Below are 143,180 nucleotides of genomic sequence, written 5' to 3'. Positions count from 1 at the left end.
AAAGAGAAAGGTGCTTTTGAACATGTCTGAATTACATGTCTTGAAGCCTGAAGAATGACCCCCAAAATCAAGGGCTGCAAGTATCCCATGTGAGATTTTCGGTCCATAGGCTGAGCCCTGGGGAATGGATCTCACCAGCCGAGATGCTGATTCAAAACCAGTGATCTAGAATCCCTACATGTAGGCCCCAACTAGAGATGAGGTTGGCCGAAACCTCCTCACTAACCTAGCTTTTATCTTATAAAATCTTTCCTATTTGTCCCCACACAGATAATTTTTACAATGGGGAACCTCTATAGATTCTAAAGACCATTCCCCTTGTAACCATCAGATAAGAGCGAGAGTTTTAGGATTGAAGAAGAGGTGGTGGAAGGAGCCCTTTTAAGGAGAAAGGTGAGGTAAAAATATTTTAAATAAATAAATAAATAAATAAATAAATAAATAAATAAATAAATAAATAGATAGATAGATAGATAGATAGATAGATAGATAGATAGATAGATAGATAGATAGATAGATAGATAGATAGATAGATAGATAGATAGATAGATAGATAGGGTTTAAAACCCTTGCTCATCTATCTACCGTATGTGTCCTGATTCTAATCCAGATCAGAGTTTTTATGTGTCTTTTAGAGTTAAAAGAAAATATGCCTTAGTGGTACACTCTGTAGCATGTAGTGTGATCCTCAGACACTTATCAAAATGCAGTCCCTGTGATGTCTTAGAGAAGCATGAATGCTTGAACACTTTAGACATGCCTATCAATAATGTAAGAAGAAGATTGTGTGTGCATTAAGCCACATGGCTCTTCTCTTTCAAAGAGGGGGCAGGCACAGATGGCATGCAGCACACTTTCAATGGAGCAGAATCATCCGAATACTTACAATTCTTAGGAAGCAAGGGAAAATTTATATTTGTAGGCCATGGTAGCTTGGGAAATCTAGGAGCTATGGTCCAAAAAAGTAACTTTTCCAAGCTCTGGTTTCTTCATCAAGTGAACAAAGGGAATGGATTTTCAGGATCTGAGCCAGGCCTTCAACTTATTTTTGAATCAAAGCATTAGCATAAAAAAAATCCTGAACCAAAACTCATTTTCCCAATCTGTTTTTGAGTTCTATATATACAAAAGAAGGCTTCTCTGCTAATATTTCTATCCTGATGAACTAAATAATGTCATGCATATGACACCTCTGCCCAGCCAGTTACCCTGGGCATAATTACAGCTGCCCAATAAGTTGCAATTGTATAGTTGAATGTTTCAGAGACAGGGAGGAGAGAGATAATCTTTGATTGATGTATTGATTAATTTACTTCCTTAATTTCTATCACATGTTCCCTGCTTTGGGAACCGATTTTCACTTTACAACGATCTGCAAACAGCTGATCATTGGGTTTCAAAATGGCCATCGGCTGAAGAAAATGGCCCCCTGCTGTTTTCTAGGACGGATTCCTCGCTTTACAGGCACCGAAAATGGCCGCCGTATAGAGGATCTTTGCTGGACGAGCAGGTATTCAGCCCATTCAGATGCTTTGCTTCTATTTCCTAAAGGCCAATAAAGACTATTTTTAAAACAAAAAATATTTTATTTATTTATTTATTTATTTGATTTATATACCCCCCCCATCTGGCAGCCAGATGGGGGGTATATAAATCAAATAAATAAATATGGTGGCATATAAATTAGTGCATTATCGGAGATACTGTTGCATCAGTAGTTGTTTACTCTGGGAAAGCCTATCTCAACTTCCAGATCTTTAATAACTTCTTAAAGGTGTCTAGTGAGGCAGGTGAACTTGAGTTCGTATTGAAATCATTCTACCATTTTTGAGATCGTATCCCAGTACAGCTTTTCCCACTCTTTTGTTGACTATGAGGGCTACTCCATTCCTTCTACGGGATTCTTGCCCACAATAGTAGATATGATAATCGTCTGAATTGAATTCGCCCATTCCCATCCATTTTAGTTTACTGATGCCCATGATGTCAATGTTTATTCTTGCCATCTCCTGTTTGACCACCTCCAGCTTACCCAGGTTCATAGATCTTACATTCCAGGTTCCTATGCATTATTTTTCGTTGCAGCATCAGACTTTCCTTTCACTTCCAGGCGTGTCTGCAGCTGAGTGTCCTTTTTGCTTTGACTCAACCACTTCATTAGCTCTGGAGCTACTTGTACTTGTCCTCCACTCTTCCTTCCTAGCATGTTGGACGCCTTCCGACCTGAGGGGCTCATCTTCCAGCATCGTATCTTTTAGCCTTTTGTTTCTGTTCATGGAGTTTTCTTGGCAACAATACTGGAGTGGCTTGCCAGTTCCTGCTCCAGGTGGATTGCGTTTAGTCAGAACTCTCCACTATGACCTGTCCGTCTTGGGTGTCCCTGCACGGCACAGCCCATAGCTTCTCTGAATTACTCAAGCCCCTTCGCCACAACAAGGCAGCAATCCATGAAGGGGACTATTCCTCATATTTGGCTATAATATGAGGTTTATATTACTATATAAATACTATTCCTCATATTAGGGTGAAAGACAGCAGCTTGTCTAAGGCATCCTAATGCCTTTATGGTGGAAGTGGGAATCCAATGGTGGACTTCCCAGTCACTAGCTTCACCACCTCACTACACCAGCCATTATAATATTCTCATTTGAAACACTACAGGTGATTCCCATTTCTCTGTCCAATTGCTAGTCCCAACCAGACTAGAGTCATTATACAACTGGAATTTACATAGTTGTTGACTTATTGTTGGCAGTTTAATGCATTTTAGATGGGACTAGCAACTGGAATTAAGCCATAGTCTTTAAACACAAAATCAATGCAGCTGCAGGTATATGCCCAGATAAATGCATGGATATCTAAATTTGATGGTAACAGCACAGTGAGATTTACCTATCATCAGACACAATATTTAAATAGTCCTTTTCTTCTTTTCATTCCACAAATTCAATGCAAGTTAATGTTTCAATCTCATTCATGGATTATTTAATCCAATCTTTGTGTATGTGTTTTGGGGTTCAAAAATACAGTGGTTGTTGTTGTTGTTGTTGTTGTTGTTGTTGTTGTTGTTGTTGTTGTTGTTTTTGAAAGAGTTGCATAGTGGAGAGATGGGAAAGAAAGCTCAGTCTCTCTAGGACAGTGAACCTTTTTGAGCCCGAGTGCCCAAACTGCAACACAAAATTAACTTATTATTTCAAAGTGCCAACACTGCAATTAAAACCCAAATACTGAGGTTTTAGTTTAGATAAAAAAATAACTGCTCCCACACTGCAAGGGTTAAATGCTTGTGGTTTTTTTCTTTTTCTTCCTATGGGCGATATTAACAAATAAATACTTACCGGTCCTCCAATCCCCCATTGGGCTAGACCGGTAATGGTCGCCATTGCACCCCTCTGCTGGACCACTGCACCAGCAGAGGGGAGAGACAAAATCCGGGATCAGAGGACGGGTAAGTATTTCTCCATGGCGACTTATGGCTCGCATGCCCACAGAGAGGGCTCTGTGTGCCAGCTGTGGTACGCGTGCCATAGGTTCGCCATTGCTGGTCTAGGAAATGAGCATTAGCACAATGCTGGGCATAGGCCTTTACCTGTCTACATATCTTGCATTTATATCAAAGATATAAGCACTACAGTTGTTGATTGTCTACAATGGGAAAACTAGCATTATATGCATTATGATAATACATTATGATAATGCATATACTCTTTCCACTCCTTATTCACTGGAAAAAGCTTATAAATTCTGGTGACTACATTGATAGATAGAGGAGCACAGATTTGTGTTTTCTTGGCAACTACTCCCAGAGTCCCCCTGGTAGTTACGCTACTTAGGGAAATTATGAGAACTGTAGTCAAATAACACAGATTTGCACACTTCTGTTGATGAGTGTAAACTTTAAATTTTCAAAGACAAAAAGAAAAAAAAAGGCTTCTGGCTCCTGCTGACAATCTTAAGTGAGTCCTCAGAATTATACCCATAAGCAACTCTCATGTTTTGAGCAGACCCACAGACTAACATGCCCGAGTCATTTCATAAGTCTACTCCAAGAATGCGCAAGTCTGAATCCAATCCTGTATGTGTTTATTGGTAAGCATGTCCAGTCTATTTGTGGCCCACATTTATTTTTATCTAGAACAATCCAGTAATGATACATTGAGAGGAAAAAGGAAGAGAAAAAAAGAATAAAAACATCAAAATAGGAGGAAATTGCATACAGGACTCAAGCTATTCCATCACTGGACTGGGGCCACACACAGCCATTGATTCCAGAGAAAATTGCACTGTGAGTGTGTTTCTCTGCAATGTGACCTTCTACCAAGTTCTGTTGGCTACCTGTGCACACAGGAGAAGAAGCCAGAGCATGTGATGAGGGAACGAACTGACAAAACAGTGAGTTTTCTTCTATTGGAAGCAACCAATGGCATGTAGAATTCAATACAAGAGAAAGAGACTTTAGGCTGGAGAGACGTAGTACACGCTGGGGCATAGAGCACCATTTTCAGAACAGGAATAAGGAGAAAAGGGAAACGTGATGCCCAGAAAACAGTGGGAGAAACTCCTTTTGATTTACTGTGACTTTCCTCATTTGGTAACACCAAACGTGTTGGCCTACAATGTCCATCACATGGATGGAATAATCTGTAACTGACTGGTTGGGTGGGGTGATGGAGTTGTAATTCAACACCACTGCAAAATGCTTCTTCTGAAACATGCTTCCTTATAAGGAAGCAATGTTCATGAAAATAATTTTTCCATGACAGATTTTTCATGCATTAAGATATTCAACATCAAGTCTACTTTGATCCTTAATCAGCATATATATTAAAAGACTTCCTTGACAATAGATCTACCTGTGGCATTTCAAAAATAGGTTGCAGGTTTACTCAGCAGGAAAGGATTAATTAAACGGAAAGCAAGGGGGGAGGGAGAGAAGGAGGGAGAGCCCTCTCACAAAGATACAATAAGAGGGAACTGACTTTATGCCATAAAATGCAGCTCTTTTATGATGTCTATAGAATTTACTCTTTTTAAACATCATAATGAATTGGAAACCTTATTTTTCATGGACTCAAGTCCATTTCAGCAAATGAAGAAAATTGCTACTAATTATTTAAAAATAATGATGTGCCATCAAGTTGATTCTGACTTATGGTGACCCTTTCTAGGGTTTTCCAGATATAGAGAAGTGGTTTACCATTTCCTTCTTCTGGTCCACTCTGGGACTGTGCAATTTGCCCAAGGCTACACAGGCTGGCTTTTCTCCCAGCAACAAAGTGGAGAACCATCACCCACTGCCCTGGCTCAGCAGCGGTATTGCAGCTCACTGACCTATCCAGCTAGCTCACTAGTTAGTTATTTACTGTAAAATAAATGGTAAGGATTTATTTGCTTATTATCACCTCTTGATGGCAGTATATGTCAGACAGTAAGTTGTTACTAGTAAATATTATTACCAAAACATTTTTCTTAAATTGCTGAAAGTTTTCTTGCTTTGGGGGTAGTGCTTGACAGAATTGAGCAATACCTTTATTAGAACTGAAGTGCCACAACAGTGTGCAAGCTTTCTGGTTCATCAGAACTCTTTATTGAACAAGGTGATATGAAAAAAAGAGACTTAAGATTATCAAGTGTAAAGATGGTGTCACTGCAAACCAAGGCCAACACTTTTCACGCTGTTTTATTCTCAGTCACCATGTATGGGTGTGACACCTCAACAGTGAAGAAAGCTGATAAGAGGGAAATGAATTCATTTAAAATAAGGTGCTGGCGGTGAGCTTTGTACTGGACTGCCAGGAAGATAAACAAGTGGGTCGAAGATCAAATCAAGCCTGAACTTTCTCCAGAGGCAAAAATGATGAAACCGAGGCTGTCATATCTTAGGCACATCATGAGAAAGTAAGATTAACTAGGAAAAAGCACACACACAATAATATTAGGAAAAATTGAGGGCAGCAGGAAAAGAGGAAGACCAAAAGCACAATAAATTGAGTCCTTAAACGAAGCAACAGCTTTGAGTTTATAAGAGCTGAGCAGTGCTGTTAAGGACAGGATATTTTGGATATATCCCATTCCTAGGATGCTGTAATTCGGAGACAACTTGATGGCATATAACAACAGCAACAACAAAATATTGCACACTTTTGTGGCATTTTGTCTTGTTCTAATAAGAGCAGTGCCCAATTATTCCTTCCCCTCCCCTTGTTTAGGAACCAATATGGATACCTTTGGTTTTCATTCTTTTATAAAAGAATATATATATAACAAAATATATATATCCATTAGGATCCTAATATGTGTGTGTGTTTGTGTGTATGTGTGTGTGTGTGTATACTGTTAGTGTACACACACACATATACTGTTCTATCTATCTATCTATCTATCTATCTATCTATCTATCTATCTATCTATCTATCTATCTATCTATCTATCTATCTATCTATCTAATAAGAATATATATAATATATACATATTATAAGATATTCAGTAGAGATAGATAGATAGATAGATAGATAGATAGATAGATAGATAGATAGATAGATAGATAGATAGATAGATAACAGTGTGTGTGTGTGTGTGTGTGTGTGTGTGTGTGTGTGTGTGTGTGTAAAAACAGTAAGAATGTCTGGATTTAAATTTTACAGATCCTTTTGAGGCAAATGAAAAACCAAAGATATATATATATAGCAACCCTATTGATCGTGCCCTGTTAATATTATAAGCCCTGCCTAAATCTTGTATGCTTTATCGACCAATCCATCTCATATTTGGTCTTCCTCTTTTCCTGCTGCCTTCAACTTCTCCCATGATTATTGTCTTTTCCAGTGAGTTTTGTATTCTCATGGTATGCTTATCTTTCTTTCAAAAGAAGTTACCTATCTGTCAAAATACAGATGTATCTCTACAGATACTCAAAGTAGGGCATTTCCCACAATCAAGAAATATTTGGGCAAACCCCTTTAGGATCTGTACTGTTTCTGTTTTCCACTCAAGGCTAGGTCCATTTTACACCCAGAGCTATCAGCAGTGGGAAGCCATTTCCTTGCAAATGCCATTGCTATCCATTGGTTTACTTTCTGCCACTCAGGGGAATCCACACCACTGTCTAGAAGGGGTTGTTATTCTTTTTCACTGCTATTGCTCTTTGCACATTTGACACAGTACAGATGAATAATCAAGAACAGCAAGGAGGAGAAGTATGGCCAGAAGCATGCTGGAGTCAGCAAAGGCCCTTTGCTGGCATTTGGAATATGGCAGGTGCTCAATGATGCCAACTGACCACCAGTCCTGTTCGTAACTTTCTCAAATCCTCGTGCTTCTTAATTTAGTACACACTAACCTCTTCATAAGAGTTTTAGCAGTGCGAGGGTTTCAGACTGAAATGGCACATTAGCATTAATGTGGAAGACTGAGCAATGAATAATTAGAAAGAACATGTTTATCATCACAATCGATTGAGGGCTTAACCCTTATCTAGTATACCCTAATGATAATAATTAAGTGTCATCCAGTTGATTCTGACTTTTAGTAATCCTTCCAGGGTTTTCTAGGTGTACAAGTACTCAGAACTGATTTGCTAGTTTCTGCTTCTGGTGGTCCTGTGAAATTGTGCATCTTGTCTAAGGCCACATAATTCTCAGGGCCCCCAGACCTATCAGCCACCCATGCTTCAGCCTTCTCCTGGAAAGCACAGTAGAGATTCAAGCACTGGGTCCCAGCAGCTCCAATGTATTGGGCCACATCTCCTTCCCAGTACATGAAATACCTGAGGCTTAGCTGCAGAAGGAAAAGAAGGGGTTGGCCCATATGCATGTAGTGGTAAACTCTGCTAATTGTTAAATACATTTGTTTTCTTCTTAATCTTTCTGATCCTTATTCCAGTTGTGGACACTCAATTCACATGCAATGTATACCTACATGCCTTTTTAAAAAAAAAATCTTTTCAATGAGGATAGGATTTGGGATAAGGGATTTAGGGATGGGAGAATAGGTATGGGTAGGGAAAGGGTAAAATTTCCAAGAGTAAGAGAATACATTTACATTCACTTGTACAGTTATACTAAAAGAAGAAGGTAAAAAAGGAACAGCTTAACAGGTTTTACTAGAATTACTAAAGTTACTAATCTCTCAACTCCCTAATTGGACCTTCACATTCTTCTTTTATCTATGCTTTCCAAGCTGTATTTCAAGTCCAGGTACAGTATAAAATTATTCAATTTTGAGTTATTTTTGAGATGATCTTTCATTTAGTGCTTCTGTTAGTACATCCATCTCCACCACTTCCAGTATCTTTCCTGTCAGCTCCTCTAGGGACGGTATTTCTGCTTTCTTTCAATATTTCCCATATAGTATCTGTCAGGATATTGTAATTTTGTAGGCCTGAACCTGGATTAAATGTGACATTAATGAACTGCCATAATGAACAGATGTGTGACTGCTGAGTCACTGTGACAGAGAAGAGGATGATGCGATGTCTGGAGAAGAGGTGACACCCAGGTGGAGAAGATGATGTAATGTGTCCTATGATTGGACAGAAGAAGCTCTGTAAATGTATATAAGAGAACAGTGTAGACATTAATGTATTCTTCTCCTTCTATCACTTGCTGCTACCCTCTATGCCAGTTTGTCTGGTGATTGCCTGCTATCCCAAAGTGCTGCCAGTTTGTATATTTGTATATTTTGTATAATACACATGTCTTGCTATAGAAGAAGAGCTTGTCTGTGTCTTCAATCAATTAACTCTGCATATTTTCGCGGCGCTAAGCTGACAGTATCCTAGCTGCAGGAATTACATGTATTATCAAATATCTAATTTTTTATCTAAATTCTCTGGCATAATATTCAATAAAAACAATTCTGGTTTTATTTATTTGTTTATTTGTTTATTTGTTTATTTGTTTATTTGTTTATTTGTTTATTTGTTTATTTGATTTATACCCCGCCCATATGGTCTAAAAGACCACTCTAAGCGGCTAAATGGTATCGCACAAGATACAATATTTTCCAAAGTTCCATGCACTAACCTCCAGTAATTATTTGCTTCCCTACATGTCCACTAAACATGATAGAAAGTACCCTCTTGTATTTTACATTTCCAACACTTGTTAGAAACATTTTCATACATTTTAAAAAGTTTTGTTGGAGTCAAGTGCCATCTATAAAGCATCTTTTATATATTTTCTTTGAACTTTACTGATTTTGTAAGCTTAATATTATTCTGCAAAAATTGTGTCCAATGATCTAGATCAATATTATGACCAATATTTTGCACCCATTTTATCATACAGTCTTTAACCGCTTCATCTTCCATTTAAATATTTAGGAGATATTCATATATTCTTTTAATTATTTTATCACATTTCCCTAACAGTAATTTATCAAATGTCGTTTGTTCTTCATAAAAGTCCATTGGTTTCTTTTTTTTTTGTATCTCGAGTCTAATTGTAATCTCATCAATCAATCTAGAAAGACTTCCTGTTCCTCTAGCTCCAGACTAGTCTTTAACACCCTGTCTTTCTTTAGCAAGTCTTGATATCTAAGAAATTTGTTGAGTCCATTCAAGTTACCTGTGTAAATGCTTCTAATGGCAACATCCTCTCTGGAATTTTGTGATACATTTGCTTTTGTATCTTATTTCAAATCCATAACAGAGATTTTCTTATCATTGAAGACTATATGGTCTTTAGCTTTTTGATACCATACAAAAGCATGTCACCCCAGACTAAGATCATGCCCTTCCAGTTCAATCTTTCATTGTCCAGAGAGAGTAATCCATTCCTTGATCAAAACTGGTACACAGGCCCTATTGTAAATATTCCAGTCCAGGAGACCAAAACCTGCCCTTTGTTTAGAGTGTTGTAATGCTTTCACTTTAATCCTCATTTTTTTCTTTGCCAAACAAATGTCATTATTTTTTCCTTAAAGTCCTGAAGAAGTGTTTGCTTTAATATCTGGTATTGTCTGAAAAAAGAAAGATCAGTTTAGGTACCACAATCATTTAATTACCGTTATTCTTCCCATCAGTGAAAGCTGTAGCTTGTCCCACTTTTCCAAATCTTTCTGTATATACTTTCTGTATATATCTTTGTTAATTTATAATGCTTTTAGAATTTACTGCTGTTGATTTGTAAGCCGCCTAGAGTGGTCGAATAAGACCAGATAGGCGGGATAGAAATGAAATGAATAAATAAATAAATAAATAAATAAATAAATAAATAAATAAATAAATAAATAAATAAATAAATATTGAAAAATTTCATGTAGTTGTCTTTTATTAATGTGTTCGTCTTATTTGTCATTTGGATTCCCAAATATTTAACTCTTTTTTCTTCTTGGAAACTCATCGTATCTGTCAGTTTATGGATCTCCTCAGTTCAGGTATTTTGCCTAGAATTTTTGTTTTCTGCCTATCCACTTTCATTCCTGCTATCTCCCCAATGATTATTAACATTTCCACCAGTTCATCAATAGAATTAATGGGTTCTTCCAAAATAAAAACTAAATCATCGGCAAATGCCTGCAATTTATATTCTTCTCCCTTTATTTTCAGTCCTCTTATGTTTTTATAAGTCTTAATTTGCCCACTGAGGACTTCCAATGAGAGTATAAATAATAATAGAGATAGTGAACAGCCCTGACTTGTCCCTTTCTGTATTTGAATGTCTTTTATAAAACCTCCATTAATTCTCATTTAGCTTTTGATTGGGTATAGATGGTCTTTATCAACATGATAAATCTTTCCCCCATATCCATAATTTCTAGATGTTGTATCATGAAATTCCAGTTCACACTGTCAAACACCTTTTCTGCAACTAAAAAGATCATAGCCATTGATTTATCCAGGTGCGCTTCATAATATTCAAATATATTTTAAATTGTACTTAGGTTATTTCTCATTTGTCTCTTTGGTAAGAAACTGGATTGCTCGTGATGAATTATTTGTGAAAGGACCTTTTTCAGTCTGGCTGCCAATACTGTAGCATACATTTTATAATCCACATTTAGGAGTGATATTGGTCTATAGTTTTTAATTTCCATGGCATCTGTTCCTTCTTTATGGATAGTAGTAATTAATGTCCATGTTGGTGGGATTACCCCTTCTTGACCAATAACTTCTAAGAGTTTCTTCTAGATTCAAGCAGTACATCCTCAAAAGTTTTGCAATATTCTGCCGGAATCCCATCTCCTCCTGGAGATTTCATGTTCTTTTGCTTCCTGAAACCTTCTACTATTTCATTAAGTGAAAATGGTTTGTTCAGTATTGCTTTCTGTTCACTTGTCAGTTTTATATTACTGTGTTTCCCCAGATACTCTCTCTGTTTTTCTTTGGGGATCCACTTTTCCCGATATATGTTTTGATAAAATTTCTCTACAATACTATGTATTTATTTATTTCTTCCTGCCTATATTTCATCACTCCATCATCTTTCAAATTCTGAATTATGACTTTTCCTCTTTCTTTCCATAGTTTATATGATGTATGCCTACATTTCAAAAGCCGCATCCAGCAGTCTGGAAAATAAGACTGAATTTTGGTCTTAAAGAATAAAAACACAGACTCCATTAGAATTGTCTGGGCCTTGTGTCCCTCAAAACTTGCACATTTTGCTTTCTGTGGTTACCTTTGTTATTGAACTATTGCCTCTAAATCTTCTTATTCTTTTCTGGTTAATTAACGCTTAAATTATTTTGTCTACAGAGCAGTCACAAAAGCACCTATGAAGAAATATTTTATTTTTTATTTTCTTCCTCTTGCCTCTCTCTCTCTCCCTTTCTCTCTCTCTCTCTCTCTATGTGTTCTGTGCTGTCAAATCAGAACTGACTTACAGAGACTCTAATAAGGCTTTCAAGGTACTGTAAGTGAAATATTTCAGGAATGGTTTTACCAGTTCAACTCCCTCAGTCAGTTTCCATGGCTGAGTGGAGATTTGAACCTGGTTCTCCAGAGTCCTTATCCATCACTCTATCCACTACACCATACTGGGAGTCCTCTTTTTGCCTATGCAACAGATTTATCTGACCAGTTAAAATTCTTTTTTCACTTTCTTTATGAGATTTATGAATATGAGATTCAAAAGCTTTTCCAGTAGGGAAAAAGGCAACATGTTTGCCTCGGTCAGGCATCATAACAAGCCAGGAAAGCCCAACCGGTCTTTTTTGTGACAGGCTGTTCAGCCTGGCTGGACATAAGCACTGAGAGATAGTCTCCCTGGACCTGCATATGGCCATATATTGGCATTGCAAAAAAGAAATCTCAATCCCACCCCATCATATCAAGGGAAGGGGAAGAATACCTTTTTCTATCTTTCTTGTCCTTAACTGCATACTAAAATCCGTATTCTTCTCACGTCTGGTGGACCCTTTTCATTCTGTTTTAAATATTTTATTTCTTTATTTCTGTTTTAAATCCTAACCCTGAGAAGAAGGCTAAAAAGAGACAGATGTTGACGGAGCATTCAGAGGGACTCCTTGTTTTGCTCAGAGAACACCCACCCCTTCCTTTTACATCTCACCTTCTCGTCCAAATGATTCCACCAACTGCAAGTAGACATTAGCAGAAGTAACTCCCTGACTGAACGCTGATGGACTTTCTTGCTATAGGATCATAAAGCACCTACAATGCTTTTCTCTTGTTTTTGTAGCTCCCCCACTTTTTCCCTTCTTTAGCACTTTTCTTTCTCCTCTGCATTTCCATTTGTCATCATGTTCTCCGAGAAGTAAGCTGTTCTTGGCTTTGGAGCTCCCTGTTGAAGATCCTCCATTAGCTTCCTTTGAAATGGAATTTGCTTTATTTTTCCACCCACTCCAAAGCATTCTCACAATTGCCCAAACATTGTACTTCTCTTATTCCAGTGATCCAATGACTGATCCAAGTGCCCTGCTTCTCTCTATTCCTAGAGAACTAAGCATGTGCTCCCAGTTTTATCTGGACTCCCCCCCTTAAGAACAAGTTACACACATGCAAATAAAGAAACATTTCTCTACCCAGACAAACCTCTGAAAATCAATACCACTTTTAAAAGCACTTGTTGTCTTTTAACCTTCTCAGTGCTAATGGCTTTTGGATATATAATTCTAATTCCCCTAATGGGCTTCAGGAAGCCTTAGTCTGACCTTTCAGGACCTATGCTTTAATCCTATGTTTTTAATCTCTGAATCACATTTATTTATTTATTTGTTTGTTTGTTTGTTTGTTTGTTTATCTGTCCGTCCGTCCGTCCGTCCGTCCGTCCGTCCGTCCCTCCCTCCCTCCCTCCCTCCATCTATCTATCTATCTATCTATCTATCTATCTATCTATCTATCTATCTATCTATCTATCTATCTATCTATCTATCTATCTATCTATCTATCTATCTATCTATCTATCTATCTATCTATCTATCTATCTATCTATCTATCTATCTATCTATCTATCTATCTATCTGGCTTTTACCCCACCCATCGAGATTCAAACAAATCTACTCTGGGCGGCTTACAGTCCAAGCAATATAAAACAAGAATTAAAATAGACAATATCCAAACAAAAAAGAGAAATAAGCAAAGTCCAAGATGGGAAAACTCAGGGAACTAAGTGATGGTAGGGGGAAGGCCTGCCTGAAGAACCAAGTCTTAACCCTTAACCCTTTGAACATTCAAAGCCCAGTGTTTTGATATATTCTGTAAGCATTGGGGTATATATCATCTCTCTATTTTTTATCAGTTTGGCATCATCAGCAGCCATTCCTGGGCAGATTCCACAGCATCTACACCCAGCCAGGACCCAATGTCAGTCCTGGAGTTTCTCTAAGCACTTTTCTGTATGACATTGAGCTACAATTTCCTTTTAGATAATGGCTCTTGTGTAGCAGTGCTCCAGGGGATTGCAGGCATTAAAATGAAGAAGAGACAGTGAAGATCTTTGCAGGAACATTTTAATGTTGACTACGCCCAGGAGCAATGGTACATCAAGGCCATTCTGGGAAACAAAAGGGCAGCTGTCTGAATTCCACAGGACGCTGCCTGCCTGGATTCTTGACCCAGGCAACGAAGTTGGGCAAGCTGACTGGGTGCACGGGTGGAAGGATATCTGAGAGGGTCTAGCAGAGAGCATCTTGCCAAGGTCTGCCTCAAATCTGGAGCTGGTGCTGATCATGCTAAAACCATGGCTGTGTAAGCTTGGCTATGTAGCTACTAGAAGGCCTTTGCACTAATAAAACTGTAACAATAACAATGGCAACAAAAGGATTGTGAGGGAATAAACACTGAGCCACAAAGGAAGTATTGCAGTTCTGTACACGTCATGTGGCAGGGAGGAGGGGGGATGGTGATCCCAGATTCAAGTTCCATGTAAAAAAGATCTCAAATAGTAGATTTGATTCTTCCAAAAACATCTGGGTTATTAATGTGAGATACTGTGCTTTTGTATCCGTGATTCAAAACACTAAGAATTGCCCCAAGACTGCTGCACAATATTTTTTAAATATTACTATTTTATTAGTTTTTCACTCTATCTACATTTGATTTGTGCTCGTCAAACATTGTGTTGCATGATTTGCTTACAATTATTTGTTTTTTACATCTCAGTGTCTTCCCAGTTGTTTCCTCAAATTCCAGACATCTCTCAGACATTCAAACCATTAATGTACATATTTTAGTATATAAACACCCGGACAAGACGGAGGTTCTGAGGGTGGACGCCCTTGGGGTTGGTGGCCTGGGTGGCTCTCTCACATTTGGGTGTGTGTGTGTGACCCTGGCTGCTAAGAGTGGGGTTCGCAGACTGGGGGTACACCTGGACCCGACGCCCACCATGGAAACCCAGGTGGCGTCGGTAGTTCGCACTGCCTTTTTCCACCATTGGCGGATTGCCCGGCTGTGACCCTACCTTGACATGGGGGCGCTCACTACCTTGGTACATGCGCTCGTAATCTCAAGATTAGACCACTGTAACGCACTCTACGTGGGGCTGCCTTTGAGGCATTGAATTCAAAGTTCTAATGCTTACTTATAAGGCCCTAAACGGTTTAGGACCTCAAAACTTGGCGGAGCGCCTGCTCCCACCAAGATCTACTCAGATCACCCACACGAGTCAGGAGGTGAGGCTGAGGAGCCTGACGCTGAGGGAGGCCCGAAGGGAAAAGACTCAAAGCCGGGCCTTCTCGGCGGTGGCTCCTCGCCTTTGGAACAACCTTCCTCTGGAGATTCGCGAGGCCCCTATGCTGGGTACTTTCAAATGCCAGCTGAAAACATGGATGTACATCCAGGCCTTCCCTCCTGTCAACTACTGATTTCTTTTGCTTTGCTATTTATTATTTATTTATTCATGCACTATTTGTTATTGTTGTATGCTAATGTTTTTATGTTTTTTAATTGTTTTGTTATTCTGTAAGCTGCCCAGAGTGGTAGAATATACCAGATGGGCGGGATATAAATCAAACAAATAAATAAATAAAATAAATAAATAATATTGGCTACTATCATAATAATACTTTCATAGTGTACAATATTCTCAAGAACTTCTAATAACATTCTTAATAAAAGTAGTTCCAGATCCATGCCCCAACCTTGTTTCTAGTTTAATTTACCTAAAAAGAAAACCCACCAAATTACATCTTTACCCTGGTTAGAGCTTTCTTATTTCAATTTAATTCTCTCTTTTTAATATAAAGGATATGCTCCTTTACGATTCCCAAGGTTAGATATATACCTGCTTTTCAACATTAAGGGCCCCCTTCCTATTTTTCCCTTTTTTGTCTTTCTAAGTAATTCCCTCTCTTATTTCTCTTTTTTCACTTTTTGTTTCCGTATCTCTAAGCATTCTGCCATCTTTCATGCCCTTTGAAACCATTTTGTGCATCTGATTTATCTCCACTAGATCTTTATGAACTTGGTCTATCTTCAATAGATCTTCTGGGCTTTTAAAAATTAATTTGGCTGATTTTCTCCCCTTGTCTTCCCTTAATACTCTCCTCGGATCCAAGATTGAAGTTGTTTCTCTTAGGTTTTTCCCATTAATTTCCTCCAGCTCCTCTTTTGATTGGCATACATCATCTGGCACACTCTCATTTCCTTTTTTGTTATTCCCTGTCTCTTGTTGACTATAATTTTTCTTCAGATGTTCATTGAATAATTTTGTCTCTTGATAGTGGGGTCTCACTATTTCTAGGATTGTTTGAAGGGTAAATTTTGTTTCATCCCGAAATTGTCCTTGTTGTGCCATTCTGTTCCAGCTGCCCAAGAGCTTAAGCCAAGATTCGAAACCCCCAAGTATCACAGTCCAGTTCGATGATTGTATCTGTGGCCTAATTGATCCCTGGCAAATTGATGCCAGCCAAACAGATATTCCAAGTCTCCAGAGTCAGTTCAAAGAATCTGCTTTGGCTAAATAGACCTGAACCAAAATTTAAACCCCCAAAGTACCAAGGTATAATGCAATGGTTGTATCCATGGCCTGATGGCCTAATTCCCACAGGTTTATGCCAGCTAGTCAAACACAAACACTTCCAGCTCCCAGGGCAGTTTCGGAGGATCTACAAACTAGGTCTGAACCGAGGTTCAAAAACCCCAAATTTCACAGTCCAATTCAGTGTTTGTATCCATGTCCTGGTAGCCTAGTTCCCGCAATTTGCATCAGCCAAAACTGAAATTCCAAGTCCCTGGAGGTGGTTCCAAAAAGTTCACTTTGGCCCAATATACTGATTCCCAAAGTACAGTTTAAAAAGATCCACTTTAGGGTTAATTTGTCTATGGGCATTATGCCAAAAGACTTCAGGTAGCCAAAACATAAGAAGATAACTTCAGACTTAACTAGTAATAGCTTACAAGAAAGTTTAAGATCTATAACACCAAATTATAATATTCTTAAAATATATTTTAAATGTATTTAAATTAGTAGTTAATGTCCCATTATTTATTTATTTATTTATTTATTTATTTATTTATTTATTTATTTATTTATTTATTTATTTGATTTATACCCCGCCTATCTGGCCCGATGGACCACTCTAGGTGGCTAATTAATCTTTTATTTTCTTTGCATCAACTATCCCTCTCTCCAGATTTTCTGCCGCTCTATGAATGATGAGATTGATAGAATATTCTTTTTTCTGTATATAGGAATTGTCTTCTCCAGGGGTAATCATAAGCAATTAGTTGTAGAAATATATCTCACCCGATAATAACACTGATGTTGAATAGCTGATTGTAGCTTCTCTTATTGCCAGCTGCCAACGGCTTGCAAGCAAGCTTCCTAGCTACTTGTTTCTGCCCGTTGGCTGATTAGGGAGTTTCCTGGATCAAACAGGGATGACCGCCATCCCACCCCTAATCAACAGGCTTGCCCCCCAGTTCACCACCTCTTTGAGGTGGTTTCAACACCCTGGGGTGTCCCAAACAGGTCAGAATTCAGCCCAGGGGACAGAGCTCTCTCCTTCTGCTGCTGTCTCGTCACGGCGTCAAGCCACTCTCACTGCTGCACAATATTGTGCCTGCACTGCCAGTGGGAAAAAGGATGACAAGCTTTAGATAGCAAACAGCCTGAATGCTGACAACATCAATGGCAGCAGTCAAGATGGTCTACAGGATTCTTTCTTGTGCTCACTACCATTCAGAAAATGATGCCAAGCGAAGGGAGATCCCATTAGCTGATTCCTGTTTTCATCAGTTAACTACTTCTCACCCAAATACAAAACAATTTTCAGGGCTGTTTTTTGACAAGTGTGAATGGCAGTGAGCATAAGATGTCTTGAAACCAATTGGATCCAACAGTCTTCAGAGTCAGATTATTGTAAGAGGTCTGTCCTCCCCATAGAGGGGTGAACTTAGGGGCAACCCCACCTTCTACACCCAACCAAGGTTTTCAGTTATACAAATCAGATCACTAATTAGTTTACACTTATTTTGGATCAATCTGGTATTTTACCACAGCATGAATAGATCAGACAATCAGCTGTTAAGATTACCTTGATGCTCCCAGCTGGGAGAAGGACCTTTCATTGCCTTATAGCAGAGATGGCGAACCTATGGCATGTGTGCCACACCTGGCACGCAGATCCCTCTCTGCGCGCACATGAGCCATAAGTCACTGGATCGCTAGCCCTGGCAGCCAAACCTGAGGAGGCAGCTGCAAGCATGGTGCTAGCACCTCAACAGGCAGCAGGCCAGGATCCGGAGCAACTGAAGCTGGCGGCAGTGGGCCAGCCAAGCTATTGGCAGTGGTGGGGTTGGGCACGGCTGGAGGCAGAGCCAGAGTGGGGTCTGGAGGCACCTCTGTGCCCAGGATTCTTCCCTTCTGCCACCACCACTTCCACTTCTGTAAACCGCCCAGAGAGTGCTTGAAGCACTATGGGGCGGTATATAAGCAGCATGCTTTGCTTTTTGCTTTGCTTTTTGCCACCACCACTTCCGCTTCTGCTGCTGCCACTACCCACTGAGTTGTTTTTTTAGTTTGGCCACTCAGGCTCAAAAAGGTTCGCCATCACTGCCCTATAGCCTTCTCCCACAGAAAGCTTCATATCTACAATATAATAGCTATCTATATGTCTATGTCTATAGAAAGTTGCATATATACTTTGGAAAGCTCTTGCAGGTAAGTTGTGTAATAAAGTCACATTTTTTCATTTCTGAAATGCCTTTTTTGAGAAGCAGCCTGGATTTTTCTAAATAAAAAAAGTTGGTGGTGCCAAAAATTCTCTTTCAAACAAAAGGAGGAAAAAAAGCAAAAATTGTATTTTCAATTTATCTGCTCTGTTTGAAATCTGAGGACATTTAGGGTTGCTTGTTTCTTCATGGAAGGGCAAAGTAGTTTTTTTTAAAAAAACCATTAATCAAAAACCCTTTGCCCAAACTTCGCAAAATTTGGCATAAAGCAAGAGCAGACTGTCTGCTACATATGTGCCAAATGTGGTGCTGATCCAAAGTTTCATTGTTATAATTTTTTATTGGGCTGCCCTCATTTTTAGAATTGTCTAATATTTTCTCTGCTGCACAATAACATCATTACACTCTTCTGCAGTGATAACACAGGATCATTGTTAAAGAAATAGCAGCACTGCATGAAACAACTAATCCCTATGAACAGCATATGTATGGCTCAAATAATTTAGGCTGTGGAAAAAGCAAAGGGGAAAAAATGGAGAGTATTCCCACCTCAGTTATATAATACTGTGGCAAAGGCAGCGAAGGGAAGAGGATCTCATCATGGGAGAAGGTTACACTACAAATGTCTCTTCCACCCATCACATCTCACTGTTGCCACCACCACACCTGGTGCCCGCAGTGTAATTGATCAAAGCTTTTAAAATATTATTATTTTCAAGCTCAGAGCTTGGATGACAGGATTGCTGTTGAAGGCTTATTTGATACTATTATAAGTGCTATTTTCTTTCACTTTAATCCTTCAGAGAACTTCATTTCAGTTCTGGCAGACCATGGCAGAGACTGTCATGTTTGGTTTCAATTTAGTGTATGGTTATTTTAAAAAGAAAAAAGTCAGTCACACAATTTATAATGCTGATACAATATGGGTTTATATATGTGTTGTGACTGGAACTAAAACATCAGGAGAGCTCTCAACCATTGTTTTAAGAGCAAGAACAATCACCACTGTTCTTAGAACCAGAGCAATGATCCAACTATCTATCATATCCTGCATTTATCAGGATGTGATAAACACATCCCCCCACACACTATCAACTAGGCTGTGTATAAAGCTCTCACATAATAAAATGTGCTACAGGATTTCTGGACAAGCTCGCTCTAGTTTTTTTCAAATGCTTGTCCATCTTTAGAAGAAAGTGGCAAACGGTGTATATTTTATTCAATTTAGATACAAAATACAATAAATTCATTGGAATCTCAGCTGTGCTGAAAGCAGATCAGGTTTTTTGTTGCCTGAGGCAAAGGATGAGATGAGATAGAGTGGTCGAATAGACCAGATGGGCGGGAAATAAATAAATAAATAAATAAATAAATAAATAAATAAATAAATAAATAAATAAATAAATAAATAAATAAATATCCCTTCAGTTCCCCATACAGTACTAGCAATGGAATCTTGATATCAGGATAGCATCTTGTCTTTCTGGTGAAATTTGGGTTTACATATTAATGAGCCACTAATTGAAGTACTGTGACTGGGACGAAGGGAATGATCAGATGAGCAGATGGAGTTCTCTTTGGTGACCACCCTGTGATTTATATGCACTGGGCTGTGACAGGGGAAAGGACGGGAGAGAAATCCTCTCCCTGATTTTTCTCTTCTCATATTTTTTTCAAAACATATTCCCCTAAGTGATGCAGCACTTCCTCCGATACAGGGCAGTAGCCATGCTAGGTAGATGTGTTGCTGTAGTGCTGTGCCACTTACTAAATTAAACCCAAAAAGGGAAGTTAAAGTTGCCACAGCTTGTGGAACAACACTCATGATAAAAGGTGAGGAAAGGGGCTGGAGCAAGGTGTCATTTATCAAAAGGGAGAGAAATTGAAGCAATCTGAAGTGCTGTCTGGGTCCTTCTCATAGGAGGAGAAATGTGTCTCGTGTGAATGAGAAGATCAATCAAGTGTGAGATAAAATACTGTAGATTGCACTGAAGATAAGAACCTTTTCAATGTGACTTAGATCATTCTAAATTCCTCTGTCCTGATGTGCCCTAACATACCATACGTCAGGAAAGCTCTCAACTATTGTTTAAAGAGCCAAATCAATTGCTGTTCTTAGAAAAGGAGTAACACCACTTTTAGTCCGTTCACTGACAGAAAGGGGAGATGTAAAGAAAGTGAATAAATAAATATAAATAAATCATCCTGCACTACAGTACACTTGAAGGCAACTGGTTAACTTATGGGGTGTAGGGAAGGCAGTGTTACACATATAGCTTTATCTTCCCACACGTTGCTACAGGTGTTGGTGTTATATTTTACAAAGAACTTTTTTGCTGAGTAAAGCTACTAGAAGGAAAGATGGCAGGTGAAACTAATGAGGTAATTGATCTTCAGAAACACCAAGCATCCCTCAATAGGCTCAGTATAAAAGAAGGGAGGCTTTTAAAAAGAAGTAGCAACAACAGAAAGAAGAATATACTGTATTGCCAGAATGATTGCCTGGTGTCATAAAAGGAGTCAGTGTGGATGTTTTCTTGTGGGTAACAAAACAGCTGAATACTGTTGAGAGATTTATAAGCTGTGAAATTCCAGGGACTTCAAGTAACTAACTTAATTGCAACTGGAACAAGCAACGAGAAGCAGTTGCACTTTGGGACTATGTAAATATATATAATGCAAGTATATTCCTTGAGAAGGAAATAATTGGTTCACATGAATATAATGTGAATTGTGTTTTTGTACATAAATAACTCTGTTCAAGGCAAGATTCCACTCTGCCATTCTGCACATAAAACAAAACAAAAAAAAAGGGGGGGGGGACAAAGCTCATCAACAGGTCTGTGCTTGCTCAGTATCTGCCACATGCAGCAGCTGCCTCATTCTGTCTAATTGTAGGGCCAGTCCTGTTACAGATTTCAGACGTCTGAGAGCTTTCAATACAAATGATGCTGCTGAAAAACCTCCCTTGCGTTCACTTGGGAGGTCATGAATGTGTAACTTACATGCTAGGATCTGCTTCCACACAGACAGGTCTCTATGCAACTGACCAAAAGACATGATGCCGCTGTGGATTTATTCTGTGGCAAGGACAAAACATGGAGGTGAGTAGTAGGGAATTGGTGAGTAGTGGGGAAAATGGAAGAGAACACCTTCCCCCTCCCCCTGGTTTCTGCAATTGAATGATAAAACATTCTTAGGAAGTAACCCATAGGTACAACTGAGAAAAATCAAGATTCCTTGATCAAATGCAACAGGTTGGTAAGTGAGAGTTATGCCTTCACTACAGGCTGGCAAAACTCACCTATCATCTACCACAATGTGTCCAATACTAAGTTTAGCTTAAGGAATCCAATTGATGCTCAAGGATCTCCAGCAGCTCCACATGCGCCTTTAGTCTGTGCATCTTCTGGGTTACCTTTGCTATCCCACCCCAGCGAATTCATCAGTGCTCATCCTCCCTCTTATATGCCCGCATATGGGGAAAGGCAAAACAGTTCTGCATCCCTACCAAGAACTTTCTGCTTGCACTGCATTCTTTTGGAAGGGTGAAATGTAACTGGCAACTCAATGCGGGCAGCATTTTGTTGTATTGCTCTGTGTCTTGTGGTTCGTCTGCCAATTGTACACGTAATAAATTTATGATCAGCTACAGCAAGGTGGCCGTAATGGAAATCTTGATGAATGCCCATGTTTACCTGCTGACCTCTGAGAGTTCTCCTGCACCTTTCCATCCTGCTTTTCCTCCCCATTTGGCAGAAAATATTTTGCCTTAAGATTCTGCACTGTGAAGAACGTTTCCATGACTCACGGTCCCCGAAAATAAATCTACCTTTATTACAGAAGTTGGAAGGGACCAATTCTCTAGGGGCACTGAGATCCTCAGAGGTGACTCATGCCCACAAAGCACCTCATCGTTCAAGTCTTTTAATCATTTGCCCCAATACATTATGCATCCATTCATTTCCACCCTGGGGAAAAAACAGATGACAACCTCTTAGGCTTGGAAAAGTTGCTGCATTGGACTGCAGGTCCCAGAATACCCTAGATGTCTTGCCCAGTGGTTGTGCTCTCTGGGAATTAGGAGAGCTGTGTAACTGTGAAGTGTGATGCTTGCATCCAGTCTCTGACACAGTAACGATCACATCGGTAGCAATTGGAATATGTGGGGACAAATAACAAATCTTTTGGAACCAGTTAAATTAGTTAGTGAGTTGGGTGGTTGGCTCAAGAACCAGAATTTGGGGGATTGACTCCCCACTGTGCCTGCTGGCAGAAAAGTCAGCATGTGTAGCCTTGGGCCAGCTGCACAGTTCCAGAGCACCCTCAGAAGGAGGGAGTGCTAAACCATTTCATAGTACCGAGTATATCTAGAAAACCCTGGAAAGGGTCACCATAAGTCAGAATTTTCTTTCTTTCTTTCTTTCTTTCTTTCTTTCTTTCTTTCTTTCTTTCTTTCTTTCTTTCTTTCTTTCTTTCTTTCTTTCTTTTTCTTCCTGTCAGAGAGTTTAAAATTATGGACATACAGTGGTGTCTCGCTTAAGGATTGCCCCGCATTACGACAAATCTGCTTTATGACAATCTTTTTGCGATCGCAATTGTGATCGCAAAATGATGGTCTAAATGGGGGAATTTAGCTTTGCGATGATCAGTTCCCTGCTTTGGGAACTGATTCTTCGCAAAACGATGTTTGCGGTTTCAAAATGGCCGCTGGGCAATTAAAATGGTTCCCCGCTGTGTTTAGGGACAGATTCCTCGTATACAGGCAGCGAAAATGGCCACCGTATGGAGGATCTTCGCTGGATGGTGAGTTTTTACCCCATTGGAACGCATTGAACGGGTTTCAATGTGTTTCAATGGGGTTTTTTATTTCGCTTTACGATGTTTTCGCTTAACAGCAATGTTCCTGGAACGGATTATCAATGTTAAGCAAGGCACCACTGTATATGAAAAATAGGTTAAAATTGAAAACAAATTAAAATTTTAGAAATCATTGTCATTTGTGGTTCTAAAAGGACCACTGGGTCATTTTGCTTATCAGCAAGTTTGAAGTGCAATGCTTTTTGAATTGACATGATGGTGCATAACTATCAGCTGAAATACATTCTCAGGTGGTGGTAGGTATGGCAGATGCCAGTTGCAGACAGGGAAAGAGGCAAAAGAAGTAGAGCCTATCTATTATTATTCTCTCCCCCCTGCTCCCCTTCCCTGATTCCTGAACAGATCTTTTGAAGAGTACTTTAAAAATCAGGTCAAGGGTCACAAGAAATTAGCCATGGATCACATGGGATGCCAGAATGCAAGTTGGAGACTTTGCCACACCTGATGTCTGGAACAGGCACCTCCCTAAGATTGTCTACTGGCTAATAATGTGAAATGTTTTGCTAAAAGCAATCACCTTGTGAACTGTGCTTTGTTTTTGTACTCAACAGACAGTTTTGGAATATCTTCAAAGGCATATTACTAGGTAATATTTGGGGTCTGTAAGATGCAAAATAGTACAGAGTTCCTGATACACTTTAAAAAGACGTCATTATCATGCCAGATTGGGATGAGCAACCTGTCGTGCAACAGAAAGGCAAGATCTACTTTCTAGCAGAAGCAGCAAAGACAATGACAAACCTGAGGATGTAGCACTTAAGACTGTGCAGCAGGTTCATATGAAGAATGGTCTCCTGACATGCTAGTTTTTTAGGTGCAGGAATTTTGTTTTTGAGCAGCACTGTATTATGATTCCTACCTTCCATGAAGTCCATATGCAAAGCTCACAAGCACAGATATACCTGTGAGCATCCTTTCTAGAGAAGTATTAAAATTGCAGACTTTTCATTTCACTTTCTTAATACTTTCTAGGTGAGGAAGCTATCCACATGACAAAGCACATTCTGATTGTGTGTTGCATAGGCAAAAGAAAAGGCCAAATCAAACCTTGCAAATTAACTGTCTTGTGATCTCAAAATGAAGGCAATTGCAGAAAGACGTGAAAGATGCAGTTTCATGATGATGTTGCCACACTCTTCCAGTGATTGAGGTCAAGTTTGGCATGATTAGTGCATAGAGTTGACATTCCTCAGAGCACTGGCTTAAGTCTCAGGGAACTGCTATGCTTCCCTGGGTTTCAGGTGCCAGAAACAAATCTGGCTGATCAATGTCTGTCTGTCTGTCTGTCTCAGTTAAAAAGCCTAGGCACCCATCCACACCCATTCTGAGCTGGCACCAAGGCTCACTGAATCAATTTGAATGTGTTGTAACACATTGCACCCTCATATGATGTCTTTGAGAGAAGGTTTTAGCTGGGAAGGACTTTTCTGATTGGGGTTGCAGTCAGTCAACTTAGTAGCAGCCAGTTATTCCCTCTATACTTTAGATTCTTTTTCCTGTGTTTTTTTTCCTGCCAGGGTTTTATTCCATTAGAGTCAGTTAGCAGTTAAGGGTATGTCAGTGTGTTAGTTTCAGAGTCAGAAGTGAACAGTTAGGATGAAGTGTTCCGTCAGCAATGTAAGCAATCAATTAATAATGAAGTAAATTAATCACTTAAGCTCAGTAATTTAACAAGTTAACATTTCCACAAAATATGATGTTTGTTTTTGTATAAGAAGAACTGTGAGTAAAATGAAACATTTTATTCTTTTTCATACTAGTGTGAGCAAATATAGCGAAACAAATAAGTGCTAGTTGAGGTAAACTAATAAATAAGGGGTGATTTACTAAGGAAGACTAAAGTTCCATCTGCTCTGTAGGTTACTGATCAAAGTATTTTATCTGTTGTGTAATAAGAGGAAGTTTATTTTAATTAAAGTAACACTCAACGATTTCCTTACACCAATAAACAAAAACCACAATAGTTTCACATGACAGAAGAGGGCCAAGAGGATGCATTCTCTTCTCAGTCCTCCATTCTATTCTCTTACCTCTGCCTTTTTGACACTCCAGTGTCAGGCCTACAACTTTATGTGGAGTAAGATAGGGATGGAAGAACCATTGTCTTAACTAATGAGCCTTCCATTTGCACAAGCCCAGACAACGGCATCACAAAGCCTGGGGACCACCGCCCCCAACCCCATCCTTGTCTACCCTGAGATCCGTCTCCTAACCTCACACTTTGGACTGGAAATCTCAGGGAATGGGGTGCTACTGATTTAGCCTCCTTATCAGAGGAGGTATAACTCAATAGTGCATCCCCTTGGGTCAGGAAACTGAACATCATAGATTCTGATTGTTAAATCATGGTCCTATGTGCTGCTTCCACCTCATGCGCAGCCCTGTTGAATATGACATGGGTCAGCTGAACTGAAGGATTTGGTGGGGCCAGGTGTTGTATTTTCACTGTCGTGAAAAAGAAGCCATTTGATTGCAGACAGGTGTCAACCTTGCACATTTTATCTTCCATATTTTTAGCAGTGGTGCAAGTATGAATTGAAAACAATGACGACAGCGAAAACAATAACATCCTTTGCTAGGAATGTTTAAGAAAGATAGTCTGCAACACGCCCTCTAAAGAGTCAGCCTCAGCCTTAAATGCACTTTCTGTGAGTTGGCCAGTACAGCCCATCCCCATCTTGCTGACGTCTGACTCTATTGCACATCAGACTTTTCCCGGTGGAGAATGATCTTCAATGAAAGCTGCCTGCTTGCAGTCTTAAAGGGACTGCAGACACTGGGTTGGCTACTTCCTTTGCTGCTTCTTTTTGTGCTTCTTCCCTTTGAGCCTTAAGCCAGAAAAACCGTAGAAAGATGAAGAGATGATCTGATTGCCTAGCAGCGCAGGAGTGATCCGTTAGTTCCTTTTGAATCACTTGTCCTGCATCAACTGCTAGAGAGGAGCTATTCCAGTCTTCCAAAGAGGCTGAGATCGAGCTGTCATTCTGCAAGCAGATGAAGGACAATCATGCTGGCTGAGTAAAGTTGTGGCTTCCCCAGTCCGAGACAATGGTGTTGTCTGTCCCAGTGATTGCTCTGGGGGCCACCTTGGGGACTGCTACAAGCATCCTTGCCTTGTGTGGTCTCACCTGCTTGTGCAAATGCAAGCGAGCTGGGAAAGGATCGTCAGACAAGGAGAAAGGTCTGGATGCTGACAATGCCAAGCCCAGCGTGCTTCAGACAGTCCAGCAGGTAAAGCAGCGTGTTGATTTTGCTCTTCTTCCAGAGAGGCAATGCATTGTGGAGTGAGGTTGCCTGGCATGTAATAATCTGTGATTTGTTGCACTGTTTTCTTTTTGCAGGGCTTCAGGATGCAGAATGATTTCTATGCAAAAAGGAGGACAGAAGGAGGTGGGGAGGGGGAATCTGATGGCAAGTGGGATTGTCAAAGCAACAGCCAGCTTTTGTTTCAGGAGAGGGAAAGGTGGGGGTGGCAAACATACAGCAAGCTCACAATCTGTCAGGGTGGCTGGACCAGCTGAATGCTTGTACCATCAAAGCCTGGACACCCCGGTGGAAAAAGGGAATTAGAAATTGTGTCTGAATATATTGTAATGCTATCTCTCATCTTGCCATTCACTTGCATGTATACGCATCCCTGTCTGTTGCTCAGGGAGAAGACTTCTCTGTAACTTGCATTTTAAAAAAAATGGTTTATTTATTTATTTATTTATTTATTCATTCGTTTATTTATTCATTTTATTTCTATCCCGCCTATCTGATCGTATTCAACCACTCTAGGTGGCTTACAATAAAAACAATGATATAATTTTTACAACATTACAGCTAGAACATAATGAAGATAGAGAACAAAATAGGAAAAAATCGTCAAGGGTTTTCTTTGAGTACTTTGAGTAACTTTTTAGGCTAGCGCATGAAAAATTTAGTACTATTGAAAATGCAAAGCACAGCAGAACAATAAAGACATAGTGTATAAGCAAAATGCATACTTTGAAAACACCAGTATAAACACAACAGAAGAGCCGCAGTAGCATCCTAACTAAAGAGGTGGGAGCCCACTTGAAGGTTTATGATGATGTGGTCTGGTTGAGAGAATTTGGGACAAGTTCCTCCAAGGTGGAAAAATGGCCCTGTTCTTTATGTTCATTAGCTTAACAGTACTTATGAGCAGGGCTTTCAAAAGTGCTGTCATTATGCAGGCAGGATGGTATGTAAATGTGTCTTGGTGTCTGCATATGTCCCATTAATATACTGAAGCATATTATATCATAGGTGTGTTACATGAAACATATATCTATGTATTTAAATTTCCTACACACACACAGAGAGAGAGAGAGAGAGAGAGAGAGAGAAGCATGCCATGTTATTTAGTGTACACTATATGCTATACAGTATATGCATCCTTGTGCATCTATACACACGGTATATGCATATGCATGCACACCATGTTATATGGGATATGCGTTATGTACAATGTGACAGTGTGTATATAGAGACACACCATATAGATATGTTTGCTGAAATGTTAAGGCAAGACAATAACATCTGGATATGGCAAATATCTAATGATAACAAAAGTAAGGACAACTATGGACAATCTATTGTTGCATTGTAATGTGAATGGATGGTTAGATCTTCTTGGAACTACGTGTAGTAATGTTTGGCTATATAGGATGGAAGTAACATTATGACCACAATTGACAGTTGTACATCAGAGAAAACTTGACGACCAAACCTCGAAAGAACGAATTCATATTCCATCTTAGCCAATGATTCTTTAAACAGATATGGAAATCATTCTCTTTTGGTTGTTTTTACATTTTTATTTTTACTTTCTGTAGTCTGGATTATTTGTTTTGCTCTTGTGAGGAGACTTACAGTTTTGTCTGTTTTCTTTTATTAGAAAATTAATATATAAAAAAACCACTAAAAGGCAAAAAGGACCCACATTTCCACCACCTGCACGAACATAATCAAGGATAATCTCAATTCCATTGATAGAGAATTCTAAGACTCTGTGCTGCCACACAGAAGATATCATGTCTTGTGTTTAGAGTTGCCTGTCTGCCCAGAGTTTTTAGAATGAAAATCTGAAGCTCGTGGATGGGTTCTGATGGTGGCAGAGAGACAGTGCAGGACGGAGCTGGGAGAAGGCTGGTACTTCTTCTGGACCACTGATCACAGACAAGGGCATGGAGCAGAGCAAGTGGACTAGATAGATGAGGCCAGAACCTGGGTAACATTTTTATTAATCAGGCAGATGACAAATGTCCCCAGAAGCTGTGGCAGTTTCTACCATTCCTCCTAGAGCCTGCAGCAGCCCTAGCAGGAGCCTATATCACACAAACAACACTTGGGGAATTTTTCCATGCTCTATGCTTTCACTGGGACTTGTGAAAGCCCATTAAATCACAGGTGGTTCCCCCCCTTCAAATCCTATGCCAATGTCATTTTTCCAACAAGAAGGCTCATGAGTCAAAATGCTGCCATTCTACTCTCTGCCTTGCTCCAAAGGGTGTGATGCAGCCAAAAGCACGCATCCACCTGGTCTCTTCCAAATACTCTCTTCTCACTCTTGGCTTTTTAGTGCAACATCTTATGCAAGAACAATACAGATAAAAATATCTTTGCGCTGAGCTAGTGAGCCCTGATGCTAGCTGGGAACAGGTGAAAATGGATCCCAGGTTTTAAAGCCCCCTTGCCCACATCACTGCTCACCTTGAAATTAGTCTGTCTGGAGGTCTGTGAAAGCAATGCAATTTGCAAAAAAAAGTTCAGGAGAAGTAATATCTTTATTAGACCACTAAAAATGAAACTCTGGGTGGTATCCTTCCTTGTGCTTCCACCAGTTGAAGTCCTTGTAATGATGGGAATATAAAATTGCCTTAACCTTTGGGCATGTTCTGACTGAATAAAGGAAGCCACAGACTTGAATCTGCAAGAGCTGAGCAGGGCTATTAATGACAGAACCTTCTGGTGACAGCGAGTTCATAGGGTCACCATAAGTCAGAAAAGACTTGACAGCACATGACAAGAACATGGCCAAGGTCATATGGAAGAAGGGGCCTAGAAACAGAAGAAGCCAGAATGATTGGTGTAAAGTTAATAGGATGATGGGGTCGTTCATATGTACTGTTTAGCTATTGTGGGTCAAATCTGAAATGGATTTTTTTTGTTTGTTTTTTCCGTAACAGATGAAAAATAATTTCTGAATGAATAATACAATGTCTGAAGTCACTCTCCATTTGGCTATGAGTATTCTTCTGCTCTATTTAAATTGTATAGTTAAAGTGATACGTTGCTTCTGCGGGCACAACTGTTAGCTCTACTCCTCTTCACAAGCACTCAAATGCATACATCATTCTTTCTAATTACTTCCCCCCTTATAGCTACCCTTTGAACATGGAGCAGGGTGATGAAGCAGTCTAGTCATACACCAATAAATACAGTTAGCCTAAGCTGATCAAGGGTCACTCTTCAAAGGATTTAAACCAAGCCCTCATATACCTTGTTTCTTCAGGCCTGTGGTAATTTCCTTGTTATGTTTGCACTATAAACCCCTCCCAGGGTGTTCAGAGTGATATTTAAGCCCCAGGCTCTTTCAGTCAGGTAGGTTGGGTTGAGGGAGTGTAACATGCCAAAGGCTATCCTGTGATCCATCCGTTGCAGTCCCATAGCTTCCCTCAGATTTAAGACATCTTCTGACACTAGTGCTCTTTTGGCTCATGCTGAAGACAACACCAGCCATGGGACAGTGTCCTCTATGGTTCAAGAGGGCAGCCAGCTGATGGACGGAGGTTAGAACAGGGTGTATAGCACACATAGCTACTTCTCTCATTCAGTGAGCTCTCAGCAGTTTAACTTTGTGCCGGATTGTGACCACTGTAATATACATGTGACACTTTGCATGTGTAAAGTGTTTTACTCTGACATTTTAATCATCCTCACACCACATCCACGATAATAGAGTATTTATTTATTTATTTATTTATTTATTTATTTATTTATTTATTTATTTATTTATTTATTTATTTATTTATTTATATCCCGCCCCTCTAGACCATGTCTACAAGGGGCGGCTATTAACAAATGGACCTTGTCAGTAGTAAATGGAATCAGGAAAATACCATAACCAGTGGGTATTCTGGTTAACTCCTAACCTTTCCTCTGTGTTTGAAGTTAATAATAGATATTTACTCAGAAGAAAATTGCAGTGGAGACTTTAATATTGCAAAGGCAGTGAATTCAATTTTTAATTTGAATGTTATAGGAGCTATCCAGGGTGCTGAATCCTATCCCCAAAAATAGGTCCAGCTCAACAGATAGCTCCTTTGAAAAATAAGGGAAGATTCACCACCTCCTCCTCCAGCTAAGAAATCAGAATCACAAGCCGCCACCAGCTAACTGGGTCTTTTCAATATAGCTATCAAAGCCACTTCACACAATACAACACTCATGAATATACTCTAGTCCTGTTACATCCATCAATCTACTATGGCAATTTTACCTTTGATTTTAATCCTTAGCTTGTGTTTGCTTAGCCTGTGTTCATATGAAATCTCTTATGTTAGATCTAGGGTGGCTATTTTTACACCAATCAGTCAGTGAGCAAGGCACATGTATGTATGAATTAGCATTGGAATTACATGACGAGAGTTGTGCTCTATTTAAAAAGATGGAAATTGTTGTTAGAGTGGCTGCCTGCCTAATTCTGAAATTTGCTTCTGCTGTATTTCTAAAAGACAGTTTTAGAAGAAGTGCATATGTGTTCCAATTTAAGCCTCAAGCAGGTTTGCTTGTGTGGGAAGTATGTTTAATCCACCTCCATTTATATCACTTGCTGAGCTCACACACTCTTTTAGAAATGTTTTCCATCAGTGAAAAAAAGAACAATGTTTGGAACACATGCACTGGAGCTTGTCAATATAAGATATTATGTGACTATCTTCTCGACAATGTTTTCATGCATAACTGTATTGTTGCCGTTCTGCACTGCAAGAAATGTCACAGATTCCAAAATCTGTATGAAATACTAAGAGCAGGTTGTCTGGAGCTTTAAAAAAAACAGCCACAAGTCTGCTAGAAAGTGGGGGGGGGGAGCGTTTTGTAATTGTACATTCATTATGAAATGGCCATGATCTGCCATAGAATCTTCAGTTCTGGCCCAGCTGCTGTCTGTCTAGCCTAGCAACCAATCTACACTGATGCCAGAGAAGAAAGCAGAAGGATTATCAAAATCTCTGGTGCTTGACAAGTTTTTCCATTTTTCAAATTTTGTGTCCACGTCATTTTTAAGATACAATGGGTGCCTTTTCATTTGCAGCCTTGTGAACCTTTTAAACCATTGGTTTCCACAATCTGGGAAGCAGAGGTGATAGCATTCACACAATAAACAGAAGCAGATGCAGCTGGAGCGAGGGTGGGCTGATCCCCAGGGTGCTTATGTATGGCTCCTGTGGGAACTGTCAGCTGTGGTGTGATGATGGATTGTTTGGTAGAGTGTCTGGCTTTCAGCAGCTTATGTCTATAATATGCTTTTCAGTTAAAAAAATCTCACTGTTATGTGCATAATATAAAATAAACTGCGACATAAACATGTCAATAAATGCACTGATGTCCTATGGCCAAGGTCATCATTGGGTCAAAGGCTGAATACAGGGGTGCACATGAGTAATAAAATCTGGTCCGTTTCTAATGGCACCCAACAAATCTTAAATCAAGTAGAAAGGCTTTTTTTTCTTTTTCTTTTTTTTTTTGCCACATACTTGCAAAGCGTATGTTCTGCCTTTTTAACATTTCCCAGGAGAACATTTTCTGCTCATATTATGACACAGGACATTTTATTGGCTGTAGGTATCTATGACCATGTTAAAACTGGAAGAGCATTTAACAGTCATCCTAATGATGTATGTGCACCACCTAAAGTGGACAGGGCAACCTAGGGCTGTACATGGCCCATGGACTAATCTCCTCTGGTTGCCCCTGACCTACCTTTAAAAACCTTTTGTTGAGGGAGCTTCACTGCCTCACTCCAGTTTGGAGCCTGCTAAAGCTGCTGGCTGCTTTAGGATGATGCTGGAAAGATGGCTATACCAACTTCAGAGGGCTGAGCATCCTCCCTCAGCATGCTTGCCCCACCCATTGTCTTTGAGAGAGACTGAATATTGCACTTTGTAAGTGAATGTGAGACTTGAAGGAGAACTGGCAACCTTTAGCTTCCCAAGCCAGAGATGGGGCAAAGAAATGAGAGAAAAGACCCAGGGACATCTCAGAGAAAGGCAACAAAAAGTGTGGCTCCCTCTGAAAGTTGTGGAAAAGGTTTGAGAGAGGAAACACAGGTGAGAGCTGGCAGAAAGGCTGCTGCATACGACAGGTGAGGGTTCCTGTCAACACAAAGAGATTAATAGTGGAAAACACCATGTTGTTTTTTGTGTGCAATCAGGCTTCGTCTGTCATCATATCTGATACATACCATATTTATTTATGTTTTACTCTTAAGTCTCTCTCCAGTGCAGTTTAAATTGCCAGTTTGAATTTGCTTATTTATATTTTATTCAATATTATATTTTTAAATACAAATTAAGTGAAATACATATTGAATAGCTGGTTGGCTATTGCAGAGCCAGAGGTTGGGAGTTTGATCCTCCACTGTGCCTCCTGTGAATAGAGCCAGCCCGTGTGGCTTTGGAAAGCTGCACAGTCCTGGGGTGCCCCATGAAGAAGGGAATAGCAAGCCATTTCTGAATACTCTCTACATGGAAAACCCTGAAAAATGGTCACCGCAAGTCAAAATTGACTTGACATGAAGATGATGATGATGATCCCGTGTCACCCGTGCGAGCCAGGAGGGGAGGCTGAGGAGCCTGATGCCAAGGGAGGCCCGGAAGGAAAGAACTAGAAACCGGGCCTTCTCGGTGGTGGCTCCTCGCCTCTGGAATAACCTGCCTCTGGAGATTCGCGCTGCACCCTCGCTGGGTACTTTTAAGAACCAACTAAAAACATGGATGTATAGGCAGGCCTTCCCTTCCAGTTAATTCCTGACCTCTTTCCTTTTCTCTCTCTCTTTATTTGATTTATTTTGTGTTTTTCCCATCTTGCAGAATCATTTAATTAATTAATTGTTAGAAATTTTTCTTAAACTTGTTATGTTTTATGTTGTAAGCTGCCTAGAGTGGTCGAAATGACTAGATAGGCGGGGTATAAATACAATAAATAAATAAATAAAAAGATGATGATGATTGATGTAATGGTGACATGAAATTGTTTCTATTGTTTTGGATAGTTATACTTGTTATTTGACATGTTGTCAGTCATTTGGGCCATTATTAGTGGAAAAGTGGGATATAAGTAAACCAATTGCTGCTGCTGATTCAGATATCTGCAAAAATAATCTACCTTTTCTCCAACAAGGTGGGGAGTAATAACAAGAGAGAGAGAGAGGCAGCAAAGAAACACTGTAGATCTTTTTGCCCTTGCCCTGCCCATTGTTGGCTTCAGCTCTGCCCACCAGTCAGATGTGGCTGGATTGTGCCCAAGGGAACATGGCCCTTGACCCCCTCTCCCACCCAGAAAGGGTTGTCATATTTTAAGAAGTAAGTAACAAATTAACGGGGGGAAACCCAAATGCAGAAAATACTAGCAGATGGACTCTCCTCACAGAATGGCACATTGGGTCTCCTGGGAAGCTGAAGAGGCATTAGCCTGTCATTGTCTGCATCCATTACTAATCCTGGGATGCTCTCCGTCTCCGAACCTTGCATGAGACAGCATGGCAATGAACCACAAGATTGTGTTATTGTTCTGGCATGATTCTCTGAAATGCCTTGGGAAAGGATACACTATCCAGACATGCAGATTGGCAATCAAATGACCAGTCTTCAGTGAACATTTCCTCTGAGGCACAGGGTACATGTATTATTTACAAGATGGAGTGAAATTAATGAAATACATTAATTACAGTTAAGAAGATGTTCTCATTCTCCCAGCTGAAGATTTTAAAAAGAATAACTGCTTAGCAGCTAGTGATCTCATTACCTTACCTTCCCCACCACCACCACTGTAGCGGGACTGCAGTAAACAGTGACACTTTTTTGAGAGTTATTTGCATTTTAAAAATCTACTACTATTTATGTTTTTGGAACTTCTTTACAACTTTGGAACCACAGCTACATCTCTGTTTTAAGAACATGAGTGTAAATTGTGTAGAGACAATAGACTTTCTCACTCTGAGTTAAGGCAGGATTGTGTGATAAATTTTAGTCAAAGGTTCTTTGAGTATCAGACGGTGTGCCCACTAGAGATAGAGCCTTCTTTCAAGCCTTCTTTATTATGTATCCTTGTAAAAGAATTCCAAATTTGCTGCTCCTCAGTACCTTTTTAATGCACATATGCAACCTACCCAGAACAAAACGAGCATTTACAGCATAAAGAACATTGACAATCTATGTTCTATAGCATAAACTTGAACTATGTTTTAAAGGAAGATTTTTTGGAAGTGGCTTCAGAACTCCGTGTGTAAATGAAATTGAAAGAGCAAATATGGAGGGGAGCGGAAAGAGGGGAGGAAATGCACCCGACTGCTTTTGTTTCAAGTATAAAGTGTAGCTCTGTTTGTGAAAACCCCCTACTGTAAGTACCTTGCTCTGCAGTGAGGGCAAGTATCTGAGCTGTCTGCCAAATTTTGTGGTTTATGTCTACTCAAAATCAACACCAGATTTCAGGGCATCCTCGTGTATCAAGTCAGTCCCGCAAATATGCAAACACAGAGAGATACTGAATAACTGGTTGTTGTGGGTTTTTTGGGGTCTTTGGCCATGTTCTGAAGGTTGTTCTTCCTAATGTTTCGCCAGTCTCTGTGGCCGGGATCTTCAGAGGACAGGAGTAGCACTCTGTGCCATAGTGCAGTTTGTTTGGGAGTTGAGTAGTTATGGCTGTGAGATCAGTTTTTGTCCTTTTCAGGAGATTGGGTGATTATGGTGATCAGTGTGTTTTTGTTGTGGGTGTATTGTGATAAGGAAGAGAGATTATCTGTTACTGTGATTGATGGGTGTCGTTAGCTGGTCTTTTGTGTGCAGTGATCACGGGTCCTTGTGGCTGGGTAGAGTTTGTTGATGTTTTGCATGCTGTATTTTTCAGTCCTGGGAGCCAAGTTTTGTTGCGTTTCAAACTTTCTTCTTTTTTGTTGACGTTCTGCTGATGTTTGTGGATTTCAATGACTTCCCTGTGCAGTCTGATGCAATGTTTGCTGGTGTTGTCCAGTATTTCAGTGTTTTGAAATAGAATTTCATGTCCAGCTTGTTTTAAGGCATGTTCCGTTACTGCCAATTTTTCCGGTTGTTTTAGTCTGCAGTGTCTCTCATGTTCTTTGATTCTGGTGTGGAGGCTTTGTTTAGTGGTTCCAATATATACCTGACCATACTGAGTAACTCTCAAAAAGTGTCACTGTTTGGGTATATGTTGGAATGTTATCGAGACTGACATAATTTTCTCTCATTCATCTTTAAAAAATGTTCGTTAGGATTCCAGAATGTAAACTGAATAGACTTGTATATAGTTCTAGGAAGCATTCTATATAGGATGAGTACACATGATAACAAAGGGAGGGAGGAAGAAATCACAGAGTAACATTTTGTTAGTTTGCTGCAGTGCTCTTTCTGTTTGCATCTGTCTTGATATCCCTCCTAGATGTAGCACAACAAAGGTATGGAAGAACACAGAAGCAACTGAGAGATTTCTCTGAATTTCTTTTCATGCCTTTAGCAAGAGTGAGGAAAGGAAAACCAAAACAAAAACAAAAACAAAACAAAATAGCAAGAACTGGGAGGATGGTCAGACTAACTAGCAATAGGCATTGGTGAGGCTTTTTAAAAGCTAAATACACTTTCTTTCTTTCTTTCTTTCTTTCTTTCTTTCTTTCTTTCTTTCTTTCTTTCTTTATTTATTTATTTATTTATTTATTTATTTATTTATTTACTACCCGTCCTATCTGGTCATTGTGACCACTCTAGGTGGCTTTAATTTCTGAAATGGTGGATTGTGTGAGTAACAGGTCAGCCCTCCTAAGCATATTTTGCTTTGCGTAACAGAACAGCTGCTGTGAGTAATCCTACTTGAACAAAGTAAGAATGACAGATATGTTTCTTTTGTTTCAGTTCACTGTTGAGAAGACAGCAGAACCGGTACAGCCCAGGACAATCCTGAAGTTTCCCCACATCTATGGCCCAAAGCCTGCAGTGACAGCCTCAGAAATTGTTAACAATTCCGACTACACCTTGAAGACAACCGAAGAGCCACACAAGGGAAAACCTGCAGCTCTAGATGAGAAAAGAATGAACATACAAGTCAATGAAGAGCTATTTATTGTCCCTCAAAATGGTGGGCAGTTTTCCAAGTCACACTCTCTTCCCCTCTGCTCTGATTATTGCCCACAGTTTTTCTTCGTGAATAGGGACCAAGTAGAAATTAATTGGCAAGTTAGTTAAGACTTCAGAGCCTTAAAACAATAGAAGTGCAGTGCTCCACTATATCAAGTCTTTAAACAGTACTGCAGCTAGATTATTTCAAGCAAATTCTATGTGCAATTGGTCACATCTGGCAATATTTCATCCTGATGGTTTAATCATCCTGATTGATTTTTCCCCTCTTTGTAGACATTCTTTCAACAGCACAGTTCATTCTAAGGACAATACTCATCATTCAGGCTTCCAGGGTATTTGTGTGCGGGTTAAACCGCAGAAGTCTCTGTGCTGCAAAGTCAGAAGACCAAGCAGTCGTAAGATCGAATCCATGTGACGGAGTGAACGCCCGTTGCTTGTCCCAGCTCCCGCCAACCTAGCGGTTCGAAAGCGTGCAAATGCGAGTAGATGAATAGGGACCACCTCGGTGGGAAGGTAACAGCGTTCCATGTCTAAGTCGCACTGGCCATGTGACCACGGAAGATTGTCTTTGGACAAAACGCTGGCTCTATGACTTGGAAACGGGGATGAGCATCGCCCCCTAGAGTCGAACATGACTGGACAAAAATTGTCAAGGGGAACCTTTACCTTTACAGTGAACTTGCAAATTGGTTTATAGAGAAATTTATTTTTAAATTGGAAAAAATATCTTGACCCTGAATTTCTTTGCCAGCCTCTTGAAGGCACAGTGGCAGTGCTTCAGATACTAGTGCTGTAGTAAAGAAACAAGCTGCTTGAATAGTTCAGCGGTTTAGATATCTGGCTGCAGAGCCAGTGGCTAGGAGTTCAATTCCCCATTGTGCCTTCCTGCAAGTAGAGCCAGCCTGTGTGGCCTTGGGCAAGCTGCACAGACCCATGATGTCCCCAGAAGAAGGGAATAGTAAACTACGTCTTCTAGTATTCTCCACCTTGAAAACCCTGAAAAGTGTCACTGTAATTCAGAATTGAGCTGACAGCTCATGGTTATTATTATTAGTAGTAAAGAAACAATAAAGCAAATAGTGTGCTGTTTCTGGAATACCAAATATTAATTGTGAGGATGGATAGGACTACAGCATTAAATGCACAAATGTTATTGAGAACTTAACATTATGTAATGAATCTCTCAATATTCCTTATTTTTCTTTCTATCAAAAAAAGCACATTTGTTTAATATAACTATCAAAACCTGGCCCAAGTCATAATTTTAAAAATGTAAATATGTATTTCTTTCATTTAAACATTTTTAGTTCCCACCAGGATTCAGAATTTTAAATAACGTAGACATCTCTGTGTATGCAAAGGCTATGGGGGGGGGGGGGTAGTAGGCAAAAAAAGAAAAAAGAAAAAAAGAGGAATGAAAGCTAAGAGCATAACGACTGGTGGCCAACAGGAACAGTGGTTTTAGGAATACCATTGAAGAGGGAGGATGTTAAAATACTCTAGATATCTAATCCTCTAGAAATCTTCTACATAAAGTGTTTGACCAGTTCATTTTAGTTTCAGACTTTCCATCAGATAGTAGTAAAAGATTTTTCAGATTTTATCTGCATGGATGAAGTGGTACATTGTATATAAGTGTCCATCCTTGTATATTGGGTTGTAGATTCTGCATTTGTTTGATGAACCTGTTAATGAGGCCAGTATACATACAACTCAGCTGGTTGGGTAGCTTAGCAAGTTGGATAATGGTCCAGTGTTTGATTCCCCACTGTACCTCCCAGGAGCCAGGCTGTGTAACAATCTCAGAGCACTACAAGAAGAAAGGAATAGTAAACCACTTCTGAGTCCTTTAAAGGAATCAATTTGATGGCACATATATTATAAACACAGAATCACAGACCTCTGGAAAAGAAATCAAGGGTGACTGAATCCAATCTTTGTGAAACAAGAAATCCCCAGCTCAAATATCCTTGAAAGATAGCCTTCCAGTCTCCCTTCCATTGTCCATGACCTGGTGTGGTCATCTTCTATTCAGATTTTGTCTTCTTAAGCATTAGCTATCACTCTCAGTTTGGGATCATTTACTCATTTGAGGATCATTCCTTCCATGGCTTCATCCAAGTTAATTATAAAGATGTTGAACAACACTCTTCTGGGAATGAACCTTATGCACTACATATGTCATTTCTTTCCAAAATGGTGAGGAACTATTGGTCAGCACTCCTTGGATATGGCGTTTCAGTTAGATATAAATTTATCTAATAGTGGCATAGTTGAGTCCACATGTTGCCAGCCTCTCCACAAGAGGGACCTTGTCAAAATTCCTGCTGAAATCCAGATATACAGTACTACATCTATAGTAGTATCTGCCAAATTTGCGACTGTATTTAAAAAACAAACTCACAAAACACAGATTATTAGTTTCATTAGACTTGTTTTTCAAAAACCCATGCTGGCTCTTAGGAATCACCACATTCTTTTCTAAGTGCTCACAGATCCATGTTCCCTCCCACCATTTTAAGGTGAGGATAAATATAGGTATTCAATTTCTAGAACACATACTATCAAATCTATTCACTACAGAAAAGAGTCTGAAGGTCAAAGAAAACAAATTGTAGGCCATGAATCTAGTTCTACAAAAATAAACAGTATGATGAATAGAATATTCTATACTGATTTAGCTGATAACTCCTTATGCAAAACTATTATCTTACTATCTTATTAGCATATATTATGCTATGAGGCTGATAATGAAAAGATAAAATATAGTACTGGAAGAAAATGCTGAAGCTGTTTAAATAGCCCAGATCTTCAGTGTTGAATCTCATGAGGAAGAGGAAGGATGTAAAATGGGTGGGGCAAGAATTATGGGAGCAAATGAATGTCACATTATGAGATGCACAAAAATGAAAAACAGTGCTGTATGGACTATTTGATTAAACTGTAACACTGCAATCAAAATTTTGTTCATGACCTGCATTCAGTTCCAATAGATTCAGGTAGCTGGGTCAACACTGACTCCATCCTTCTGAAGTCGGTAAACTGAGTACTTAGCTTGCTGGGGGATGGAGGCAGGAAATATCCTGTATAATTAAATTGTAAACTGGGGCTGTAAGTGACATGGGGCTGTAAACAAGCAGTATACAAGTATAGATACCCAGTGTGGTGTAGTGAATCAAGTGATGGACTAGGACTTAGGAAGCCTGGGTTTGAATCCCGGCTGAGCCATAGAAACTCACTGAGGTTGTGGAACTGGTAAAACTAGTCCTTAAATATCTCACTTACTTTATTTATTTATTTATTTATTTATTTATTTATTTATTTATTTATTTATTTATTTATTTATTTATTTATTTATTTATTTATTTATTGGACTTATATACCGCCCCATAGGGCTACGAGCACTCTCCGGGCGGTTTACAATTTTTTAATTATACAGGCTACACATTGCCCCCCCCCCCCAAGCAAGCTGGGTACTCATTTTACTGACCTCGGAAGGATGGAAGGCTGAGTCAACCTTGAGCTGGCTACCTGGGATTTGAACCCCAGGTCGTGAGCACAGTTTTAGCTGCAGTACAGCGTTTTAACCACTGCGCCACGAGGCTCTTATACTTATAACTTTGAAAGCCCTGTTAGGTTGGTTCCCCCTTCATGGCACATAACAACAGCAACAAGTGTATAGAAAGGTAACTTTGTGTAATGGTATCAAAGAGTTAAAATAAAGCAGGGTAGCTAATAATTACACTAGCTGGAATGGGAGGCATTCTTTCATTAAAATGTTTGTTTTCAGGTGGAATGATGGATGTCTGCGTCACTGAGCGTCTGAGTCCTGAGAAGGCTGCTGGTTGCAACCAGGTCCCAGAAATTCACTATTCTCTTTGCTACAACCAACAGAAAAATGCATTGTGTGTTGCTTTTCTCGAAGGTAAGAGGCCAATAAACCTTATAAATCCTAGTAACTTTTTATATGAAAGCCACTAAATATTACAGCTTCTCATGAAAATGAGTAGTAATCAGATATATCAGGAATTTTGTATATCCTGTTTTGTTGCCATACATTAAAATCCTGCAGAGCTGGTGTATTATTTTAACTCACATGCCTAATGTGTTTGCCTGTGTACATTAAAATAACAAATGCATGGATCTCAAGCATTTTTCTTAAGCCACAGTTTTATGGACTTTGTGAACTCAGAAAATAGGACTTAAGGATTTCCATAGATAATATAGAACCAGAATCAGATCATAAAACTTGGGCAAAATCCTGTTGTGTAATTTTGTGTCTGGCATAACCTGGATCAGGCAACAAAAACATTTATTTTACATAAACTAAATGGTTCCTGTCTCCCAGCCCAGCCCATTTTGGGTTCTGAGGCTTCCTAGGGCTCAGGACCAATGATGGAGGGGAGAAGTCTTTAAAAGTCAAAAATTAATGCCAAATTGCCACCACTAGGATAAGGACCACTGCCACTCCTGCAGCAGTGACTTTTCACTCTTCCTGCCCCCATCTCAAGATTCAAAAAGACTTCCCCAAAGCAAAAGGGAACCCTAGGGGGCCTTGGAAACTAAAACTGGGGTATGGAGGATAGGAAGTATTTAATTAGCATGATTCCCAGCACCCAGTCCAGGTTACACCAGAACAAACTTATGCAACAGGATTTTGCCCATTAATTGATAATTTTCTTGTTCAGATGACATAGAAAATTTCCAGGCTGGACAACAGCCATGGCAAATGTGACTGTTATATCTGCATCAGGCCCATGAGTTTCAAGCTCATCTGGGATTTTGGTTCTATATCCAGATATTCAAGGTCCAGGAATAACAATACTTCTGTACATTGGGTTGGCCCTTTCTCACTGGTGTTGAAGTTTTCAGCTCACCATAAAACCACAGAAATGTGCATACCAGCTACTGTTACTTACCATCATCAGTATTATCATTGTGATAACCACCACCTTCACTCAGGTGCACTGATCTCAAAGCGGTTTACATCACCACCATTCAAAAATCCTATGCAAACACAGTAACACAGAATTTGAGAGAGGGGTCCAAATAGTTTGTGGCTGGAAGAAAGCCAAAGTAGAAAGACCCATTCAATATATTCTGAAAACACACCACTGCTCTCAGCCTGATAATCTATAGTGGAGATATCAATCATGGTAAATCCCCCTGCCTCGCCTGCTGTTGTACTGAAGGGCTGATTCTGGGCCCCTCTCCCACTTCAAGAAGCCATTGGAATACAGTGAGGGGGCCAGCCTTCAAAATAGCCCACTCTCTTTGCCTAAGGAAAAGTTTCAAACTTCTAAAACTAAAATTTAAAAATGCTGAAGTAGAAAACTGCACTGTCAAGAAGGAAGTGTTTTGATACTGAATTTAAGTGCAATCCTACTTTCTCTTCTGATTTAACAGTTAGGTATGAAACTATGACAGTTGACCACAACAACAGTTGCGATTGCTACATCCTTGGCACTTTGGTGAGCCAGTCTGGCATTACAGAAGCCCAGACTGTGTTGAAGAAGAACCAGCCCCATGTTGTCTGGGAAGAAACGTTGCTGTTTCCAGTCAAAGAGGAGGAGTTACCCAAGGGCATGCTGACACTTACCCTCCGGAATTGTGACAAGTTCTCCCGACACAGCATCGTTGGAGAACTGAAGCTGAACTTGGCTGATGTGGGCGAAGTGTGTGGAAAAGTACAGTCTGAGAAGATGAAAGCCCTTGACAAGGTATCCTATCATTACAGACAGAGTTTGTGGATGCCAGTTATACTTATTAGGTGTGTACAGGCTGTGTGTGGATGGATGGACCATGACATTTTGCCACCTGAGACAGATCAACAGAGCACACGCACACACATAAAGTCAGACTTGGCATTGAAAATGCAACAAGAAGTTTAAAAAGCCAAAAACCAGCTGCTGTCCTTTTACACTAGCTTGTGTTTACAAATTCAGGAGGAGAATCCATTTCATTCCAAATTTTGGAGGGTGTCCTTTACTGCCTATGTTTTTATGACACCCCAAATATGCCCTGAGGCATCTGTCTCACTGTATCAAATAGGAGGGCTGGCTTCATGTCCCTATGTAGATGACACTGAACCAAAATGGGGACATTGCCTGAAGGCTTTTGAGTCCTGGGCCCAATTTCCTCTGTGGCTATTGTAAGATTTTCCACAAGCTGTCTGAAAGGACAGCATAATCAACAAATATATCCATTAACCCACACAATGAAAAGGGTTGCTGAGAACTTATGAGCGTAAAGTGGATTCACAATAGAACTCAAAGGCTGCCTGCCTGCCATGAATTATTACAAGCTTCCAACTTGGTTTCCAATCCACTGGTGTGAAAGAGGCCAATTAAAATGTGTAAATCACTGGCAATTATTTATTATTTATTTATTCCACTTCAGTGCTGTTCAAGAGCTAGTGCTTCCTGGACATCTCTCAAAATCTGACTGTCATCTTGGGTGGGAGGGATAACTAGAAATGAAAATACCTGTTTTTTTAAACCCACTTATTTCACTGATTGGAATAGAGTGCCCATTCCATGGCTCTTCTAGCCTTTCCCTACCACCATGCTGATTCTCAGGGGTGAAAGAAAGCTTAGGAAGTCAATATTCTGTGCCCTGTCCTGGGAAACAATGCTGCCCCATTGCCAGGATAGTGGCCTGCTGCCTCTCCTGCCCATAAAGCAGAAGAAAACTGGATGGTGCAGGGTTTATAATGTCAGAGTAGAGCCCTGTTCATGCAAAGGATTAACCTGAAGACATCAGGAAGAGGAGAAAGCCAGAGGAGAAAGGCAGGAGGAGAAATCTTTCAGCCTAAAATAACTCACAGGGCTGTTGTCCAGATAAAATGAGCAGAGGTACACAGAGATCCCCTCAACTTCCCAGGAAGAAGAGAGATGGTGACAAACTGTTATAATTACCTGTGTTTAAACTGGGGAAATATTTCCCACTTTTTAGATATTGTGTATTGTTAAGGCCTTTGGTCAGAAACAAACAAAAAAAAGTATTTCATTATTATTTTTTGGACTGGCCCAAGATCACCCAGTGAGCTTCATGGCTAAGAAGGTGCATCAATGTGATGAATGAAATGAATGAGAATCTTGGAACAGTGAGTCTATTGATTAATTAAAGCAAACTAGAAGTTTCGAGAGGAACCTATCATAGTTCTAGAGTAGTTCTCCAGCCTGGCAAAATAGAGCTGTGCTTGCCAGTCATCCTGGGGCAGTTGCTTCTCATCCTGGGAGAGAGCTAGTAAGTGGCCAATTGCACCCCTGAAACAGATGGCCTCTGTCAACTTAGCAGATGGTTTCCAGGAACACCGTGAATGCCAAGAAACTGCCTGTATGGAGCTGGTGCAGGAGATAATATCCAATTATATCTAGAGGCTGATAATAATGTTTTGTTCACTTGGCCTTCCTCATAGCTACCCACACGCTTCAACAAGGCAGAAGCACTTCTGGAAACCTGAACAAAGCCAGTTAACAGGCTCCAGTTGTGCCCCAGTTTTTCCTGCAGAAGATACACGTAGATGGCTGGGTTTGCGTCATTGGGGACTTCAGAGAGTCAGCCATTATACAGTGAGCTGAAAAAGAAGTCTTGAATCATTAATCAGGAGTCGGGGTAGGAAAGAGCGAGAGGGAGTAGATCAGAGAAAGACTGACTGTATTTGTCAGTGCTTTTCCAAAACTAGCTTGTTGGAATTTGTTTAAAGCTTTACATGTCTTTCTGGCAGGATTTCTGAAAATGCCAGATCTATCTTTGTAACTCTCCTGTAGCACAAGCCTAGCTCATAGCTAACCTGCTATTCATTTATTATAGCTGTGCTAGTTCAGAACAATCCTTGCCACCTCTGGAAAAAACTGCAGGCATCACAAGAGTAGAAGTCACATTTTGTACTCTGTCCTGCTGGCTTGTGTATGGATAGGCTCATTAGTGTAACTGAAATAGCATATTATTGGGTCTGTCATGACATTAACAGCTGTCTCAGTAAGCAGGTTTGGGTGTCCTTGGGGCAGCAGAACATGGGGCAGGCAAATTTGATACATGGAGCACATTTCAAGCTGGCTCAAGACATTTTACTGCCTGAGAGAAAGGACGAGAGGGCACGCATATACTATATGCACACACATTTCATAGCTGCAGAATCTTAGTTTATCACTCATGTCAAGACAAAGACCTTCAAAGCTCCTGGGGATGCACATTATATTATAGGGAGAATAAAAACTACATGGTGCACACAGTACCATGTATCTGATACCGGTGGTGTCTGCCTCACTTGGGGGGAATCAGTAATTTGACTGAAAATTCTACTTTATAAGAGTGTGTGCAATTTTTGTAGACATTCTAGTGCTGTCCACTGAACAGCCGGCCTCATGTGAGAAGCAAAAGAGGCAACCATTTTGACTTTTCACTGATTTAAAAAGCACCTCAGAATAGAGATGGGAAAGAACCACTAGTTTGCCAGTTAGTGCCAGTTCATTTTTTCAGCAAAACAGTTTAGTTTGTGTGTGTGTGTGTCTGTGTGTGTGTGTGTGTGTGTGTGTGTTTTGCTTCCCAGCCCTGTCTCCCCTGGCAGTCACCCACTCAGAAGCAGAGCCTGGAAGAGGCGGGGTAGAGAAGTCAGGGTGCTGCCTCTGAGTGGGTGCCTGCTGGAGGAGGTGGGGCTGGAAACCAACACACACCTGTTTGGCTGAAAATCAAACTGCTACACACCACCAAACTGGCAGTTGATGCCCATCTACCTCAGAATATGCTTCTCTGGGGAAAACAAATCCCTCTTCTTAATAATTTCACTTATGAGCAGAAACAGACTTTATATAAACGTAGAGATGGGGAAGAATTGCCATTTTGGCGAGTTGTCGTGCTTCATGATCCATCAAAGTTGATGAAGCACAAAGTGCAATTATCCTCCCCATGAACCGATGAAGCACGAATATATTCAGTTTGTGGGGGAGTCTAAGAAAAAGCTGACCTCTACACCCCTACAGCCTTCCCCTTTGTCCCCTTCCCACTATTCCTGTCACCACCCTACCTTGGCTGCCTGTGCCATGGTGGTCTCCACCATCCAGCATCGCTTACTGTGATGGCCTCCACCACTATGGCTTGCCTTAAGGGTGTTTAGGCTGCCTTTTGCAAAGATGGTGGCTGCAGCTTTCCTGCCTAAGAGAAGCTGCAGCTGCCATCTTTGCAAAGGGCAGCCAATGTCCCTTATGGCAGGCCATGGCTGATGGATGGCGCCAGCAGCAGGCGGCAGTAGATGGCGGCGGTAACAGCAGAATGGGAAAGCCATAGGCTAGCCTTCCCTTTCTTAGTATGGGGGAAGAATAAAAATTGGGAAATATTCATCCCTTTGTATTCTTCGGGGTCTCTGGAACTGACGAATATGGAGGGATGGATATTTAACGAAACAGCGATTTTTCAAGAATATTACAATCCTTTTTTTTTTTTATTCATCCCCATGTCTATACATAAGCATAGCTAGATCTGAAACCCCATTAAGGTCAGAAAGAGTTGACTGAGGTAATCTTTCAGGCTATAACAGCAGATGTCAAAGGAATCCCATGCTTAAATCTCTAACATGAATCACCAAACATGGCAAACTAATTCACATACTCTCCAAGTTGAGAGTAGTTCTTGCTGTGACTCTCAGATACTTTCATTAGTTAAGGCTTTCCCCTCTCTGATCATGGCCTGGATAGAATATCTATTTTTGGCCTCACTCTCAAGGATGAAAAACAACAGCTGTTTTTTGAGGTGGTTGAAATGTCTGATAAAATTCTTAGAAGAACATCTTGCTTGTAGTTTGGCAGCACTTCAATATTGTACCATTATAGGATTTAGATCCTATTTATCTGCCATGGTTCTGTCTTATGGAACCATGGGATTTGAAGTCTGGTGAGTTATTTAGAATCCTCAGCTAGAGGGAAGATTCCTGAATTACAGCATAGGATTTTAAGTATCTTATTCTACCCCAGAATCCTATAGGACTGAGTCATGATAGTATCAAACCGCTGTCGCTATGTTGTGCAGATACACTCTGGTTCTTCCCTTATTCAGAAATATACAGTCAAAGCTTCCATTTCAAAGAACAGCCACAGTCGCTTTAAATCACTGAAGAAAAGCAGGGGCTTAGCCTCGATGGCCTTATAGGTACCATGAGTCTATAATTTTATGAGTCTATGATTTTATGATCTCCTGTTACAACAAAAGCACATCCCTCTACAAAGTCATGCTCTAGACAATTTCCAAGGGACAATATTTCATATGCAGTTTATACAAGCTTCAGAAAGATGGATGTGTCAACCACATTCAGAACTCCTGCTGAAGACACAAAACCACTCTCCATTTTGAGTTTTCCCTGGGTAGTTAGTTTCTTTTTAAAAAGTGTGAAGCAGAAGTTATTCCAGGCACCAAAATGTTGCCTGGCAGTTAACCCTTTAAAGAAAATGCATCTGGTCTCTCAGTGGAGGAAACATCATTGTCCCCCATCTGTACCATCCATCCACGTGAAATTATATCTTTACGAAGGAGGATACAATATTCTCTGTTCTAAAAATTCAGTTTGAGGCTTGCTGTTTAGATATTGGCACGGGGACAGCTTGAAAGAAAAGTAGATAATTGTTTGTGTTTTACTGACATGACACAAATGCTGCGCATCTGAGTATCCATTCTAAAAACTCTGCAATGGAATAGGACGCCACAAAGCATGTAGATGTGCTGCAGAATGTATTGTGGGGGGGCACTGTCAGGCAGTGCTTCCATAGGGCAGTGTAAGTGCCTCCAAAGAGTCTACAGAGTCAGACTCAGGAATCCTTGGGATTTTATTGCAGATTACCCAGAGATTTAGAAATGTTTCATCGGCCACATTTATCTATCTCATATTCTGATGCCCCAAGGACACCCCAAATCTGCTTACTGAAACAGCTTTTTAAAAAATCAAGAGTTGGAGATGGAATGCCAGGCATCAAATGTCATCAGTAGTGGTTTTCAATTTATGTTAGAGGACAGAGTAAAAAACAAGACATGGGGAAGCCATAGTAGCACAATACTTCTTTGAAGGTCTACTTTTGGTCCTAAAGTAAAAACATTGGGCTCCATTTAATTTAATGGAGGAGACAATTAATAACAATTGCATGCTTTTGAGTCAATTTCAACTTATGGCACCCCTTTCCATGGTTTTCTAGGTATAATGTACAGTACTCAGAAATGGTTTACAATTCCCTTCTTCAGGAGTGGGGGCCTTCTGGAACTCTGCAGTTTACCCAAGGCTACATAGGCTGACTCTTCTTCTTGGATACACAGTGGGGAATCAAACTCTCAACCTCTAGCTCACTGAGCTATCTAGCCAGCCCTGACATAATTTGTTTTCTCTAACAAAGACCTCTCTTGGTTGTTGTGGGTTTTTCAGGCTCTTTGGCCGTGTTCGGAAGGTTGTTCTTCCTAACGTTTCGCTAGTCTCTGTGACTGACATCTTCAGAGGACAGCACTCTGTCCTCTGAAGATGCCGGTCACAGAGACTGGCAAAACATTAGGAAGAACAACCTTCAGAACACGGCCAAAGAGCCTGAAAAACCCACAACAACCATTAGATCCCGGCCTTGAAAGCCTTCGTGAATACAAAGACCTCTCTGTTGAACATGAGTTTTTTACCATCATTCTGGGGCAATCATAAACATACAATTTATTTTGATGAGAACAATGTAGAAATATTCTAAATATTTCTACATATAAACAAATGATAGAAAAAAGTGTGCTGCAACAAAGATAACAACTCAGTTTTTACTAAATAGGCATCGCAATCTCTTTCTTTTCTGTTTCTTCTTCAAAACGCATTCATATCTTATTCTGTTTTGCTCACCTTCTCTTTTTATGGAGTCAGATAAACTGAGCATCAAATGTGAGATCATCAACATAAATAAAACTTTTGGTGCCTTGAGGAAATGGTTGATCATTAGGACAGATGTTAAAATAGAACCCAGGACACACAGCCCTGGAGTAGTCTTCCATCATCAGCTCTGTTGTCTTTGAAAGTTAACAACAAAATCTGTGATTTTTGCAAAAGGACTGCTATTATTGTAGCTAGTTTATAATTCTTGGTTAGATTATAGAATTTTTGCAGTAGTGCTTGATAATGAGCAGTGCCCTAACAGTCTCAAAGCCATCCTCAATATGTTGCATTAAATGAAGGACTTACGCTGTACAGTTCTCTCCAGGTCCAAAGCCAGCCTGTTGTGGGAAGAGAAGTGGTTCATTACTTCTATTTTTGTTATTAAAAATCTAATTTGTTTAAAGTCACTGTGGGCTGATGTAAACAAAAAGAGCATGATTCAGTGTAGTGGGAGATAGATGTTGCACAAAAGAGCCCTTATGTTTCTGTGGCAAAACGAAGTAATAGTGATTTGTACTCTATAGTCCTTTGGGTCTTCTTTTATTATCAGCATTCTAGTATTGCTTGGTTGTCTCCTCTGCAGGAAGTAAGGCAGGAAAAAAGCCTGATGTATTCCTTGCCACTTTCTCTCTCTCTGATTTGCAGGAGCCAGATACAGGCTATGGAGAGGTTCTGCTTTCCATCAGCTACCTGCCTGCCGCAAACCGTCTGCTTGTGGTGCTCATAAAAGCCAAGAATCTTCATTCCAAACAACTGAAAGAGCTCCTTGGGAAGGGTGAGTGAGAAATTGAGGCTTGCTGAGGGAAGGAAACCAAATACAACTATCTCTCTCTCTCTCTCTCTCTCTCTCTCTCTCTCTCTCTCTCTCTCTGTATTTTTTTAAAGACTGCATTATAGTAATTCTTGTCTGACCTAAGAGAGTGTTATCACATATGAACCAGAACGCCCCATCCCTTGATAATGTATCATGGGCATTTTAGGTAAGCCACTGTGGCTAAACATCCACCCACATCTGCAATCTGGAGGTAATAAAAATTGAACTGCCACACACACACACACACACACACACACACACACACTTGTATTATCTGCTCAGATGATGTATACAAAGTCCCAAAGTTTTGTCTGAGCCTCTTCCTTCCTGTATGGTTTCGTTAACTGTCAACCCAAAATGGGTCATTTTGATTCCCTCAGAATCGCATATCACATTTTGTTAGAATCCAGAGATAATTGGATCTCCAGAGTAAACCTTCTATACATAGCATTGCCACTTGGGAAAGTTGTAAACAGGGTTGCCAAGTTTTATCCACTTGGCAGACTCAGGTATTCATTCATTCATTCATTCATTCATTCATTCATTCATTCATTCATTCATTCATTCATTCATTCATTTATTTATTTATTTATTTATTTATTTATTTATTATATAGATAGTTTTGTATGGCATTTTAACTTGTCATTATCCTATGGTTTTAATTGTTGTAAGCTGCCTTGGGTCCCTTATGGAGAGAAAGGTGGCATATGAATAATACAGTATAAATACATAGTAAATAAATTTACCAGTATTTTTTATTTTCAAATGCAGTGAATATTTCTGTAAGCTGCGGAAGCATACCAACTGGCACTGAATTCCTCCTACTTTACCTGAAGGCAATGTTGTACTTGGTGTGCAAGTGTCCCTGCTATCCTGTGATAGAGGTGTTGATACAAATTGTCTAAATGAATGAATGTTTCAGAATCAAAATTTAGCCATAGTTATGTCACATCTTTTTTTTACCTTTTCTAATATTAATCATTTTATACAAGGCAGTGCACTAGAAGTGTGTTGGAATACCCAGAAAGAATATATTTATAATCAGGTGGTAAATGAAAACTGTTTTTCCCAAATAAGATTCCTCTTGTTGCAAATTTTATTCATCAGCTTCTAACAGAAGTATATGAAACATGTCTCCAGTATAAATAGTGAAAACATCTGAAAACAGATCAAGATAGAAATGAGAAAATGGGTTGAATGAGGAAACACTAAGTGGTGCTTTTTAATATATGTCTTTAAAACACACATTTATTCCAATAAAGAAATGTCATCATGATGCATTCATTTTAATAAGAAATTATGATTGTCACTTCAGGAAACTTAGCAGTACTTGAAACACATCCAGAATTCTCAAAGAATATTTCTCACAAATTTCTGCTGTCATAAATATCTAATTGGGTTATAAATTTGTATGTTAGGAAGGGCTTATTTATTCCTGTATAATTTCATATAATGTAGAAGACTGACTGGGAAAGCTGAATTTACATTTTTGTCAACTTTTAGCTTAACTTTTTAAGAAGTTACAACCAACCATGTAAGAAAGCTTGTTAAACTTAAAACTGAGTGAAAACATCTATTATTTATTTATTTAAAATATTTCTATGCCACCTTTCTCCTCAAAAGGACCCAAGGCGGTTTTCATCACTAAAACAGTATTTAAAAGCTAAAACAGTAAGTATACACATATTAAAAATAATTAAAGAAGTACTATATTAAAATGATAATATCAATATTAAAACACATTTAAAGCAACAGAGCACAATAGTCCGTTTAAAACCCCTCTCACACCAGCAGTCATCTAACTAGTCAAACATCTTACTGATCAGTGATCTATCTTGTTTGCCCTTTAAACCAATTAATTAATTGTTTAGTAATCAAAGAGGAGTAAATAAAAAGCTGTACTACAAATTGCTAAGGCAGACATCTCAAGCATTGTTGTTGCTACATTTCTGACCTATGGCACATCAGTAGGTTTTCAAGATAGGTGAGATATTCTAGGAGTGGCTTACCATTGTAAGCCCGTAAGTATTTATGAATGACTCAGCTCTCCTGAATTTTAGGGTGCAACTAGATAGGGGAATTTGGAGCAATCCAGGTCATATAAGAGCCTCGTGGCGCAGTGGTTAAAACGCTGTACTGCAGCTAAAACTGTGCTCACGACCTGGGGTTCAAATCCCAGGTAGCCGGCTCAAGGTTGACTCAGCCTTCCATCCTTCCGAGGTCGGTAAAATGAGTACCCAGCTTGCTGGGGGTGCAATGTGTAGCCTGTATAATTAAAATTGTAAACCGCCCAGAGAGTGCTTGTAGCGCTATGGGGCGGTATATAAGTCCAAAAAATAAATAAAATAAATAAATGTTTTAAAGTATTTTATCTTTGGTACAATCTATTTTATTTTATACTTCAACGATCCTTCCATTCACACAGGACACATTTATTCTCCCATGAGAAAGAGCACTTCAGATCGAAAGAGCACTTCAGATCATTCTAATTTCTCCCCCTTTCAATAATTGACACCCCTCTCTTGCCCTTTTCCTTGCATTTTGTTGTAGCTGTCATTCCATGAGCTGTCTCTTGTTTGTTTGTTTAATTTAGTAAGTGGCATAATGCTACAGCAACACATCTGCCTAGCCTGGATACTCCCTTTTACCTGAAACAGTGCTCTGTCACTTAGGAGAATATTTTTAAAAAGAATTGTGAGAAAATTGAAATAGAGGAAAGGATTTCTCTGCCATGCTTTCTATTGTCACGACCCACCGCATATATCACAAGGTTATCACTGAAGAGGACTCTGTCCACAGCTCTATTTGGGAGCAAATTAAACAACCACACAAACTGCAGAATGGGCTAATTACGAGTGCTCCCAATCACACCAAATAAACTGCAGCCCTAACTCTGTGCCAGAAAGGAACAGAAAAGGTAACAAAAGAGGGATGGATTGCTCTTACTTAAAATTCATGTGGTCATTGGAAAACATCATACCAAAAGCAAGTCAAATAGTGAGCTATATGCTTGTTTGATCTCGCCTTTAATCCAGTGTTATATCCACTATACATACTGTCTCTCAATCATATAATAATGCATGGTGTGTAGTGAAAGCATCTGTACACTATCTATTTTTGTACATTTAGGCCACTTACTCCTTGGGAAATAAACTGAACAGAAATAAAATTAATATATAACTACTGTATATCCTATATAGACTGTTCAAGTGAAGTTATGGGTAATGTCAGAAACTCAAGGCCCAGTTAGCTATCATTCATATTTTTACCCATTCCTGTATGAAATAGTGGGTGAAATCCCATTGAGTGACTTTGTGCTGGTGTAAACCAGATCAGGTGCAGGAAACATTTCATTTAAAGTAATAGAAAGTTTCCTTTTCCACTCTTCAGTTTCCAAGGCTCCCTAGAGCCCCTCTTTGCCACAGGGAAGCCTTTGGGAACTTTGGAACATGGTGGGGGGCTTTAATAGTAAAAGATTGCTTCCAGACTGCTGCTCATGTGATCGGACCCACTGGCTGTGATTTTTTTTAAACTATTAAAGGCTCTTCCCTCTCCCCAACACCTGATGTCTGGAAGCTTCCAAAGACTTTTCCAGGGCAAAAAGGAGGCCTAGGGAGCCTCAGAACCTGAAGTCAGGAGGAACAGGAAATGTTCCATGACTTCAAATTAAATATTTTCAGCTACCAATCAGGTTATGTTGGTACAACGTTACACCAATAGACTTTATTCAGTGTGTTTTTTACATTAAAATCATGAGTACAACCCTCAACGCTGTTTACTCAGGGAAAACTGTCATGGAATTCAATGGGCATTATCTCGAGTTAAGTATGGATGCATTTTCCTCCAGGAGGAAATGCCAGAGAATGCTGATATCTGAATGTTGATGCCAACACTGTGTGACAAACTTTTCCCTTTTCCTGCAGATATATCTGTAAAAGTGACACTGAAGCACCAAGCCCTGAAACTTAAGAAGAAGCAGACAAAGCGTGCGAAGCACAAGATCAACCCAGTCTGGAATGAGATGATTATGTTTGAGGTGCCCCATGATTTGCTCTGTGCCTCCAGTGTAGAACTGGAGATGCTAAGCCAGAATGGCGATGGGCAAAACCATTTACTGGGCAGGTGCAGCCTTGGCCTGCATGCCACTGGCCCAGAGAGGAATCACTGGGAAGAGATGCTGAGGAACCCCAGGAAGCAGATTGCTATGTGGCACCAACTTCATATGTAACTATGGAGGGAGCAAGGGTGATCATCAGCAATGGTCAGTAACCTGGTCTCAGTGCTGGCAAAAACATGAACATCCTGAAAAGCATGAACCAGATCCATTCATAAGATCAAGCACAACATTTGTTTTACTGCTGTTGTTATTGACTGCTTTCTAGCAACAGGGTGAACAAAGGGTTGAATGTTTCATTGATTCAGAGTAAGGAACGGTTGGCATAACCATTTCCCCCAGATTCTGCTTTAGGCCTCTGCCCCAAGGGATTCATCAGAGCTTGGGAACATCACATTTTTAAACTACAGCTCTCAGAATTACTACATGTAGCCTTCAGGTTCAATTCAATGTTAGTATTTATTTTTAATATTTCTAATTGCAGGTACAAAAAAAAGGGGGGGGGGAAGAAGTCTACATTAATATGAGAGGATCATATGTTCCCCTCAAAATTTGATTGAATTTGCCGTCTGAAAGATACATTTATATTCCTCGTTAAAACGGTAGGATCCTTTGACCACTGAATAATGAGTTGTGAGAATTTATCTTTCCAGTCTTGGAGTACAGAGACCAAGGAGACATGGCATTAATTTCGTTCACCTGCATGATTTGGTTTAGTACAGGTGTGTAATCAGAATGGGCAAATCCGAAATGTTGAAATGCATTGAGCTGATTTGGATTGATTCAAATCAGGTCCAAATCAGCTCAGGCTTGTTTGAAGGGATGTCGAATGCTTTGGCTACCTGCACGTTACTTGTCTGTAAAAGTCAAACAATATGTTTCCAAATGATTGCAAAACAGTACCATATAAGGAACAGGACAGAGGGAGCGGGCCTAGAATTTTTTTCTCCCATTAACAGTTCTCTCTTCCTAGAAGGCAAGAATCTCACTGGCACTGTTTAATCATACTCTTTGAAAAACACGAAGGTGATTATGGCAAAGGGCAGAATCTTACTCACAAATGCAGAGGATAACAGCTCCACACCGAGAACTCTGCATTTGTCCTGGTAGCCTCCAACTTGCAGACAAACAAGCTGGAAATCTCTGTGTTAAGTACAATGGAACTTTATGGCAGCACAAGAGGTTTGTGAGTTCCCTTTTGTGCAAGTAATGCCAAAAGAGGAACAGTGTGCAACACCACAGACTGTTCCACATGAAACAGGGTACACAATATTGGCCTGTGTAATCACTTCTCTCCCCCATTCTTGTTCTCTTTTGATAGCTCATGTTAGGAACCATTTTGAATGAGCTTTTTTGGAGTTTGGCACCCATTTCCTATTTCTTCTAGTTTGTTTCTCGTCATCCTTTATTCCTTATCCCTTCCCTATCCAGTCCCATATTCTTTGTACCTACCGTAGCTAGCTGGATAGCTCAGTAGTTGAAGGATCTGACTGTGTAGCCAGTGACTGGGAGTTCGATTCCCCGCTGTGCCTCCTGCTAGTAGAGGCAGGCTGTTTGGCCAAGGGCAAGCTGCACAGTCCCAGGTCTCCCCCAGAGAAAGAATGGTAAAACTACTTCTGACTATTCTCTACCTGAAAAAGGTTTTCATAAGTCAAAATTGACTTGACAACACTTGGTTATTATTATATTTGATGTTCATTTGAATAGGTGTGTTGTTCTCAGTATTGTTCTTGAAGTAGGCACTCATTACCGTATTCCTCTCTTTTCCACCTCCCATTTTGACTCTACTTTTTACAATTGGATTAGATTTTTAGATTTAGTTTTTTATTTCAGTTTCTGATGTATGTGTTTTACTTGTACATGAAAAGTTACTGTGTATTTAGTGTGTTTGGTTTGCCTTTACCTTTAATCTCCTGTTTGTCTGCTTGTAGTGTGCATGTGTCATAGTTACAAACGCACATAACAGGTTTTAGTGTATAATACACATATATCATGAATGCTACCATTGCACAAAAAGCAGCACATAAACATGTTAAAGCACATTTTAAGGTACCTTTTAACAAAAGAAAGTCATGCCAATCTGGGATTTAGCAACGATTATCTCATGCCTCCAAATTTCATTTATTCAGTGTGAAAAATAAATCAAAACATCATGGCTATTTTGTTTTCCCAATGCAAGTCAAGAGGAAGCATTGTGATTTGTGTTTTCACATTTTAGGTCAGATTTAGGTTCAAATTGGATTGGAACAAGTCCAATTAAACTTCTCTTTTCCTCCTTCTCCTTAGCTTATTCAGACTTTACAATGACTGCTAATTACATTAAAAAGACAAATAATTTGATTCAATTATGAATATTATATCCAGTTTGGACCTTAATTAAAAGGGATATTGGGTCTAGAAGATAATTGAAGTTTTCAATAGAAAAGGTAGATTCAGAGGTGGAGTTACTGGAGTGTATAAGAGTCAAACTCGGAGAGATGCTCTACACTACAGTTCTAGGCAAAACTGGTAGTAGAGAAGAAGAAGTAAACTTTTAGTACTGACCCGTTTCAAGTCCTAACTAGAGCATGCCCATTTAACCAGTTCACACAAATATTGATTTACCATTCAGTACCTGCTTCAATGAGCATACTGTAGATGGGATTAGCAATTTCATTTAGACTTCTGACAACTGAGGACTGTAGACATGGGTTGGTGAAGAGATGTATCAGGATGGAAAAAGAAACAGGATCGGAGCAACAGGTTCATGAAAGGTTTGAAGGTAGAGATGAGAACCCAGAAGCAAAAAGGAAATCAGAAGATTTATGCAGCATAGTTGACATCGTTGTTGTCATCAATTTAGTGTTCTTACAGACCAAAAATCTTCCTGCAGTTAATTCTGATCTGAGTTGTATTGCTCCTCTTGGAAAATTTTAGACCTGGCTGGAGCTATAAATAAGCCTGAAGAAAGATGTTGATGAGAAATCATTCTTATCTTAGTCATTATTTCAAATCTCTTCATTAACATATTTCACATTGAAACACCTGGATAAACAGTTGGAAAGAAAACAATTTTGTTCAAATATTTCAGGTTAAAAGATTTTGTCATTTTTTAACAGCAGATCTCATGAAAACAAAGAACAGATTTAACTATGCATAAATTGCTAATGTTTTTTTTAAATATAAGCACCAACGTTTGGGTGGTTTTATTTTTTTAAAATTGGAAGGGGGAAAACCCATCCTCTCACATCTATTTTAATTGCTTTTTCAGCTTTCAAGTACATTAAAGTCCTACATAAATCATAGGCAGTTATACAGGATTAAAAAATTGTGTCTTCATTTATGGCATTCATGAGGGACAGAGGAAACACAGCAGAGAAGAGAAATATGTGGTTCTTCAAGGTTAGAAAGGAGAGGAAGGATGTTCCATGTATGTTGTCCTTGCTAAGAAACTGTGCTTTAAAATCTCTATACATGGCTGGCTGGTTGAATATTTTGTCTAGCTTAAGGGCTTGCATCAGAAGAGTCAGAAAAGAGACAAAGACAAGATCACACAGAGAGCCTTAATAGTACAACACGCTTTTAGGCTGGTTTGTGTGTGTTTGTGTGTGTGTTGTGTTAGTTTTGTTTATTTATCTATACATTGTCCCTATCTTCAGTTCATCCCATGGGGAGGGTAAAGATGTGCATGTATTGGCCTGCAGTGCTCCCGAGCTGCTTAGCATGAACAATGGGACAAAACCAAGTGCTCCCAAATAATATCTCTGCAGGGGTAGAAAGAATGGGGAAAGTAGCTCATGATGGCAGCCGTGTATGGGAAGCAAGTGGAAGGGTCATATATGGAATCCCCTGGGAAAACTTCATTTTCTAACATTCCGTGTTTCTGTTCCCAAAAGGTTTAAGTTAAAATAACACACCCACCCAAAGAAAGTAAAAGTCTGCTGCAATCAGTACAAAGATCCAGTGCAAACTATATTAACCAGGGCAGCAATTATCCGACATCAGAAAGGATGTAACATGTACTGGTTTGGACCTGAGAATAGCCTTCCACAACAGACAATAACATGCAGAAACGCAAGTTACAATAGCAGGACCAGGGAAGCTGATGCAGAAGGCCTCTAGTCAGAATGTTCTTTCCCTCTCCTCCACTTTTTAAGATTCCTCCTCTCCCACCACATCCTCATCAGAGTAATCAAATCTTCTATGTAGTCAAGTCTTTCAAGAGAGCCAGAGGGGCTGTTGTCAGAGGAGAGGGTGTGGAAGTGCATTTCTGACAGACTAGTTGTATGGGCTTAAATCTAAAGACAGCACACTTTCAGTAACTACATATGAATGGTAGGACCAGTAGCTAGATTCTTATTGTTGTTGTGTACCATCAAATTACATCTGCATAGCTATCCTAATAGTGCTTGGGATGTGTGAGAAGTTAAAGGAATGGTTTACTGTTGCCACCCCTGCAATAAGTTTCTACAGTTGAGCAGAGGTACGAATCTTTCAAGTCCTAGTCCAGAACTATCCACTACACCAGTCACTGGTTCTCTGAGTAGTTGGATTACTGAATCCAAAAAGCTTCTTTGTACTAAGTCAAACTACTGATTGATTTAGCTTAATTCTCCTTGTTTTTACTGCACCAGCTTTTTGAGACCTAAAGAGATGGTATGTTCTGAGAAGGCCAACCATGGTGCTTAGGAACCTTTACACCAAGTTCTATGAGGAATGGTTGAAACAAAGGTATGCTTAAACCTGGAGAATGACAGATGGTGAGCAACGATGACAGTTGTCTTCAAATGTTATGTATAGCCATTATGCAGAAGTGAGGGGTAGACTTGTCCTCTGTCATTTCAGAAACCAGTACTAGAACATGGGGGAGGGGTGGAATTGAAGGAACTAGATTTAAATGTTCAACTAAACATGATCAGAGTAGGCTGTCATCAGGAAATGGTGAATTCGTCTTCAATGAAGGTATTTAAGAAGAGGTTGGACAGACATCTGAATTTGTATCTTTGATTGTAGAGCCTACAATGAGCAGAGGGTTGGACTTGATGGCTTCCATAATATCTCATCCAGCCAGCCAGCCATTTTATATCTCACCCTATTAGCACAAGCACTATTCAGGGCAGTTTACAAGATTAAAATGTAAAACCCTCAAAACACCACAATAACAACAATAAAAAATTCAAAAAAATACAGTGATCAAGAGACAATAACTAACTAAATAAATATCAATAACATTTACAAGTAGTTAAAAAAAACAAGCATCCAGGAGATTCAATTATTAAAGGCAGCTTTAAATAATTCAGCCTTTGTCACTTTTCTAAAGATGTGGAGAGAAGGAGCCTGGATTATCTCTGTTGGCATTATGTTCCAGAGACTAGGAGACACAACCAAAAAAAGTGAGATTCCTTGTATTCACCTTTTTGGCATCCCTCAGTGTGGGCACTTTTAACAGCATGATTTGAGAAGAATGGGTTTGAACAGTTAGAGGATTTCTAGGAAAGATGTTCCAGTAGGTATTGCGATCCTAAACCATTAAGGGTTTTATAGGTCATAATAACCTGCAGCTTGAACTGAGCATAGAAACTGACAGGGAGCTAATGAAGGTGTGCAAGACTCGTGATCATATGTACTAGTCCCAGCAATCAGTCTGCCTGCCACATTTTGACCTGCTGAAGGCAGCATAGTTTTCAAGAGTAGCCCTATGTAGAGAACATTAAAGAGGTCTCTGTGAAGATTCTCAGTCAGGTTATCTGGAAGCTGAGTCATGGCAACTGGACGTCTTTCTTGTTAGGTTGAAACGTTTCGCTACTCATCCAAGTAGCTTCTTCAGTCTGAGGAGAGTTAGTAGGAGACACCTGATATTTCCTCTACATTGGAAGTAAATAAAACCAACATGGAGGATATATCAGGAATCTCCTACCAACTCTCCTCAGACTGAAGAAGCTACTTGGATGAGTAGCAAAACTTTTCAGCCTAACAAGGAGTCCAGTTGCCATGACTCAAGTTCCACTTTAAAGAGGTCTGTTTTTGAGATCACCAATACATGAACTGCTGTTGCTAGTCATTTCTTATCCAGGAAGGCGTACAGTCTTCCAGCTCTGCAATTCCATGTTACATTCATTCGCCTTCCTTAAACGTTTCGGTCCTCATTTTATATTTATTATTCTTAATATTATGAGGTGTCCTGTGGGGTGAAGAAGAAACAGGAGTTTGACGTGTGGCAGAATTGTGACAATTTCCATACTCCTTTTCAGAAGTATGTACATGAAAAACAAACACTATTCTAAATAAAACAGTCCTTTCTAGAATTAGTCACACAGATCACACAAGTGGGAAGAGAAACAGACTCCCTGCAGAATGATTCTTAGGTTACAAACCTACATATATAAAAGCCTTAGATACATATAAAATCATGATCTAGTGCAGGGGTCTCCAAACTACGACGTGTGGGCCACATCTGGCCCACCTTGCCATATTATCCGGCCCATTCACTTCAGCCTGTGCATGCAAGGGGCAGGCGGATGGGCAGGGGTGCGTGTGTGCAGGGGTGGGGGAAGTGTGTGTGTGGGGCAGTCATCCGTGCATCCGTGAGCAGGTGCGTACCTGCGTGCGGCCACGCATACACACACACACACATGCATGTTCATGTTCCTTCCGCGCTCATAAATGTTGAAAATATCCAGTGTGGCCCTCATGGTCAAAGGTTTAGAGACCCCTGAAATAGTGGAATAGGTTAGAGCCACAATTTGATGCAGTTTTTTGTCTGTGTGAGCTGCTCCTGTGAGACCTTGAACACCACATTAATTCTTCATCTAAACATTTGCATAGTAATATACTGACAGTCACTTTCCCTATTGCTTTAGCTGGGAGCATTAAAATGAGAAACTAATTGGCATCATTATGCTAATTTCAGAAAGGAATGTAAAAAACTGCAATGTCAGTCCCGGGGGGGGGGGACCTAGGAGAAGAGCTTCTTTTTCTTCTTCCTTTAATTTTTTTAATTTCCTTGAAGTGCAAGTTAACAGATGCATCTGTTACGTGAGCAATTGACGTAAATGTTTTTGTCAGCCTTGGATTGGAAAGATCAGGATCAATCCTCAATGCACCCACTTGCCAGATTATTGTGAAAGCTGGCTGTTAAGGTGTGAATGGATCAGAACAGGAGGCAGTCAAGGAAGGAAATAAAGAGTCCTGAATGCAATCTATTTGTCTCCTTCCTATTAAATATATTTGTTTTGTGTAAAGCTAGCAGAGTCATTGGAATGTACTTGTACACACCCAGTGTGGCTGGTTAAAGCCAGTATTATGTTCTTGGAGTAAAAAGAAGTGGGGGGAGGCCCTCACTCAGTTTTTGGTAAGATTAAAAAACAAGGTTCAGTTTTGACTGCTCAGAAACAGTTTACATATATAGAAAATTCAACTTAAGTGCAAGTAGTTATCATCCTTCTGATGAAGCACCTTTGCAGAAGACAAAGCACCTTCCTCCAGCCAAGAGCTCACATATGAAATTTCTTCCAGGATACAAAACAGAGAGTGTGAGGCAGAAGACAGACAAAAGAGCAGGGAGGGGCCCTATATGCCACAGAGTGCCTGAACTAGGATAGACTGACCTCATTACCTGTCTATTTATCCCTTCCCTCCCTGGAAGTATTGCCTGGGTGGTTACAGCATTTCCAGCACAGAATTATTGTCACAGGGCTTGGTCACATGGGCAATAAGAAATGCAGCTGAATTGGTGTTAGTGTTATTAAAATTAATTTAAAAATTCCCAGCTACATGATGCATTTTTTGAGCCAAGCAAGTTATTTCGAAGAGTCTCACAGAAGCTTCTTATTTTAATGTGCATGTGAAAGTGATTTGTTCTGAATCATATCAGCGTATGTGAATGCCTCTGCCAGAGAAAATACTGTCTTTTGAAGTATTTCCACTACTGAAAACAGGAGGCAGAGCAAGAAGTGTATGGGAAGCCTGAGGAATGAATGGGCACAGTGAAGAAAACATACAGCCGCATATGTTTCAAGGGAACTCATCATTTAAATGCAAAAGCACTAATTTCAAATTAAAATAATTTTTTAAAAAATGCTACCTGCAATCTGAAATCTGCAACCCATCTCTTTGCTGGAATCCAAAACGACTTGCATTCCTTCTTGTTCTTTGCATCTTTCTGACCACTCTTTCAAGTCTCCCCCTTCCCTGGCACACTATGATGCTGGCACTCTTAGTTCTGCTGGTGGCCTCCTGTGAAGGATGTGATCAGAAGGGTGGCCCCACTCCATCCACCTCATTGTGCAAAAGAGGTGCCACCTGTCTTGCCCTGAGTCTCCTCTCCATCCCACTTGACTTACTGCACCCTTGAGGCTGGCCTTACCTCCTCCCTCACTCACCATCCACACCCTTCCTGTTTCTCCTTCTCTTGACCCACCACCCTTCTTGCCCTTGAGGCAGCCATGCATGGGCACCAGGAGCTTCCCCAGCTGTCCCTTCATCTCCTTCGGCCAACTCAAAAAGGGCCAGTGGGTTTAGTTTACAAGAATGAATGCACACCTTGAACCAAAATCCACGTGACTTTGATTTGCTTACAAAAAGATCAAGAAAACTCCAATATAAATCACCAACATAAATCACAGTTGTCCCGAAAGGCCACCTACGGGAAGACTTGACGATCTGATCCAATAAGGATGACTTGCAGACATTCATCAGCTACTTCAGCCTTCACTGCCTGAATGCTTGATCATTGTTGTTGTTGTTGTGTGTGTTTTTTTTGGGGGAAGGGGTGCTCCTTAATTGCTGAGTGAGAAACTGAGCTCTGCCAAATGCTGATAACGGAGGACAAGGGGAGCTACAATTTATGCAGGGCTCGTATTCCAAGGATAAGCAAAGTGGTCTCATCTCTTTCCTTCTGCTGTAATTTTCCTTCATGAGTCCTGTAATGCTTTAAAAAGAACTCAGTGGCATTTAAAAGAGTGGGATGTGGAGGGAACAGCTAGATGAGTATTTGAAAAGCTGAGAGCATTACTGCTTGATTTCAACAGCTATGACCTGATTAAAGACGGTGGCCTAAATCCAAATGTCAGTCCCAGGTAGAGAAGGGCCAATGAACTTACCTAAGAACTGTCTCTCATTGTTTCAGTGAGTTTACATTCTGTATTTCGGGATTAACAGCAACAATAAGGCCACTGCAGCTGAAGCACAACCTATCTTGGCAAGATCCAAGGACAAATGCAGATCCTCTCTGCACTTGGTGTCTTCCGCTTTCATAGCACAGATTTAATATGTGGAGACTGAAGGGAACAGGGGATGCAACAGCACATGCACAGTAGTTCTGAGATGCAAGCACAAGAGACAGATTTTTCCTACCATGCCAAATAGTATAAGTGCCATAAATGATGGATGTGGCCTCCGTGGTAGAATTAATTGTGAGTTGGTTTCATTTTGGAAAAACAGTTGAGTCTTATCCAAACAGACTCTACATGTACATCTGAAATCTTCACTTACAAACACAGTGTCTATACAGTAGAATTCTAGTACTGGCCAGGCTTCCACATTTAATTGGTTTTTTCATTCTTATGGTGATTAATATTATAACCAGCATTGTGGTATGACTTCTATTAAATTTAATACTTTGAGTCAGCTGCACATACTAGATGTACTTGTATCTATCTGTGCTTTGTGATGTAATGACTTTTTGATTCACTGTCCAGAGCAACAAGCTCATTTGCAATCTGTATTAGTAAGTATGTGATGCCACTTATGGTGCATAAAAACAGGGGAGAACAGCTGACATCATCAGATGAAGCAAAAGTCAACTATGGTTACATTTATTAACAAAATTCACCTAGTATATTAAAATGCCAGGATGATATGTTTTCTCTTTGTTTACGTGTCTTTGAAGGTTAGTGTGAGATCTTTCAATCTAATTTCAGAATTCTGGGGATACACACACACCAATATACACAGGCACACACCATCTGTTTCAAAGGCTTGTTCCAAAACAACATAAAGAACTCATTGTAAATAGGACACACTCCTTAGCACTTGTATGACAAAACCTCAGAGACAGAAAATAACAAACATCAGAGTAAATTGCCATTGATGAGCTCAGGGGGAAAGATCACACTGACTAATCTTTTTAAGTGATATATTTCTTGTAAGGGGGGGATGGAATCAAGTATTTGCTGTTGTCACTGTATTCACTCTCCGAAGCACAAACTGAAAGCATGGGACTTGATATCTGTTTTTACAGCAATAAAAATAAATAAATGACACCCAGGTTGGATCAATGAGTTGTCCTATTTATTTAGATGCCCTCCCTCTTCCCCTCACACCACCACAATACACATTGCTCAGACCCTGGAAATACTACTGTTTTAATGAGTGCTTGAACATTATGTTTGACAGTTTGTTATATTTATTTCTTATTTGTCTCAGTTACAAGCCACCTTTCTCCTGATAAGGGGCAGCACACAGGGTTAAAAAACAAATAAAATTAAAAACACAATAAATTAGAAGTTCAAAATCATCCAAACTATCATAGTAATTAAATTACATTGAATGATTAAAAGATTTAAAACTGTAACAATAAACTTACTTAGCTAAAATCAACATTTTGGGACATAAATTATGGTTATTAAAAGCCTCCCTCAAGAGGTGGGTCTTTGAGTGTCAGCAGAAAATTAAAAGGGGATGGGCTAACCTAAGTTCTCAAGGGAGTCTGGGAGCTGCCACAGTGAAGGCCCTAACTGGTGTCCCCATTAAGCGTACCTTCGATGGCAATGGGACTGAGAGGAGAGCCTCCTCTGGTGATCTTAAGTGCTGTGAAGGCTCATATGGGAGATACAGTCCTTCAGGTAGCCTGGACCCAAGCTGTGTAGGATTTTGGATAATGACCAGCATTGGGCCTGGAAACAGGCTGTTAATTGGTGCGTTTGTTACAGCACAACCATTATATGCTCCCTATAACTGGCCCCAGTCTGAAACCTGCGTTTTGACCAGAAGAAGTTTCTGAAACATATTTATTTATTTATTTATTTATTTATTTATTTATTTATTTATTTATTTATTTATTTATTTGATTTATATCCCGCCCATCTGGTCTGGTCGACCACTCTGGGTTGTGGCGATCCCCCTTGTTGCCCCTTTATTTCCTTTGGGCTCCACAAGGGTAAACATACCTTTTTCCTTCTTTTCACTGCCACCAGGTATTTCTCCTAATACCACTACAATTCTCACACACAGGAGCTGCTCATATAACTTAGGAATCAGGGGATTGATCAAATATTCTTTTATTAATGAACAAAATCATAAGGAGAATCAAATATATAACTGTTTCAGGTGTGCATATACAATATTAGATCATGTATTCAATCACTGGTGTTTCTCATGTTAGGCTTATGTGTTCATTCCTGCTTGTCCACTATGTTTTACTCTTTCAATTTCCTTTCTTAACCCCTTTTTAGCTATTCCTAAACCCTAGCACCCTCTCCACATCTTCTTGTCCCTACTTCTCTCTATCCCTATCCTTCAAAGTCAGTCTGACATAGAGCACGTTACAGCAATCCAAATGATATGCAACAAAGGCATGTGTCATCGTAGCCTTTATATTTTACACACCTTTATATTTTATGGATGTTGCTGAGTTCTTTGTGATTATGTTATTTTTACTGTTTGGTTGTTGTAAACTGCACAGAGTGGCCTGGGCTGCCAGATAGGTGGTACAGAAATCAAACAAATTAATAAATAAAAATAGCCAAATCAAATGTCTCAAAGAATGCATACAGTTGTTGCACCAGTTTTAACTGTACAAATACACTCCTGGTCACAGCCAGAACCTGGACATCCAAGCTCAAGGATGAATCCAGGAGTACATCCAAGCTGTGAACCTGGGTTTTCACGAGTTTAACCCCATCCAGCACAGTCTGCATCCCTATTCTCTCTGATGCCTTCTGATTGACCAGGATCACCTCTGTCTTCTCTGGATTAAGGTTTAATTTGTTTTCTGTCTTCCAGCCCATTACTGACGCCAGGCACTGGTTTGGAACCAAGACAGCATCCTCGAAATTCAATGGAAAAGAGAGAGAGTTTGATGTCACCAGCATGCTGGTGACACCAAATGCGAAAGCTCTGGATAACCTCCCACCCATTTCATGTATAAATTAAATATAATGGGGGACATTATATTTAATGTCCACAGACCAATGGCCAGCGTGTTGAACTGAAGTCCCCCAGCATGACTTCTAAATTCTCTTTTCCAGGAAGGATCAGAGCCCCTGTACAACAGTGCTTCCACCTGAGAGAGACAGCCCAAAAGGATACCATTTTCAATGGTTTTGAAAGCCACTAAGTGGTCCAGAAAAACCAGTAGGTACAGTTTCCCTATCCAGTTCCTGGCATAGGTCATCCACCAAGGCACCCAAATATGTCTCTATTCCACAGTCGGTCCTGGGGCCAGATTGAAATTAGTCTAGAATAATCTGCTCAATCCAGAAATCCTTTGATCTGAGAAACCACCAAAAGCTCCAGTACCTGGCCCAAAAATTGAATTTTACCAGAAATTCTAAAACTCTACAATAACTTGTTGTCTCACCAATTAATCTATGGTTCCAGGGATGGCTGAAGAAAGGGACATGGGAAACTGGATGTGGATAGGATAGTGAGTATCTCCACAGAAACTAATCACCTTCGTTAACAGACCTTTCTCTTCAGGCACACTTTCCCTTAATAACTGATGGTCTGAGAAGGTTTTTTTAAAATGGATTGTTGTGCTGTGTTGTTTTGAATGTGTTTTAATATAGATTTTATTAATGTTTTTAATGTAATACTTGTTTAATTCTTTCTTAATATTTGTATAGTGACTGTTTTTAGCTTTTAAACATTGTCTTTTTAATGATGTAAATTGCCTTGGGTTCTTTTTAAGTAGAAAAGCAGGATAAAAATATTTTAAATGAATGAATGAATGAATGAATGAATGAATGAATGAATTCACATTATATAACCACGTTTAATTTTCAACTGAAAATCCTATGTACGGAATTCCTTATTTAAGGTTTTTTAGAGTTGTCTTTGTAGCATCTCTCTCTCTCTCTCTCTCTCTCTCTCTCTCTCTCTCTCTATCTCTCTCTCTCTCTATCTATCTATCTATCTATCTATCTATCTGTCTGTCTATGGTTTCACAAAAAGTTGAAGAGCGAAACAAGGTTGTTAGAGAGCCATAAAAAGACTATTTCACAAGCATAGCCTCAGCCACCTGCAGCTGGAGCTCAAGAGATAATCAGCCAAGCACATTAACTGCCCATCCTGTTTGACTACAGCTGGAATAGAAACCTATTTTCTATTTACTTTTCCACCTCAGTCATAGTGCAACTCTGAATAGGAGAGATGGGTTCCTTTCATCAATAGAATAGGGCCTTTCAAGTTAATTTCAGTAGCAAGCAATTTACCAATAATTAATTAGTGCTGGAAGATATAGCCCAATGCAGGCAGAAAGTAGTTTCTATAAAACACTGAGTCTTTGTCACATTTATATGGTGAGGAAACAAAATGTTTGATGGAATAAAGGTCTGTGACAGTAAGGGAGCAAGTACTGTAAATGAATAGCTTTTTCCATCAGACTGACCGTAGCTGAAGAAACCAACAGACAGATTGTTAAAGGAAAACAAGGCCCCCTCCTGGTGAGAAGCTGTATATCCTGGCGGTTCAATTTCTGAGAGGCCTACATGCAGGCTTGAAACCCTTGCTACAGCAAAGCTTTTATTTGCATTCAAGAAATGCACATGATTGGAATGAGGAGGGGACCCTTCCTCCCCACCTCCAGACTGGAGAAAAGTGTTTTTTTCCTGATTATTTTCCTAGCCTTCACATGTCTTGTCAGACATGCACACAGGGATGTACATGTTGAAAATCACATAGCCACATGTATCAATACAAAACTGGACTCATCGAAAAATGAATGGTGGTGGTCCTGATCCCAGAATTGGGAGTTGTAGAGGCAAGTATTTGTTCATCTACTAATGCGAGTGAAGTCAACCGTTGTTATACAGTGGTGCCTCGCTTTACGATCACTCTGTTTAACGACGAAACCGCATTACGATGAACTTTTTGTGATCGCTTTACGATGTTTCCTATAGGGGAATTTCACTTTGTGATAATCGGTTCCTTGCTTCGGGAACCGATTCTTCGCAAAACGATGATTTTTGGGCAGCTGATCGGCGGTTTCAAAATGGCCACCGGGTAAACAAAATGGCCCCCTGCTATTTTCTGGGATGGATTCCTTGCTGCACAGGCAGCAAAAACGGCTGCCCTATGGAGGATCTTCGCTGGACGGTGAGTTTCCAGCCCATCGGAACGCATTAAACGGGTTTTAATGCGTTTCTATGGGCTTTTTAATTTCGCTTTACGACATTTTTGTTCTACAGTGATTTCACTAGAACGAATTAACGCCGTAATGCGAGGCACCACTGTATGTGTTCCTTAGGGATGGGGCTTTTGGCTTTCTAGCAGTTCCCCTCCCAGAATTCACCCAGAATCCCCCAAGCAGAATTATGGGACAGGAAGAGCAAAAACAAAAGGCAAAATGTGTTTCATTCTACCATTTTGTGCTCTCCCACTCCCAGAATTCTGCTCTTCTAGACGTCTTCTGCTTCTGTAAGATCCCTCCCATTTTTGTCCTTTATCATGCTCATCATTGCACAAAATGTTCCTTTAATATCGCCAATTTTCCTGAACAGATCTCTGGTTTTTCCCTTTCTATTATTTTCCTCTATATCTTTGCAGTGTTCATTTAAGAAGGCCCTCTTGTCTCTCCTTGCTATTCTTTGGAAGTCTGCAATCAATTTTCTGTAGCTTTCCCTATCTTCCTTGCATTCTGTTTCCCTTCTCTTCTATGTTATTTGTAAGGCCTCGTTGGACAGCCACTTTGATTTCTTGCATTTCCTTTTCTTTGGGATGGTTTTTGTTGCTGCCTCCTGTACAATGTTACGAGCCTCCATCCATAGTTCTTCAGGCGCTCTGTCCACCAAATCAAGTTCCTTAAAATCTGTTCTTCACTTCCACTGTGTATTCCTAAGGGATTTGGTTTAGATTATACCTGATTAGCCTAGTGGTTTTTACTGCTTTCTTCAGTTTAAGCTTGCATTTTGCTATGAGAAGCTGATGATCAGAGCCACAATTAGCTCCAGGTCTTGTTTTTGCTGACTGTATAGAGCTTCTCCATCTTTGGCTGCAGAGAATATAATCAATCTGCTTTCGGTATTGCCCATCTGGTGATGTCCATGGGTAGAGTAGCCTCTTGTGTTGTTGGAAAAGAGTGTTTGTGATGTCCAGCTTGTTCTCTTGACAAAACTCTATTAGGCTTTGCCCTGCTTCATTTTGAACTCCAAGGCCAAACTTTCCTGTTGTTCCTTTTATCTCTTCACTCCCTACTTTAGCATTCCAATCCCCTATAATGAGAAGAACATCTTTCTTTGGTGTCAGTTCTAGAAGGTGTTGTAAATCTTCATAGAATTGGTCAATTTCAGCTTGTTCAGCATCCTTTGGTTGGTGCATAAACTTGGATTACTGTGATGCTGACAGGTCTCCCTTGGATTCATATTGACATCATTCTATCATTTTTGAGATTACTATATCCCATTACAGCTTTTCCCACTCTTTTGTTGACTATAAGGGCTACTCCATTCCTTCTACGGGCTTCCTGCCCACAATAGTAGATATGATAATCATCTGAATTGAATTCGCCCATTCCTGTCCATTTTAGTTCACTGATGCCCAGGATGTCAATGTTTATTCTTGCCATCTCCTTTTTGACTTCATCCAGCTTACTAAGGTTCCTAGATCTTACATTCCAGGTATCTATGCAGTATTTTTCTGTGCAGCATCGGACTTTCCTTTCACTTACAGGCATATCCACAGCTGAGCGTCCTTTCTGCTTTGGCCCAACCACTTCATTAGCTCTGGAGCTACTTGTCCTCTGCTTTTCCTCAGTAGCATGTTGGACGCCTTCCAACCTGAGGGGCCCATCTTCCAGCATCATATCTTTTAGCCTTTTGTTTTTGTTCATAGGACACTATGTTATAGATCTTCAAGTAATAGTTGTTTAAAAAAAAGAAAATTACAAGGAAAATTCAAGAGGAAGATAGATGTATTCAGATTCCAATGTACTTCAAAGGATAGACCAAGGATTCTTGACTCACTGTATGTATTGATACTGTTCATTAGTCCAGTGTTCTATACTGCTAAATCCAAAAAGTTGTTTTCCTTGACATAACTCTAACCATAACACACTGCCTGAAAACTATCTAATTGCTGATAATGGGATGGCTATGTGATCAGCACTTTGTCTGATTCTTACTGGTGTTAACAGCACTGTCATTTTTAAACCCATTACCTGTATCATTTGTCACCCTCTTTTCCTGATCTTATCAGGCCCCTACCTTGTATTCCGTGTATATAAATTTGTGGCCTCATCATGATGCTCTGTATGTTTGAGAAAGTGGATTGTAATCCATGAGAGCTTACACTGAAGTAAACCCAAATGCAAGAGCAGCAAATACCTTTTTGGGACCACAGAAAATCCATACACAGGAGCCGAGTTTTATCAAGCTTGGTCCCAGATGTCTGTACGTATGGTGCTGAAAAAAGTTCCAAAAATCATGGCCACATGCACAGGATGGGAGCTGCGGTCTCAAGACACAGAGGTATAGGTTTCCACTTCTATCTCTGGTGGTGTGAATTGATATGTCTCTCACAATCCTCTTAAGACAAAAAACAAAACAAAACAAAACAACAACAACTGCAAATCATTCAGCATCCCTCCTCCTCCATTGCTCTACATATTGGAAACTTTTTTTAAAAAAAAATTGGCTAGAGATCGAGACGTTGCAAACCCCTTATCAGAGGAGTTGGAATAAAATTTAGTCTATACATTAGGTGAGAAAATGGCCAAATTAACAATAAATCTGCTCATCTTTAACTCTTTTCTCTTTTTGTTAGAGAACAGAAAATATTTCCAGACATTTTCACAAAGGAAAGCCCTTGCTGCTGCCTGGCAACCTCCCCCCTCCTCCCACTTCTCATAGTCCAGCAACAAGGAAAATGCTTCACAGGCTTAGCTCTTTCTGGATGATACATTGGCTACAATGCATTATATTTCACTGAACTTCTTCAGCACATCCCCTCAAGAGGGTCTTGAGAAACAGCATCTTTTACTTGAAAACATACTGGAGGATTAACAACAGTTTTGTTCTTGTCCTCCTATCTGAACTGCCTAATTGCATCTGCTCATTATTCCCTTTTGTATTTTGCTATTTGTCTGTGAAAGCTTGGCCCTTCAAAAAAATGGGGGGGCAGCTTATAAGTACTTTTGAGTGAATACATGCATTCTATAAGGGGGGAAATGAGCTGATTGTGTGACTGCAGAATCCCAGCTGAAGAACAGTAGATAATGCAAGGCAGAAAACATCCAATGCAAAAACACACCTCTCCCATCAGAAAAGGTCTGTATTTCCCACGAGGTAGAAGATACTATTTCAAAAGCACTAAGAGCCATCTGTATCATCACTGGAGAGGGGGGAAAGTTGTTTTTTGGACCAGAATACCTCAACTTCAACTCCCAGGATACCACAGTCATTATTGCCACTGACCATGCATGTTCTGGTGCTCTGAAACGTGCCGTTCAAATGGGTAACTGTTTCCATCTTGAGACAGCAGAAGATCACCAGTCATAAATGTTTTAAATTACTGTAGTAAAATTCCATCTCTCCCAAGGAGGGTCCTTTATACCAGCAGCCCTCAAATTGTATAAAGCAAAGGCATTAGCTCAGCTGCTGTACGGCTCATTCATGGGGCCACCCAGCTCGAAAACAATAGCAGGGATTAAGAATTATCTACCCCAATAATTTGCTTACTTGACTTTACCAAAATCTATGGTATCTTCACTGGGTGATTGGACAAGAGAACCAGAATGCTGAAACTCACTGATTCTTTTCCTTTCCCAAAAATGTTACATTGTTGTCCGATTGCTAGTGTAAATGGTGAATGTTCTGAGTTCTTTGATATTGCCCTAGTTTTGAAAACTTTCAAAAACTTTTCAAAGACAAGCATATTAAAACAATAATTTCTTATTAGATTTTGATACCCAAGAGGATGTGGTTAAGGAATGTATGATAAGGTGGGCAGAGAATGTTGGGCACTCCCACAAAATTAGCCAAAATTGATGTTAAATTTTCAAATCTTTGTTGGAGATATAAACAAAAAGGTTCTTTTTATCATGTGGTCATGTAGGAAAGCCCAAGATATTGGAAAAGGGTTTCAATACTTTTGCAAGAGGTTCTAGAGATTTTGATAACTGTAATCCCTGAATTTTTTCTTCTAAATATAATCCTGGATTCATTAGACCCAATGAAAATATATTTAGCCATCCATATCTTGACAGCTGCAAGAATTTCTTTTGCTAAACATCGGAAAGACCCGGAGAAGATTGTCAGCATAAATTCTATGATTGGCTTAGAAATAGAATGCAAATTAATATTTAATAATTGAAAGCCTAAGATTAATTTAGGAATATATGTATTATAAATAAACTACACTAGAAATGTATGTATTTTTTTGAAATATAATAGATAAGAATGAGCATTGTAAAATGTTCATGTTGATTTACAACCCCTGATCAATCCCGTCCCCTGTCCCTAACCTATAATATATATATTTTTTAAACCACTTTTCAGTGTGTTCATCCAGATGGGAAGACTTTTGCATCTCTTTTGGAGCTTTCTGCAGTAGGAGAGATCCTGCTGCAAGGAAGAAGTCAAGTGCAATGAAGCTTCTAATCACTAGGGAGATCCTCTTAGAGTTCTAGAGCATGAAGCCACACACACACACACACAAAATGTCTCTGGCAGAAATTTCCCAATGCAACAGGCAGTGTAATTGTTGGACTGGGACATTCATTATTCAATCAGCTCAGTTTTGTCTCTAAACTGACCACTAGCAACTCTCCAGGGATTCATTCAGAAATCTTTACAGCTTTATGCAATAAGGCCAGGAATTGAATCCGTGAATCCCATGAAAAGTAGGTGTACCCATGAAGCCATAGCTTTCCCCAAACAAGCCTGGCAGCACCTAGGAAAAGGGGCACAGGAGACCAAAGCAGATGTTTTCCCGAGTATGAAGGCTTGCTCAGGATCCTATCTATATTGTTCAGCTATAGCAGTGTGATACTACTTTATCAAACAGCTCAGAGCGCCATCTTGTGGAATCCTGGAGTTTATAGCTTGATCAAGTGTCAAGCCTCTTAGGTAGCTTGAGAGCTTGTTACTGAAATAGCACAATACCCATTTGCTACCACTGATATCACCTACTATCACTAAAGTTTTGTTATGAAGGCAGGATAACTTGCCCATGATCCAATTTTTGTTGTTGTCGTTGTGAACTGTTTTGAGAACTACTGTGCATGAGTGGCTGTCCGTTTTTTGTCTAGTAGCTGTGGCCTTCCTTGTGAATGTCTTGACACCCTGGGTAAGCTCTTCAAGTACAGCTTTCCCCTGGAAGTCAGGCAGTATTAGCAGCTGAACAGCCTTGTTTCCATTCAGTGCAGTAAGTCTACCCTGTGCTATCAAGGGAGGCAAAAAATGCTTCCATGCACAGTCTGCCACATAGTCAATCAGATGACAACAGGATCAGGGGAAAAAAAGCTATAGCTCCAGAGAAAAAGAGACACACATGGAGAAAGCAGAAATTGAGGTGCTGAGCTGGAAAGGTGCTTGCCAGCTGTCACATGCAAGCATGATCCCCAAAAGTCATTCAAGGTGAAGCAGGAAAAGGTGCCTAATATATCACAAGATGTAGCTATTCAGGCTGCACATATGACAGTTGCACACGTGGGACTGTATAGAGACCACAGACAAGAAGGGATGTCCACCGAGGGCATGATCTCTGTTAAAAAAAATCTCTCCAACAACTTTATTAGTTTCCGTCTGTAGCACTGAGAATCAGGTAAAATAGAGACACACCCTGATAAACAGTTAATATCAAGATAAACATTAGTAAACAATTTTTTTATTAATAATCATTTTACATTACAAGTATAATGTATGACAAAAGGAAAGTTCTCGTGTACATACTATGATATATCAACATAGCTCTATTCGTATCCAGTGTCCTAGCCCCCTCACACAGGTACTATAAAGCATTGTCCGTAAATAACATTTTTTTAAACATTGTCAGAAAAAAGTGTGATATTAACATTTTAATACATATGTAATAATAGATTTCTAGATTGTTTCTTACCCTCCCCTCATTTACATGTGTGCAGGGTCAAACTAACAGTTTGGGACTGGGCTTGTGAGGGGGAGGAAAAAAGGCAAAATAGGAGGGGCCACTTTTAACCCCCTTGATTTTTGTAAAGTGAGTTATGTGAGGATGCCTGAATAGGAGAAATCCAGCAGCCCTCTTCGTTGCATTTCTACAGTTACAGCTTGTGTGATGTGCCTCCCCAGCCTTGGCTGAGGAGATTTCTATACATGAGGTGCAGTGCATGAGGGATTTCAGTACAGAGTGAGGGTGCTTTGTTGGCAGCATGCGGGCCAGAGAAGAGTCCAGTAGCCATGAGAAGGTAATTATCCATGAGGTTCAGTCCTGAGGAAAATGTTTTCTAGGTAGCCATTCTTGTATGGGCTTATACGTTACAGTCCTGAAGCATGTAGGGTTATCAGGTAGGCTAGGTTTGTAACTGAGGTGGGTTTCCAGAGTTGTGTGGTGGCAAAGCCCTGACATATTACAAGAGGATATAAACAAAACTGCATTGTCAGAGGTGTGTGACACAAGCTTGCTCAACTGAAAGCTGTGCAACACCAGTGCAAGTAGTCACATGGTTGAGGAAACATGATTCCCACATTCTCCACACCAGCCTCCCAACAGCAATAATAATGACAGTAAAAATTGCATAAGGCATTACATCGTGCCTGCATGACTGGAAGTTCAAAATTTTATATTTTTCCCCTTCCTAGCATTGAATTAACAGACTCTGGCTATCTTAATGCTTATGTTGCCTGCCTGAACAACAGTACAAAAACAATTCAGCTGCAGAATCCAAATGGCTTTGTCCAAATCAGAGCAAAGAAAGGGGTGCTGTCATCCAAATACCTCTCAGCATTTCACATAGGATGAGCTATAAAAACCATGGCTTGGATCCGCATCAGATGCATGATTCTGCCATTTGTATTTCAAAAAAGGATAACATTATTTTTAAGAGTGTTGTGCTGGAGTGGTTCAATTCATAATGCCTCCTGACAACGCAACTAAAATTAACTCGGCATCATTTGCATGTTGACACAAATCCACTGTCCATTCTGAAAATCATTTAGACATTGAACCAGTTTGCTCTGTTAACAATGAAAAAGTAGCTGCTCTGTGAAATGGAACCAAAGAGGGTGTCAGTAAGCAAGAAAATAGCAAAACGGCATATATAGGGAATGCCTGTGGTATGACTCCCCAACTCAATACATTCGCCTATTTAACATTGCACTCTTGAGGTTTTTCCTTATACCACAAACCATCTCCAGATTTTAAGTCACATTTTCCTTCTACAAATACTGTAAATGTGTCCTTACTCGTACCTACATGAGTAAGTGCCACTGAAGCCAATGAGACTTATACACATATGACCTATGCCTAAATTGTATTTCAAATACCATTTTGCTTTGCTGGGCACCAAGCAGTATCAGTGGAGGTGGGAGAGCACCATCTGTCATTCAACCTTTACCCATGAAATCAATGCAAGTGGAGAGAAGAAGTGCACACGTGGGTCAGATACACATTTGACAAAGTGAGAACACCAGCATCTGCAGTCTACATAATACCAACAGGTATGTGTTTATCATTATTTATCACAAGATGGTTCCAGTCTTGTTGCATGGGCTTCCTTTAGTCCACTGCCAACCATGCCATAGCAAAATATTTTTTAACAGATTCTCTACAGGCAAAAGATCAGAGTAAAACTTTAAAAAACCCATTGCATTTAGCTTTAATGAAGTCTCATGGGTTTTAGTCCTCTGTAGTCTATGCCTCTCACATAAACACAATATCTGCCTTCCAATCACAGCAATCCATCCTCTCTGTAAATTTCATTTTTATATCTCGTGAAAACATAAACATATATAAATATATAATCTTTTATTTATACAATGATATATAGGCATGTGGATTTACTTCTTATATGACATGGTCTACATGGGTTGTCATATGTGGACATGCCATATACATGCTATGGGAACAGCTCAGCCAAAGTTTAAGTCTTTTGTTCCACTAATTTCAATGGAAGAGTGGAGCATGCACACAACTTTCTTGCATTGAAATCTGTAGGACCTGGAAGTGCTTTGCTTTAGCCGGATCATGTCCAGTGTGTGCAATCCAAAGAAAGGTGGTTGTGCAGAAGTCCTGCAGAAAGCAATAGGATTTTAAAGGGTTGAGTCCCATTGACTTCTTTGGATTGCACATTACATGGGTAGGTATTGTATACATAAATCAGGTTTCATGCAGACACATATTACTTGATTCTAAAGGGAAAGAAGAATTGCATAGCTATTACTGGAGTGAGATAACAAAGGCTGAGGAACAGAATACCATGATTCTACTATTTAAGAGACATTTTTGTTGCTGAATAGAGAAATTCTGACTTTGAATTCTAAGCCCATAGGGCAAAACAGGCATCAACTCTTGCTGTACACACCAACCCAACTTGCTGGTAGAAACATTTTAAGTAGGAACATTATGTGAAATGCCTCTTAGTGGCCTTATTTCTGCTGCAGCACCCAATGCTAGAATGGTCCTTGAGAACCCATCCCAGCAAAGGGATAGGCGCCTGCAACACAACTGTATTTTCAATGAAAAAAAGTGCTAGAACCAGGCTTAAGTAAGAGTACACATTTGCATTATCCTCACTGTGCTTTCATTAATGCAGGAAGAGCTTTGGTTTCTTGTTTCACTAGGCTAATGCCTGTTGTGGTTGGCTTTATGGCCATAGAAACTTGATTCTGTGCACCACTGGCAGACTGCATGCAAGGTTATATTGGTGTTTGGTTAAGAAGAGCCTGAGTTTAAGATAGTCGTGAAGTCTGAAATTAGATCCCATTAGGAGTTTGAAGTCTCAGTAGGGATTCAAGGTACAGAGGTCGATATGCAGAGATCAGACACAGTCAGATGCTTAAATATAGTGGAAACATTTAACAATATAAACAGTATCAGTTACCATTTAGAAATTATGACATATACATAACAATAACCTCTTTTCTGAATATAACAGGATGCCTGATTCAACTGTTTCCCCAGAACTAGATCTTTCAGTTCATGTCATTTTATCTCCACCTCACTGCAGAAGAAACCTGCACAAGGCATTTTGACAAAATACCATGCATGAAAGAATAAATAGGCAAATGCACTTTGCTTGTTTTCTGCGCTACACTGGGCATCCACAAACATTTTTGATACCTTGGTGTCTTCTGGTGTCCCTGATTTGTTACTACATGTTTAAGCCTCTAGTTTGGTCTGATAGTGTGTTGCTCAGTCAGTTAAGCTTAGCTCTCAAACGCACAGCTCGTGCATAACAAGAAGTGAGGACAGACAAACACTCTATCTAGAGCAATTACCACAATGTTAAACTTCCACCAGAAGTGACATGCAATGGCAATGGCAATATAATGCTTTTCCACCCAGGAATACAATTGTAATTTCACTTCAACTGTCATCTATCATTCTAGTATAACTGGCTTTAAGGCATCCGTGCTACTGGAACTCTGTGTGTTCTACTGCTCCTGCTAATGTGATCCACGTTAAACAAAGTTTAACCAGACACGTGGTAAGTCTGCATCCTATCTTTATCCATCAGAACGCTTATCAAATGATATTTATTTTTTAGCTAGAACAAATGAATTGTGTTTTGCATAGTATTATCAGTTAGCTTCTTGGGCCAGGATCACATGTAGCATTTGCATAACTGTGTAAGGGGATGGAATCTCTTTTATCTTTTCATGTCACTAAAACAAGCAGCACTCGTAACACCATGGTAAGAAGCTTCCAGAAATTTAATAGTGCTAGCATATTTAAAAGATATATTTTGGAAGCGATACAATTTCTGAGATGGAACACTGCCTATTTTTCCATCCAGTGCTGAGAACCTGGATTGTGAATGGTAGATTATATTGGGGCGGAATTACAGTTTGGAGCCCTGTTGTGGAAACTCATTATGTATTTAACAGAAAGACAGTTTCTGGAAGATCACTAATTTAAGACCATAAATGTAAAATCATTCCTAGAAAACTTCAGTCTAGTTTTGACCGATCTAGATTAACTATTTACAGATGAACAGATAACAGTGCATTGATGGTGGTGTTTTTTTAAATGCCCCAGAAGATACAAGAGTAGGATCAGGTCAAAGTTAAGGACCACAGGTTTAAAACTGAATGAACTGAGCATGTGATTGTCTTCTCTACTGAAACAAAGATGACTTAAATTTGCTTAATTTCTGCCTGGATTATGCCCTGATTTATTTATAGGATGGCCAAAGTTACAAGAAGACTGCTCTGAAAATGCCACAGCTGGGAGAAGAGTAAGCATTCAGAGAAATACCGTATTTTTTGTGCATAAAACAACACTTTTTCCTAAAATTAGAAGAAAAATTGAAGGTTGTTTTAAGGAGGCAGAGGCAAAGGAGCACTCACATGTGTACGCGGGCGCCTCTTGCTGCTGCCTCCCCCATCGGCCGATCACCTCCTCCAGTGGGACTGACTCGCTTCCAGCTGACATCTGCACTGTCCCCTGCAGCGGAGGCAGCAGGAGGCGGAAGCAAAGCAGTCACACTGGCAGCAGCAGAAGAGATGGAGGTGGAGGAGCAGTTGCCCATTAACTACTCCCCCGCCTCCAGCAAGGGTCAAAATTAGGGCGCTGTTTTATACATTGGGGGGTCATATACATGGAAAAATACGGTACTTTTCTATTTATAGCAAATATTGAATTTCCATTTTATACACATTTTCGCACAGAACATTTTATACAACAAGTGATGTGACTTGCCTCCTGGAATACATTAAGCTAAAAGCAAAGTGCCGACTTTTCTTATTAACTAGCAAAGAACAACCATTGGCAGGGAGCTATCAAGATGGGCTCATTAATGTTAAATCAATAGCTTCTGACTATCCTGGTTAAGGACAACATGAATTCGAGTAAAATGCTTCTTTTTGAGTCTAATAATAAAGACGTAAAATGAATTGCAGATTATGTAGTCCATGGTGATATAGACATGTTTCAAGGACTGCATGTGACCTTTCTTGGACAAATATTTGTTTCCTAATATAAACCATATTTTAAATCTGCTGTATATAGTTTATGCACTTTGCTAAAACACTACTTTATACAGGAGGAACTGTTTTCTAAATCCCATAAATTATCTTTTTTCTATTTTAAGAATTATTTTGGTGAATGGCTCTATTATTTATGGGCCCCATTCAAAAATCAGCCAGTTAAAGCAATTATTTTAACCTGATGTTATCTAGCGGAGGTACTGGGGCCAGAGATAATTTACAGGGTCCAAACGATGACCAAATACAATTGTCAAGAAATAATAGAAGCAGGCCACTGATTAGGAGAAAAAATGAAGAAAAAAATGTGTGAAAAAGCAGGTTGCACAACCAGCAGTTATGACTTGTTTCAGTGAGTAATAACTGCTAACTCCCTACTTGACCAAATGTCAAACTGAATAGTCTTTTTAGCGGTGTAAAGCATTATGGGACAAGACTGCCTTCTTACTGCCTATGGTATGTGATTGCCTTTGGCCAAATCAGTTCCTATCAACTGTATGCTATGCTCACGAAAGTGCTGTGATATAGTCCTGTAAAAAAATATCCAATGCATTGGTTGTTGGGGCTCTGATATCCATAGCATTACAACTGCAATAAAAATGTTTAAAATGAGGTACTCTTACAATTTTGTCAAGCACTGTTCTATTCTCCTTCCTTCAGTCTTACTCGCTATTTTCACCACCAAGTGGGTAACACTGAGCAGGTGAATATCTGATGTCCAAAAACTCAAAATGGCCGCTTGCAAAATAAAAAGGGAGAGACATCTGGGAAGCAAAGCAGACACAGAGTTCCATGTGTCCCCCACCACTGATGCAGGGAAGGGAGGTGGAGTGAGAAGGTAAAGAATGAACCCAAGACAGTGGAGCTGACTTAAAGGCAACTCGGCACCAGTTATTATGATTATTTTTTTGTACATGGAGTAACAAGGAGGACTTCACCTTGCACTCTTTGTTTCCTTTTCCTGATTGTTTCAATTCCTTTTCCACTTCCTCTCCCTTCCCAGCCCTGGCAGGAAAGTGACAACTGCATGACAGAAATTAATACAGTCTGTGCAATTAAGATGAAGAAATATATGTCCTGCCTTCCACCCCCACTCCTCATTCACTCCGTAACATTTTTCCCTTTAAGAAAAATTCTTACAGTATTCTTGTGCGTTTATTAGAAGCAACTTCTTAAACTCTTTAGCTACTTTCACTCCTTTTTGTATAGCACTGGCTGGCATAAGTTATCTTGACAACTGACATTATTTTAGAACCACACAGAGATGGTTATCAAGGTCCTGTGCCTTTTTTCTTGGTTCTTTTGTACATCACATTAATTCTTTAAAAAAATAAGTGTAGAATCCTGAACACAGTAAGAAGAATTACATACGTATGAGAACAATGCTAAGGTTATTACTGGGACAATAAGGGACACGTTGAAGTGAAAAAGAATAAAGGACATAGGTGTAGATATATTGCAAGACATACGGCTTTAAAAGTGTGCTACGTTATAATTGAAAAACATGATAACTATTGAAAAATAAAATTAGGTATTTATATAAATGAAAAGCTATGTTCTAGCAGCAATGGTTCCAGAGATATTTTAGCACCAAGACGGATGGGAAAGGATGGGAGAAAATGGGGAGTGTGGGAAGGGAATGGGAAAAGGTTCAGTGTAACTGACATCATTACGGTATTTTTTTAAAATAATGCAGATTGGCATGACTTTAGTCCCACTGGGAACATGCCATCCTAGTAGTTCTTCTCAGCAAAAGAGAGACCTTTCACTCCTGTGATCACCTAGTATGACTATGGTGCTATCCCACAGCATATTTATTAGACCATGGCACAGTCAGGTGTGGAGAGTTTGTGCTCATTTGGGGTTCTTTAACCTGAAACACTGGAGTCCAAAAAAAAAAAAAAATCTACACAAATGCATTTATTATCTGAGCTTGCAAGTCCTAGTTTCACATTTCTGCCAGACTCTGCTGCACCACTCTTTGAAAGAAACTGTTGACAGGAATACACAGCCATGTTCCATTTCTGTTTGCCATAGGACAGATTCTATCAGATAGAACTTTTAAACCTTAGTCAAAGGGTGATATGTGAAACTTTAAAAGAATCTTGTCATGTGAAAAATTACCAGAGACAGATCTTGCATTGATATCCCCTGCCACAGAAATAGAGCAGGCATATTTTTACACTTATTAAAAAACAAAAAGAAAGAAAGAAAACAGACAAAAGACAACCCATTTATGATTATAAAGACCAAGTATAAATAACATAAAATTAGGATACATATATTTTAAGCCAATGAGCTTCTACCCAATTACAGGATTTGACTCACTGGCCATCTAGCTTCCACAGCAGCCCAGGTTTTCAGTAAAGAGTTTTAAGTAATTTTCTTATGTCCTACTATATAAAAATATAAGTGAAAAAAAAATCCTCCCCCCGCAAATTCCCATCTTTTACATTATGCTATTTTCATCTCAGCATGCTATCAATATTGTAAGATATATGCTTTTGTTAGTAGAGTTTTCACAGGAGTATTGCCTTAAGCTGAAAATGCCCACTGGTGTGTAATTCAGAGAGAAGGGCACAAAAAAAGTCAACCCAATCATCTGAAGAATGAATGTGTAAGAAACTACTCAAACCTGGATGAAATCTGGAAACTGATAAGGAATTCCAAGACATATGCACAGGCCTCAGAAATCCCAGTAATCATAAGGGATGAAATGACTCAATGGCTGAATGTCAAAGAGGAAAATGCAAAGATTTTTTCTTTAAAAAAGACACACACTCACAAAAAAGCCTAGCAAGAAGTAGGGTGGCATTGGCCTGCCACATCTAGCTTATAAATCTATTCAGCTTGAAATGAAGACTATGGCCCCAGCACGTTTCTGAAGAATGAAATGTTGCCACCTACATTGCAGCTGCCATGGTTGAAGATGTCAGTAAGTGTTAAGTGTTTTATCATTCTTAAAAATGCCTCTTAGCTTCCATCAGATAAGTTTAAATTTTCAGTGTGGGGTTTACATACATACATATATATATATAATATATATATATATTTCATATAGCATATCAAAGCTTAGAGTATTGATTTTTTTAAAAAAAGAGAAAGATTCAACAGCTTTCAGAATGAGAAGCATTCTTGCTAAATATCAGGATAAAATTCCGATCCATGGTCCATGCTCTGCAGCATTGGTTTCTGATCCAGGGAGGACATTCTGCTTAACATCTCTGCAGACAGTGCGTAACTATTGCTAGATTTCTCCTCAAACCAACTATCTAGTGCCCTCTTGGCTTCGAAGTTGGCAATAGGTGGTCCATTTACAGCAATTGTCAAAAGGTCACTCAGCTGTTCTAAAGTAAGCCGAGAGCGATTGTTTTTGCGCACTCGGTGAAGGGCGTTGCGTCCCTTTTCACAACAAGCTGTGGAAGTGGGAAGGACCTTGAGGATCTGGATTATCTTATTTAAAAGAGGAAATCTCTGCCTATATTTACAAATGTGACCAATTAAATCTTTAAAGCCATTTTTGGTATAATAATCCACTTTGAGTTCTCGCCATTCCATCAGCAAACTGCCTCTGGTGTCCATGCCCTCTCTGATGACGTCTGTGGCAAAGGTTGGCACTGCTTCCAGATGCTCAACTATCTGCACCATGTCTTCCCTGCCATAGCTCATAAGCTCTTCTGCATTTCTTGGCCAAGTGGCAAGGTCAAATACCTGGCACGCCTTCACAAATGCCCGACTGCGGGGCTCAAATCTTTGAGCAAGAATCACCTGGGTCTTCTGGCATATCTTCTCTCGTATGGATTGGAATTTGGCTTCAGCCACCCGTAGGTTTTTCACAGCAACTCCATTAAAGCTTTCACGGAAGTTCTCTTCAAATTCCTGAAGGTATTCACCAGGAGAATCCGCTAGCCTGCTGATCTCTTGTATGGCCTCCTCTATTTTGTCATCCACTTGTGACACAAGAAGGTATTCACCTTGGAAGACAAAGGCAAGACGTGAAAGTACAGCAATTACATCCAGCAAGAAGTAGATCAGCTTAATTGACTGGTAGTCCATAAGGAACTGCAGGAGAGCCAAGGCAATGGCAGAAGCATCAGCTCTTTGTGTTTGCCCACTGACTTCTTTAAGATGGGCCACTACTTCCAGGTAATCCTTTATCAGAGCATTGAGGACATTTTGCTCTCCAATTATCCACTTGACTGCTCTAATGTCTCCCAAGAACTCTGTCTCTTCACACAGAGTAGCAGCAGTAACCCTCAGCTCACACATCAGTCTTGGGGAGTAACGGTAGAAGCTGAGTAACTGCTTAAGGTTGTTTTCTAGCTCCTCCAGGCATGGAAGTTCTTTTCCACTAATTGCATCCAAAACCTCCAAGTGTGGCTTGTGTACCATAAGGGGTAAACAGAGCAACCAAGGCAGAGTCTTTCTGATTGTCATGTACATATTAGCTCTAACGCTGGCAGTAATGTTAGCACCATCGACTCCCAAGCCAACACTTGGCATTTCATCCTGCAACCTTATTCCCACTGAGGTGAAAGCCCTGTCTAATGCTTGAACATAACTATCTGTTGCAGAAAAGCCCAGCTCCTGAAGAGACAGGAACTCGGTGGCTGGAGGCCCATCACTACTGATGTACTGTACATAAATGGCAACAGTGTCAGCCAGTAAATCATCACTCTGCCCATCCAAAATGATGCTCAGGAAAGGAGACTGTCTGACCCGCTCAACAAGATCCTCTCTCAGAGCTCGAGCGATATGATGGATTAAGATTTGACAGTCTCCTTCATTCATATACTGATCCACCACTTTGAGTTCACACTTTCTCAGTAGTTCTGCAAGAGGTCGAAAGTCACAATAGGGCCGGCCTTCCATAGCTAAATGGTAAGCTGTGTTAAAGAGCAAAGTCATATTACGGCACATCTCTTCCGTCTTCTCTGGGTGCATTCTGAGCCTGTAGAGCTGCAGGCACTTCTTGTGGAGGTTGCTCTGGCTGTGAAGCTTTATAGTGTGTATCTTAAATTGTTTAGAGCCAATGATGAAGGCTGAAGTCCGAGAAGACTGCACGGTATATTGCCGGCAAACATGGCACCACATTTCGTTCAGCGTAGGGGAGTACCTCAGAAACCAAAACTTCTTGAGCCATTCTTGCTTGAAGCGCCGGATCCTCCTGGTGACGGCAGACATCTTGGAGGGCTCATCTGTGGCTGTTATCATGTCATTGGAGACTGACTCATCTGCTGAATCCACCTCCTGGTCATCATCCTCCATGATGGTGGGCACAGACATGATGCTGTCTGAAGCTGCAAAATAAATAAACAAATATTTAAAATGGAGAAAATCTGAAGTAGAAATAGCACCAAACGGTAAGAGAATTTCTATCCTGCAAACAGCCTCTGACTACATATACATTTATTTTTCACCAAAACCAGCACACTACAAGGGTGAATGTTGGGCTCAAGCAACTCTCCATCCATTGCTCTTAACTACTTTCAGGTTTACAGAAGATACTGAGACAGGTTCTTGAAAGAAATTAGAGAATTCTTCAGAAAGAAACATACATTTGAATTAAATCAGCAGCGTAAAGAACAAGTTCCTGTAGAATTCAAGAAAGGGAAAAATGCCCATTATTTAATTCACACATATCATGAGCCTTTATCGTTCACATCCAACCTAGAAAACCAATCATACCTCCTAGAGAGCAGCATGCTATTCTTTCTCTTTGAAAGGGAATGCATCAAGAATACAGCAAACAAATTCGCTGCAACGGATTTTTTTTATTGAAAGTGCATGGATTACAGTAAAATGAAATGCATTTTGTCATTACATACACAATCCCAGAACTATTTGCTCACAGGATTAAGTTTCTGTTTCATAAAACCCAACCACATGACTTCAGTGATTAACATACTTCCCAGAACACTCAAAGCTGGAACATATTTAGACATGAATGGCAAAGGGACTGTCCTTGTACAGTGCTTGAGTAATACTTCTATTGTGAATGACTTACCTGTGGGATATGAAAATGCTTGGTATTCAGGTACCTGAGGAGGTAGCAGAGGTGGTTCAGCTAATTTGCCAGATCTTAACATATTTAGCTCAGCCTGCAACTCACGAATCTTCTTCTTCAACCGAATGCAGTTGGGACACAGTGATGTGGTTGGGATTTCAAGGGCATCATCCTGAGTTGATGCCAGAGACAGATCAGTGGGGCTGTTCATTTTAAAGGACAAGGGTTCTTCGCCTTCATCTTCCAGTAGGGCAATATCTTTGGATACAGTGAAAGAGGAGCCACGGGGAACCTTCCACTCACCCTCATTTCTGCTCCTACTGTGATTTGGAGAGCTGTGTTGAATACCAGTCCCACTGCTCTCCGAGGCATCTTGAACTTGGAATCTGGAGGACTTCCTCGTGGCAGGAGTAGAATTTCTTGTGACTTTATGATCTTCTGTCTTTGTTGTCTCTAGAGAAGCTTCCAGGACATCTTTGAAAATGAGATCTATTTTCTTTTTCTTTGTTTGGGGTTGAGATACACCTTCTTCAAAGCTGCGTTTGTAAGGACCCTTTCCTTGCTTTGAGGTGGTTAGCTCAAGGGGGTAGATCATATCTTCGCGATTTTCTGTATTTCTTTCTGATCTCTCCCTTAGTAATCTTTTGTCTCCTACAAAGAACAAGTCAGGAGTTGGGATTACCAGTGGGAATTGTGCAACATTCCTCACCCAAAGCTATAACAAAAGAAATTAGACAGGCTTCTGCATTTTCACATGTTGCACTACCAAACTAGAATAATGTCTCAAGAATCCTAATATTGGAGATTAGACCTTTTTGAGTCAAGCAGAGTCTACATAGCTATATAGAAACAGGCCTCAAACACTTCCAGAGAGAAGACAAACTAAAATAGGCAACTGCTTTAAATATAACAGGTAGCCAAACTGTGCTCAAATAAGAGACTATAATGTTGAGTCTCTTGCCTTGTGGAAAATGTAGTGATAACTTTGACTTGGTAAAAGGTTAGCAGATAAAAAGATTCCCAAGTGAAACCAATAAACCTCAAAGGCTTTTTCATCCTGTTCCAGAGTGACACAAGACATGAGAACAGAAGATGATTACAATTTCATTTCCCATATCACTTATTAGCAAACTGAGTTAGAAGCTGGTGAATCCTAAGAATTCAAAGACAGGGACTTACAGCTAGCTCTAACAGATTGCAAAATGTCTGTCCCCTATCTCATAATCACCAAAAGACAGAAGTTTATGCATATTATCAATTACTTAGAACAAAAGGAATAGCCAGATATCCTTACCTGGAAATGCAAAAGATGATGGATTTGGCTCAATTTTCATCTTTCTTCTGTCTTGTAAATAACTTCAAGCACATGGCTGCTTCCCAAACATGGTGAATTTCATCTGATTTTAAATCAGATCTGTGCTTTGTAACAGCTATATGGTAAGGTTGAAATTCCAAATACTAACACCATAGCCCTGAACAACAACATACTAAGAAGACCCTAGAGGTGTGCAGCTCAGAGTGTCTATACAATGGGTTAATTGGGCAGCAGAGGTTCCTAACTAGGATAGAGGAAGCTGGAATATACATTTCTCCAGAGGACTTCTTGGGACCTCAGTGAGGGCCAGAGGCACAGTAGAAAAAACAATTTGCTTGGCATGGATATTGTTTCACTAGGAAGGGCCCTCAAACTGTTCAACAAGGAGGGAAGTTAAGGTTGGGGGAAGGAACTGAGCTGAAGGAAGACACTGGGGTGGATGGAGGGAAAGATGATGAGAAAGTTTGGGGGAAGGGAAGAGAGAAAAACTGAAGAGCATCACTGGGATACGGGAAATCACCTTGAAAGAAAGGAGCACCTGGGTAGATAAGGGGAGAGAAAGAAAATGGGGGAAAGGGGAAGAACCCTTTGGCCCATGGGAAAGAAAGTGTACCAGATTTAGTGGGATGAAGGGAGAGCAGAGCAGAAGGGAAAGAGCCCTGGGATGGAGTAGAAACAAAGGGAATTCTACGCCATGTGAAGGACAGAAGCCTCATGGTGCAGAAGTTAAACTGTTGTACTGCAGCCAAAACTGCTCACGACTCAGGTTCAATCCCAATGTTCACTCAGCCTTCCATCCTTCTGAGGTCAGTAAACTAAGTATCCAGCTTGCTGGAGAAGGGGCAATATGTAGCCTGCATAATTAAACTGTAAACAGCACAGAGAGTTATTTAAGTGCTATGGGGCAGTATATAAGCAGCACACTTTGCTTTCCTTGTAACTGTGTTTCTTTGAATGGTCATTTGTGAATTTACACCAATGGGATCTTCCGCACTTGTGCAGTATTTCCTCAGAGTCTCTCATAACTGAGCAGTAGAGCTTTGGTGGGAGTTCAAGTTCTCCCGATTACGCATGAGCATTAGTCTCCTTCCTTTTCCTTGAGGAAATGCTGCAGAGGTGCAGAAGATCCCATTGGTGTGAATCAGAGACCACAAAGCAGCAGCTTAGTATGTCTGATAGTGCTAGGACTGCAATTTAATTTCAGGTTTTGTGACACTGCACTGTTAGAATGATGCAATCTCATTATAAGCATTTGCCCATGACCACTGCAAGTCTTGAAATGAGAATGTTGAAAATATGCAAGACTTGCGTCAAAACTGCATTCTATGCCATGTTGTATAGAATTAAATTACTGATTAATTGCCTAAGCAAAACAATTGCCTAAGCAAAACAATTACTTATCTTAAGATATAGTTACTCAAGTTTACAGCTAGAACTATGCAACACAAACTGAACCCACTGGCACATTTTCACATAAGTCTAATATCAGCTACCATGGCAGGACTGCCTTGCACTCCTCTCCCCACCCCCACAGTTTCCCATTCTTCCCCAAACTCTACATACTGAGGGGCTTCCCAACTTCTACAGAAGTTTTTGAAAGTGACTGGAGGTGCATGAAGAAAATTAATCAAGCAAAACTATAAACTAAAGAGCATTACTGTATTTTCAGAACAACCCACTATAACAATGTATGGTAATTTCCCCCAACCAAGCACCGTCCAGATGCACTGGAATGCAACTCCCACTTGGCATGGCCCTGTTTGGTTGAAGATGAAAGACGTTTTAGTTTAACACATTTAGAGAGTGAATGATTAACAGCTACATAAGTAGTTTTAAATTTGGTAGTGAGAAGAAACACATTGGGAATATATTCATTAAACCTCATGACTCGGTGCTTTGTACTCCAGTCCTTAACCAAACTACATACAACACAGAGCTTCTACTATGAAATGTTCCACTGGTGTCCACATATATTTTTCAATGGCTCAGCAGAACATCCCTCTGATATTAATAGAGACTCACCACAGAAAATGGGAAATTCTTACATGAACAATCACAACTCTGGGATCATGGTCATTATATAAAGTGGGAAGTAATATACACAACATACTGTGGGTATTTACCACATACCCTATGGAAATTATATCAAATCATATGCAAGACCAGAACTTAAATCTTTGTATGTGGAACTATAGATAGGCTTTGTGCAATTATAGACTAAGAATACCTCTGTCTTGCAAAAGGAAATCTTTTATAAAGTTGTATCTTTTACCAAGTCAAAGCATCAAGATAACTGCTACATATTTGATATTTGTATAAATCATAAACTTCTAAATTGAATTCACTGTGGATCAAACTAGAGTCCTTCACAACTGAAAAGTAATACACTGAGCAACTGAACAAATATGATGTGCATGTAATTCTTTTTTTCCATGTAGCCAAAAACCTGCCACCAGATCCATTCCAATAAGTTTGTTTCTTCACCCAAAGAAGACGCCTTTTGCCGCAACGTCATTTCTCATTCCTCCCAGCAGTCTGTATTTTTTGCATTCACTCATATTGCCCAAATTGCTCGATCTGGCCAAACTGCTTCAGACCCTTTTGTTCCACCCCAGAAGTGAGTTTGGACCATTCTGCTTCAGTATGATCTCAAACAAATTGGACTGAATTGGGTCAAATCAATTAGTCATCTGGGGTTCAGCCTAAATTTGCACTTATTGTTTAAACAGTGAAAATCTCTGAAATCGTACGTTTACACAAGACTGCCAGTTTTGCCCATTCCATGTGAAGTTCCTCCATTAGACCACAGTGCACCATTCAAGGGTCTCCCTCCACTAGACATTTCCTATGAGCCGTAGTAAAAGCATATCTATTCCAATATATTTGAAGTGCCGTTTCAGTACTTTAGAGAGACAATACCACAGCCCAAAACGCACTGATCTCTACAATACTTAATACTAGAGAAGGACACCAACAGCCGATTTGGCAGTTTGTGCCGGTTCGTTTAGCGGCGATATAGGTGTTTGGAGCTTCAAAGCCCTGCCTTCTCTGGCAGACACCCACTCGGAGGTAACAGCCTGGCTTCCCTGCTCTCCCTCATCTGAGTGCTGCTTCTGAGTGGGTGCCCACCAGAGGAGATGGGTATTTCGAACTACCACAAACCAGAGGTTCGTGCCCATCTCTACTTCAACATAAACAACATAAAAACTTGCTCTGCTGAGGCCATTAATTATTTATTTTTATTTATTTATTTATTGTATTTATACCCCACCTATCTAGTCATTTCGACCACTCTAGGCGGCTTACAACATAAGGATAACAAGTTCTAAAAAAAATTATAACAATTAATTAATTAAATGATTCTATAAGATGGGAAAAATAAAAATAAATCAAATAAAGAGAGAGAGAAAAGGAAAGAGGACAGGAATTAACTGGAAGGGAAGGCCTGACTATACATCCATGTTTTTAGTTGGTTCTTAAAAGTACCCAGCGAGGGTGCAGTGTGAATCTCCGGAGGTAGGTTATTCCAGAGACGAGGAGCCACCGCCAAGAAAGCCCGGTTTCTAGTTCTTTCTTTCCGGGCCTCCCTCAGCGTCAGGCTCCTCAGCCTCACCTCCTGGCTCACACGGGTGACACGGGTAGAATTAGTTGGGAGTAAGCGTTCCGCCAAGTATCGAAATTAATGAATTGAAAACCCATTTTACTTTACTTTACTTTTATTAGACTTTTACCCCACCCCCACCCCCAGACAAAGTCTACTCGGGGCAGCTTACATAAATAATAAAACACAACAATATATTAAACATAATAAAATCCTACAAAGCTCAAATACTTAACACTTGTTTCTAAATATATTGCTAAGACGGAATAGTTAAAGAAACAGAAAAAAACAGTTAATTGACTGGAGGGAATTTTACTATAGTTTCAAAATGTGGGCTCATTGCTTTAAAAGAGACACGTGGATAAAAATGACCAGATTTGTACTTCTGGACTACATTTCCCAGAATTCTGCAGGCAGCTGTGCTCCTTAGGGAATTCTAGGAGTTAGGGGATAGGGGGAAATTAGCTAATAGCCCCCACTCCTTTTAAAGATGTTTTCCCACATGCTTTCTATACTGCTTGTATGTTGTACTTTACTGTGCATGTGGGGTGGTGTCAATAGGCTGGGTTGGAATACTGAGAACATTTCCTTGCAGATGATGGTCAGAATCTAGCTGAAGAAACCATTGAGCATAAATTCACAGGTGTAAACTTCAGCCACAATTTGCCAGTAGTAAAGTTGTGGGCATCTTTAATTTATGATTCTACAGATATTTCTTATTGTGTTCTAAGTCATATGACTGGTAGATGACACCAAATGCCTCTGTTGATTTCTTAACTAGCAACAATTCATCACTGAGATATATGCTGATGGACTTACGTCAGTGGGCCAAGTAACAGGATCTTGGCCATGAATAAGGAGAAAATAATTGTGGAGAAAAACCGATGATTAATGAGGGCGGGTGCTGTGGCTAGAGGCCAGGCGAGGGGAAAATAAAAATCTCTGATGATAAAGAGTTTGATCTAATAGTTTAAAAGAAAAAAGATTGATAACAAGAAGGAATCAAGAATAAGCTCTTTCTCACACAAGCAGAATTATGAGGCTCTCAACGTGGCAGTTGAAAGAAACTGAAAGGGGACGCTTGGCTCCAAGGTACAGTACTTATACGGGTGGGGAGGGGCATATTCTAATGTGTTTATTGCTACCGCAGAAACTCTAGAGTCTTCCAATGAGGCTCCACACAGTTGCGAATCACCCAGGGTGTGATTCACAGAGGCCACGAAGAACAGAAGATTATTTTTAATTGAACTATGTAACTGTTTAGAGCATTGTTTTCTCTTCTGCTCTGTCATCTCATTTCCTGCATGACAGAACAAGGTGCGGCTAAACATCTTCGAAGGCATAGAGAAAAAGTCTGGAAACAAGGGCTTAGACCACAAAAGAACAGGGCACAAGTGAATGCGCGTTCCTCATAGGGACAGAAGGAAGGGACTTGAAATTCAGTCGAGGTTCTAAGTGCATTTTCAAACACTGCTTTGTATTACAAGCTCAATTCATACACCACTTCCCCCCTCCCACCCCCACAACTCCATTGAGACTATTTTCTTGTGGAAACCCCATGCTGGTGTGTGGAAGCAGGCAGAGGGAGAAGGGCTTAGCTTTGTTTGTCCAGATTTCTTTGCACCAACACATTCCATTGCTGTTGGATGTGCTGGAGAGCATGAGAAGCATCTCTGAAATGTCTCTTGCAAGCTAGCCCTTCCTTGAATACAGCAGGAAGAAGCCAGCATTCCCTAGTTCTGATGGTGCAAATGGAATTGGGCATCACAAAATATGTGGGAAGCTGGAAAACCCAGTAAGCAAAGAACACCTCTTTTAAGTTGATGCTTCTGAATCCTATGCATACACTGAATGAAACAACACACACACAACCATGCACACATGGATGCGTACTCACACGTAAAGTGCTATTTGATGGGTTTGTTTCAATCTCATTGTCTGCTCATTTCAATCTATCATTTTGTAACTTTTTAAAAAGAACCCTTTGTTTCATTGGATATATCATTTTTAAACAGCTACACGTACAGTAGTTTCATCTGACTGATGGGCACACCCAAAATGTTTAAAAAATCAGTGAGAGTGAAGAAAGAAAGAAAAATGCCCACCTCTTGTGAGGTTTCTGTTGATGGTCTCCTGAGACATGCTGTGCAATCGTTTCATGTAATCCTCGCTGTACCAGACCCTCAGCCTCTCCCCTGGTCGGACATCCCGACAGGTCCGGAAGTAAATCCGTTCGCTGTGCTGAAAGGCCATCAGGTTCTGTTCCCTCTCTTCTCGGGATATGGCCACGTACCTGAGAACAAGGTTGAGGGAGGCATTGAAACACAAGCAAGCATGGCTTAAAAGAAATTTAGCAAACCTTCGCCACCATCACAGGAAGGGTGACCTTCAAAGGGAGCCAAAGAAAGAAAAGGGAGCGGTGGATGGCATGAATAATGACATGCAAACTGACAACAGCTCTGAGGAAATATAACCTGCACTCCTCAGGAATATTAAACCATTTCTGGAGGATGGTTTGGGCTTGTCACTTCTGCTCGGCAAGAAAACCATCAACTATTAGCACAATCATAGTGTGTCATCAGCCACAAACACTGCCATGTTTGCAAAATACCTTAAAATGGCCTAAAATGCAATTAACGCCCCACAACTAGAGATGGACACGAACCGCTGATTTGGTGCAGTTCATTTCCTGGCCAAACAGCTGACTGGTGGTTAGGTGCCCCGCCCCCTTCAGCAGGAGTCCACTTAGCAGCTGCACCCAGAGGATTGCCCTCAAGCCACTTAGGGGGGCACAACAGTACTTTTTGAGTAATAATAATAATAAAAAGACTGAAGGGCATTTGGAGCAAGCAGACCAGAAGAGACAGGAATGACCTATAAGGCACGCATGAAAAACACCTTGCCTGTGCACCACCTGCACACACACCCCTCCAGCATCATCCTAATTGTATTTAGTGGAGAAGTTCCTCCCAAACCCCCCTGGAACTTATTTTTTGGGGATTCTGAGGAGCTCTTTACTCCCATTGAAAAATAAATAAAAACAATTTCTGGGGACAAAAGGAGGTATTTTCATTTTTTTAAAAAAAACCTTTTTTTTGAAGCAACAGAAAAAATTTGGGTAGAAGCCAGAGGAGTGGATACAAGCCTAAGCCTACAGTGTTCATGGATGATTTCTGGACAGGTTACTTACAGTGATTACCCACCCTGTTCTGAGGCATAATGAAGCTAAGCCATCTGGTGTTTTAAAGGTCACCAACAACATTTTGAACTGTGACTGGAAACAAGCGGGCAATTAATGCAGCCCTTGTAGAAGAGATAAAAAAGTGATCTTGGCATTCTTTGTGACAAACTTGTAATATTGGTCAGACTTATTTTGTCATATTTTATTCATTGCACTAAACCAGAAATGCCTGGCTCCCAAAATCATGAGATGAGATAGGCGAAAGTGAAACCAATTGGCACTGTGTCAGCCAGAGATGTTAATGTTTGATTGGGAAATTTTATCTTGGTGTGAGGATTTTGTGAGCTCCCTCTGTTTCCAACCCAGTTCCTTCATAGTTTCCAGTTTAAATTCAAATAGGTTTATTAAACATGGTAGAAATATTTGTCACCTCAGCCTTATCTAACTTGGTAATTAAAACATTGCCTATAGGCGTTGAATGTCCTTTCTTTAAAACCTCACGGATTTTAACTGAACATGAAACAGGTAATAATGAATTGGCTCCACAGATAGCCACCGCTAACTCCACGATCTAGTGGTGAAATACCCAATCTATATTTGGTTCCCAAACGTTTTTGCCTGGAACGCTGCCGATTTGTGAAGGAAATGGTCTCCTCTCAAGACTGATCCTAGGGGAAGTCAGGCATGTCCTATTTTCTCTATTCTTTCCCTTTCTCTGAACGCTCTTGTTCCTTCTTCCCCTCTTTCCTGTTTCTTCTCACACCTTCTCACCCCTCTACTTGCTTTCAGCAGCTTCTCTTGGTACTTTAAAAGGGACTCATTTTCCTGTCCATGGATGCTCTTTTATTATTTCTATCCAGTCTTCTTCCACTTTCTCCTCCTCCTCCTCTTCCTCCTCCTTTGCCCAGCACTCCACAGCAAAGGTCCTAATTGCCTCCACTACTCCCCCTTTATTCCCCCCTTTCACCTGCCAAACTGTTCTCTTCCAATGGTTTTTTCCCCTCCCCAAACATTCCAGAGTTCCCATATTAAAATAAGTAATTCCTGCCCTGAAGTTCGTTAACACAGGATTTTCTTTAGTCAACCCTTCAGGTTTTGGGGCTGTAGAGGACAGAACCAATTGGCCCTCTCTCTTTCTCACACTTGGGTCTCCCTAGCTGTGACACCAGACCAGATTTGTGGACGGAGGAGCAAAGAAGTCACCTTGTAACTTCATGAAAAAGGCAAGACTGAAATTGGAGAAATATTGTATTCGCGAAGGCTTTCACGGCCGGGATCTAATGGTTGTTGTGGGTTTTTCGGGCTCTTTGGCCATATTTTGAAGGTTGTTCTTCCTAAAGTTTCACCAGTCTCTGTGGCCGGCATCTTCAGAGGACAGCACTGTCCTCTGTCCTCTGAAGATGCCGGCCACAGAGATTGGCGAAACGTTAGGAAGAACAACATTCAGAACACGGCCAAAGAGCCCAAAAAACCACAACAACCATTAGAGAAATATTGTTTGCAAACCTATTACACTAGCCTTCTCTAACCCACAGAATTTTCGGGAAGGGGGGCAGCGTCTCAATCACAATTTGGGAAGGGGCTTGGTTACTTGCATTCCAGCAGTGGGTAGAACCAAGAGCCTCAGATTAGGCCAAAACAAAGGGGCTGAAGGTTGATGGAAGTCTCTTCTACTTGTTCCCCCTCCCGCCTGCAAAAGCTTTCTGGCAAGCAAAACCTTGCCAGTCTGCAAAGCAGAGTCCCTGTTACATGGGAAAGCTTTCAGGGTTGCAGACTAGAGTTTATCTCACAGCAAACCTCCTCCCCAGGCTTTAAATGCCTCTTTATCTATGACCTGAGTGATAAAGGCACAACCAGCTACACTGGCTGGCTTAAGATTCTTTGAGGAGTAAGTTAGACCTGTCCTTGATGGGTGTATGTTTGTAATCCACATGCTTAAAGCACACACAGCATTGGAAAAAAGCAACATACAATTGAAATACCATGGACTGGCAAATTCTGTACTTTTCTGTATGAAGTGGATGGTTAGAACAAGAATATGTTGCAGTTTGTATGACAACCCTGCTTCAGACTTACTAGGAAACTGTAAGGACTGCTCACAAATGGTGTTTGGTAGACTGCACTAATACCATGAAAATGAAAAGATGGGGCAATATTTTAATACTTCTGTAAAAATACAAACAACACTTCAGAGAACTCCATTTTAAACGGAAGAGGCTGTTTAGTTCTTATCCAGAATATATCACATTTTACAATGGCTACTATCATGGAAACCAAATTTTATACTGTTATATATACTACATATATACTATATATTTATTTGGTAAGACAAAAATTAATCAAGTGATGGAACAGATATGTAATAAATATATGTTACAGACATTGTCACTGATCAAATGAAAGCGTGCTAGCACAATTTAGAATCTGATATATTTAAACCTTTTATAAAAACCTAAGGACATTTATGTATGTGTGGGCTATGCTCACCATCCCACAGAAAATCTTGTAATATCTTGGGTTAAAGTAGGGGAAAAAACCTAGTTCATTATATAAATGCAACTTCTCTGGAATTAATTCCTCACATGTTCTAAAAAGGCTTGCTTCACTCCACGTTTTTGAGTGACTGCTAAGGAGAGCCAAGAATGCTAGCGATCAAGGAAACACTGCTCACTGGTTGCCACATTGGGAGCTTCACAAACATTAGAAGAGGTGTATCAACAGTGGCAGGAAAAGCAACAATGAATGTACAGTAGCTGCTCCTGGCTTGGCAATGAAGCCTTCCCATCCAGGGTCACCACAAAGCATTGCAAGGGCAGAGTGAAGGGACTAGGACAGAGAGACCTTCCAGCAAACGTTCAAGACCTACTCCCCCTTCCAGATGGACCAAACTTTCATATGACTGTTGCAACTGGATAAACCCCTTAGACTGCTGTGGGAACTTTTACCTGTTCCCCAGATATTTTTGGCTTTGACTCTCAGAAACTAAAGCTAGCAAGGCCAATCTTAAAGTACTGTGGGGGTTGTAGTGCAAAATATTTGGAAGGCCAATGGTTTCCCATCTATATCTGACATATTTAGAGATAGGCATTGTCCTTTCCTTGTAGCTTGAGGGAGGGAGCGAGGGAGGAAGACAAGAAGAGCCCTCCTGGATCAGGCCAAGAGCCCATCTAGTCCAGCTTCCTGTATCTCACAGTGGCCCCACCACATGCCTCTGGGAGCACACAAGACAACTAGATACCTGGAGGGAGGGAGGACGGACTGACAGACAGACAGATTTCGTACAGTTCCATATATACACACCCAATTAAATACACATCCATTGTTCTTCTCAGAAAAAGAAATGAGGAAGTACCAGTGTTCTAGTGTTAAAGATATCATGACAATATATTTTAGGGCATGTTCATTCTGCTACAGATTTTTTGTATGTATGTCTTTATATCAATGGACAGTTTAAAAGAGATTCAGAAGAGCCGTCTTGAGCTATGAGAAAATGTAGTGCACATCTGCAGTCATTTTGTTGTTCACATATGTCTCATGTATGGTGGTCTCATGAATTAATGACCACCAAAAGATCCCGTCATTAACAGCCCTATTCAAGTTTTGCAATTTAAGAGCCATGGATTCCTTTGCTGAGGCAATTATGCCTCATATGAAATCTTCCTCTTTTCCTGCTGCTTTCCATTTTCCAATGTTTATATGGATTCTTGAAATATGTAATTTCCTTGTGGAGCATATTTATATGTTGATCCTCTGGGGCTATATGGAACTAGCCACTGTAGTGATCTCATGAGGCTACTTACACAAGCTGCAATTTCAAATGCTTTTTTGTTTAACAGTGGATGGAGGCATATTTATGCGTTATCTGTTGTATATCTGTGATAGGAACATAAATGAACAATTAGAGACACAAATCAGACCAAGTATCTTCCCTTGGTTCAGTGTGAATATTCAGAAGCTTCTATTCCATAAACTTCTGATGATTGTGTCTGGCCAGATAAAAAGAACAAAAAGTCTTGTGGCATCTTGAAACTAATGAGTTTTATAAGACCTCAGTAGGCAGATACATGTGACAAGCATCATAACCCAAAACAGCTACATTTTTATTATGAAAGAAGAGATGAATGTTGAAAATGGTATGTTTGATATAGATGAGACTTCAGATCTGTATGCAGACAGAAGAACAAATGGCCAACAAGGAGCTTGAGTTGTAAGTATCATATATTTATTGCTAATAAAAATAATCATAAAGAATAATTTTTATCACATGTGTCAGGGTAAGCACAGCAATATATCACTTTAAGAAGCACTTAAAACATGCCAGATTTTCAAACCACCACATACAAGGAAGCATCCCTAGTGGGCAGATACAATGAAAACATTTCATAGAGTGAAGAATCCATCCCTTGTCTAATTCCTCATCAGATGATATGAGTACATGTGTATGCATAAATTAATACCACATTTGTCCATATGTTAGTGCCTGAACTTTCTCAAATGTAGACTGCTTAAAAAGCTTTAAAGCACAGCTTGGAAGGAACAACTCCCAGAATGTGTCAGCTCCCAGAAGTACATCTCTGAAATTCCACAACTAGTGTAGTCACTAGTTATTATAATAATAATAATAATAATAATAATAATAATAATAATAATAATAATAATAATAATAATAATAATAATAATAATAATAATAATAATAATAATAATAATAATAATAATAATAATAATAATAATAATAATAATAATAATAATAATAATAATTCTCTTGAGTGTACTAGGCAGATGTGCTAGTGTCCCAGAAACATGGCAAAATGGTGTTCCATGTTCCTTAGGAGACTTCCTGAGCAAAACACTTTGGAGGGAAAAAATAGTTTCAGTGCTGTAAGTGCCGGAGAGTTTCAGGTGCTAGGGGCACATTTGGGGCCTGGAGGGTTGTATGTGGCACACAGGCCATGCTTTGCCCTTCAGGTGTTTATTCAACAGTGGAGGAGATATTCATACTGCAGAAACTGAGTAGTCCCCTTAATCTAGCTATCTCAAAAAGGTGAGTGCTCTAGATATGGCTCCATTCTCAGCAGCAGTTTACTAAAGAGAAAAATCATGAAATTTGTTTCTGCAGTTGCATAAACACTAGTCATTTCTGTGCTATCAAGTTGGAACCAACTTATAGCAAACTTGACAGAGCTTTCAAGGTAAGTGCGATATTTGAAGAGTTATTTTAGCACTTCTGTACCCACACTCAGTGAGTTTCCAGGGCCAAGTGGGGATTCAAACTCTGGTCTCCAGAGTCCTAATCCATCACTCCACCACACCAGGTACCTGTTTCAACACTAATTGTGGGAAAGCAAGATTACTGGGAAAGCAAAGTATGTTCACCCTAAAGGGCTGAAAAGAAAGGCAGAAGACATCAGGAGTAAGTAACCTATGAAATTCTTACTTCTTCAAAATATGTAGCACCATCAACATATGAGGTACTCTACAGAGTTAGTGAGCAGCAAATAACGGGCCCTGCTCCAACAAACTTGCAATCTAAATTGCTTTGCCAGCAGCAAAACCCATTTACTTCAGAGGTGAAATGCTTTTAGGATAAGATTTCCAGACTCAATACACTACGTCCATCACACTTATTTAAACTTATTTAATTAGCATTCTATGTGATGCAGAAGTACATAAATGTTAAAACTGATTTATATCAGACCTTACCATACAGATATTACTTAATAGTCAATACCAGTACGATAGCTCTTCTGAGAGAGGGCTTCAGTCAGCCAGAACAGTTTCATCACGTTTCATCTTATCATACTTACTACCAAAAGAGCCTTGAGAAATGTGCTTTGCTGCAGCTGAGGACTGCATCTTACATCTGGCCAGTAGTTGTGAGTACAACTAAACATCTGGCAGAAGTGCAGGTATAAAACAAGTACAGTGTTTGTGCAATTTCAGTACATTACCATGAATAGATGCAGTGGCATCTGTTTCCAATATCCTAAAAGACCTGGCACAACAGCATTTGATATGGACATACTACAGTAGTGATCCCAAGTGAAAAATATTATGATACAATGACAGTAAAGATACAAATGTTTTTCTTTGATGCAGCGTTTCTAACCTGGGGTGGATGGGAAGGACTCAGCTACTTTGACAGAGTATATGATACATGTATTATCAAAGGCTTTCACAGCCAGGATCGGATGGTTGTTGTGGGAACACTGTTCGGCCGTGTTCTTAAGGTTTTTCTTCCTAACGTTTCGCCAGTCTCTGTGGCTGGCATCTTCAGAGGATAGGAGAAAGAAATCTGTCTGTGCTATGTTGCAGTTTGTTGGATAGTTAAGTATTTATAGCTGTGGGAACAGTTTTTGTCCTTTTAAGGATATTGGGTGATTATGGTGATCAGCGAGTTTTTGTTGTGAGTGTATTGTTGTGATAAGGGGGAGAGATGATCTGTCACTGTGATTGCTAAGTGTTGCTAGCTGGTCTTTTGTGTGCAGTGATCCCCAGTCCTTGTGGCTGGGTAGAGTTTGTTGACCTTTAGCAGGCTGTATTTTCCAGTGCTGGGAGCCAGGCTTTGTTGAGTTTCAGACTTTCTTCTTTTTTGTTGAAGCTCTGCTGGTGTTTGTGGATTTCAATGACTTCCCTGTCCAGTCTAACATAATGATAGATGGTGTTGTCCAGTACTTCAGTACTTTGAAATTACACCAGAATCAAAGAACATGAGAGACACTGTAGACTAAAACAACCGGAAAAATAGGCAGTAGCTGAACATGCCCTAAAACAAGAGGGACATGAAATTTATTTATTTATTTTATTTATTTATTGTATTTATACCCCGCCTATCTAGTCATTTCGACCACTCTAGGCGGCTATTTCAAAATACTGAAGTACTGGACAACACCAGAAATCATTATGTTAGACTGCACAGGGAATCCATTGAAATCCACAAACACATCAGAGCTTCAACAAAAAAGAAGAAGGTTTGAAACTCAACAGAGCCTGGCTCCCAGCACAGAAAAATACAGCCTGCAAAAGGTCAATGAACTCTACCCAGTCACAAGGACGAGTGATCACTGCACACAAAAGACCAGCTAGTGACACCCATCAATCACAGTGACAGATCATCTCTCCCTCTTATCACAACAATAAACCCACAACAAAAACATGCTGATCACCATAATCACCCAATCTCCTGAAAAGGACAAAAGCTGATCCCACAGCTATGAATACTCAATTATCCAACAAACCGCATCAGAGCACAGACAAGAGTTCTGACTCCTGTGCTCTGAAGATGCCAGCCACAAAGACTGGCGAAATGTTAGGAAGAAAAACCTTAAGAACATGGCCAAACAGCCCAGAAAACCCACAACACCTATATGATATATGATGAAAAAGCTGAAAATTGCATTTGCCTGCCACCATCTTAAGCAATAACTGCATAAAACACAAACCAACACACTGATACTAAGAAGCATCCTATCTCTTGTGACCAACAATATAAATAAAGCAGTGATTCTGATGAAGCTAGAATTACAGTGGCATTATAAAGTCAGCAATTGAGCATGCTTCAGCTACTTTCTCAGAAACAAGTCACTCCCTAGGAAAACATGGCAAGTTTTTAGAAAATTATTATACTGCTGAATAGTCATTAGATGTATTGTTCTTGGGTGATATCCTGAAGGAACTGTAGGTGCAAAAAAAGGCGAGAGGCTGAATATCAGCAACTCTTATCCAAAACACCATTCTTCCAGATTAACTGTCTGATTTCAGTTCAACTTGCTTTAAAGTGAATATTAAGTCTAAACCAACCTTTATGTACTGCAATATTACACAATACTGCCAGATCATTCCCTTTTAAGTATCTGGCACAATGAAAAACTGCTTCTGTTAGTTTAATATCAGAGAAAGTAGAGGAGGAAATAATGTGTGTTGGGTGGCTGTTTTGCAAGCTGCAAAAGAAGAAATTTCCCCAACTGTTAACAAAAAATTCTTGTATTGTTGTATATCCTTCCTTATGTCAGTATCTATCTAATTTTAACATCCAAAGCTCAAATCTCAACAGTCTCTAGCTAAGGCCAGGATTGTAGGCACAGGGGGAAAAAAGCTTTGCTGAATGAGGAAAACAAAAGGCCATTTGCACCAGACTTTTATAGCTGACAAGATTGCTTTGCTTCTCCGAGATACAATACCTATGTACACATCACCATTTTCAGAAGCAGAGCAGGAGACTGAAAGGGGGGGAAAAAAAGAAATATTTTTGCAGAGTGCTGTATTATTTTAAGTGCAATTATCCAACTACAAATCCTTCCTGAGTATAAAGGGGTCAGGCAAACAAATCCCCAAGCACTTTGGCTCTGTAGAAAAGGAAGATCTTTGTGGCCTTTACATTTTTATCTGTTTTAGTTAATCCATTTCATTGGTTCCCTTCCCTGTCCTACAAGTGCCAAGCTTCCATGTTTCCACGTGCATAGAATAAAGCCTGCCATCAAGCTGCCGTTATATATATTTTTTAATCTTAGGAGGGAATCCATAGTGAATTTCCCTCTCAATAAATCGTGCTAAAGAGTCTTTGATTTTTAAAAAGAAGTTATTTCTTTCTCATAGCAAGGGAACTAAAGCTGGTGCTTTCTCTTCCGCGACCTAGTAGTCCGAGCAAGAGAAGTCTGCTTGGGATGACCTTCATTAATCTCTGTCTTAGGATCAGAGCAGCTGTCTGATATGGCTGCCTGGAAGCCCATCTCCTGGCTAGTATGATAGATCTGACCCTTATTTGAAGTTTGGAGCTCATCCTTGATATTGGTTAAGGTCTGGCACATCTGGCTAACCTGCCCAGTCAGGTCAGACATTCTTTGGCTGATTGCATGCAGGTTCTTTGCCATGTCTTTATGAACTGCCACCAGCTCTTGATAGAAATGGCTGAACAGGTCAGTCTGCTGGGTGCAGGAATTGAAGACCTGATGGTCAAAGCCAGGGGCAGGTGGGCTCTGAGCACGTGACTGAGGGGGCCTACTAGAGGATTTGGAACATGAACTTGGATGCTTCCGTTTCTGCCTTTGGTTTACAATATTAAAGGGATCTGGAAAAGACATAGAATGAAGGAAAGACGGCATGGAGAGATGATCAACTTCTTCTGCTCCTCTCTGCACTGATGCAAAGTGATGTTGCCACGAGGGGCCAGGTACCGCCTCACCTTCGTCTGCTTGAAAGAGAAAAACACAGGATTATTTCGATGAAGACTCCAAGAAACCTATAGTTCTATGATTCTGAAACCATTCAAGATTTAACCTGGAATCTAGATTAAATCCAGGAGCATTTTTAGACTGTTAGGTAAAGGTTCCCCTTGACATTTAGTCCAGTCGTGTCCGACTCTAGGGGGCAGTGCTCATTCCTGTTTCCAAGCCATGGAGCCAGTGTTTGTAAGAAGACAGTTTTTGTGGTCACGTGGTCAGTGTGACTAGACATGGAACACTGTTACCTTCCCACCATGGTGGTACCTATTTATCCACTCGCATTTTTACATGCTTTTGAACTGCTAGGTTGGCAGGAGCAGGGACAAGCGATGGGAGCTCACTCCGTTGCGTGGATTCAATCTTATGACTGCTTGTCTTCTGACCTTGCAGCACAGAGGCTTCTGCAGTTTAACCCACAGTGCCACCACGTCCCTCTTTACGTTCCCTTGAATATAACTTCTTTACAATCTAGTGTAATTCTTTTTTAAGAAACAGAGGATGCCAACTAGCTGTAAAGAAGAAATATGACCAAGTGGGTGCCATAATTTGGGGTCAAGTGGAACATCCAGTTTAACTAGTCCAGATTATTAAAGGTAAACATAAAAAGAGGCTCCAATAAGCAGTGGGCCACTGTGAGCAGCATGTGACACTAGTGGTTTATAGAGTCTTGTCTCTGAAACACTGTTATGGAATTGGAATGACAATGTACTTTGTTTTATATCTCTGAAATACATGATTGTATATTATTGCTTTCTGTATTTTGCACTGATTGCAAGCAAATGGAGATTATTGTAATCAGACACAAAAATATAAACAAAACCTGAAATGAGGTGCTTCCTGCACTGAAATTCTAATAACACTTCTCCAAGGTTTAGACAAAAATGCAACAACTGTTCAAAATCAGGGTGCAATGAGGACCTTGTTTTTAGATTAGTTGAATTGACTTCATATATATGCTTTTCCCAGTCAGAAAACCTGCATCTTAGTCAATATTCACCTGCTACCTCTACGGAACTAGAGGTCCTAAAGCAAGCCACAGCTCAATGGAAAGGCTGATACTTTGCTTGGAGAAGGTCTTAAGCATCACTAGGTAATGATCTCATTAGCAAGGCAGGCTATTTCCAAGTTAAGACTTTGGAGTATCACTAAAAGCTGGAATGAACAGAAACGTATAGACAGTCCATTGTTGGGCTCACTATGATGAAAGAAGCTTCAAAAAAATGCACGTAGATAAATGGGAAAGAAGGAGTAGCTCACGAGCAGCTATACCTGCCAGTTTACTACATACCTACCACTGTTCCTCTTTTCCAGAGTAAAGATTCTTTATCACTGTGAACTGGTTCGGTATAGTAATCTGTACTCTTTCATTGCTGATCCAATATCATGCAGAGGACCACATTCAGACCAGCATAATAGAATCAGAGCTTGATCAGACTACATATGGAAATAATTTTTGTGGGTGAGTGGCCTGGCATGTAGAACTGCTAGCAATCCAGACAAGTATTGAGTATTAGATGGTGGATCACAGAGCTCTGCTTGCTCCACCTTTGTTATATCACCCTGCCTATACTTCTTTGAGGCTTAAAACCCTAGTCCAGGGCAGATGAACCTGTGAACCTCCATAGATTATTCAACTCCAACTCCCATCAGCAACAGTCAAGATAACCAATGATTGGAAAGGACAGGAACAGCAATGCAGCAACATCTGCAGGGAACCAAGTTCTCCACTCCCACCCTGCGGTGCTTGTTGTAAAGAGGGAGAAGTCTAGATTGCAGAGAGATGTATGGATAGCGCATAACTATGTTTCTGGAATTTTCCCCAGGGTCAGCCCACTACATTAACTGTTGTACATAATACAACAGAAACACTGATCTGTTGGCTTGTATTTGCAAAAGAATTGGAACACTTTGTACCTAATATTTTTGATGGTTGCCTTGATCTTTGCCGGGAGAGAGACAGGGGGAGTGTGACCCTGTTGGAATTCCTGGATCGCTCAGTGGCTTTCAACACCATCGACCATGGTGTCCTTCTGGATAGGCTGGCTGGGTTGGGAGCACTGCTTTAAGGGGGAGGGTGGTGCTGGGGGACAGTTGCTCTGCCCCATGACATTTATGGGGCTCAATACTGTTTCCCATGCTGTTCAACATCTACAGTGGTGCCTCACATAACGATGTTAATTGGTTCAAAAAAAATCGTTATGTGAAAACATCGTTATGTGAAGCACCATTTCCCATAGGAATGCATTGGAAACCGGTTAATCCGTTCCAATAGGAATGGATTATCCGGTTTTCTCCCTCCCCCCGCGGCTTGGATCTGACCCACGGTGGCTACCTCAGCCATGGCTGGACTCCCTAGAGTCCGGCCATAGCTGGGGTAGCTGCCGTGGCTCGGATTCAAGCCGCGGGGGGAGAGTGGTGGGATTGGAATGCCTTTCAGGCATCCCGGGCTTGGATCCCACCCGCCGCCGGTTACCCAAGCCGTGGGGGGATCCAAGCCGTGGGGGGAGACTGGGTGCGGACACCCCCCCACCCTGCAACCGCCGCTTGAAGCCTCCCCGTGTCGCTTTCCCCAGCCGTTCTCGGACTTCCAGGTGTCCGAGAACGGCTGGGGTAGGCGGCGTGGGGAGGCTACCGGCATCGGGGACGGGGGGGGGGATCGGGAACGCTTGAAGCCTACCCGCGCCGCTTACCCGGGCCATTTTCGGACTTCTGGAAGTCCGAGAACGGCCTGGGTAAGCAGCGCGGGTAGGCTTCAAGCGTTCCCAATCCCCCCCACCCTGTCCCCGATGCTTGAAGCCTCCCCGTGACGCTTTCCCCAGCCGTTCTCGGACTTCCAGGTGTCCGAGAACGGCCGGGGTAGGCGGCGCGGGGAGGCGTTAAGCCGTGGGGGGAGAATCGGAGGCATGGACGGGCTCTTCGGCAACCGCTGAGGCTTGGATCCGAGCCTCGGCAGTTGCCGAAGAGCCCGACCATGCCTTCCACCCTTCCCCCACGGCTGGGATCCAAGCCGTGGGGGGAGGATCGGAGGCATAGCTGGACTTCAGCCGGCTAAGAGGCCAGCGATCGGGCAGGAGGAGGTGGGAAGATCCCACCACCACCTCCTGCCCAATCGCTGGCCTCTTAGCCGGCTGAAAACCCGGCGTTCGCTTGGGAGTGGTTGGGGGAAACTTCCCACCTCCTCCTGCCCGATCGCTGGCCTCTTAGCCGGCTGAAGTCTGGCTATGCTTCCAACCCTCCCCCCACGGCTGGGATCCAAGCCGTGGGGGGAGGATCGGAGGCATGGATGGGTTGTTCAGCAGCCGCCGAGGCTTGGATCCGAGCCTCGGCAGTTGCCGAAGAGCCCGGCCATGCCTTCCACCACCCCCCCACGGCTTGGATCCCACCCGCGGCCGACTACCCCAGGCATGGTCGGACTCCTGACAGTCCGACCATGGCCGGGGAAGGTGACCACGGGGAAGGGGAATCCCGGCGGTGGCCTCGGAAGGACCCTTCAGAAGGGTCCTTCCGAGGCCACCGCAGGCATTTCCCCCAGCTGAGCTGTGGGAGCGCTCCTTGGGAGGCTCCCGCCGCTCAGCTGGGGAAAAATGGTGCCTATGGGGAAAACATCGCAAAGCGATTTTTCCCCATAGGCAACATCGGTATGCGATCGCTTTTCCAATCGCAAAATCCGCATAGGTATGCGGATTTGTCGTTAAACGGGGCACTTGTTATACGAGGCACCACTGTACATGAAACCGCTGGGAGAGGTCATCAGGAGGTTTGGGCTGAGGAGTCAGCAATATGCTGATGATACCCAGCTCTACCTCTCATTCTCTACCAATCCAGGTGAGGCAGTTTCTGTGCTGAACTTGTGTCTGGACCTGATAATGGACTGGATGAGGGTTAATAAATTGAAACTCAATCCAGACAAGACGGAAGTGCTGTTAGTGGGTGCTTCACCGGACAGGATGGAGGACCATTTCCCTGCCCTGAATGGGGTTACACTCCCCCTAAGGGATAGGGTCCGCAGCTTGGGGGTGCTCCTGGACCCCAGTATAACACTGGAAGCCCAGGTGGACTCTGTGGCCAGAGGCACCTTCCTTCAGCTGCGGAAATTATACCAGCTACGGCCCTACCTGGACGAGCGAAGTCCCATGACAGTTACACATGCACTGGTAACATCCCGCATAGATTATTGCAATGCGCTCTACGTGGGGCTGCCTTTGAAGACAGTCCAGTGACTGCAACTGGTCCAGAATCGAGCTGCGCAGCTGGTGAGTGGTGCAGCCGTTAGGGAACATATCAAGCCAGTTCTGGTTAAGTTACATTGGCTACCAGTTGCTGCCCGGGCCCAATTCAAAGTGCTTGTTTTGACATATAAAGCCCTAAATGGCTTGGGCCCTGGATACCTGAAGGTCCGCCTCCTTCCATGTGAACCCACCTGGCAGTTAAGATCTAGCCAAGAGGCCTTTTTGAAAGAGCTGTCCCTTAAGGAGGTAAGAGGGAAGGCTTGTAGACAAATGGCCTTTTCGGCAGCTGTCCTCAGACTATGGAATGCCCTCCTGTCTGAGATTCGTCTGGCGTCGACGCTGATGACATTTCGGCGCCAGGTCAAAACCTTCCTGTTCCAGAAGGCTTTTAATTGAAATAATATTAGCTGTGGTTCCGATGGCAATTTATATATATATATATTTAATTGTATTTTATTTGTTCTGAATTTTTATTGTATTTTAAATGTTGTAAGCCGCCCAGAGACCTTTGGGTAGTGTGGGCGGCATATAAATTAAACCAAATCAAATCAAATAAATAAACAAATTAACAAATAAATAAATTAATAAATATCACAGAACTGGATTCAGACTTTAGTCTTAATTTCTTACTTGAAGTCATTGCGATTTATAAGAGACTTATGACTAAGCTGTTCCACTGTTTTCACAAGCATAGAAACTGACTTGTCATTGTTAAACTAAACCTGAATCCAATCCATAAACTATCTGATAAAATACTATGGAAAGCAAATTACAAGCATTATCTTGAATATGTGAAAACTGGGGCTGTTTCATGAACATTAAAACTTTTGACAGGAGGTGAACTGTAGGGAGCACTGGCATCTGCATGCTATAAATGCTATATCTTGAAAGACATGGAAATTTTAGGTGACATCCATACTGATTATGTGCATTTGGACAATTCATACAGCACTCTATTTTGTAGCATCCCAGCCCATAGCAGACAATTTCCAAATTTCAATATCTGATAACCAACTCCGAACAAATTATATACTAGATTTCATAACCAAGAAAGACTTGAGTAAAAAGGTTTTGGTCATCCTTCTCTCTCTCTCTCTCTCTCTCTCTCTCTCTCTCTCTCTCTCTGAAAATACTTTCTCAATTTGTTTACTTGTTCCATTTATCAGGAACAATGACATCACCTACATGTTGGGCTAACCTGATAAGGTTCAGCTCCATAATCTCTTCAGAAAACTGGAAGGAAGAAAATGCAAAAAGTGTGCTCTTATATAATGTCCCTTAGTGCTTAAAGCACCCTCTGGGCAGCTTAAAATTTAATTATGCAGGCTGGCTACTCAGTTTACCAATGTCAGAAGGATGGAAGGCTGAGTGAACCTCAAGCCAGCTACATGGAACTGAACCCAGGTCATGAGCAGAGGTTTGGCTGCAGCATAGCAGTTTAACCACTGCACCACGAGCAATGGGGTAGAAAGAGCCAAGTATAACAGAAAATGCTAACCAAAATGGCTTGACTAGAAAGAAGGCTGACCTTTCGTTTAAAACACTTTTTCATCAGAACGGATATGAGAAGCAATACTCATAGGAGGAGAAGCAATACTTACAGCTGGTTGATGGGCTGTCAACCACGTCCAGATCCGCTCTCCGGAAGCCGTGTATCTGATGTGACGAATGCAGCGTCGACTTGATGGCTCTCTCGTGGGCGGTCAGGACAATGGCCGAGGGCCTCCCCGGGCTGCTGGGACTGGAGACGGACCTCTGCATGAACGCCAGTTTGTCTTTGGTCCTTCTCTTCATGTCATCCCATCTGTGCTTAATATCTTTCAGAGATCTGGGGACCTGGCTGACCGAAGTGATTTTTCTCGCTATACCTTCCCAGATCTTATCCCTGTCTGCATGGGATAGACGTATTGTCTCCCTTCCAAACAGCCAGGCTTCGTTCCGGGTCACTTCAGTGACCAGAATGTCCAGCTCTTCCCTGGAGAATTTGGGCTTCCTCTTTCGATCAGTCATGTTCCTTGCGTTCAAAGTCCCACAAAGCATAAATAGCAAAAGGAAATCAATGTGAAGATTTCAGAGTACTAAGAGTAAGAAGTGCATTCACTCCCAGGTTGGTGAGGTTCCTCGCTAAATTCAATACAAAATATCCAACTTTTTCACTAAATATAGAAAGTAGTATATATTTTGCTTCTCAAATAACTGTCATGAAAATGGAGTGGGGGTTTATAAGCATCATGTACCACATTCTATGTTTAATAAACAAAACCATTCTATGTTTAGTAAAAAAAATAAAATAAAGGAACTTGGCACGTTTGTCCATACTGAAGTATTCTGCAGCTGAAACAAAAAATTAGGGTCCCAATTCTGGGAGAAAGATTACATATAAAGAAATTAAATTAAATGATTGAATAAAAAACCACACAAAACCCCCCATACATTTAGCATCTGGTTATGACTCAATTTACTTTCATTATTCAAAACTGAAACAACTATGTTTATGTCAAATAATCCTCAGTAATCTTCAAGGTGCCTCTAGACTCCTTCCTAATTAATAGCTATCACTCATCTTTTTTGTAATTGCAAAGCATACAGCCGCCTAGAGTGGTCCTCACCCGACCAGATAGGCGGGGCATAAATTAAATAAATAAATAAATAAATAATTACAGAATACTCTACTTTTCGGATCTGTTACATAAAATCCATCCAATACTGCCAGGCGACCTTAACAGAAAAATTATTAAGGAAAAACAGTGAGATGCTGAGAAGAACTGCAGCTTATTTGGAAATGAACAATTTAAGTTAGGAGAAGGAGAGAAGAAAGAGGCAGATAATCTGGGGAAGAAATTTAGCAGGCATCGATAGTTATTATCTGTGCTATACCCTGTGATTTGTAAAAAATATCTATAGCATTTTCCCCTTTTGTGGACCTCACCAAAAACTTCCCATTACATGTGAACACATGGCAAGCAATCAGCAGAACAAACTATAACAGTCTCACACATAATAAATAACATGTTGTTAAATCTATCAGGCTCTAGTTCGAAAGCTCCAACAATGTGTCAAATACATTCCCATTACATTTTTCATGCCTGTCACTGAAAACTATAAGGCTTTTGCATTTCATGATTTTTAGACCACATATAAGAATTTTGGCCACATAGGCAAGTAAACGAGAACAGGATAAATTTATTAAATGATAAGCACCACGCAGACTAAATTATACAGTCTCTACTTTCCCTACGGACGCCTTGGGTCATCCACTGTACTCCGTTTAGGCTGCAGATTCAGAGCACCTAATCTAAATACTTATCTCTTCTGCTGAATCTACTGAGACTCCAAGTGATGGTGATGGCTATAAATTACACTCACTAGTATATGGCTATAAATTATACTCAGCAGTATATCTCTGTATATACCACCTGTTGCACAGTTTGAGTGGAAGTGTGCTGCTGCATTCATGTCCTGCCTGGGGGAGTCCCTCAGGGATCTGTTTACATTCTGCGGGGACAGGATGCTGGACTCAACAAACTTTGGCGTGATCTAGTGTAGCACTTCCTATGTTTTTAATGTTAGCCATAAAACCAATACATTCACAGGGCAATCCTATGTGTATTTATTCAGAAGCAAGTAACATAAAATGTCCAGTAAGGTTTATAACGGCAACCTGAATCACATGCTAAAACATTCAGGAGCGAAATGAGGCACCAGACACTCAAGTATGGCAGTGTGCTCCAGAAAGCAACCAAAAATCTGCATCTAAAGTTGAACTTTTATCATGGAATGTGGCAGGTTGGACCAGATGTATCTCCCATACCCATGATACTCCTTTCTTTCGCAGCAAATATGACATCATTCTTTTGCAAGAAACATGGTCTGACAAAGATGCAATACTAGATGGTTTCGACTCTTTCATAGTAAAGGCAATCCCAGGGCGCGGACTGGGGAGACTGAAGGGAGGGGCTGAGCATTCTGGTATCAACGGCTCTGAAAGTTAAATCTACGACGAAACCCCCCTTGAGACAGCTGGCCATGGCAGTAGTACTTACAGGAAGTATGAAAACCCTATTGATCATCAACATATGCTTACCTCCTACATCTAGAAAAGCAGAAACAGAAGGAAATTGGACAGACCTTGAAAACTATGTAAGAGAGCTTATCATGGAACATCTGGATGCTTTGGTCCTGACTGGTGGGGATCTAAACACCCGTATGGGACCAGATAGTGACTATCTGGGAACCAAATTTAAGATGATAGTCAACATAAGAAATGATAATGTGGGGAACCTGAATCAGGAGAGGGCATCTAAAGATCAACATGCAAACTATGCCGGGGCCTGTCTGTACAAATTTGTCTATAGACTGGGCCTCTCAGTTTTAAATGGCACAATCACAGGTGATACCCCAGGAAAATACACATTTATGGCAGCATCTAAAGCTAGTACAATTGACTACATCCTGGTGTGCAGGGGGCTCCTTTCCATGGTTGAAACTCTCCAAGTACTGCCTTACATGGAGGGGGATCATTTCCCCCTACATCTAAGATTCCACCTAAATATTAGAAATTTAGACACAACCAAGATATCATACTGAAATCACAGCATTAGAAAGAGTGGGTTGCCGAGTAAGATGGTAACCTAAACTGGCACAAAATCTAAAACAACTTTTAACTTCGAAAAATCTGATTGACGCCCTTAATTCAGTAGGAAGCCAGACAGTCCACCGGAATCCTATAGATATATATGAAATTCTCTTACAACAGTTAAATCCACATCTTGTCCACTCGTATAGCAGAAACCTTCACAAATCATATAACCAATCCAAACCTTGGTTCAACCAAAGCTGTAAGGCAGCAAAACAATTAGTAAATCAGACATACCAGGAATACCTGAGAGCAGAAGACCATGTCAAAAAAGAGGCCCTCCTAAATAAAACTAATGATACATAAAAAAGAATACAAACAGCGGATGCAACACAGTAAAAGAGAACACACGAGAGAACTATGGAGGAAGGTGATAGAAGCAGCAAAAGACAAAAATCCATCCCTTTTCTGGAAACTAATCTCAGGCAGACTATCAGAGCCCAAACAACCTTTATCCTCTTGTATTCCACCAGATAAATGGGTATCCCACTTTACAAGTATGTACAAGGATGTCATTGTACCCCCTTCCTCACTAATGCTTGGAAGCACTCCCAAATGGCCCCCGGTGACCCCAGGTGAAATAATAGCTCATATAGACCAGATAAAAAATGGAAAAGCCCCAGGCCTTGACGGCATCCCACCAGAACTCCTAAAAGAAAACAAGATATGGTGGGGCTCTTTTCTAGCACCTCTCTTCACACATATTAATGACACAGGCCATATCCCAATATCATGGAAAACGGCCATAGTGGTCCCATTTTATAAGAAGGGGAAAAGGGAAGATCCAGCCAACTACAGACCAATAAGTTTGCTGAATATTATAAGCAAACTATATGCAAGGCACCTCCTAGACAAACTCCTGGAGTGGCTTGAAGCTGAAAATATCATTGGGGCTGAACAAGCAGGCTTTCAGCCAGGGAGATCCACAATAGAACAGTGCCTAATTATACAGCATCTTATAGAGAAATACTCGGCCAAAGGAGTAACATCACTCTATGCCGCCTTTAATAACCAGCATTTGATTCTATATTGAGAACACACCTCTGGGACAACCTAACAAACTCATCTATAGACAAAAGACTTCTATATCTAATCAGGGCCCTACATGAAGAAACATACTTGAGAGTCAGGTGCAGCAGACAAGGACACCTTACGAAATCTGTGCAAATGCACAGAGGTGTTAGGCAAGGCTACCTATTGGCACCAGCATTATTCATCTTTTACATAAATGATTTATCAAGCTGGCTTAACACCACTGATCTCCATTCTCCTAAACTTGTAGATAGAACAGTGTCAGCTTTACTCTATGCTGATGATACAGTAATTCTATCCAGAACCCCCATAGGGCTGAGGAGGGCACTTAAGAAGCTTGCCTCATACTGTGAATATAAATCCCTAACTATTAACTATCAGAAGACCAAGATAGTCGCCTTTGGACAGAGACCCAAGATTCAGTCATGGCAAATAAACTGGCACAGTATTGAGCAGGTGAACAGCTTCAAATATCTGGGGGTAGTACTACAGGCCTCGGGGTCTAGGCTTCAGCATAGTAAATTTATGGCAGATCAGGGAGAAAGATCGGCAAATAGTATAGTAAAATTCCATCTCTCTCAAGGAGGGTCCTTTATACCAGCAGCCCTCAAACTCTATAAAGCAAAGGCTCTAGCTCAGCTGCTGTATGGCTCATTCATGGGGCCACCCAGCTCTCACTTTGCATCACAAGAAATAGTTCAATCTAAATTTTTAAGAACTATACTCCAGGTCCCCAGATGTGTGTCAAATGTAAGGATAAGTCTCGAAACAGGATGCCTTAAAGTAGAAGCCTGGATTAGGATTCAATCTATATATGTGTGGCTAAAGGGACAGTTAAACCCAAAATGCCTATTTTCCTTGATATTCAATGATAATTACCAATCCAAGTGGGTTAAATCAGTCCAGGGCTACTTGGGGAAAATTGGCCTCTCACCTCAGGCACTTATATCTTCTGGAATAGAGCAGGCAAAACAAATAGTTAAACAAAGAATAGAGGACGATGAATACCAAACAGACCTCTCTAGCATCCAAAACATGGCAGCAAGGATTTATATCAAAAACTGTATGGAACTGGCCAAATACTTAACATCTTTGGAAATTAAAGGAACTAAAAGAACCTTTACTTTGGCAAGGTGTTTGGCCCTCCCCTCTGCTGTACTAGAAGAGAGTATAAAAATGCTCCTTTTGCTGAAAGGCTATGCTCCTGCCACCTGAGGGAGATTGAGACCATAAAGCGTATGTTCTTCACCTGCCTATTGTATGAAGCAGTGCGAAAAGAGACTATAACCCCCCCCCCTTTAATAGATAGATTCCCAGGACGTTCGGAGGAAAATAGGCTTGAGTTCCTTCTCTCAGATGTTGATGTGCAGATCACCTGTTGGGTTGTGTGGTTCTGTGTAGCAATACTTCGACTGCGGAAGTTAAATACCAATTAGATTGCAGTTCCCAGTTGTATGCATGCCAGCATGTTCTAATGGAATATTGAAAGTTAGAGATTTTAATGTTTTATAAGGTTTTATACTTATGTGATTGGTCTAAGGACCGTAAATAAACTATTATTAACATTCTAAATTGTAAGTTTTAAAAAAATATGTCTAAAACCACGGGGAATGCACATTATTAACTTGTTTGTAGGAATGTTGAGAATACGATTTAGCTCACCCATTTCACCATAGACTTGCATATTTAATTAAGAGTCCTCCTTTATTATAAAATATGGAAAAGGAAACAAAGGGAAACCTGTCATGTTGATGCCATGCTTTGACTATTCTGATCATCCTTTCACAGCATAAGTTGTAAAATAAATTATTTTGGCATTACAGACTTAAATCCAGATATTTCTTAGAGCGAGGATACCCAAAATAGCATACCTTGTTTGATATTATTACGGTGTTTCAATGAGGGATGGTGGCCCTGCTATTCACTACTCCTTGCCTGACACAGCACTTTTCTCCATCCCTTCCTGGGATCTCATTTTACATTCCTCCCCTCAGGACTGGGGAGGAAAAAAGGCAACCAAAGTTACCTGACTCCAAAATATTCAAACATTTTCTCTTCCCCCCCCCCACCTTAGTATACCAATTGGTTTTAATTTCTCATATGCCCTCTCATTTCATAACTAAATAGCAGAAGCATCCCTAGAAGGCAAAAAGACATGCAGGATTTGGGTAAGGCACAAACTGCCAGCTTCAAGAGGAGAGCATCTGAGAAGGTAACAAAGCTGTGAGCTAAGCAACACAATCTACAGTTCAGGTAAAACTGATGTCTAGAACATGCTTTTATGCATGATCTATATATACACACATAGGCTAGGGGGCAGCAATGTCAATAACTTTAGAAGCAGAAATACCATATCTTTTTCGTGAGGGATTTTCAATTGCTTCTGTTCAAATGCAAGTACAGTGTCTCTGCTTTCTGCTTTATCAATATACCTTCTTGTCCCAGAGCACCTATTCTCTTTTTCAGCTACCTACAAAGTACATAATCAGAATTCTACAGAAATTAATTACATCAGAAGATGCATAATTATGAGTTTTCAGCAGAAATATGTGGCAGGAAAAATGTATAAAATGTGAATGGAGTGCAAAGGTGTTGTTTTACAAAATGAAAAGGCCTTTTCAAATGTGCCTCAGAGAGGTGTCTTAAAAGTAAAAACATTACTGAAAAACGATAGCAGAGAACAAAACCAAAACAACTGATTTGTTTTGGTACAAAGAGAACTAATAAGATAAGACAGCAATAGTTCATTCATTGAGTTTTGTGCCAGTGTTCACGATGAAAAAGTAAACAATGATGCTTAGGTTATGTGGAAAATAACAAAGAAAAAAAGAGTGCCATTCATTTTGCTGCTTGAGCTACATTTTGCCTATAATATTAATTAATAAAGACCACAAAATATATGTGGAAATCTGTGTTAAACAAATGAGAATAACCATATATTATACAGAAGGCTTTTACAGAACAGTGTAAGAAAAGAAAAGGATGAATGTTATTTTAAGTAGTTGGTTTCTTGATAAAAAAGTAGAAAAGAAAAACAAAAGTGTTGTTCATTTTATAAGGTTACAGCCTCATAACAAGTAATAATTCCCAAATTTAGTGTGGTAACAGTAAGGAATATGAGCTCATAAAATATTTTATAGCATTTTAAATGTAAGAGCATGTAACAGTAATTTAGGACGTACTGCTCAAATATGGTTATTAGGGAAGTTACTCCGGGGTGTGTGTGTGGCATTTTCCAGGCTACAAGCTACCTCAGCCAGTAACTGGCTCGTACCACAGCTGAGTCAACCTACAACTGTCTAGAGAAGCCAGTACTGCTTACTCATGGGAGAACTAAAATTCTGCATCATGATGGTTTGACTAACTCTAAACATTGAAAGTATTTAATAAGAGATTTCTATCATGTTTATGAGAACATCTCCAGAAGGATGAGATCATCTCACAGAGCACATCTCCCAAGAACCACAGCCACCTGCTTTTTGCAAACAAGTGGAAAGACACAGACGCTCTAACAGCAGTCAGGAGATAACTATAGGAATAACATAGATAAAGGCTGAGAAGGCTGGGGTGAGCTTTTCTCTTTTAGAGAAAATACTCTGTGTTAATAACATGTTTAGAGCTAAGTAATGCTTTTGATTTTGCATATTTTTACTTTTAGAAGTTTAAATACATTTTTCATGCCTGTCACTGAAAACTATAAGGCTTTTGCATTTCATGATTTTATTCTTAAGAACTCTGAAACGTTCTAAAGATGTATTCATTTTTATTATTGAAAGTCTGTACTCTAAATGAAGATGCTCCTGTATCTCAGAATGTACAGTGGGGTCTCTACTTAAGAACTTAATCCGTATTGGAAGGTGGTTCTCAAGTTGAAAAGTTCTTATGTTGAATCTGCATTTCCCATAGGAATGAATTGAAAACCATTTAATCCGTATCTGCTCTTTTCCGTCCACAGAAACTACAGTGGAACCTCTACTTAAGAACTTAATCCGTTTTGGAATGGTGTTCTTAAGTTGAAACGTTCTTAAGGTGAAGCAAAATTTCCCATAGGAATGGACTGAAAACCAATTAATCCGTTCTGGCTGTTTTTTTGTTATGTAGAGGTGCGTTCGTACATTGAAGCTTTAGTTCCCATAAGAACTAATGCAAAGCTGGTTAATACGTACTCTACCACTAGGGGGAGAATTTTTTTTAACCTAAGATGACCTAGGGTTAAAAAAAGAGCAGGAAAGGTTTTTTTTCCTGTTCTTATCTTGGATTTCTGTTCTCAAGTAGAAGCAAAATTTAGCAAATGGAGCTGTTCTTAAGTTGGATTGTTCTTAAGTAGAGACGTTCTTAAGTAGAGACCCCACTGTAACTTTTTAAAATATATTTTATTGTACTTATGCTCCTATATTTCTGACTGTATTAGTTCCTGTATTTTAACACTCCTATGTTTTGTATTCAAGTAAAACTTAAATTCACTTTTCATATTTTTAAAATATTTGTGCCTACCGCTTTGTTCATAGCTATAAGGATGATATGGCAAGATAAAGCAACATTCCTGTGACTTCTCAAAAGTTTCATGTTTGTAATATTTTTTGATTTTATGTTTTTTCATATGGGACATAGAAATGATGTAAATAAATAGAATTTGTATAGAATTAACAGTGCCCTGGAATTGCAACCATGAAGACACTTATAATGAGATACCCAGATGAGTTTACCCAGATGTGACTGATTTTTTGTTTCATTCTGGTATTAACCCTTTACAGGGATAATGTCACCTAGAGGTAAAGAGACTGCTTACAGGACTCCTAGGTAAGTTAGTGATCCAAATCAGGTTCTGAGAGAAATTAATTACACCAGAAAACCCATAAGATAGAGAGAACATTGACAAAACAAATAATAAACATTTCTCATGTCCCTGGTTGTATTCTTCTCCACAAGAGAGATATGTGACTGGCAGCAAAATTTAGGGCAACCAAAACAGAAGCATTTCCATCACAATAATTAAGCTATTGTATTCATTGTCAGAAGCCACTAGCTCAGAGGTCCCCAACCTTTTTCACCCCACGGACTGGCTGGGGAAGGCGGGGCACGCCCCCCACTCGTGCGCATGCGTAACAACGCACACACTCTCTCGCACAAATGAAAGCACAGTCATGTGCATGCACCAACAGTGGTGTGGTACTTGTGTGGGCACATGTGCGCTCATGCGCATGTGCAAACAGCAGCGGGGCGCTTGTGCAGGTATGCACACACTCATGCACAAATGGCGATGCAGCGCTCACATGGGTATGCTGGAGTGCACGCATGCATGAATCAGCTGTGCAGGGGTGAGTGCATGCAGGGGATGGGGCGGGAGGTCTGTCTCCACGGCCTGGTCCAGCTCAGACCATGGACCAGTACCGGGCCGCAGACCGGGGATTGGGGACCCCCGTACATATGTATATTTGTTTTTTAAAATGATGAGACAAAATAAGTATAGTGCAGTGCAAAAACCCAAAGATGATGTTTGGTATTCAATGCCAGTAGATTAATGACCTTATCTTCCTACCTCCCCAGCAGCAATCCTGCATGGCGCCAAAAATCAACCTGAGGGATTGCTAGTTCTCCCTAGCAGGTTTTTACAATGCATAGGGGACTGCATGAAAAGGCTATCAAACCGACTGGACTTTGGCATAGGTCTCCCAGCAGCAGTGGACAAAGTGGTTATTTATACAAATAATGGTATTCAAACAGATGAAATCTAAAAGGGAAAGTGGCTGCTTGCATATATCTGCTTTAAATTAACAGTGGGAAAAGAAATAAATTGGCTAAGTAGACTTTTATATGATACAACAGGCAAATCATCATTGATGCTGATGATGAATTCATTCTCTAAGGGCTATGGCTAGTGCAGGTAACACAGTACAATCCATATACAAGACAGAAAGAAGTACCAGCAGGGCTGAACAAATTCCAAGTTTTGTAGAAGTACTAAAGTAAATTAAACTAGGATTTTGCTCTCCATCCCATGAATGTGGCTATCATGTCAAGATTATCAGTGGACACTGAACACTTAGTGTCTGTTAACTGAAGAAGAATAGAACAGCACATCCTGAAAGAGGACACGGAAATCTGGTTGGAATGCTAAAAGATAGATGTGTATGTCTCATCACTTTAAAAGCATAGATACATGTTAGCTAGTGGTTTCTGACAATGAATACAGCAACAATACAACATTCTGCTACAAGTCCCATTTGTGAGCTGCTGAAGTTCATATTCATCTGTATGTCTTGTCGCTTTCTTTTTTGAAAACTTATAATCTATGCTAACACCCTAATGCACTGATTCTTAGTCAATTCTGACTACAATGAGGTTGGTAACTTTGGCAGGATGGGGGCCAGTTTTATTTGAGCATCCATAGAGGGCATCGCACTAGCTCTCAAAATGTAAAAATGTTTTTCCCCCTTAAATCAAAATTCCATGTCTGATTTCTAGTCTATGGGATGGTGTGGTGTGAAGGAAGGGCAGGGGACTACCTATGTGAAAAACACTGTTCCCGAAGTCTCCAGGGACAGCTACATTTTTCCTCATCACGATGGTTTTTGTTTTTTTAACTTTGTTCAATTATAAAACAAGGATGTTACACATTAAACAAAACCAACCATGTGTGCTTTATAATGTGCTGAACTGTTCTTTTCCTCAGCTACCTAATTTCTTCCCTACTCTTCCTCTATACATACCCTACACTGTGCATGTTTATAGACAAATCTCATCACAAGTTACTTCCAAGAGAATATGAAAAATACTCCTTGTTCTGTCAGAATTCATCTATGCCTCAAATGACAACTCTCAAACTACATACCTGTAATCTGTATAAACTAACACTGATTTTACAGCTTGAAGGAATAAATCTGGGAGTGGTAGGGAGATGCACTTCTTCAGCCAGTGGGCCACATCAGGCTCCTGAAAAGGCTTTCAACTGTTGCCAAAACTAAGCAGCTGCATGGTTTAAGCGGGTGTCAGAACCCTGTGAAAGCATGACAGGGCATTTCTCAGTGGTGTCTAGATCAAGTATAGGGCATATTGTCAGTCATGCTATTTAGTGCTAGTAAAAGGTGGATGGTAGTGGTGAGGAAGAGGAGGAGGCAACAATACTTTGTGGAGTCAAGAGGAAAAATAGGAGAAAAACTAAAATACAATCCTATGAAGTTACTTCTGGCACCAGCAGGGCTTTCAGTGGCAACACCAGTGATGGTGGAGAATATGACAAGATCCACACAAATGGCAAGGACTTGCCCACTCTTTGATGATTATATATTTATCATACATGGTACAAATACAGAATCATTTTTCCACAGAGCATTGTTCAAGGAGAAAAATCCAGCATAATTCTTAGTCTCCTCAAAGTATTTTCAGAACAGTTGCTAGGAAACCGTATCTTATCTGAGATGTGCACATAGTCTCTCCCTCACACACACATTTCCTCAAAAGCTACATTGTGGAGGAATGGGCAAGCAACAAGACTATACTACTAGGAAATTTTCTTGACTGCAACAACATAGGCATTTAAGTAATATAGGGGAAGCAATGGACTTCTTGCAAAGATCAGTGGAAGCATTTCATTGACGGTGAAATTTGTGCATGTTTCTCTCTTAGCAGAATAAACACGTACTGTATGCTAATAGTTTCTATCTTTCCAATTATATCATTATCACCAATAAAGCTGGCAACAGAACTGAACAAAAAGCCAAGGGGGGGGGGGAGTTACTATTAAAAATTCCCAATTTAGTAACACATAAAAATGCACATTTTTTTCTGATTTGCCAAGACTGAAAAAAACATTTTGGGAACTTTCTTGGGGGAATGGGGCAACACTTAAATGGGGTTGAAAAGAAATTCAAAATTGAAAGAGAAAAATGAGAGACAGCGAATCACTTCTGAAAGGAATGTATTATGTGAAGATCTGAGTGTTTCTTCTTTCACTCAAAAAAAATCTTAGTCTATAGAGAAGAAAACAGAAGACTATTTCTTTCAAGAGTGTTTCAATGACAAAATTAGAAGTCACAAGCTGATAGACAGTAGTAATTTCTGAAGAATTAACCACAAAAAAAGTAATATTTACTGTTCCTTTTCTTTAGGTCATGAAAGCCAATGAAGAAGAGGGTGAGGTGGGAATACAGAAGCAAATTAGTCTTACCTCATCCAATTTGATGTTGTCTCATCTGTTCCATCTATGGATTTGTAGTGGTTGTTCTTATCAACAATCTGGAGGGGGAAATGTGCAACACAATAGAAGGTATAATCAGAAAAAGGAAACACAATTATTAAGGTTTAGCTTCTCTGGTGTCTCCTGAACAGCATAATCATTCAACTAAGAAAGAAGTTGGTGAACAGCCTGAAGAACTTTTACAACGGATTCAAATTTGTACCAGTAGCACAAAAATTTTGTTCCAGACTGCCAAGGTTTTTTTCTCCAATCAACACTTCCAAACTTTCCTTTGCTCTACACATAATTACTCCTATTGTAAACCAAACTATGGGCACTTGCTCCCTTAGCAGAAGTCTAAAAGTATTTATTTAACTGATTCCTACTATATCTACATGGGCAAGAACTTGGTCAGCATATACTTACGAGCCAAGAGAAGAATCCAGCTGACTTGTCTTGACTGGAGAGCTTCCCTTCATATGGTCCAAAGATACGGCCTTTGGGGATGGACTCCACAACGCAGCGCACATCCCGTTCTCCATTAGGCTCTTTAATCACTTCAATGCCTGGTGGGACAGTCAATGCAGCTCGATCAGGGATGCCAACAGGTACTGGAGCATCTGATACAAACATGGGTGGGCCATGATTTGGACATTCATCCACAAAATACTCCTGGCAGGACTCACAGACTGGAGAAGAAGAAAAAGGAAACAGGAATTACTCTGGACAACTGAATCTGAGTAACAATGATGGTGTTACCAAAATAGTAAAGAGTCTTACAGTATTTTAAAGACACACACACACAAAGCACAAAAGAATTAACAATGACAAATCGTTGCACCTGTTCTATCAGCTCTGGGTGTAGCTGGGCAGCAGATACAGCACAGATGGGGAACCTATGGGACTTCAAATGTTGTTGACTACATATTTCAAAGCCCAGTGATGTTTGAGCAGCTACAGGTTTGCCACCTCAGATACATACAGTCGATTCTGTTTAAGTTACATTGGCTATCAGTTGCTGCCCGGGCCCAATTCAAAGTGCTTGTTTTGACATATAAAGCCCTAAACGGCTTGGGCCCTGGATACCTGAAGGACCGCCTCCTTCCATATGAACCTACCCGACAGTTAAGATCTAACCAGGGGGCCCTTTTGAAAGAGCCGTCCCTTAAGGAGATAAGAGGGAGGGCTTGTAGAGAAAGGGCCTTTTTGGCAGCTGCCCCCAGACTATGGAATGCCCTCCCGACTGAGATTCGTCTGGCACTAACGCTGATGACATTTTGGCGCCAGGTCAAAACCTTCCTGTTCCAAAAGACTTTTAATTGAAATAATATCAGCTGTGGGTCTCATGGCAATTTTTACAGTATATATTTTTAATTGCATTTTAATTATTTTGCCCTTTTATTTTGCCTTTTTATTATATTTTAAATGTTGTAAGCTGCCCAGACACCTTCGGGTACTGTGGGTGGCATATTAGATAGATAGATAGATAGATAGATAGATAGATAGATAGATAGATAGATAGATAGATAGATAGATAGATAGATAGATAGATAGATAGATAGATAGATAGATAGATAGATAGATAAAATATAGTCAGTCAGATTGGCAACCATATAAGCTCTATGTGTATTGTTTTTGTTTTCCTTGTGAGGATGTAGATTGACTCACCTGCTTGAGCCCTCTGAATTAACTGTAGCACAGGTCCACAGGGATTTTGAAATGGCAAATCAAAACTCTGCTTTCTGGCTTTGTCCTTTTTTAATTTTATCAATGTGAGCCAGAGTTTCAGTTTGGAAATGTACACATTATGCAAAAACATTCCTGCCAAGAATCCGACATGATTCCCACAGAAGCACCGATTTGAGGCTCTTCTGCAAAATGAAATGATAGCTAACTATATTACTAAATTATTCCCCTCCTGATATAGTATATTTAGCTTCTTCATGGCAGGGCTGTTTTCTCCTGAAAAGATTAGAGCAGTGGTTCTTAACCTTTATTACTCAGATGCTTTTGAACTGCAACTCCCAGAAACCCCAGTCAGCACAGCTGGTGGTGAAGGCTTCTGGGAGTTGCAGTCCAGAACTCCTGAGTAACCCAAGGTTAAGAACCAGTGGATTAGAGCATATTTCTGTTTATGTCACTTGGTATGAGAAGAGGATCCTGACAAATTGGAACAAATTCAGAGAACGTCAACAAAGATCAGGAGTCTGGAAACCAAGCCCTTTGAGGAAAGGCTGAAATAAGTGGCCATGTTTATCCTTGAGAAAAGAAGACTGACAGGTGATATGATAACTTTTCAAATACTTGAAAGGCTTTCATACAGAGGAGGGGCAGGATCTGTTCTTAATCACCCCAGAGTGCAGGACATGTAACAATAGGCTCAACTTACAGGATGTCAGATTTTGGTTAAATATCTGGAAAAACTTCCAAACTGTTAGAGTTTTGTAAGTAAGACAGTGGAACCAATTACCTCAAAAGGTGGTGAGCACTCCAAAACTGGAAGTATTTAAGAGAAATTTAGACAACCACTTGGCAGATATTCTTTGATTTGTTTTCCTGTACTGAGCAGGGGGTTGGACTCAATAGATCCCTTCCAACTTCACTATTCTATGATTCTATGTAGCAGAGGACAGGAAGTGCATCATCATAATGAGGACTAAAAGGCAAGTACATCAAGTGACCAGGACACATGACAGGCAAGACTTTTTTCTCTGGAATCAAAATCTAACTAGTCACAGAATGATCTAATCCACCTTCATTCTGCAGTTTCTGACTTCTAGCTTTATTTACACCACAGGTGATATAATGGATGAGTGTCTGAGTCACTTGCATAAGTCTAAAATGGATGCACGCTGTGCTCAATGCTTGTTAAAAAAAGAATCTCTGAATCCTACTTTTCTCTATGCAGGTGTATGTGGTGGCGTTCCCAATGCAAACTTTTTCCTCTTAGAGGTTATGGGCTTTATAGTTATCCGCTCATTTATTTTTATTGTCTTTAGTGTGTCATTTTTATCTCTCCTGGATGTTCTATCAACAGACAGACAGACAGATAGATAGATAAAATTTTGGCCATTTTCTACTTACACCAGAAATCTACTTGCTGAAAACTCTTGGACATTATCAAATCCTGCTTTCCTTTCAATTTTTTAGGCTCTACATCCACAGACTGGGAGTCACGCTTTCCAGAGCTGATAAGAAAACAAATTAATAAAGAGGGAATGTAAGAGTTTTATTTTCTGCTCAGAAAAGAAAAAGAAATTACACAAAGGGATAAAGGGGTGTTTTTAAAACACAGAGGCAAACATTTAATTTGACTTTTTACAACATAAAAGCTTCTATTGTATGAACAGTTTGTGCACATTTTCTGAAACGTTTTCATGTGCAATAAAAATAAATAGCACTCATCATGTTCTCATGATCCTGAGTACACCTTTGAGAATGCTATTCTTCAGATAAGCATGATAGCCAAGTGCCCACTGGTCGCACAGTCCTAAATCTAATTCTGGTCTTCTGTGATGACATTAACTTCTTTTCTAAGCTTATCCACACTGATGCAACATGAAATGCTGGCTAAAGCTTAAGAGCTCTAAAGTTTGTTATAAGCTTATCATGATTTCCTTGATGAGAAAATTATGCCAATGAGCAGTTTATCACTATCAACATTCTTAATAAATGCACTTTGGCTGAATAAGTTCTCAGATGAGGGGCTTGAGCCTCTGGGGCCAAATAGCACAGAGGAACTGGCAGCTTCCAATTACCTGAGGCCCTGAAAGACTGTTGTAGAATCCCCTCTTGTAAAGGCAGTGAGCCCAAAGAAGAAAAGGGCCTCCTGTCGGTCCAAGAAAGCAATGTCAAACAAAGGGACAAGCCAGACTGGAGACCGCCCAGCACAGTTTACAAGGGAGGCCTCCTGAGTCATACAGGTATCCTCTTTAGTCCAGGGTCTCACTGAAAAGCAAGCCCTCTTCCTTGGGAGACTTGATGCTGGGAAGCCAACAATTGAGCCCAGGGACAGCTCAATGAACAAACCAGTCTGTATCTTTTGCTTTCTTCAGAGGTCTTCCTTTGCCTGCTTCTTGCTTGCTTGACCTCCTGGCAAGCTTAGCTGCTGCAATTACTCTCCTGGCTACTCCCTGCCTGAATCGCATAGAAACAGGATTGTGATTTATGGCAAGACCCTGCTTGCACTTTGAACACTCCTTTGCCCACAGCGCTGCAATTTGCTTATGTTTCTACTGTATACTGACCCTGCCTGATGTCTGTGGATTTCTCCTGTTGGTCACCCTTGAGAAACTGTACTCTGTCTGGCGTATTCAACTGGCAGCTAGAGAACAGGACACACACAGAATCAGAGAATAGTTGTATGTTCGCGTGTACATTCACACTGCAGTAAATTACTAGGCCCAATAGATTCCCTATACAAACTGAAAAGAATATTTTGCAACATGTAGACATTTCACGGAAGATGTGCAGGCAACCCTTTCACACAAATCAACATGGGAAGTTTTCTTAAGGTTCAAATTTGTCATACAGCATTTTCCCTTACCAAAGCTGCCCATATTCTTCTTCCCGGCATGGAGAACAGGGTTCTGTCTTGATAGTCACCATCTCTCCCAAGCAATCATTTCGTTTTTCACTCATGTTCTGTAATAAATTCAAGATAGGCAGAAAGCTAAATAATTTTGGTCATGGTAGTTCTTCTTCATTTCAAAGCACTGTTTCATATGAAGCACTTAAGAAAAAAAATAATCCTGATCCTTCAGCACATAAAACAGTCCATTGCAATAATAAACACTGTTACCAAAAAATTAATAATCAAATTTTAATGAGAAGGTGCAGTATAATCACTTCTACCTCAGCAAATCCAGTTCAAAGAGAACGCTGGTAGAAGGCTGACTGAGATCCCAGTAATTTGTCTGCATGTTTAGGATCTGATTAAAAATAAAACTGATAAACATTATGCTACACTTTGCTATATCTCAGATCTCCTCCAACATGCTTATCAGTTCATATTGAAGACCGATTTCCCCACCCACTATGCTGAAATCTACCACAAAACAAGGCTATTTCCCTCTTCCCTACTGATGAGGTAGTTAATAATGTAAACCTCCTACACACCTGGAAACTGATTATTCTAATGAAGTACAGCAATTTTGAAATTTCTAAAATAAAATCAATTTGATGTATTTCCTTATATGCTGATTTGCATGATACACATTGGAGTGGTTCATTTGATAGAGGTCATAAGCTAAAAGCTTACAAGCAAGACAAAAGATCTTGAGTCTGTTTCTTAAAAGGTAAAATACAAATCTGTCAGAATTCTGACAACTGCTATAGACACCTTCCTATGCAGAAGGTGTCTTGAACGCTAGCCAAGAACTACATTCACCCAGAATAATCATCACAACCTATCTATAGCTTGTAACTAGGACATATGAAAAACTGCGTGCTTCCATATGAACCTACACATTTTATAAGATTTTTTTCTCAGAGGCTACACTCTGAGCATCTCTAGCTTTGGGAATGTAACAATGGCGACCAAAGAAAGTGCTCTGATGTGACAGTGCTATGGGTGCGCAATGCTTTGCGCATTCAAATGGCACATGCTCATACGTTTAACCATATGATAAAAGGAAGATGGACTACACTGGCTTTAGACAAGCACACTGATGACTGCATATTAGCAGGGGGCAGTCCAAAGTGGGTGATGCAGTCCCCATGGCCAGCAGGCGCCTTTGGTACACATGCATGCCCACTTCCATGTATACACAGACAATATAAAACTTACTATTAGCTGCTTAGGAAGCCATGCTGAAAGACAGCTTTCTAAATCACTGACTTTCTACAAGCAGTAGTACAGGGCCACTGTGACACTGAACAAGTCTAGGTGGGATGCAGGATGTTCATAACAATGACTAAGAATTTGCTTTACTCAGCCCCCATGTCCTCCTGTAAGAATCACATGCAATCTCCTACTGACCTGACTTGCCACAGATCCACCTGTGATCTCCTGACATACAGTGGTGCCTCGCTAGACAGTTACCCCGCATGACAGTTTTTTCGCTACACATTGACTTTTTGCGATCGCTATAGCGATTCGCAAAACAGTGATTCCTATGGGGGGAATTTAACTGGACAATGTTTGGTCCCTGCTTCGCAAACCAATTTTCGCTAGACAATGATTTTGACAGCTCCCTCCACGCTTGCAAAACAGGTGTTTTAGGGACCTAAGCTTCACAAGATAGCGATTTAAACAGCTGATCGGCGGTTCGCAAAGCGGCTTTCCTATGGCCGATCTTTGGTAGATAATGACGATTCTTCCCCATTGGAACGCATTAAACAGGTTTCAGTGCATTCCGATGGGGAAATGCTTTTCGCTAGACAATGATTTCGCTAAACAGCGATTTCAGTGGAACAGATTATCATCATCTAGCGAGGCACCACTGTACTAGCTTTCATTTCTGTTTTTTTTCTTGATCCCCTGTACTCCATGATCATGACATTTTCACTGATGTGCCAACTCCATCCACAAATGATAAAATATACAGTTTCCCCGAAAATAAGACCTAACCTGAAAATAAGCCCTACTATGATTTTTCAGGATGCTCATAATATAAGCCCTACCCCCAAAATAAGTTAAGTGAAACCCCGTTCTCCACCATTGTGCAGCATTGTGCAGCAACCAAAAGATATGACTATAAAATAAAATCCCCTGAAAATAAGCCCTAATGCCTTTTTTTGAGCAAAAATTAATATAAGACCCTGTCTTATTTTCAGGGAAACACGTTAATAGCAAATATCCTGTATTTAAACCTATACATATTCATCCTGTAGAATAAAATGGATTTTTTATTTATATAAAAGTAGAATCCAGGTTCTTTCATATAGTGATTTTTGAGAAAGAGAGATTAATAATAATTGGTTGAAATTACCCTTTTAAGGAGTTGGTTAAATTTAGAAATCACTTACCTCCAAATTCCTGTTTTTAATAGTGCCTTGTCATAAGCATTTACTGGACTCTTCTATGAAGTATGCTAGATACATTTCAACTACAAGAAGACCCTTTCCCTCTGGATGCAAACTAAGTACATATAAATATTCTAAAATATTTGTAAGTACTTGTTTGCATCAAAAGATGTCTGAAATGGCAATTGCTAGAAATGCATGAACTTGCAGTTATTATTAATTTTCCAGCTTAAATACTTGAATTAATCACATCTGGAAACTGGTTCCTCCAGAGCCCTAACTTGGCCCACTGATAATTACACCTAAAATCACCCTTCCTAGGCATTTGCTTGACTCTCTTGTTAGGTGTGTCATATAATCTGAACTATGAGGACTTTTCCCTCTGGCTATGAACAAAGTAGTTTATCTGCTGTCAACTCTGTACATTTCATTTTATCATACAACAATGATTGCTGCAAGCAATATTTTTTTAAAAAAAGGCTTTGCTAATACAGGGAAAAGAAAGTCTTATAAACAATATATGATGAAGGCCAGAAACAAAAGGAAAATAAGACAAAACATGTTGTGGCACCTCAAAGACCAACTTGCTATATCTTAATGTGAGCTTTCATGGACAAGTCCAGTTCCTCAGACATATAAGAAGAAATAAACAGTCTTTTGACTAGATAAATGTCATTATAAAATGAATATACCCAAACTTCTAAATAAGGATCTTCATTCTGAAGAAGAAATAGGCAATGGAATGACTCCTAGGCAGAGTGTTAGGTGGAAGGAGAAAAAAGACCAGGGTCAAAAAAAGTTGGAGAAGGGAAAGGAGATGGAGTATTGGGGTGGGGTGGAACTAAGAGGTGTCCAACCTGGTCAAAGGTGAGCACATTTGCTATTACTGTATATTGTACTAGTGCTATTTGACTATGACATCTGGATAGAAAAGGGATGGATATTATATGCAATGCAGAAGTTTCATCTTTTGGTTCAGGACGTTTGGAAAACTCTTCCATGTGATCCATAGCAGCATGGGAATCTCTGCAGTATGGTTCTTTCCTATGTCACCTGGTAACATTGGGAAGTTGTCACTGAAAGTCTATAGTGTACCTCCCTCCCAGGTCAGAACACTTCTTGGAAAGAACGATACTGGCATAAGACAAAACATTTACTTGTACGCGTTACATGTAACTGTGAATTTCTAGTACATCAAGCAGCTTGTAGAAGAACCACACTGCTGCAGCATTTACACTCATAATAATAATGGTGCTTCTGTGCATGCTAATCATGATGGCAATTGGTAGCACCTGAGTCAACAATAACAGCACATTTCTGGAAATAAAAGAAAAAAGCACATCCCTATTCACACATGCTGTTATACAGTATTGTTAAACTCAAACATGAGGAATACTACAGTAACCACACCCCCATCTGTTGTCCCACCATTTATTTAGAGGATGACAGCCTGAAGATAAGAGTCCCTGCTATGTGTGAAACACCTTCATTTCACAGGTTGGCACAAAAACTCTAGGATTGGGAACATTCAAATGCATCTTCATTTAGTCACAAAGTTCACTAGGTGACTTCAACTGAACCATTCTTTCTCAAGAACTGTAGTATGATTGATGTGACAAAAAGTGGAATAAAAAGATTCCTTAGAAGAATGGGAGAAAAAGTCAATAAATCCAAATATCTGCAGGCCCTCATATGGATTGACAGACCCACTTTTTATTTATGTGCCACCTTTTCTCCATGGGGAGAATTAAACATTAATCAAGTTTAAAAACAACTTTGAAAGTATATTAAAAGCATTTTAAAGTACAGGGGTACCTCAACTTACGAACGTCTCCACTTACAAACATTTCGAGTTACGAACGGCTCCATTCGCAAAATGTTGCTTCGACTTGCAAATGGAACTTCGACTTATGAATGAAAAAAAAAGTTTCCTGCCCTTTTTTTTGACCTAAGTTCATCTTAGGTCCGGACCGTCCAATGGCTTTCAATGGAGAAAACAAAAAATCACCAAAAATTAAGGACGCCTCAGAACAACACCAAATTAAGTTTGCATACGTTTCACAAGCTGGACTATCGATGCCCAGCATTTAAAACAGGTTTCAAACAGTTTAAGGCACTTTTACAGGAGCGAAAAGGGACATCGGAAAGAGCTTCAAAAGCAGGGAAACGGAGATCAAAGAGCCCTTTCCAATGTCCCTTTTCGCTCCTGTAAAAGTGCCTTAAACTGTTTGAAAAGTGTTTTAAATGCTTGCTATCGTTAGCCCACTTCCTGAAACCTATGCAAACTTAATTTGGTGTTGTTCTGAGTCTTCGTTAATTTTTGGTGATTTTTTGTTTTTTCTCTCATTGAAATGCAGTTCAATAGAGTTCAATGAGAGAAAAAACAAAAAAATCACCAAAAATTAAGGACGCCTCAGAACAACAACAAATTAAGTTTGCATAGGTTTCAGGAGGTGGGCTAACGATAGCAAGCATTTGAAACACTTTTCAAACAGTTTAAGGCACTTTTACAGGAGCGAAAAGGGACTTCGCAAACCCATTCAAATGCATTGAGTCGGCTTCAATACATTTCAAATGGGGAACCGCGTTTCCCTCAACGATGTTTCCTATGGGGATTTTCGCTTAAGGACGGCAATCCGTTCCAATTGGAACGGATTAACCGGTTTTCAATGCATTCCTATGGGAAATGGTGTTTCACAGAACGATGTTTCACAGAACGGTGTTTTTTTGGAACCAATTAACATCATTGTGCGAGGCACCACTGTACTTCACACGCTTCCCCTGATAAAACTGCAGGCTAGTCCTTGTCTCAACTGTCAGATTAAAATATTCAGCACTCAAGTGTGCACAAAGATAAATTTAAACCTCAGCATTCTGTAGAAAATGGGAGCAGCCTCTTATAACAAAGAAAGAATACTGATGCCTCCACTGCAAACATTTAATGAGATATTGACTTTCACAAGGAACAACTTAAAGTGGAGCACTCATCTTGAGATAAAATATGAAAGAAATCAATATTTTCAGTAAGTTCAAGAAATATCATGTGGACAGCAGCCAGTGCAAGCAAACACTTTGAAAAACATTACAATATTTTTACTGGGACAGGAACAGATTTGTTAATTTATCTACGTGGATCTGGAAAAAGATCTCCTCCTCAGATAAAATGTGACACGCATTTAAAAAAAGGAGTTGGAATCGACACATCCTCCTACTGTTCAGTGTCTTTCCAACAAATTAGACACCTGACTCTGACAAATGCAAAACCCAAGACATTTTGCTTCAACAATCTGAAAATATGGTTGTCTGTAAATCTCATCCTTAAAACCAAATTGCAATGTACCACCAGGCAACCTATAAAGATGAAATTTGGTATACAAATATTCCAGGACTTTCTAAATAAGAACAACACTTTTTTAAAAAGAAGGGATAAGAGAGACTTTAACTTCCAAGAGTCAGAATACAAACATTACCACAACACAGAGATCACTGGTCTAAATAACTTGGACAGAAAGAGCTAAATGGTACCAAATTTTGATTAGGATATCTTATACAACAACACTGTTGAATCAACACTGGAAAGTTTTCTAGTGTCAGACAGGAATGTATGCCACCTGCATGCTGTACAAATATTTATATTTAGCTGTGCAGACATTTTAACATGATAATCCTTTCCTGCCTCTAGGATGGAGTGGACAACATGTGGCCTGCAAGTTGTACGCAACCCACAGGGTCATTTTTACTCAACTCAGTACAGTGGGCCCTCGACTTACGAATTTAATCCGTTCTGGGAGGACGTTCATACCTCGGAAAGTTCATAAGTCGACCTACCATTTCCCATTGAAATGCATGGGAACGGAATTAATCCGTTCCAGTATTTGGTTGGTAAATAAATAAATAAATAAATAAATAAATAAATAAATAAATAAATAAATAAAAATAAAAAGAGCATGTCCCACGTTGGGCCTGCAAAAAAAAAAAAAAAACCACCACACACACACACAAACATAAGCCCCTAGTCCAAACCCACCCTCCAAAACCCACACAGAAAAGTTTTTTTTTTTTAAAGGACTTACCAGTATGAAGCCGCCCGGCGATCCGCTGGCTCCGTGTGGCCGGGGGCAATTGGCCAGGCGCCCGGCCTGCTCTAGCCGCACGGCGCTCTGTTGGCTCCGCTGCCTTTGGAGCTTTCAAAGGGCTTCCTCTGATGTCAGGGAAAGCCCTTTGAAACCTATGAAGGCACCGATCACGGCGGCGAGGACCCCCAAGGAGGTCTCCCATGGTGGCGTGCAAGCTCTGAGAGACCTCCCTGGGGGTCCCCACCGCCTCAATGGGCGGCTTCGGAGCTCTATGAAGCCAAAAAGGCAGGGAGAAAGTGCAGGAAGTTCAAACTTCCTGCGCTTTCTCCCTGCCTTTTTTGCTTCGGAAGCAAGCCGGGCTGCCAGGGAGAAATCGGCTCCCTCCTTCCACCCGATGCTGAGTCCTCTTCGCACTGGGCTGAGCTCAGCCGGCACAAAGGGGACTCACCGCCTTTTTGGCTTCGGAGGTTTCAGAAGGTTTCCTCCGATGTCAGAGGAAGCCTTTTGAAAGCTCCAAAGGCAGGGAGGAAGGGCAGGAAATTCGAATTTCCCGCCCTTTCTCCCTGCCTTTTGGGTTCGTAACCCGATCTGCGTTCGCAAGTAGGGTTTACTACTTACAATGAGATCGGGTTCGTAACCCGAAATGTTCGTAACTAGGGCCGTTCGTAAGTCGAGGGCCCACTGTACCTTAATTGCTCAGAGTACCCTTGTGCTGTCAGGGGTGGGTAGGATTTTGCCATGTTGTGAGGGCATCCCAGCAACCTAGGGACCCCCCCCCCACCAAATTAATTTTGTTTAAATGAATTTGCCTCCAGAGGGCACAAGGAAAATTATCATTAAAACATTGCTTTTGTTAAACTAATTTTTCAATAAATAAAAACCCATCACATCAAGCATAACAGCTGCATTTTAAAAATTAAAATAATAAACAATTAAATATTCTTACCCATCTCTGCCCCCTAATTTTGTCCTAAACCCATGAAAGTGAGGAGCATGGGTTGCTGACGAATCTGAACAATGACCCTTGGTCCCACTGAGATCACCCACCCTTTCTCTAGACCAGTGGTTCCCAAACCTGGGAAATCCAGGTGTTCTTGGGCTGCAATTCCCAAAAGCCTTCACCACCAGCTGTGCTAGCCAGGGTTTCTGGGAGTTGCAATCTAAGAATACATTTGGGCTACTGAAAGCTGGGAACCACTGCTCTCTAGACCAATCATCCAGACATGATCAACACTGCCATAGGAAAAGTAAGAGAAGGCCTACCTCCAATAGTTCAGTGCCCAGTTTAGCATAATGTACAGACAAAAATCTAAAACCTTCATGCTGTAATGAAGATAGCAGTCAATGTGAGGAAACAAGAGGCATATGGCATGCAACCACTATGGAAGGGAACTCCCTTTTCTAGGATTTTTTTCTCCAAGCAACAGGGTTTTGCAGATATGGCAAACACATTCCAAGGTAGATAAAGTTGCCATAACTGTTCCAAACAGCATTCTGAAACTAGTCAGAACATAGGGCAGATTTGCAAACAAGGTTTCTATTTCCAGTTACCAAGTCCTTTTCTCCACTAAACAGTGTTTATGTCTGCACTGTCAATCTTCCTCTTATCAGCAGTTTTGAATCTGAAAAGCGATTGTGTAAATGAACTTCAGTTAATGCTTCACTTAATTGATCTAAAAGTAAACTATAATAACTCATTAATTATGAAGGCGAAAACTTTTTTTAGTAAGTCAGGTAAGTTGTGCATTTAATTTTATAATAATTACATGCTGTCAAGACAATTCTGACTTATGGAGACCCTTTCCAGGGTTTTCTAGCTATACACTACACAGAGTTTGTTTACCATTCCCCTCTTCCTGGGGTAGCCTGGGGCTGTGTACCTTACCCAAGGCTTTAATGGCTAGTTCTCTTGGAACACAGTGAGGACTTGAGCTCCCAACCTCCACCTAACTCAAAGTGCTTTCCAGCAAGCACTACTTTTAATTTACACAGAATCAGTGAATGAATGAAATATAATACTCTAGATATGGTCTGCTATACAACACCAACGTTTAAAGCCAGTTACAGTGGTACCTCGCAAGACAACGACCCCGCTGAATGACAACTCCACATTACGATGACTTTTTGCGATCGCTATAGCGATTTGCAAAACAGTCATTCCAATGGGGGATTTTCGCTTGACGTTGATTAGGTCAGTGCTTCGCGAACCGTTTGTTCCTAAGACGATTTTTCCGGCTCTGCAAAATGGCTGCCCTGTGGTTTCCGGACCCATGCTTTGCAGGGCAGCCATTTTTACAGCTGATCGGCACTTCGCAAAATAGCTTCCCTACGGGCGATCTTCACTGGATGATGAAGTATTTTCCCCATTGGAACACATTAAATGGGTTTCAATGCATTCCAATGGGGAAACTGATTTCGCATGACGACAATTTCGCTAAACAGCGATTTTCCTGGAATGGATTGTCGTCATCATGCAGGGCACCACTGTATTTCTCACAACTACAAGAGGGCCATTAAATCAATGGGACTCACATAAATACCAGTTCAACAAGTATCATTCATTAAATGAGTCCACTCTGCTTAGAACTAACAACTAGTTTTAGCCTCCGATGTATGTAACTTTCTAACCTCTGAAGGTATCTGCTTTGGTAAAGCCTGCCCAACAGTAATATTTTAAATCTCTCTCTTTAGCTTCTTGTCTGCACTAATTCTTCTACTTCTACCTGATATTCTTGTCAATTTCTTTATACAGTAATATAGTACCATATTTATTCAATGGTTGCAACAAATAAGATCACAAAAAATAGCATATATCTTACAAGATTTTGTTAAAAAAAATTCAGTACCTTATCACTACCCTAATTGACTTAAGTCTCTATTGTGAGTATAAGTCATTAATAGATGCATGACTTTAACACCCAACCTTCATCATCATTATCATCAGACAAGTCCAGCTTACAGAAAACCTGCACCCATCTTTCCAGATCTTTTTATATAGCATGTAACAGCAAGCAATATGCATTTTCTTACGAGTGCACAGCAGTGGCTGAAATGTTGTTCATAGTTGTGAGGGTCCGCTATTCTTCACCTCCCCCGTCCCAAATAAAGTTGTAGACACATTTGAACTGAACCATTTGTCTTCTTTATTTAACTGGGGTAACGGGATGGAAACGTCAATCAACTTGGGGACAAACTTCTCCTGTTGAAGTAACGGTTCATACAGGGGCACCCAATCTTCGTCGAACGGGTTACTTGACTTCGACGCCCATGGGCCAGCCTGAACCCGTGAAGGTTCTTCGGGATCGAAGTCTTCTCTGTCAGTTGTTAGTAGAGGGGTCGTCTCCTCGAACCCGGCGTATCCCCAGGGTATGGAGGTCTCTGCCCCGGGTTGTTCCCAAGGTCCTGGCGATACCCCAGTCTCTTCAACTCCTCCAGATGCCATCTGGTCTTCTCCTCCTTCTCTCTCTCTACCCTTTTCTTCTCCTCCACTAATTTCCTACGCCACTCTCGGGTCTCTCTTTCTCCCCAATAAGAGGGCCGAACTCTAGCCTCATTCCTCCTCCTCTCTTCTGCCTCTTGTCTCGTCAGGCAGACTTGTTCCCATTTACCCGACCAGGGGTCTTGGATAGATACCCACTCCCATCCACTCTCTTCCCCTGCCGGCCGGTAACTGACTTCCCCTGCTGCTCCCTCCTCAGGGTCCTTCGTCCCCCTCCCTGCCCAGACCCGAGGAGTCTGGGTAGATATACTTAACCCTTTCACTCCCTTCTCTAAATCTCCTGTGTCCACGGACTGGTGTAACATCCGGGGTGGGAATGGCTTGGGAGCTGTCTGCGTGCCCACAGAGGCTTTGGGGCGAGACGGCACTCCTAGCATCACCTCTCTACCCGGTTCACGGGTCTCACAATAGTGTATGCCAAAGCATAACTTTCTATCTGTTCCTTCATCGAAGACAAACAGTTGCTGCAACAATCCTCAAAGGTGTATGCACCCAATGGCTTGTTGCAAGTGTGCCCAAGAAAACACAGCAGCAACAGTTTGAATGGGATTACTGTAGAAACTTTATGGATTGAACTGCAATGTTCATTTTATTTGTTGAATAATTGTATTTGAGCATTTACACTTCAGCTTTAAGACTACTGTACTGAACTGAAGAGGTTGCTTTGATATGCATTTCCTTGGAAAACTCTTGTCAGTATTTTTAAACTCTGCATAGCAGCATCTTTCTGGCTGGTACACAGTTCATTTGACCCAGGTGGGCAGATTTTACAGTTACAGGTGTTAATCCAGTTGTAAATTCCCATCTAAGCTTCTTGCTTTACTTACTTACTCTGGGCATCCTGCCTAAAGGCCTGCCACATATTAAACAAGAAATCAGTACTGTCCATAAATCTTGTCTTAACTACAGCTTCCGCAGTTTTGCCAACAAAAGTTCTCCCTTGTTTGGGGTTTTGGACATCCAAAAAAGTAAACTACTTCAGGCTATTTTCATTGCGTAAAGCACTATAGAGATGAGAGAATACTGCATTTTTCCAGGAGAAGGATTTACCATTAGGGTAGTACTACAGCAAAAGCAATGTTTCATATACAGTACCTAACAACCTTGCTTCTTGGGATGGTGGAAAACACCACAGGTCCTCCAGCAAGGATCCCTAAATCCAGGCACATACACATAAAAGACAGTGTTTTATTATTGTTGTTGTTTTATTTACAGGCTGCCTTTCTCTGGATAACGAGAAGAACCTCTGATTAATCCAGTTACCTTCTCACCACAAGTTTTTCTCAGAGATACACACATAAGCAGGCATCAAAACCCAGTATTTATCTTAAAGAGACAAATCACAAAACTAAACATGCTAAATGCAAGATAGGGAGATGAGGAAAATCACATGCCATGATTATCTTTCATGATTTCAGGGAACACCTGTGCAAATGAACATAACCACAATGTCTAGTTTAACTCTTCATGTCATGTTCTGTTTGAAAACTAAACTAGTGTTGAGCAATCTGAGGAGGACTGGAGACCAAACCTTTCCCTGGAAATGGCTTTTGTACTTTAGATTCGCCCTTCCAGTTTGGCCTTTTTATTTTATTTTGGGTACCCTTGCTACTTCTGGAGGCTTCCAGCAGGGAAACTAGACCATTTTGTAGAGAAAACTGCAAAATAATTAAATAAACATATTTTTTTATTTTTAAACAGGTTGACAGATTTTTGAACAGAGTGCTTTGTAGAGGACACATCCATGAACTAAACTGCCAGTATGGAAAGGCAATGGTGTCCAGATGTGTGTTAATGGGTAGTGAGACCACCCACTCAACATCCCAGCCTCAAGACTCGAGAAGGAGTAGTGGGTGGTAATAGGAATCCATGATTCCATTAGATTTTTCTCTTGCTGGATGCCAAAAACCATGAGGTGTTTTTTTTTCAGGGCGAGTAAAGCACATGGGAGCTTTTTAAAATATTGAATAACAGCCACTCTCTGACTATTCCATTTACTCAAAAAAGAAACAAAGGCCACTTGTTTTTTTATTTTGCATTATCTTGCTTAATTGCACTAGCAGCTTGTTAATAAATAGCAATATTAACAATAACATTATAACCATTCAAATAAAATTGCCACAGGAGAATACAATTGTCAGGAAATATCCTGAGCTTACAACTCCTCACAGGAAACTTCTCAACCCAGTGAAGGAATCTCTTCAGAGAAAGGAGCTCATGACAGTCCTTGCTGATTCCCATCTCAGTCACACATGCCCTTTCCAAAATCAGCTCCAAAATGTGAGGGGGAGGACCCTCCGCCAGAAGAGCAGAAGAGACAGCTCTGGGGTTGTGGATAGAAGAGGAAATCAGCAAACATCATACCTTCCATGTATCAGTGTTTTCTGAACTAAATCCTACTCAAGAAATGTTCTCATCAGGCTAAAAAAACTGGATACAACCCAATGGATCCTAACTCCTTTAATAATATTTATTAGTGTGGGGCAAAAAGTGGCCTTCTAGATGTTGTTGGACTACAATTCCTATCAAATTCTCCAAAACAAAGCAGTGTGATGGAAGATGGGAGTTATAGTCCAACAACATCTGAAGAAACTCAAGCTGGCTATCTCCATTCTGATGAAATCACTTAATCTAAATTGTAATTCATGTAAGGTAAAGGTAAAGGTTCCCCTTGACAATTTTTGTCCAGTCGTGTCCGACTCTAGGGGGCGGCGCTCATCCCGCTCTTCAAGCCATAGAGCCAGCGTTTGTCCGAAGACAATCTTTCCGTGGTCACATGGCCAGTGTGATTTAGACACAGAACGCTGTTTACCTTCCCACCGAGATGGTACCTATTTATCTACTCGCATTTGCATGCTTTCGAACCGCTAGGTTGGCGGGAGCTGGGACAAGCAACGGGCGCTCACTCCGTCGCGTGGATTCGATCTTACGACTGCTTGGTCTTCTGACCCTGCAGCACAGGCTTCTGCGGTTTAGCCCACAGCGCCACCACGTAATTCATGTACTGACTGCATAATTTTTATTTCATTACAAATAAAAAAATAAGGTTTTAATTCTAGACCTCAGCTTAAGCAGTCTCAAAAAGATAGCATACATCTTTGCTATTAGGGTGGTCTCTATTTACCGTATTGCTATCTCAAAAATAGAGGTTTGGATAAGACGTAACAATCAACCAGTGGGGGTGGATCTGATTTAAATTTTAAAAAAAACCACAGATTTTAAAAATGATTTAAATTAAAATTAATATTTAAATCATAATTTAAATCATTTTAAATTGATTTTTATCTACCCTGTAAACAGTTACAAAAAAGGATGGCTGTCAAACAAATTTTCCTTGCAAAGATGTACTGTATCACATCTACCTGATCAGTCTGAAGATCCTGAATACACTAGCAAATAATGAGTCCTAATAATAGGTCATGAATCTTGCTGGTTTTATCACTACATTTCAGTGCAGAACAATCCTCCATTCTTGTCCAAGAAAAGAATGCAGCAATGATGAAGTTTCAATTCTACACACACTTATTTGAAAACAATTTTACTGTACTAATTGTGATTTGTCATATTGCTAGCTTGCAAGTGAACTTAGGGTGAGATCAGCAAGCAGAAAACACCCCTGCCCACCACACTGAAATCCCACATAGAGCTTTCAAGTGATCCAAAGCATATCTCACCCACTCAGGGAAAGACCCAATCTTTCTCATGACTATGGGACACCAGGGCCAAAGAACCACCAGTATTTTGAATTACAGGCAAAAAGTATTGGCTGATAATGAGTAGAAGAATTTTAAATTTGGGTTGCCTTAAATATATGTTTTAAGTCTTAGGGCATAGTGTCAACACTGAAATACAGTAAACAGTTTATAGGGTTATGAGACCAAAGACATACAGTACATGTATAGCAACCAAAGATGGCTGTATCTGCAGTTATACTCAGAGAAATATCTACAAAAGCAAATCTGCCACCAGCAGTTTTGCCAACAGTACTTGACCCCCAAATGGGCATCTTGGACCTGGAGTGACTCTGCCTCCTCCACATTTTAAGGTGAATATATTCTATTTCCCTACATCTAGGCAGTGACATTACAGTCTTATGCAAATTTATTTGCTGAGTAAGGAAGAGCTGATTAGTGTGCATGTGCATGTGAATACATACAAGTTAATTTCCACTCATTCCGTTCCAAGTTTCTTAGGAGACAGAACACGGGATTTTCTTAGATGATATGCAGGATATACAACTACAGCCCCAAGATGCTTATGAACCCATGAAGACCTGTTCACTTCAACACATGTTTTTAAAAGTGCAGGAATTACAGCTATTCAATCATTATAGCTCTCCAAGGAGTGAGGCACTTCACTCTTCATTTTTGATGCCTGAGACATCAAAAACAACCCAACAGCACCTGTACCCCATGAAATAGGAACAATTATACCAACTACATTCAGGGTTAGAATTGCTTTAAAGATTACCCCATGACATGCTACTACTAGTGATATTATAATAGGAATAACAGAATTAAATAAGGAACTCCAGTACACTTATCATCCAAGATAGCAATTGTCTAAGGACCAGTCATCTCTGAACATATGCAAAGAAGTTCCCACCTCTGATATAAAATTAACTTCTCTTTTTAGACTTTAATTAATAGTGCAATCCTACTCTTATTTATTAAGTGCCAGTGACTTCAGCGTGGCTTGCTCAGGGATAATTGGATACAGTATGGGTTAGAGTTTGAAAAAGGGACTTTTAAAAAGGGCCTTCACATCAACTTCCCTCTTCTGCCTCCCTTCCTCTCACACCCTTTAACATTCCCACTCCGCATGGAGGCAAAATATAGTTACAAAGGGCTGTCAGCTTTAATCATTTCATGGGAATGCCACATAGCGCTGCTGCACAGTGTATCAATGCAATGTAGATATTAATGGGTCATTTTTTAAATCTCTTGAGGCCTCAAATATGCTATTAATCACAATTATGAATTAATCCACTGGCTAAACGTGTTTGTAAAACATGGAGAAAATACCACATACATTTTGCCCTATATTTCTGATCAACAAAAGTTAGGAACACATACCTTTTCTAATAATTTAGGTCAGTTTGTGGTGTAACATAACACCAAACAGCACTAGATTTAAATAAAACCCATTCCATGAGACAATTTGTCAACGACATATCTGCTTCTGTTCTTTTCCAATATTTTGTTTCTCTGCTACTACTCAAGTTTATCCCATTTTCTTCAGTAACATATGCATTTGGGAGTATAGATGAGGTAAGCCTTGCAAATCCTGACAGTTATTCAGAAGACAGACCAATGTTGTTCTACTGATGTATTGTTAATTAATCTGGTCATCACACCACCATTTCACTACAGCCAAAACCAGCTAAAATAATCAGGAGCAAACATAAAGGTTTTCTCCTTTAGATAAGCCTTTTTACTTCCCAGTGAGTCTGCTTACTCTTGAACTAGGTGGTGTCTTCCAAACCAAAGGACTCAATCTGACACTACAGCAAACACCGGTATTTTCTTTTAATAAAGCTGACCAATCGGTCTTGAAAAATGACTAACATAACTCCAGGGATGCCTTTGGTATAAGGTGTCTCGGCTTCACTTTCGGAGTTACGACAGAGGCCACCAGACGGTCCGTTATTAGAGAAGTGTAAAGAAAGGAGAGGAAACAAGTTCAAATTGTAAGAATCCTGTGTGCTGTCCATTGCTCTTCTTTTCCTCAAAACAAAACCACTGTGATACCCAGTAGACGGACTAATTTATTTCAATATGACCCTTCCTTTCCCAAAAAGCAACCAAGCCATCCATGGATCCGCTACAGATGACATCTCTTCACTCAACGACGCTCCCCGCTGTGCCCAAGGATCCCTAAACATTTAGGGATTCACGTATTCACAGGCTGCTTCTTGACGCCCTTCCTCCGCCCAAAACTTAGTCCCAACGGCACCCGTCCGGACCCCCTTCCCCAAGGTCGTCCCCTCGGAGCCATCCATCGCCTCAGCATCGCCGCTGCCCCTTCCTTTTTCTCCACGCAGCCCCCCGCCCTGGAGCCTCACGGGTCTTATTCCCATTAAGTCAACGCGCCCAAGGATCAGGGAGCTTTCTCCCGCCCCATAAGTACGTAGCCCCCCAAACAGCCCAGCCTCTGATCTCGCCCCGCCTGCGTGTCCCTCTCTGCCTCTCCTCTCCTCTCCTCCCTTCCTCCTTTCCGCGGCCCCTCCAAAGTCACTGGGTTCTTTCACGACCCCGCCCCTACGTTCCATTCCCGAGGGCAGGCGGGCCTCCGAGGGCGCTCATTGGCCGGCGTCCGCGTCACTCGCCAAATGTAGTGTAAGCGCGAGCGAAGGAGGGAGGCGAGGAGGCAACGGCGGAGCGGACCAGAAAGAGGGAGGAGGAGGAGGAGGTGGCAGCAGCAGCAGCGGAGGAAGAGAGGGGGAGGAGGAGGGGGGAAAGAGGGCCGGCCTAGGCTGAGTTCTGCGCTCGCCCCAGCGGGGAGGGGGGGAGGAGGGAGAGAGAGAGCGAGAGAGACAGGCAGGCAAGGCGGCTACCTACCTGCCTGCTTGGCCGCGCCCTCCGCAATTGCTGGGCTAGGGTTGCAGAAAGAGCCCCCCCCGCCTTGCTTGGGCTCCCTTTGGGGGGTGACCCCCGGACCCCCCCTCACAAAAACCACCCCCAGCGCTGCCGCCCGCCGGCCCGCGCCGCCATTTTCGTGGCCACCTTGGCTACTACCGAAGGGTTGACTCACCTCGGCGCTGCGGGGCCCTGGCTGGCCGTCCGGGGGCCGCCCCGTCCTTGCCGCGGCCACCCGCTTCGCCGCCCCCGTTGTGGTCGTCGTCGCCCTCCGCCTCCTCCTTCGGCGCCGGCCCGGCCAGCCCAGCCTGGCTCGCTAGTCCCAGACGAGGACGAGTCGCCGGGCCGGGCCGGGCTCGGTGGCAGAGGAGGAGGCAGCGGCGGCGGCGGCGGCTCCCTCCCTCCCGGCCGTGACCACCATCTTATTAGCACAGGAAATGACATGGCGAACGGAAGAGAGGGGCGTTCGGGGGCCGAGCCCGGGGACCCCCCGAACCGGGAGGAGGAGGGGGCAGAGCCGGGCGGGCGGGCGGCCTGCCTAAGCGAGCGCCGAGGCCCAGCGCTGGCGGAGCGGGGGGGGGAGTTGAGGATCTCCACCCCCATAAATACCTTTGCCTCGTCCTCCTTCTCCTCCCCCCCGCCCCGCTTTTCCTCTCCGTGGCTCGCCAGCCCGCCTGGCAGCCAAAACACCTTCGCTTCCCCCTCCCGCCATAGTCCTCGGCTGCCCCAGAAAGAGGCGAGCGGACGGGGGGAAGAAGCGCCGCCGGGGCGCTCGGATCCCGCTTTGGTCTCTTTCCTCCCGCCTTTGGCGTCTCCGCCCTTGGTCTTGCTTGAGCCGCGTAGCAAACGGATAGCCGTCGGTGCCCACCTGAGAGGAGTTTGGCAGTCCATGGTCGCTTTTGTGCGGCTGAACCTGGGTGGATCGGCTGGAAGGAAAATCAGTCAGTTGAGCCTCTCCCGCGAGGCTGTATATATATAGGATCGCGGCTCAAATCCTGTTCCTTTTTAAAAAAATTCTGCCGACCGGGCTGTATGGTTGTCTCTGCACACATTCTGGGTCCCCTATTTATTTTGATCTTATGATGCCCCCCTGAAGAAGTTGGTTGGAAGCTTAGCTTAAGTTCCGAAGAATCCACCATCCGGTGTGAAGGGATTAAAATACTGCATTGACAACTTCATTTCTACTTGGAAGTAGCCTCTGTTTAGCTCAAGCTGGGTTTTGTTGCTTGCGTCGGGGTGCGATATGCAAGGGGACTGTAAATGAAATTTACGAGATTTACATACAAAGGGGCATGCAGCAGATCGAGCTGTACGATTGGAGACTGAAACTAAATGAAGGACGGAGCAGAGGCTTTGCCCGCAAAATTTCCCAAGTTTATTCCCTGGGGTCTCCAGACTAGCTGGACATTATTGCAACCATCCCTTGTAGCAAGGGATGATATGCTTTAACTAGGCAACTTGCAAACTATTTCTTCTGACGTTTGTGGCCAATTAGTATGAAGTGTGAGATGTTCTGCCTACTGTACACAGGGAGACAGTGGAACCCTGGACTTCACATGCCAGGTGGTGGGGGTGTAATATTTTTGATGCCAGAACCCCTCCCCCGTGTTGCAAATGTGACCACAGTAATTTATGTACAGTAATGGCATAATCTGTTATATTTCAAAACCTTTCCCCCAATTAATTGGTCTTGCTCTCTGCTGC

General features: G+C 40.7%; 2 protein-coding genes across 12 annotated transcripts; one reads left to right on the top strand and one right to left on the bottom strand.

The window, feature by feature from the left end:
• The first annotated feature begins 25,857 nt into the window (after positions 1-25,857).
• SYT13 (synaptotagmin 13) lies at positions 25,858-57,555 on the top strand. The gene is made up of 6 exons (XM_020798491.3): positions 25,858-26,689; positions 36,610-36,832; positions 40,625-40,759; positions 42,241-42,554; positions 49,364-49,493; positions 53,456-57,555. Exons 1-6 carry the CDS (start codon positions 26,507-26,509, stop codon positions 53,758-53,760), a joined length of 1,290 nt encoding a protein of 429 aa, XP_020654150.3. The 5' UTR covers positions 25,858-26,506; the 3' UTR covers positions 53,761-57,555.
• Positions 57,556-80,360: 22,805 nt separating this feature from the next.
• On the bottom strand, positions 80,361-142,730 carry PRDM11 (PR/SET domain 11). Of its 11 annotated transcripts, none has more exons than XM_078389517.1 (9): positions 142,345-142,700; positions 124,904-125,001; positions 124,605-124,681; positions 123,442-123,545; positions 120,784-121,046; positions 120,349-120,416; positions 91,991-92,178; positions 84,970-85,620; positions 80,361-84,262 (listed from the first exon to the last, which is right to left on the bottom strand). In XM_078389517.1, the coding sequence occupies exons 4-9, from the start codon at positions 123,473-123,475 to the stop codon at positions 82,101-82,103; spliced, it is 3,366 nt and encodes a 1,121-aa protein (XP_078245643.1). In that variant the 5' UTR covers positions 123,476-123,545; positions 124,605-124,681; positions 124,904-125,001; positions 142,345-142,700; the 3' UTR covers positions 80,361-82,100. The 11 variants fall into 11 exon arrangements, with proteins under 11 accessions (XP_078245643.1, XP_072842080.1, XP_078245646.1 ...); XM_072985979.2 differs by lacking the exon at positions 142,345-142,700 and adding an exon at positions 141,652-141,692; XM_078389520.1 differs by lacking the exon at positions 142,345-142,700 and adding an exon at positions 127,327-128,659.
• Positions 142,731-143,180: the final 450 nt, after the last annotated feature.

The sequence above is a fragment of the Pogona vitticeps genome, chromosome 1 (genome assembly GCF_051106095.1).
Source record: "Pogona vitticeps strain Pit_001003342236 chromosome 1, PviZW2.1, whole genome shotgun sequence".
Classification (NCBI taxonomy): domain Eukaryota; kingdom Metazoa; phylum Chordata; class Lepidosauria; order Squamata; family Agamidae; genus Pogona; species Pogona vitticeps.
Note: the sequence above shows the minus strand (reverse complement) of the source record. Positions and strands in the feature narration are given on the sequence as shown.

Excerpts from the sequence above, each read along its gene's own strand:
- SYT13 (XM_020798491.3), top strand. The coding sequence starts at position 26,507 with ATGGTGTTGTCTGTCCCAGTGATTGCTCTGGGGGCCACCTTGGGGACT. Across the intron at positions 26,690-36,609 it reads TGCTTCAGACAGTCCAGCAG|TTCACTGTTGAGAAGACAGC; the intron begins GTAAAGCAGCGT and ends CTTTTGTTTCAG. Across the intron at positions 36,833-40,624 it reads ATTTATTGTCCCTCAAAATG|GTGGAATGATGGATGTCTGC; the intron begins GTGGGCAGTTTT and ends GTTTGTTTTCAG.
- PRDM11 (XM_020798410.3), bottom strand. The coding sequence starts at position 124,998 with ATGAGTGAAAAACGAAATGATTGCTTGGGAGAGATGGTGACTATCAAG. Across the intron at positions 121,047-123,441 it reads TCAGCAAGTAGATTTCTGGT|TCTGTGAGTCCTGCCAGGAG; the intron begins GTAAGTAGAAAA and ends CTTCTTCTCCAG. Across the intron at positions 120,417-120,783 it reads CTGGATTCTTCTCTTGGCTC|ATTGTTGATAAGAACAACCA; the intron begins GTAAGTATATGC and ends TTCCCCCTCCAG.